Raw genomic sequence first — 144179 nt, 5'->3', positions numbered from 1 at the left:
TCCCTTGGCGGATTGGTTGATTGCCGACGCCTCTGCCGCGGTCGAATTATCCGGTTGCGCATCCAATGATGTCCTCCGCGCTTTGACCAGAATTAGGAATGTTACTACTTGATGTGGCGCTCCATATCCGAGCGAAGGCAGCATGTACCGATCCAGCAATGAAGCGCCTTGGAGCAAATTTTCCACACAAACTGACTCTCCCCATTATCCTTGGACACGGTTTTTTTTTGTTGTTGAGCGACCGGACGTGAAGTCGTGATTTGCGAAGAAAATTATATCGTAGATGGGACACATATATCGCTTTCCCTACTTCCGCATTTATGGGCTGCTGTCGGTGGTAATGATGGTAATGGTTTTCGCTAGGTATCGTCGCCAAGTACTGCTGTAGAATCATTGTGTTGTGACGATGTGTTTAAGATTGTGGAACTTCCGCCGTCGCATATTGTTCATTAGCTAGTGCAGTTTTTACGACGGCGTGAAACCTTGCTATTATTTTCTATAAGTAAAAGCTGAAAAAAGGAAAATATTTAGTTAAAATGAATCATAACAAAAGCAAAATGTTTACCTCCGAATCGTTTCGCTTCCACTAGACAAATGGCGATTGCACACACACAGTTGCTAGGAGTAAAAATACTCGAAGTTACTTATGCTATGAAGTAAAATGTACGAATCATTGGTAGAGATGTATATTGCATCTGACATCAGTTTAACAAAGTTTTGGTAACATGTACAAAAAATGTGTACATTTTACCAATGTTTCGACTACTAAAGATTTGGTAGCTGCACTTACTAATGTTTGCCTCCAGTGTAGGACTGAATAAATCTAGATCAACATGTCAAAAGGGTCTATCTCCTTTGATCGATTCTCTTCATGTACACCCACAATCCGTTTTGCCTGCCAAGATCGGGTCGATGAAATGTCAACAATCGACCTCAAATGCTGCCACCTTGCAATCGATTTATCGACCTTTCATATGCATTCATCGAACAACTTGACGCCACTTTTTCGCCAACATATGCAAGGCGTCGACCTGCATGTAACGCTGCTTCCAACACTGATCGTCTCTTGTTTGTATTGGTTTGTTATGAAACATGAAAAGGAAAAACATTGATCGATTTTAATCATTTTATTCAAAAAAACACAAAATGCATATAAAATATAAACAAGATATATAATGCAATCGGTGCATTCGGGTTGTCTGGATTGACGATTCGAATCCAGCTCCTTTTTCTCCTTGACACACATATGTGGCTGAGGAGGTTTCTTCAATGTGCGTGAAGCACGGGATCTCCGATGGGGAAAATTGCTCGAAATACTATCGATGGCCAGGTCCTGCTGCTGTTACTGATGATGCTGTTCCCCGGAATAGCACCCTGGACTTAAAGGATACTGCTGCGGAAAAGCTGATGCTGTTGGCTGGCGTGACAGAAGTGGAAATAAGCAATGTGGTGATGAGGGAAATCATCTTTCTCACTCGCCGATTGATTGAGTCGGATGTATTCATAGCTGAAACAAAATAAAATGATTAGTAAGTGAAAAGCAGAAATGAATTCCCTACTCACCAGTTGTATGATCCGGATAAAAATGCGAACTATTAAAATATCATGCGATTACGTTCGCTTACCTCGCCTATTTTCATTCTACTATACAACGGAATCAGTGCATTCGGGTTCCTCCGGGTGGTAATTCAGCTGAGCAAGTTGATAAATACCTCCTTGTCGTTGAGTTTTCGTGTCTGAAGAGGATTTTGAATGTGCGCGAAGCACGGAACCTCTAATGGGGAAAGTTCTTCGCAATACCATACCATGGTCAAATTCTGCTGCTGCTGCTGTTGATGCTGTCCCCCGACATTGCCAACAGGGGTTATAGGTTACTGCTGCAGGAAAACGGATGTTGTTGGCTGCTGTGATAGAAGTGGAAATCCGCACTGATGGGAGAAATCATTTTTCTCACTTACCGATTGATGGAAGCAAACGAGTCGAATGTATTCATAGCTGATAAGATAAAATAATTAATAATTAAAAAGCCGAAATATATTTCATACTCACCAGTTGTATGATCCATTTGTTTTTGTTTGAGATGACAGTTTAGCGGAGTGGAAAAAAGAACCACCAGTGATGCCATTTGGTTTGTTTAATTATTCAGTATTTTCGACTAACGAACTATCCGCGTTGACGATATTGGGTAATAGGCATGACAGTATGGATTTGCAGAAGGAATCAATACACTTTTAAAATGAAAATTATGAATGAACATGATTTTTCCTTAATCAAATTAGTACTCTATGTAAGTGAAAATCACCATTGCCTGCAAGTGGTGAAAAAACGTCATAAAAAATATGTTTTGAGATAATTTTATATTATAATGACAAGTTTTTTTGAGAATATCTGAACGTCTATAGAAAATAATTCAAATTAGGGTCATGACAACGTACTTTAAGTAGAAAAAATTATGCCAAGAAAAAAATTTCATACAAATTTTAGCAAATATAAACTGATTCGGGCCGACTAATATGATAGAGAATAGTTTGCCTCATACAAACTAATGCCGTATCCAGATGTCGATACCTAATCGTCGTCATCGTGAATAGGTAACAGCGTTACGGTCGTTGTTAGGTCGATGTTTTTTTCGTCGATTTGATTGTGGGCATTCTCTTCCATTAATAACTCAGCAGTAACAGCTGTTAGCGTGGAAACACACTAGACGGCTCTACCGCGCGATTTTCACAATGACAAGTCGCAGCAGGAGCTCGATGTAAAACACATTCAGCGGCTTTCGACGGTTTCACTATCTGCCGTTATTATATGTTTATAGACGGATGCAAGACGATGCTATGGTACAAGGTACAACTGTTTGGACAGTAAGCGGGTTAGAGGGGCGGTATATAAAGACAGAATGATGGGAAACGGAAGAGGGGATGTTTACCTGAGCGAGAGAGAGAGAGAACTTGATCACAAACGTCTGAAATACTGCATTTCTCGTCAATTTGGATGGAATACGATTATCCGCAGCTACATGACCGCAGAGTGGATTCCACGTATTGGCTCACCTGAGAGTACATTTATTATTGGCTTGCTTTATTTTCACCTTTCAAAAGCGCATAAACACTAATACTCTCAAAAAACCGTTGCGGCGCATCATCTCCATCGAGCCACCGCAGCGAATGGGGAACCGTACAACAGTGATTTTGGAACCGTACACACCCGCCCCGCCTTGTGTGTTTTATATCATACACATTCCATTATCGAGGCTCCGCGGCGGTCTGTCATTGCAAAATCCGCGCGGGAGAGCCGTCCAGTGTGTTCCTACGCTTATAAGGAGTGTGAAAGGGGACCTCGTTTATCACAAGATGAATAGAAAGTATTACTAAGGTGAGTCCGTATCGTATCGAGTTAGCGAGGGGAGTGGTACGTAGCGAAGCGTGTAAGAGGGGAATGTGTACAAAAAATGCGGGAGGGAGACAGATGATACATGTGTGCATACAAACTGTCAGAACCGTTGAAATTCCGGAGTATTTCGAAACGAATAAACCATAATTCTCGCAATTCTTTCTTCTGTATTTTTATGGTGATGAGCATGCGAACGGCTGTAAGTAATACGGAGACATTTGTCAAGAAATTGGATTATTGAAATGGTATTCGGCCTGATTCTTCGCGGCGTGTGAGGTGAGATGACAATTGTCACATCACCATCACGCAACTCTCCTCACTCTATTCCTACAGTCGTTTCGGATGCCGTGAGAGGTTCATTTGATGTATGTGAGAGGATGAACAGCAAGTGACAAGGCGTTCATTCTGCTGGTTGCCAAATCTGATCAAAGATGCCACATTCGTACATGTGTTCACGAATTTGCAGACATTTAACTTTTATCACAACCTTTTATTCCTGCTGCAGGCTATTTAAAATAGTGACAAAACATTATTGATTCCATATGATAAACGAAGCTGGTCAGTATGTCAGACATTAGCACATATTTACAAATATTTCAAATTTTTATCGCATATATTTGAGAAAAAACATCTGGCATCCCAGAATTTTATTTGTTTCGCTCAGAGAGGTCAGATATTTGTTTTGCTGCAGTCAGTACCGTATCTATAGATCTGATTTAACCTGGCCTGTTGTTAGTGTATCAGGACATTCTGCCGAATTTGCAGGTATTTGATTTAGATTTGGTGAAACAGTTGATTGCATCCTGTAAAGTTTAGCATTTTTGTTTGTTTTGGTCGTAGTTGCTGCTGCTCTCTGCACTCTCAGTGTTAAATTGTTGCTCTGGCTCCGGCTCGGGCATATACCACGGCTTCTGAAATGGATATGCAGTTCGGTGACGATGACTCGCGGATAGATAGATGAAACACAAGATCCATGTGATAGATATATTTTAGAGAAAATAAATAGATTTCATGAAATGAAAATAATTTCGGTGTGCTTATTCGTCCAATTGAGGAATAACAGACTCACTACCGCTTTCACAACAAAAAAAACAAACTACTTGCAATTTGTCTCTCGTACTGTGAAAATTGAAGATAAATTGAATTTATTGATACATATAATACCATTACTATCGATTCTATACGACCCAAAAACCACTTATTATTCCTCTTCAATTTTTCATTTGTTTTCATGCACTGTCGACACCTCAAGACATGTCGACGATTGTCACCTAGAAATCCCAGTTCATGTGACAATCGTCACGTATATTTGAGAGCGGGAATAAAGTGAGAGTTCATTCAAGTGAGATTTCTCACGGCATACGCCTGGTGGAATCGCGTGACATAAGTGACAATTGTCATCTCACCTCACACGCCACGCAGAATAAGGCCGATTATATGGCGCGAGGAGTATAGAATTGGGTTCCTCCAAGGGTTGCATCGATCCTGAGAAAATTCAAATCACTACATGAGCATTAGTCACACGATGCAACTGGAAAGCTCCTTCAGGCACCTTCGGCGGAAAACGTTCAATGCTTCCAGCAATTAACGATCTTGCGGTTGATCGAATCACAACATACAGTATTCATAAAATTGTTTAAGCTATTTTAGGTGGCCGAAAGTGTACGTATCATTGCGAAAAACGTTAAGCAAGATTCTTCCTATTTGTTGGAATGAAAAACTGCTACATTCTATTGCCTATTAAGCCGATTGAGTCCTTGTAAAAATAGAATTTTTTTTTGAATATTTACGTGCAAATTTTTGAGAAGGTATATTTTCATTTTTCTATCTAAACAGCAGCTCAATAATAATGATTTATGATTAAGATATACAATGTTGTTGCTACTTGAATTGACGCGTGCGACTTAGACATATTTAGATAAACAGTCATCTTTTCTCATCTTATTTATAGATTTCCTCGCACAATCATCCTCGCACTTCTTATCGATCAGCTTTTTCTTATGCACTTTGCTGAATTAATTCAACTGCGTTTTGTATATGCTTCGTACGAAATAATTTTCTTATAACTTACGATAATTGCTCCCGCTCCCGGTGCAATTATCCCAACATAGAGCCGTTGTCTCGCCGATCGGTCGCTTGTAGGCTAGTCATCTTCGCGAATATCTTCGTTGTCCGCATTCGACCCCTCGCCGTCATCTTCATTGGAGTTGTCCGAAAATTGCAAGACGTCCTCAGAGATGCACTTCAGCGTACCATCACGTCACGAATGTTCTAATCTGTAACCAAAAATTAGTAAGTTCCTTAAAATATATAGGATAAAAAGGTTACCTTCCGATCAATAATCAAACAGACACAGTACGTTTGTTGTAAAAAAAAACACAAAACAGGGATGACAACTACACATCATATATATTACAGGAAAACTTTGAGATCATTGATTTCGCGCACAACTTCAATATCAGATCTCTTGCTCCCGCACTCAGAAAGTATGGATTGTCCACCTTCAGCTATCGGATCTCACAGTATATAGCCTTGGTCGTTTCCGGTTCGAACGGTGGAAAACAGACGCAAAACTAAAAATACAGAATGCACAAACATCACTGAAGTACGACCATCTCCGGTGGCATATAATCTAACGATTCGATTCGCCAGTTGACACCGGTGTAGAACTTTTGGGGAGTGCTTCAGAAACTCATTAATGTGACGCTGATATTTTTTTTATGTCAGGAAACGCTGACGACAACCTATGCAAACGAAAACGGTTCGTCTTTTATTTTTTCCTTTTTTTAAAGTCTAGTGTGCCTTCATCAAGGAGGCTATTCCACTCCATGATGTGCACGGTTCTCTGGTGGAAAATATTGTCTCGAAGACAAGAAGATTCCCGTACAGTAATCGTAACTTTTTGTAACCCTATAGCGACCGTTTGCGGGCGAACTGCACGCCATATTCATCGCACGAAAACGACAGCTGATGCTGGTGATAGATCATGTAATTATTCAACGATTTGCGACACCTACTAATACTCTGGACAGTGGTACAATGTTATTACCACATTTAGCCGTCGTTATCTCGCCGATCGGTCGCTTGAAAGCTAGTCATCGCCCTCATCGTCTATATTTTCCGCATTCGACTCCGCGCCGTAATCTCCATTGTAGTTGTTCAAAGATTGCAAGGCCTCTTCACGAATTTGCCCACCGTTACCATCACGTCACGAATGTCCGAATCTCCGACCGAACTGCAACAAAAAGTATGTTTGTTTCATTGAGCAAATAAACAAAGTGCAATATACAATCGAGTTTCCCTTCAAATTTAATTTCATGCAGCATCGAAAGAAAGAGTGAAGAAAAAGGATGCCTCTAAATCAATAATCAAACAGACAACTACGTTTGTTGATGAAAACACATATAACGGGAATTATAACTACACACCATATGTCACAGGCACAAATTGAACTCATTGATTTTGCTTCGATACCAAACACCTCCTCCCGCAATCCGGAAGCAGCCTCTAGCTTCCGAATCTCATCGTATATGGCCTTGGCCGTTTCCGATTCGAACGATGGAAAACCGACGCAAACCCAAAATACAGAATGCTTAAACATCACTGATCTAAGACCATCTACGGTGGCAGATAATCGAACGTGCCACACATTTTATGTCGATTCTAGCGGGGGTGAACGAGCCACCCGAAATTGACTATTTTCAGGTTGTCATAGTCCGTCAGTAGAATGTTCTCTTATTTCAGATCGCGATGAACAACACACTTTGCGTGGCAAAAGTACATTCGCTACCTGATAAGTATATTTAGCCGCCCTTATATCCTCAAATCGTGCCAAATAAATACGACAAACGAAGAATATGAAGATACCTGCGGAGCAAGCAAATATAAACATTATTGTCATTAGCTACTCACCTCAATCAGGTTTCCATTTCCACTTACCACAAATTTTGTTTCTCTATCCGTGCTTGTGTCGTTGTGCGCTGAATAATACCGATAAAATAAAATAAAGATCAACGAGATCAAATTTGTTTTAACTGAAGAGAAGTACGAATGCAAATGGCCGTATCGTATGGCAACTTGCTTATAAAAAACGTATTGTGTTTTGTTTGTAAACAGAACACAGTAGACTTTCAAGATGGCTGCACAGTGGTTTTGGCTAATTGGCTCACCTTAAGGTGGCCGTACACTGTTTGCCCGGAGGTCAAATATTTGATATTTTTTGACAGATAAGGTTTGATTTGATATTTGTACAAACACTATTTTGTTTGCCACTCTTCAATTTTAAACAGTAGTAAACAATATCAAACACCGAACATGAAAAAAAAATCAACTGAAATATCCAAGGTAACCTAACCATGTACCGACAGGTTCGAAGAACAGACTGAAAAAATATTTTAGGCATCCAATAATTGAATATTTGCTTGTCGTGTTTCGTGTAGAATATATTTGATCAGTACACGTTGACCAAATTTTATCTGTCAAAAATAGTCAAATATTTGGCTTCGGTCAAACAGTGTGTTGGGCAGGTCGGGCTCACCTGTATCGCAATCTTTCCGATGGGTGATAAAAGCACTTGAAAATACTTTGGCGAGAAACTAAATATATATTTCAACGTATATCTTTATTACGTGTAGACAACTGCGTGTGTCTCTTATGGTGGCTGCCAGATAACTGGCGTGATAAGAGAACATGTGGTCGTGTGCGAGCGATAAGCGAGAGAGTGAATATTGGAGATTCTACTCGGGTATTTGATGCCTAGTTCTACAGGTGATTATACCGACAACAAACATCGCCGCCACCTTTGAAATTTAAGATTTCAAATCAATTCAAAAAAAACTTATCGACTAAATATGTTTACAATATTTCAAATAGTTCAAGAAAAGAAAAATTTGTTCCACAACACAATTTCCGAATGTTAATCTTCTTGGTCTGTTGGCAATATGCAGATCTTTGTGACTGGGCGCTTGATGGTTCCTCTCGGCGTGCGTAGCGTCATCACGCGAACAAGTCCATCTGTGCCTGGATGGACAGCCTCAATCCGGGCGAGTGGCCAACGAACTGGATGCTGGAATTCATCGATGACCACCACTAGTTTGCCAGGCGTAATTGCGGCGTTTGGTTGGCAGCTTCTGGTGTCCTTTTGGAGTTCCTGGAGGTACTCGGTTCTCCAATGGTGCCAGAACTGCTGATATAACTGCTGCAGCTGGTGATAGTGGTCAAGCCGCGACCATGGGAAGTCGCAAACGTTGGGACTGGGCAGGGAATGCATTGTCGATCCGATAATGAAATGTGCTGGCGTCAGAACGGAGAAGTCGTTCGGGTCTTCGGTCATCGGAACAAGTGGCCGCGAGTTCATCGCAGCTTCGATTTCTACTAAAACTGTAGACAGGTCCTCAAACGACAGCAAGGTGTTCCCGAGGTGACGGTACAGGTGGGTTTTGGCAACCTTGACTGCCGCTTCCCAAAGCCCACCGAAATGAGGCGCCTTCGGTGGGTTCAAGTGCCAAATGATTTCTTCTTCGGCACATACTTTCTGGATTTTTTCCATCTCCTGCTGGCTGTGGAGCATTTGGTAGATTTGGTGCAGCTCATTTTTGGCCCCAATGAAGTTCTTCCCATTGTCGGAATGCAGGTGTGCTGGTCGACCTCGGCGAGATACAAAACGGCGGAATGCCTTGAGGAAGGCTACTGTTGAGAGGTCACCGGCAAGCTCTAGATGCACTGCCTTCGTCGTGAAGCAGACAAATAGACAGATGTATGCCTTCGTCGGTTGAGCTCGTTTGTGGATCGGCTTTAAATAAACTGGACCGGTGTAATCCACACCGGTAACAGCAAACGGCTTGCTGGCAGTGATCCGCTGGGCAGGCAGCTGACCAATTTGTTGCTGGACTGGAACGGGATTGGCTCGAGCGCATTGGTAGCAGTTTCTGATGACGCTGCGTACTAGTCTTCGTCCTTGTAATGGCCAATACTCCTCACGCATGTTCGATAGGGTGACGTGACCGCCACCATGAACCAGTTTGTAATGGAAGGATTTGGCTATCAGCTTGGCGAGGGGATGAAAGCTAGGGAGCAAGGCTGGATGTTAGAATAAATATGGCTGTTCAGAAAGTTTTAACCGCCCCCCAACCCTCAAGGTACCCTCAGTATCGACGAATGGATTCAGCAGTCTTATCGGAGAGCTCTTCTTCAAAGGTCGTCCTTGACGAAGGTCACGAATTTCGTCTTGAAAACAGTCGGCTTGAGCCAGTCTAACAAGATGTGTTTTAGTGTGGGAGATTTGCTTTACGGAAAGCGACATTCTTGGCTCGGAACCTGTTAAATGTACGGGTTGCGTTCGAACCTTGTCGCGCAGATTATGGATAAAACATCGGCAGTAGGCAAGTATTCTTACCAGACGTGAAAAGTTGCGGTATAATGTAAAAATTGGATTGTAAACTGGTGCAGTAGTGGCTACAACAGTCATTATTCGCTTGCATTCATGTTCTGCTTCGGGTGAAATCTTAATTTTCGGTGTCGGCCAAGCCGCTTCAGGCCAGGTTAACCATTCAGGACCGTTCTTCCAAAGCGAGCTGGTAAGGAGGTCCTTCACATGCATTCCTCTGGATACAAGATCCGCCGGGTTCTGGATTCCAGATACATGCCGCCAATGCGATCTGTGCGTGGAGGTTTGTATCTCCGAGACTCGGTTGGCCACGAATGGCTTAAGCAAACTTGGAGGAGTTCTAAGCCACTGTAGCACCACGGTGGAGTCCGACCAGTAGAAGGATTCGACGGTTCCCATTTGCAGTGCTTCTATGATGCGAGAATGCAGCTGTGTGGCGATCAAAGCTGCACAAAGCTCCAATCGCGGTAGGGTTAGTCGCTTTAAGGGTGCTACTCGAGATTTGGCTGCTAACAGTTGGATGCGCACATTGTCTTCGGAGTCCACAGTACGGGCGTAAGTGCAGGCACCGTAGGCAGCCTCGGAGGAGTCCGCAAAACTGTGCAACTGAATGGTGGAATTCGGAGCAAACGCGAATCGGTCAATGCGAAACTCGGACAAACTTGGTAATTCGTCGTAGAACTCTTCCCACTTCTTTTTTATGGGTTCCTGAACCTCGTCGTCCCAGGAGTATGATGCTAGCCACAGTTCCTGAATCATCATTTTCCCTCTCACAACTACGGGCCCTATTAGTCCTAGCGGATCAAACAGCTGTGACACAGCGGAAAGGATTGCCCGTTTTGTCACGTGCGTCGTGACGCAGTGCATTTGTAGATCGAAGCGAAACTGATCCGATGCAGGCTCCCACAAAATTCCAAGGGTCTTCACGGTCTCATCTGGGTCAAACTTGTGGGTTGACTGGGTACCAATTTCGTCGGTGGACAAACCTTGGAGAACTTCTAACTTATTTGACGTCCACTTTCGCAGCGGGAAACCACCTCTTGCCAGCAGTTTGGTCAACTCGTTGCGCAACTCGATATCTTCAGGAATCGAGCCTGCTCCACCTATATAGTCATCAACGTAAAACGACTTTCTCAATGCAGCGGCTCCCAGAGGATAAACGTCACCATCATCTTCAGCAAGCTGCTGTAGCGTTCTAGTGGCGAGAAAAGATGAAGGAACTAGTCCATAGGTGACGGTCTGGAGCTCATAAGTGAGCAATGGTTCGGAAGGACTAAATCTCCATAATATTCGTTGGAGAGGAGCATCGGAAGAATGTACCTGTACCTGGCGGTACATTTTCTCAATATCCGCAATCATGGCTATCGGGTATTTTCGGAAGCGGATGATCAAGGTCAAGAGGTCGTCTTGCACAACGGGTCCAATACATAGGGATTGGTTGAGCGAATAACCGGATGACGTTTTGCTGGAGCCATCGAAAACCACTCTGGTTTTTGTTGTTGTGCTGGTCTCTTTCAGCACAGGGTGATGTGGCAAGTAGTACACGTGTGAATCAGGAGTATAGTCAGAGTGTACAATACGCATATGTCCTAAAGCTACGTAATCAGCCATGAACTTATCGTAGCTCTCTTTCAGATCAGTATCGTTCGAAAGTCTTCGCTCGAGCAGGTGAAATCGGCGTAATGCGATGGACTTCGATTCACCAACCATCTCAGCGAAGTTGGGCTGTTTCGGTAGCCGAACAACATATCTCCCACCATCGTTTCGGGATGTGGTTGACCTATAAAGCTCTTCGCAAGCCTTTTCTTCGGGTGACATATCACATCTGACGGGGAGTTCTTCTATCTTCCAAAATCTTTCCATGCATTCTTCCAGCGGGGCTAACGACTGGGCGACGGTCGTGCAGCTAACGGCATCACTAACAGATGGAACTACATGGCAATTTCCAGCAAATATCCAGCCAAACACGCTGTCAACCATTATGGGAAGATTACCTGAGAGTTGAATTTTAGACGCTGTGGGGAAACAATCGAAGAAAAATTGTGTTCCTATGACGAGATCGATCTCGCTCGACCGATTGAATCCAGGATCAGCTAGGAACACGTCGCCGGGTAGATTCCATCTTTCAACAAGTACATCTTCAGCTGGCAGTTTTGACATCATTCGCTTGAGAACTAAAAAGCTAACATCTTTAGCGAATTCATTTTTGCGGGAGAGGATTTTAGTCGTCACAGACTCCGTAGCATGTTCAGGCTTCTCACCAATTCCATGAACGAGAACATTCACCTTCTGTCGACGCAAACGGAGCAGTTGAGCCAAACGATCGGACATTAGGTTCAGCTGAGAGGCACTGTCCAGCAGAGCACGGGCGAAGTGCTCCTTCCCGTAGACATCTACGATGCGCAGCACCACTGTTAGCATGAACACGGTTGGGTGGGGATTGTAAATCGTGCTGCTGCATTTCACTGTCTGTAACTTCGTTGCGTTAGAAACTTCTTGAAATGAAATTCTGGATTGAACGTTGGATGATTGTTGTGGTGGACCACCCGAATAAATCGCTCTGTTGGATGGCGATTCAGTACCAAGTCCATTGGGATTCCCAATGTACCCAGGGTGCAACATGGAATGGTGCTTTTTCTTGCACACCCGACAACAGTAAGAAGAGGAGCAATCACGGGCGAAGTGATCATGGCGAAAGCAGTTTAGGCAGAGTCGTTTTGAGTTCACAGTACGTAAACGCTCAGCTAACGTCATCTTCTCGAATTTCGAACATCTTACTAGAGGATGATGCTGATCACATGCATGGCATTTGGGGGCTGAACTTTCCGTGACGGCGTGAGTAGACATTTTAAACGGGTACGAGGGTCTTCGATGATGAGTACTGTTGACACCTGCAGCGGGCGTGGTTTGGTGAGCTATATTATTATGGTTGACCGAAACACTCTCAAGAACACGGATGCGTTTTTCCAAAAATTCTACCAAGCATTTGTACGTTTGGTTTCCAACAGTCTCTGCATGATCCTCCCATGCTCGGATTGTGTCATCATGCAATCGTATGCACAATAGATGCTCCAGCAGGGTACTCCAATTTGCAGTTGGCTCACCCAATTGTTCTAGGATTTTCACGTGCCTCTGAAAATCGTCTACCGCGGAATGCAACGCGGCAGCGGTCTCCTTTTTCATCCTGGGAATTTCCAACAGGTCTTGTAAATGTCGCTTTTTCAATAGATATTTGTTGGAATAACGAGCGACCAATGTTTGCCAAGCCAGTGGATAGTTGGCCGCACTGATGGCAATCGTCTCGATGATTTGCGCTGCTTCATCCTTCACCGCTGCACGGAGGTAATGGAACTTCTGGATCGGTGGAAGTTCTACGTTCTCGTGGATCAATGCGAGAAACGTATCGTGGAAGGTAAGCCACTGCTTGTAATCTCCGTCAAAATCCGGAAGCGAAATTGTTGGCAACCTCAAACCGGACAAAGCGGATGACGAACGAGGGGGGCTTTCAAGGGGGCGGTTTTCGTGAGGAATAACAGGAGTGGGTAGTTTAGCCTTAAGCATCGCCTTTACTCTGAACAGCCAAGGCTCCATAGAAGCGCGGCTTGAAATGCCTTGTATGAATTACAAAACGGGAACACAGGAACGCACACTGGAGAAATAGTTTAGTAAAAGCAGCTACCAAATCTTTAGTAGCCAAAACATTGGTAAAATATACAAATGTTTTGTAAATATTACCAAAATTGCGTAAAAGCGATGTCAGACGCAATGAACGTTCCTACCAGAGATTCGTAGATTTTACTTCATACCATTAGTAACTTTGTTTTTTTTGTCATACCTAACATCTGTGATGTGCGCACTTTGCAATCGCCATTTCTATTTTGGAGATGAAGCGATTCGGAGGTAAGCATTTTGTTGATGTTACGTTTCATTACATATATACATATTTAATATTATTAACATATGTATTTCTTTTCTTCTTAGAGACACGAGAGAACAAAATGCGGATGAAACGTGCTGGTGCTACCGACACTCCCTAAATAATGCAAACTTGAGCGATACAGCAGGAAGAGGAGCGGGAACTTTCCTCGTGTACGCTGCTCATAGAATAAGTTATATATTATTATTATAATGTATTCTAAGTATGTGGAGTTAAATGTAATCAAATAGAATTTTTTAAATTAAAAATTATTATTAAAAAACATTTTTATTATCCCTGATGATTATCTCTCACAAATGAGAAGCAAAATTTTCACTGATATTGCACCAATGTTGGACCAACAAATCGTAGTTTGTTCGACGTTTGTGCCTACCATTTTTCTTTCGTAATATGTACCAATGATTAGTAGGGTAGAAAATGACTAGAGAATTGGTAATATTTACCAAAAAATTGGTCATATATACTAAATTTTCCTCTCAGTGCAGATGAGCAACTTGTCTCGTGGGATGGTAAATTATCTTTCTTCTGCCCGGACGGGTGACTTCTATTTACTTTGGTAGCAATCGTGGAAAACTCTTCCTACTTCGGTTGAGTTACAGCTTACAGCAGCAGCCGCCACCTTGACGGTAGCATACGGTTCGGATTGGATCGGACCTACGTTGTGTGGTGTGGATTCTGGTTCGCGTAATCTGATGATTGTCACTCAGCAACGACTGATGCCCGAATTATCAGGCCTTGAATAATCAAATTTCGGAAGCACCAGAAGATTTCGGCATGTAGCATGCAATTAACAATTCCGGGTTGAAAGATTGGTCAATTGTTTGATTGTTGGATTGTACAAAATGATGGCGTGGTCAATTATTCCTTCTATTGTGTCTTTTAACAATGGCGATGGCGTCGGTGAATTGTACGGATTACAAACAATAGTCACTATTGAATCCGGTCGTTCACTTGGAAGATGGCGATAACAGCGGCAATGCCCAATCCTGGTCACGGCACCAGAAATATGTTGGGCAGGTCGGGCTCACCTGTATCGCAATCTTTCCGATGGGTGATAAAAGCACTTGAAAATACTTTGGCGAGAAACTAAATATATATTTCAACGTATATCTTTATTACGTGTAGGCAACTGCGTGTGTCTCTTATGGTGGCTGCCAGATAACTGGCGTGATAAGAGAACATGTGGTCGTGTGCGAGCGATAAGCAAGAGAGTGAATATTGGAGATTCTACTCGGGTATTTGATGCCTAGTTCTACAGGTGATTATACCGACAACAAACACAGTGTATGAGCACCCTTAGTAGTAATACTTCTATATTTTGGTTTATCAAACTACATGGCAAAACTGGAGCAAAATCTGCATGAAAGGCCGTGGTTATCGAAAGAGAAAGACGGTGAAGAGAATCGATCAAAGAAGATAGGCCCTTTGACATGTTGATCTAGAAATACAACCCATATTCCGTTTTGCCTGCCAAGATTGGGTCGATGAAATGTCAACAATCGACCTCAAATGCTGCCACCTTGCAATCGATTTATCGACCTTCAACATGCATTCATCGAACAACTTGACGCCACTTTCTTGCCAACATGTGCAAGGCGTCGACCTGCTTGCAGAGCTGCTTTCAGCACTGCTCGCCTCTTGTTTGTATTGGTTTGTTATTGAAATGAAATAAGAAAAAAATACATAATTATTTTTCATCATTTTATTACAGATAAAAATAAGCCATTCTGCTCAGCTATTTAGTTTTGCAACTCATTTGCAAATATGTATATATATTTTAGGTGGAGATGGTTTGCTTATGGCAAATCTCAAAATCTGAGCGAGGGCAAGACTCCAATAGCTTTTCATATTCCCGTTCCTCCCGGCGATCCCATTCTTCAATGGCTTGGGGGTCACCAGCATTAGAATCCTGCACTGGAGGATACTCGTCGCGTTTTTTCTTCGTTTTAGTATTGGTGTCGATGTCTCCAGGGTCTGAAAAGACAAATTCATTACGGCATTATTCTCATAAAAAAAATGGAACTTACATAATTGCTGATAACGATTAACAGTCTTGGATCTCATCCTCTCATCCTCATAAAGTTTTTCGAAACACCATCGATGGTCAGGTCCTGTTGTTGCTGTTCTTCGGCACGGTCACCAGGGCTTGAATGATACTGCTGCGGAAATTGTTGATGCTGTTGGCTGCTATCACAGTGGCAATCCACACTGTGGTGTTGGCGGAAATAATCTCGCTCACAGGAACCAAAATAGCCTTGTGTTTATAGCTGAAACAAAATAAAATAATTAGTAAATGAAAAATAGAAATAGAATCCCAACTCACCAGTTGTATGATTCGATTGTTTTGTTATGAGATGACAGTTTGGCGGAGAAAAAAAAACAGTGATGCCGATTTGTTTTGTAAATCATTCCGTATTTTCGATCAACGAAGTTGATCGTTCTATGTTATACTTATGACAGACATACAGCTGTACTTGCGTTGTACCAGGGGATAGTAACTTCAAGCAAAAAAGTGGGACCGATTCGAGATTGCTTTTATGTAAACAGTGAACTTTTTTTACACTCTAAAAATTGCTCCGACTTGCACTGACAACTGAATGATATTGTCAATTTGTGCGAGGTGCCTCAAAACAGCTGGGAATAAATATTGTTTATATACAGTAAGTTACATTTAATGCGACGTTTATATTATTGGACAGACCTGTAATGTGACACGTATAATTGGACATTTTTGTAAACAACGAGTTCGGGGCCCAAATTATGGCGCCACATTAAAGTTGCCACCAGACGTAGACACTGTACCACTCACATCGCCAATGTTCAATTACAGACCAAAATCTCCAAAGCGACACTGATTGGTGCCTCGGCATGTTGTATTAAATTTAAATTACTGTATTATATTGTTATTTATGTTCGCATCATAGGCAACGCACACAATTATTTTCCACTTGCAACAGTTCTCACGATGATTGGATGGATGAATATACGACTTATACATGCATCTAGTACGACTATTGTCATGCGTATATATAATTTACTACAGACAATCAAAAAACGAATGGCGGAAAACGTTCTTGATAATTATAATAATTGTTATAGATTTTTGTAAATACATGTATATTTGGAATATTATTTAAAAATTATTTTTAAGTCCGAATATTTCCGGTTTCAAGAAAAGTGAAAGTTAAAGTTGCTTTTTTTATTTTTAACTTTTAAGAACGAAAGATTATCTGTTTGCCGGTCTTTTGCGTTCTGATAAACATAGTGACAAAAATAAATTAGTTCCACTTCGTCATTCAATTGCACTTAACTCAAAACTGTAAACATGAGATTATGAACTTGACAAACCAAGTTGCCAAGTATGCCAACCCAGCAAACATTAAATCGTATATAGAGCATCGAATATCTGATATTTTGGGTGGTATATGATGCGCCCAAAGAGCATGTACAGTAAGTTACATCTAATCCTCGACATTCCGAGGCACTACTCAGTGTCGCATTAGAGGTGATTGGCCTGTAATCGGATATTCACGATGATAGTGGTACAATGTCGACATCTGGTGGCAACTTTCAATCTGGGGCCATACTTTGGGTACCAAACTCGATGTTTACAAAATATCCAATTAGAGATGAAAATGTCCAATTATTTGTGTCCCACTACTGTACATGCAAGGTTATTAGGCAATACCTAATAACATAATAAGTCTGTTGTCATACGAATATACGATTCATCACTGCCATAAAAAAATGGCGGAAAATATTAAAGTAAAATGTTCGGCCTGGGGAATCACCATTTTTGTATGTATATAGAACCTTTATAAACATTTATGTTTGTACAAAAAGGAATTAATCAATTGACTTTAAGGATATAAATGTTTGATATGAGTGGTGTCGACGGTTGTAAAAATGCTCCGATGGGATTTGAACTCCGGTTGTTTGGATTATCAAGCCGCAGCTATCTCGTATGGCTATCTGAAATATGATTTTAGGGCAATTAACATTTACATATGATATGAAAGAGTTGCAATCGGATACGTCATTACTGTTTGTTTATTGTGCTTTAGTGGAAATATCGCAAAATAGAAATGGTTAAATAAAGTTCAGTACTACATGTTTTGAGTAATCAAATAACATGAAGTAAAAAATTTCATTCATATTTTAACAATTTAAAATTGCCTTCGGGCCTGCCCAGCAAACATTAAATCGTAAAAGATTCGAGGGGTTGTATCCGAGATACGACCGCTTAGAACATAGGACTACGCAATCTTTTTTCATTTGAAATTTGATGGTTTATCATTTCGAATATTATTTGCGAATACTCTTTAGTAAAAAGTTCCGGGGACTTTGAAAAGGTTTAATGGCTTACGTAGTTTTGTAGAATCATTTCGAGAAGCAACGATCATTTTTTGCCTTTGCGAGAACAATACACTAATTGGTCACATGTCGAAATTTGTTTCTTTATATCAATGCACGCATTGCACTGAATATTAACGAGAGGCATCTTCCGTGCATCGCCATCAAAGACGAATGAACTGTCTGAGTTTCAAGTGTCTATAATTCAAAAGAAAAAGAAAAAGTGCATCGTCATTCAAAAAACATCAAACACGCGTCTAACATATGCACACAGTTGCAGTGCTAAAAACGAAACATCGCGAGAATGACCGTTTATGAAAAATCGTTTCTCGACTCTCGGTCAAAACCGTCAACAAAGTTTCTCTAAGTTTCTATGTTTCGCGCAACGAAAACGAGCAACACACAAAAAACCATACATCGATGTTTAGAAGCGACCTATAATCATTTGCACTCTTCTCTTCTTTCGCCTTCTTTGCCATGACTTGGATGGTTGTGTTAATTGCAATGCCAGATGCACTTCAGTGAAATATTCGCTAGCGTTCACAGCTTGAGGGGAAACATTAAACACAAAACGAGCAGAATAAGCGACCTTTGTTGTTTCGGGCACAGAAAGATTCTGAGAGTTTTCGTCAGAGGAGATGCAATACTTATACGCTAGCGACAGCTTACTTATTATGCAATGGTGGAGTTTACTTCGCAAATTTTCTCTTTCCGCTATCCCCATTCGTTGTTTCTGTTCTAGCGGCTGCATAAGATACCCGATATTGACAGCTCTGTTCGGGAAAGCACACAAACGGACAGAACAAATGTATGGGAAAATGGGAATGCTTCCAATTTTCATCAATTTAAACCATATACAGACTATGGGAATGTGATGTATAGCATATCAAACAAAAAATCTAAGAAAATTTCCAATTTGATTGGTATGTAAATCGTTTAAATCCGTTCGTAGAAAAAAATAGTTATTAACGTTAACTTTATTTCATAAAAACGTGACCTGTTTTCTGATTTGGCACCCTTATTGTAAGACGTAGTCCTATGTCAAAAATCTAAAATTGGAGGCGATATACATACATCCAAGACACATTACTTGTATGATGTGTATAACTGGCATATGCATATGAAATTGGAGGTCATATACATGTATATGGGTTATATGATGTAATATAAACGATAATTATACGATTTAAGTTTTTCTAGGATGTATGCATATCTCCTCCACGTTTGCATGTATGGGTTGGCAGGCGCATCATATACATGCAATTTATATTAATCATACTTGCATGTTTGTAAATATAATCTTCAAAATGAAATCATTACACTAAACCTTCGTTTCAAACAACTTATGCAGTAACCAAATCACGCAATAAACATCAATAATTGCTGGGAATCTCTTATCAATATTTGTTCAAATTCAAAAAGGTGCTTAACCCCAGTTTTGTTGACATTTTTTATACATTCAATTAAATCGTACGATAAATCATATATAAACATAAACATTCCCACCTTTCATCCTTCATTAAACACCTCGTAGTAGAAATCTGTCAGTATGCATACACTCTCCTACGAAACATAGTGGAAAAAAATATATTCGTCGATGTAAACAAGCGATGAAAAAGGAGACACTTTTCGACGAGTGATTTGTATGAAGTTCCACTGCCGTGGTTGTACTTCGAAAATTGTATGTCTGTCACCATGTACAGCGCTAGAACCATGCAAGCAACTCGGTACAATCGCTGTACCTGTACCGACCTGTTTTACCGCTGTACATGGCTACAGTTGTACTGTGCGCAGCGCCATAGACGGTTAGTGGTGGGTAGCATGAACAAGCAGAATCAAATCACTTGATAAACGTTCTTTTCATTGACTTTCTCTTAAGTTAATAACTCAGATTGGAAACTTGTTTGTTGTGTTTGATAGTTTAGACACTAAATAAAAACCTTTTTCATTGAAATATGTGGTGGAAATTGGAAAAATATCTGATTGTCAGTTTGACATACGGTACAATGTACAACCAAAGTATGTCTGTCATGGTACGATGGTACCTGTACAACGCTGTACACGTACAACGCAAGTACAGCTGTATGTCTGTCCCTGGTATTAGGTCGATAATTTGTTCGTCGACTGGATTGTGGGAATTTACCTGTATTTTTATCGATTTTTGACGATCAATTTGAAAGCAATATACTGAAGGAAAATATTTATATGTTACCAAATCTTTTTTTTATCCGATTTGTTTTTTTATTTAGGCTCATTAGCATTTTAGCTGTAACAGAGCCGAATTTTAATCGTGTACATATTACATGTTCTATGGTATCTATAAATTGAACAATACACACTAGCCATTTTCAGACGTAAGAGTATTCCTTGTGTTCTTCCATTGTTCAGCAGACCGGACAGTGGAGACAGTTGATATGATCATTATTGTGTTATTTATAGCACAACAGCCCGATGTTTCTTGCAGAGCAGAGCAGTTGTATGGATGAATCGATCTAATTTCGACTGTGGATCGATCTCCATCGCTGATGATTGTTACGTGTACGCAGTTATTCTACAACAACACAAAGATGATCAGTTGAGGGTCGTGAGCTCTGAACTCACGATCGATCACCTAGTGAGCGAACGTGCAACCAATTTGGCTACGAAGACCCTCTTACCAAATCTTTGGTAGTCGAAATACACATTTTTTGTACATTTTACCAAAACCATGTAGAACTGATATCAAATGCATTGTACATCTCTACTAATGTTTCGAACATTTTACATCATAGGATAAGTAACCTTGAGTATTTTAGTCCTGTCAACTGGTTATGTGCAATCGCCATTTCTCTAGTGGAAACGAAGCGATTCAGAGGTAAACATTTTATTTTTGTTTCGATTCATTTTACCTAAATATTTTTCTATTTCAGCTTCTAACCGTAGAAAACAATAACGAAGATTCCACACGGTCGCGGGGCTAATAAGTGAATAGAAGCGAACTGTTTTTGGATAAACTGATCATTAGAAGCCAAAAACGGCAGATGTTGCCGTGCACAAATGACCAAACAACCAGCAGTAGCAGTGTTCTCACCGTTCATTCGAATTTTAATGAACCAACCGTAAAAATAGTTCAGTTGCTCTGAACTTCTCACACTAACGTACCGAGCAACTGCTGTTCTCGCTGAAGATACCACACGAGTAATAAAAGCAAGAATTATTGTGCATATGTGCTGAAGAACTTGTACTCATAACGTTAAAAAGGTGTGAGATTATTTCGAAGAGACTCTAGCAATACTCTTTTATCCTCTGAATGTAAGCTGTAAGATATATATTTGGTCCAGTAGTATATGAGATTCACGGGGCTGTTTGCCGTTGAATCATTCAGATTCATAGCTTGTTACTGGATATGAGTGAAAGTAATTTCTCAAGCGTATTTCATTTGAGCAACCCGTGTGTCGCACTTTTTGTATTAATACCGTCGATATTATTTTAAAGCAGCTTCATATTGCGCTTCATCAAATGTTTTGAATTTAAGATTATTTAAATATAATGTGATGATTGGATGAACGAAGCAATGTTCTCTAAATTATAAGATATTTTCAATCTCACTAAAATTCAAGTAGGATGATCCTTAACACGTTGAGCTTTCTGGTAGGAAAGCGCTGACTGACTGGGACTGATAGTCACAAAATTATAAAATAAAAATATATACGATTTCTTTTCGGATATTTTCCAAATTGTTACTATTTTCTAGTCGAATTGCTGACTATTTTCTATTTGAGCAATAAGTGTCTTTTTGAACTGGGACCGACACTGATATTGTGCAAACGCTCTTGATGCGGGCTGAATGGAAAGCGCAACAGCAAAAAAACAGGAAGTGGGTTATATCTATGGTATAACCGCAAGGGTGACGTAGGACTATCGTTGATTTAGAGATCATTTGTTTGAAGTTGAATCTAAATCCATTCTGAATGAATGAATAAATGAATATTTGGGGGACTTCGATTGAAACATATTTGGTCACAGTGTTACATGGATAGAAAACATTCAAATAAACTCTTTCACATGAATGTATTTTTAAATTCCCAGAGGAACTGGTAGATTATTTTCCAGAAATGATTAGATCTTTCCGGAACTTTCTCGATGGCATCCAAACGGAAAGAATTCCGCGCGTGTATGTGTGTGTAGCGATGTCTTCCCGGGGAACCGTTTGTGGCATCACTCTCCTCCTGATGGATTCCCTTCTGGCCTAGGGTGCATAAACAGGCTCTTGGTGACACCGTTCATCCGCGCTTTCATGATAAACGAAGAGCTTCACCACAACCGCGACAACATGCTCCAATCGCTGTTCAATTAGAACTGAGTGGATTTCCGAGCGGCGCTCGCTTATATACCGATTGGTGATTTCAATAGCCTGTTTTGAAAGCAATTTTAAGACTATTGAAACAAATTTTTGGATTAAAAAGTAACAAGTATAGAACGCGTAGACGTTTTATCTTTCGAATGAAGTGTTTATCATACCATTTCGTCCAGTTGTTTAGGAGCTATTAACGCTCAAAATCTCGGTCTCCGTCGTAACGCTTTCGTTTTCGAAACTTTGATTTTACACCCCGGTATAGAAATGAAAGACGTAGTCCTACGTCAAAATCGTGGCTTAACGTGTTAATGTTATTTCATAACGTTTTATAATATTTCGCTGTACACGGAATGTATTCACGTCAATAAAGCTCGTCTCGTGATAAACTTACCTCAAAACTTTTAGAAATCGAAATCATTGCAATATGATGTGATAGGGACGATATGATGTATTTTCTAACAAACTTGTCTATGTTTTTAATAAAAACGCACATAGAAGTTTCGTTCATTGAGCAGATTTTTTGCATAATATCAGACATTTTGTTTACTTTGGTATGCGAAGTACAACAAAATATGTTGCCTGTTGCGTATTACGTATTGCTGCTTACTAGTTGCTTGTTGTTCCGTTGTGCAGGCCAACTAACAATAATAATTAAAGTTTCGTATCATTATACAACAAGATACGTAACTTTTGATCAAAACATTCGTACATTATAAAGTTTTATAAACTTCACGTTTAAGCCCATTAGTTTGCTGTAAATAAAATAAACGCGAAACGAGAAAAAGTCTTCCGTTCAATTCTCCTCCCATGCATCATACGTGCAGCCAAGGCTCACCCACAGCTCACTAAGAGAGCACAAGCGCCTATATTTAGTTTACAGTTGTGAGTGAATGACGTCCCCATGTAGGTTTTATTACGAAAAGAAGTAAGAATCAGCATAGAATGTGCTAGCTCCCCGTTTTAAACTCAAGCTTCGAATATTGATGGTTCACCGATGTCGATGGCAGTGAATCAAGATAATTCGCCCGGCACCACAGTTGGACTGATAGTAGACCCTCATCGGGTTGTCTTGTCTATGCCCCACAGGTAGCTTGGTCTTGATGAAGCAGTTGATTACAATGGTCCAATGTACGTTGCATTCCGTTCTGAAGGCGAGCTGCCTTAAATTGAGATTATTCGACATCAAGGAATAATCAAGCCCATTCAAAATTCATAATTAATGTGGATGAAGGACCAGACCAGAACCCTCGTAATGAAAAGATATTTTCGATTTATCATTGTAATCAATTGAATCTTGATGCAATATTCGTAGCCAAAAATTCTCTAGGACGCAGTGCTTCCAACTGAGTTGAACATCGAATGGCTCCTCTTTCCTGGGAGTTAGAAGTTACTTCCTCATGTTCATGACGAATCTCACTTGGATGAAAAACTGGGAGTGGGTTATATCTCTGATATAACCGCAAGGTGGACGTAGGACTAACGTTGGCTTGGCAATCAATAAGTAATAAGCATTTAAATCTTAGGCATTTCGTCTTTCGAATAAAGTGATTATCATACCACTTCGTTTAGCCGGAAAAGAATTATTTACGCTCAAAGAGAAATTCGATTTCTTCTCGGAAATACCCAGCGCAAAGCCTCGACAATTGGAATCATAGTTGATCCGGAGTAAGATTATTAACGCTTGATAAGGAATGGATTCCTACTCGGAATAACACATCAAAAATAAGACCCTCTTCCCAACAATTATCATAGATACCTCGATTTTCGCTAAATGCTCCGTTCGGTTCGATTACAGAAAAGAAATAGTATTGAAAAGAAGACCATAAACCACATCGACCCATCAGCTAAATGGACTTCCAGAGTGTACGTCAATTTATATATGGTTTCAATAGTCTGTATTCAAAGCAATTTTAAAGCTTCATGTAGCTTCATCGTGATTTCCAAAAAAAACTTATAGACGTTATTCAGTGGCAAAATCCTCATGCTGTTCACAACATCATCATTACTAAGATTATTTTACACAGTTCGTCCAAGCATAGTTTTCTTGTTTTACAAATTATAAAATTGGGCTGGGTAGAGTCTGGCGGCTACATGGAACAATTTGATGAATTTTTATAATACATACATCTTTGGTGGTGTCTGATGAAATGAATGGTCCTCAGTTCATGTGTGTTCTTTGCAGAATAGAGGTGACGCCATTCAACAATATGGAAAAAATATTGATGTTCGATCGTACACTCTCCGGCTCAGCTCTTTCGTTAATATATAGGGAGTACCCTGAATGGGCGGGAAGTTGAAAAATTCTTCAAAATGTAAAAGAGTTCTAATTTATTTTTGTATATATTGAATTAAGTGTCCAAGTTCACATTGTCTATACACCCTCCATCCTTACAGGGATAAGCATGGACATTTTAGGAACCCCTACCCCCTAAAAGTAGTTCACGTGGCACTGTGGACAGTGAAAATCCAATTAAGTTCGATACACATACAACGTCTCGCCACCGTAAAGTCAACGTAAAGGGATGAAACATCAAATATTTTCCCATGGAACTCGTATGGTCACATTCACATACACCATCAACGGCAATTTTGACTTCGGCAAGGTAAGTTCAAGAGAATAGTTGACGAAATGGTGATGGTGACATTGTTTGTGTATCGCATTTTATTTACCTAAAACTGATCATCTTCTTCTTCTTAAATGGCACTAACGTTCCTAGAGGGACTTCGCCGTCTCAACGTAGTATTACTTTCATTTCATTTTTATTAGTACTTAGTTGAGATTACGAATACGTGTGATCGCAGTGCAGGACGGAGAACCAGAATGGAAATCGAATTCGAACCCCCGGCATGTTAGGTTTGACGCTAATCACTCGGCTATGGAAGCACAAAACTGATCATTCTTAGCAATTATTTCTCTGAACGTAGAATTCTGTCTATTCCCTCGACAACAAACAATCCAATTCGCGTCATCGAAGGTACGGTGTCGCCACCTATGAAAGTTTCGCGTGTGAGTGAAAAATATGTAAACAAACCGTTGCATATTTTCTCTGTAATTAATATACTGATTTCTCGAAAACTTGTACCGTGTTTATCTTACAATTAGTGGAAATTGTTAAAAAATCGTTTTTCTTAACTGTTTCGATGCTCCGAACCAAAGTTTATTGTCATTTAGTAGTGAAAAAAAGCCGTTGAAGTACACCCTCTGTCAATCTACCTGCGAGAGAGGTAAACCGAATTAATGAAATTTGAAATAAAAATATCCGCTTATTGTTCATAAAATACCTAAAATACAAAGATCTGGCTTCTATTCAATCAGTGCTCTAATATTTTTCAAAATATTTCCTTAGAACGTGTGAAATATAGACGTCAAAAGCTGCGCAAATTGCCCGGAGAACATGCAAGTCGGACGAAATTTGCTTGAAGCTGACTCCGAACAATCTGCAAAATTCAAAAGCCGTAGTGTTTGTGTCGTCCCCGGATGTAAGCAGAGATATCGCCCCGGAATTTCTTTTCATGCCTTCCCTCCGAAAACGGACAAATCGCGGTATCTAGACTGGATCCAACGACTACGGCTAAAGATAGAACCTACGAAAACCTCCCGTATTTGTAGCCTCCATTTTACCGTGTCGAACTTCTACTCTCCAAGTATTCACATTCACATTTTCGCACTTTTGAAAAAGTGTGAAACAGTCCAACTTGGTGCAAAATGTGCAATAATAAAGAAATAAAATAAAACATACTTAAGCAAATGATACAAAATAGCCATGACGTGTTTGCACTTTCCTTTGCCAACTTTACAGGAACACGAAAACAACCATTTGGAGAAGAAGATTTTCGTACGAATTTTTATTGTATGGGGTTCCGAGCTTGGAGATGATGACTGGAGGCAGGACGAGAAAATACTGAAGCCTTCATCGTGAACTTCTTCAACACCAACTATTAAAAGATGTCCAGCTTTGAATATTCTTTCGCCTTCGACGACTAAACGGCTTCCACCCGCAGCGTAATCGAATCGGCTCCTGATAATGCATGAAACAAGGTCACAGAAAAACACTTATAAGTTAAATTCAGCTTAAGCTACGGCAAAGTTTTTTTCACTGCATAAGGAAAACTCATTTTCCAACCGTTTGGAAGATAAATTTTGCACACAAGTATTAATTTTTATTAAAATTTAGTATCCTGAAAGTTTGTTTACTTTTCCACAAATAAAGACAGTGTCCTTCGGATGCGGTAAGAAAACGTTTTTCCCTGCAGTAAATTTATGTGATTTAACTAAATTAGCATTTTTTTTTATTCTTTATTTGAGAGGTTTTCAGCCTCCTGGGCTGGTTCGCCTCTTTATCGACGGCATTGCCGCAAGGTTTCGTTGGGAACAGATTGCACATAAAATTATCACATAAAAATTGGACGTAAAAATTTAACACATATAAATCCTTTTGCGAGACATGACTTAACAAAGAACTTGCTGTTTGCTTGTTGGACCAGATGGCATGGATGTCCTCGGACCATGGCTCCAGGCCAGTGGAGAGGAAGCCGTGCCGTTGAAGATGCCGGCGTGTTCTTATTCCCCTTCATCGTGGAGGGGAAGGAACAAGGATCTTCTTGATTGATCCATTGTTCAGACGCTAGATCTTAAAAAATAGTTCGGCATCTTTTAGGTAGCAGACAAGCGCTGCTACTCTTGCTGGATCGTCCTTCAAGATGTCCCTTACACTCCCGCTGATTCCATGCAGGTTTCGTAGATCATCGAATTTCGGGCAACCACACAAGAAGTGCTCGACGGAGTTGTGGATTTGGCAGAGGTCGCAGAGTAGATGGAAGGGTCCTCTATTGAATCCGTGTGAGACCGAGCAGTGACCGGTCCTCAATCTGGACAGGATTCGTTGTTCTCTCATTCCTTTAACATCGTCAAACCTGACAATCGTGCCCTTGACTTTTCTGAGGAACTGCCCCCTCTCTGCAAACCACCTTTCGGTCCAAAAAGTGCGGAAAGAGTTGGTGATCCACAACTTCACATCGTCAAGCGGCACATCCCGAGTGAAGAACGGTCTGGTGTGACCGATTCCGGCAAACTGGTCGGCCGCTTCATTCCCTGCGATGCCGTTGTGTCCGGGGACCCACATGAGCACAGTGTCGGGCAATATGTTCTTCCTGATGGCCTGTACCCATGGATGTTTGGACCTGGTCGCACCGATGGCATCAATGGCGCTTGCCGAGTCGGAGACGACCAACAACGGCTTGGAATATGAAGTTGTAGTTGCCTCGAAGATGCCGGCCACTTCGGCCGAGAAGACCTGGCAGATGTCCGCGAGTTTCTTGCTGGAAATCAGACTATTATTATTATCGCTTACCCCAAATCCAACTCCCGATGGTCCTTTTGAGCCGTCCGAGTATCTGATCTCGTAGAGACGGTATTTTTCTGCTATGATGGCCTTGAAATATTCTAGCAGACCGATCGAGCTCACCCTGGCTCGAAAGTTGTCCCTAATACCGTTCTCGACGAGAACAGTTGGGAACCTCCAGTCGTTCGCACCAAACCAGGATTGTTTTGCCACTGGGGGGAGGTTGGCGTGCGCCACCCGCTGCAGGATCGTGTTGCTAAGGGCGGTCAGGTGGGTCTCCCCTCTACCGCTGGTTTTCGACAAGAAACTGGCAGTCCTGGCTACGATCGCCGAGTCTATGATCAGATCGAAAGGAGGTTCTCCAATTTCGGCGCAGACAGAGGCAGCTGGTGTTGATGGCAGGAGACCGGAGACAGTCCGTAGTGCTTTGTGTAGATCGGTGCCAGAGATTTTGGGAGCTTGTCTCCAGCCAAACACGTCAGTTCAAGGCCATAGGTGAGGCGGCTGCTGATGATGGCTTTAGCCACCCGTAGCCGAATATTTCTGTTGTTGCTCCGGTGCGGTTTGGAAATGGTTTTCAGAAGGTTCAACCGGGTGGCACAGCTCTTCTTAACTTCCTCGAAATGGCGGAGGAAGTTAAGTTTGTGGTCAACAAATACTCCAAGGATCTTTAGCGTTTTTCGGCGGGGAATGTTGTTTTTGTATAGCTGGACCCTGGAGTTGGGACCCTGATGTCTATCGCTGCAAATCACCATATGGCCGCTCTTCTGCGCTGAAAGTCTAAATCCTCTCTCGGCCGCCCACCGGCCGATGGCATTGGTAGCTGCCTGTATCCTGATGCGTGGAATCCTATGGGTGTCACCCAATGCCATCAGAAGAATGTCGTCCGCGTAGACAAACTAAATTACTAAATTAGCATCCTAGAGGATAGTTCTTTCGATACATACTCACCATTACGAAAATTTCTGCAAAAAACGTTAAAAACGGTGCGTTTAAAAATCACATTCTTTTTGCAATTCTTTGTTGACATTCGCTTCACGCACACATGCTGTCAAATTCAGCTTCGTAGTCGCGAATTGCGAGCCTCCACTGTTTGATTGCATTGAATGAAATGAATATGATACAGAGGGACGGAGATTCATTGATGGAGAAAAAAAAGGTTCGCGGACTGGTATGTATGGTTGGTTCGTTCGCTCGGCCATTATTGTTGTCGCGTATCGGTCTTCCTCTCGGTGTAGAAATTTCTGTAGCTGTCGTGATTCGAGTGAAAATTCACGTTTTTTCTGTGAAATTCGCTACCGAAGTTGCAGCAAAAGGTGTGATATTGAAAATTGAATGTTTTGAACATACTGTGAAGCCAGGCGGAAAAGTTTGGAAATCATTTTCCACAAACAAAGAAGGGTTACTTCTCGATGGTCGTTTTCTTGCTTCAAAGTCGCATAGAAAAAGAAAGGAATAATGGTCGTGAAGACCAGCGTAGCCAGATTCACTTGCTTGCTACATTTGTAGGACTTGTGATCATGTTCTAGTGCCAGCAAATAAAAACAAACATTCATCGTATGTTTTAACTCTGCATTTTTTTGAAGATCTGGTGCAGTTCACCATTTACCAAAATAAGAGTTTTTGTGTGTTGTTCACTACCGAATGAATACCAATGGTATCATATGATAGAAAATGGAAGAAAAGTGTTCTCAGTTTACCTCTTTTATTTTCCTGCAATGAACACCTGGAGCATGTGATGTAGAAGTTGTTTTGTATGGTTTCAGAGAGTTTGTATCCGATTTACAATGCATCTAGGTTCTTGAATGTGTTCTGGCAGCGCTGGTTTACCGACGAGTACAATACCTATCAAATGTGTTAGCTGTGAAAATAATCGTTCTTTTTGTGTGAAGCTCTGGTGGAAGATTGCAGGAGCTGAGGCTTCAGCTGTTTTATGTCAAGCTTTGTGTATATGTACTCCGGAAGTGTCGCTCCGGTAGACATAATTGTGTAACAGGAGAAGAAAACCGATAAAACTGAACATATTACTGCAACAGTGAAAAATTGAAAAGAAAAAAAAAACTATTTGTTAAGCTAAGTAGCGAAGATCTCAAAGTTTCCTCAATCCTCAGGATAGTGAAATTCGTTGTGTGCGTCTTTCTTTTGTGTGCTTTGTTGACTCAATTCTGTTTGGTGGTTGTGTGAAGAGGTTATCGATCAGCGTAGACGAAAGCTGGCAAACGCGACGAACGCTGCTGGGGGTGGCCCCGAGAGGCCACCACAGCAGGAGCAAGCGCAACAACAGGAACAGTCGAATAATGAGGATGTTGCCGGAAAAGGGACCATAGACGATGATGGGCCACCGGTGGCTCCTGCTGCTGCTCGGGCGGAAAAAGGCTGGAATATCGACAATGGTGGTGGCCCCAGTAGCAGCAATAACGTTAGTAATGGCAACAACGTCAGTAACAGTAATAACCAACAAAATTCCAATAATCAAAATGCCAACGCTAACAACGAGGAATGCGATCGATACAGCTTCGAGGATTCCGATCGCTTTGAGGAGGATTCACTTTGCAGTTGGAGCTCAGAACCAGAAAGTGTGTGCAATAACTGGCGAGGTTGGAAGAAACCCGTTGGAACATTGAACACTTTCGGGGGCAATGGAAATCGAAAAATAAGCGATGGAGGTACGTATCATATCGATTCGATAGTGTGAACAGAGATGTTTTTTTTCAGCCATGAATTTCAGCCCAAAGACAAAGTTTGTTGATATCTAAAATTATTTCATTTTATAAGAACCAACACTCACTAGAACAAAGAAAAATATTTATGTTTCGATAGAAATAAAATCGCATGTGAAAGAAGTTCAAGGAACTCATATGCGTACCTATGCATGTGTGACGGTGAATCAATGAGTAAGATACTGCTGTGAGAAGATCAATCAAAACATGCAGACAGAGGCCATTGGCTTGGACCAAACTTTGTGAATGTTTGTTTTTGTTTATCGATGAGTGCATTGACAAAATTCAAAATTTTCAAGCATTCAAAAATATGAATTATGTTTTAAAAAGCTCGGTTCGTTATCGTTCTCGACTTTGTCCGAAATGGGAAGTTTTTTTTTTGCTTCAGTGGAAATGCTGGTAAAATGAGTTTAACCAAATTCCGATACTTCTTTTTTTAATGATGATAGTCACACCTCATTCCCCTTCAAAGGTTTGTGCGGAACGGGTTATCTTTTTGATAATAATTATATTACTGTATTTATATTATTCATCAACTAACCAGTAAGCAAATTAAATTGAAATGAAAACGGACTGGTTATTTCGCAGACATAGATTACTAATCAAAAGAACAATATAAGCCATTATCTGATCGTATTTATCCCATGGCATGTCGAGAGAATTTCCACCCCGGGAAGACCCTAGACCGATCGGGAATTGAACCCAATACCTATATCAGTATTAGCCACGAATTTACAAGGAAATTCCCGCTTCATTGGATACCCGACAACGGTCTGTTAATCGTTTTCGAGACCAGACAGCTGAGCAATCCTAAGCCTAATTCCAGCCGATACTTCAGTTCCTACATTCAACCTGGAGTATAAACGTATCACCCTGAATCTGCAATGAGATCTGTCACAACCCAGAAAATGCTCGTTATAACTATCTGTTGAAAAGATGAAATTACGAGTACTCCGGTTGAGCTATTCCTAGCTTCACTCCGGTTTCCACATTGAACCCCTTGAAACCCCAGTTCAGTCTCATGCTGCTCTATGTGTGTAAAAGCGCGCGGACTGAAACTATTGTTTAAAGTTAAATTTGTATGTACGACTAAAAGAGAAAAAAAAGTACGACTAAAGTTTCGCAAACGAGTAACATACCATCATCACCATAGTAATGAGATAAGAAACACAATTATCCGTTATAACTTCGTCATCTTACACGCTAACATTGATTAACATTGATTCTATACTGGGTTACAAATCCAAATCATACCTCAAAAACTCTTTACAGATACTACGGAACATTCGAAGACTTGTTGCTGTCTTTGCTTCATTTGGTAATGTATTGTAAATCCTTTGTAAAAAAGTGAATTTTGGGTACAGGACATTCGAAAGTTCATGGTTCTGAGGTCACTTGCTTGTTATGTGTTATATTGGTGCATATCTCTCCCATACGTTGTCGTGTTTTGTAGATAGTTCGGTGTCATACCTGTTGCGGCACCGGTGACGTCATAGACACAGTGTACCTGTTGCAAGTAACCGATTTGGACTTGTCAGACAGGGATAATAGATGAAAAGAAAACAAACATTTTAAAAAGTAGTTAATAGTGAGAAAAGGATTGAAAGGATCTATTGAATTTGTATTGATTGAACTGAACGAAGATACGAGAGTAAACTATTCATGTAAGCAAAAATAAATAATTGTTACCTAAATTAGTTTCAATAAATATATATTTTTGCAGTTTTGAGCTGCTAACAAACAGCTGCTACAAAAACGGTTTTCTTATAAGTGATCCGAACAATCTCAAAAATGAATATATCCAGAGGAGACGGATCTAACCTCAATCCGGATGTGACACAGTATAACTGTCCGTTGTGTACCCGTCCGGATCATGATGAGAAGGAAATGGTGTACTGTGAGGATTGCCAGAGATGGTTCCATTTCAGTTGTGCCGGAGTTGAAGCGTCCGTTAAAGACGATGAGAACTGGAGATGTTCAGCATGTCGTGGAGAAGATCCGGCTGGCGGTGATTCGGAAGATGATGATGTTGTTTCCGTTGAGGAGAGTATTGAAGATCAAGCCAAAGCCAGAAAATCGAAGAACAGTGCGAAATCTACCTCGGAAGACGATAAAGAGATTGCAGAGGCAATGGAGGCGATAAAGAAGGGGAAAAAGCGTTTGAAGAGGAAAATGGACCAGAAGTTGGCATTAGCTAAAGCGAAGTTAGAATTGGCGAACGAGGAGATGGAAATGCAGTGGGCTTTGGACAAGCAGATCCTGGAGATGAAGATTGTTTCAGAGAAGAAGTTTCAGAAGAAAAAGGAAATGGATAAGAAACAGCTGCAGAAGGAACTTGAAGAACTGAGTGAAAGCAGAAAGCGAACAGAAATGGAAGTGGAGAAACTCGAAAAGAAGAAGAAGCGCGATTGTCTGAAAGAAAAGGAATCTGGAGAGAAACTTCCAGTGACTTCTACACCGATTGTCGATCCGAAGCCGTCCACGTCAAGGGATGGATTAAAAAAGAAAATCACGAAAATCGAACCGATATCGGTGGTGAAGCAACCAGCGATGAAAAAAAAAAAAGAAATGTGACAGTGAGAATGCTAATTCGAAGATGAGTTCGCAAGATGAACAGTCGAGCGATTCTAGCGAGGACAGTAGCAGAGGAAGTTCTGAAGAGGATCAAAAGAACAAGGATCGGAAGAAGAGTAAGCAGAAGATGAAGCAGGATGAAGTGAACCCAACAAAGGCGCAAATTTCGGCACGGCAGTTCCTTTCGCGAAAGTTGCCAACTTTCACCGGTCGACATGAGGAGTGGCCAATCTTTTTAAGCAGTTTCAACACCACGACTAAGGCTTGCGGATTTTCAAATTTAGAGAACCTGGCTCGTTTGCAGGAGAGCTTGAGGGGCCCTGCACGGGATTCAGTTTGCAGTCGACTGTTGTTGCCGGAAGCGGTACCGCAAATCATCGAAACATTGCGGATGCTGTATGGGAGGCCGGAGCAATTATTGAACGCGTTGCTGGTGAAAGTGAGGAAGACAGATCCACCGAAAGCGGACCGATTAGGTACGTTCATCAGTTTTGGGATGGTAGTTCAGCAATTATGCGACCATCTTGAAGCAACGCAACTCAATGACCACCTGGTAAATCCCTTGCTGATCCAGGAGCTGGTTGAGAAGTTACCTCCAGGGACGAAAATGGATTGGGTTCGGTACAAAAGGCTACAGGGTAGAGTCACACTTCGGACGTTGGCTGATTTTTTGTCCGAACTGGTGTCTACTGCCAGTGAAGTAAGTGGAGTCGTGGATGCATCATTAAATCCAATCGGTAGTCGTGCCAGCAAGATCAGAGGCGGAAGATCGAAGGAATATGAAAGTCACATCAACGCACACAGCGAAGAATTGTCGAGAAAACCGGAATACCCAAGAACACCGTGTCCAACGTGTGGACGCACAGACCATCGACTTCGGAACTGCGATGAATTTCGAAAGATGGGTGTTTTGCAGCGACTGGAGGTTGTCGATCGATTTGAACTATGTCGATCATGTCTGAACGCGCATGGGAGGAGCAGATGCAAAGCGAACATTCGGTGTAAGGTCGACAGGTGTCAAGGCCAGCACAATACAATGCTTCACCAACATTCAACGGAACTGCGTTCAAACTGTAATGCACACAGCGCAAGTCAGCAGGTGTCGGTAATTTTTCGGATGATTCCAGTAACACTGAGCTACGGAGGAATGTCCATCAACACCTTAGCTTTTCTCGATGAGGGTAGTTCTTTCTCGCTGGTGGAATGTTCTATCACAAATATGTTGAAGGCGACTGGGAAACCACAGCCCCTACGTGTTACCTGGACCGCAGGGATGACGAGGCTAGAACGGGAGTCAATGCTGTTGAATCTGACGATTTCTGCTGTCGGTTCGAAGGAACGGTTTTCGATGGAAAAGGTCCACACTGTGGAGGAGCTGAAGTTGCCGGTGCAGTCTCTGAACTACCGGGAATTGGCGGAGAGCTATAGCCATCTTAGAAATCTTCCGGTAGCTGAGTATCCAAATGAGTCTCCGAGGATTTTAATTGGTTTGAAACATCTACATTTATTTGCACCCATTGAATCGCGAATTGGTCGACCAGGAGAGCCGATAGCCATTAGATCCATGCTCGGGTGGACGGTCTATGGTCCAAAAGAAGGAGGTAGCTTGCGAACTGTATACGTTGGACATCATTCATGCACTGGTGTGTCCAATCAAGAACTGCATGATCTTCTCAAGTCACAATATATACTTGAAGAGCCGGGTGTAACAGTGGATGTTTTGCCAGAGTCAGCTGAAGATCGACGAGCTCGGGAGATATTGGAAACTACGACGAAGCGAGTTGGAGACAGGTTCGAAACGGGTATGCTATGGAAAGAGGATGATCCATCGTTTACAAACAGCTACCCAATGGCATCAAGTCGAATGAGAAGTCTCGACAAGCGCCTATCGCAGAACCCACAACTATTGGAAAACGTTCGGAGCCAACTCGTGAAATATCAAAGTAAGGGGTACTGTCACAGAGCAACTGTAGAGGAATTAACGAAGACTGACCCCAAGAAGGTGTGGTACCTTCCCCTCAACATTGTGATCAATCCGAAGAAGCCGAATAAAATTCGGCTTGTATGGGATGCCGCTGCTGCTGTAGAAGGTGTGTCGCTTAATTCGAAGCTGCTTAAGGGACCGGATTTCTTAACTTCGTTACCTTCGGTTGTGTGTAAGTTCCGACAGTACAGTATTGGATTTGGGGGAGACATCCGAGAGATGTTCCACCAACTGATGATTCGTCCGGAAGACAGGCAAGCTCTGCGGTTCATGTTTGATGGAGAGATCTACGTGATGGACTGCGCTATATTTGGAGCAACATGCTCGCCAAGCCAGGCGCTCTACGTTAAGGATCGCAACGCTAGTGAGTTCTTGAAGCAGTTTCCAGATGCCGTAAGTGCTATTGTAAATCGACATTACGTGGATGACTACTTCGACAGTACAGAGACCGTGAAAGAGGCGGTGAAAAGGGCAAGTGAGGTCAAGTACATCCATTCAAGGGGCGGTTTCGAGATTCGAAACTGGGTGTCGAATTCTCACGCAGTACTCCAGCAGCTAGGTGAGTCAAAAACGAACCAAATGGTCTATTTCAATACCGATAAAGCTACGGGCTCTGAGCGGGTTTTGGGAATCGTCTGGGACCCTCAAGAGGATGTGTTCACGTTTGCTTTGAAACTGCGAGAGAATCTGCAACCATGTCTGACAGGCGACAAGCGTCCGACCAAACGAATCGTTTTGAGTATAGTGATGAGTCTGTTTGATCCGTTAGGCTTGCTGACGATGTTCGTCATTCATGGTAAGATGTTGATACAGGACCTATGGCGCACAGGTTGTGAGTGGGATGATACGGTCGACGATGAGAGCTTCGAAAAATGGAAAAGATGGACGAACACAATGTGATGCGGATGGATGGTAGAGTACAAGAGGGAGAATTCATTCCATTTGAGTTACAGTTCCCAGTGATTCTTCCGAAAGGGCACCCAGTTACTGTCAGGCTTATAGAATACTATCATAATCTATTTGGTCATGGAAACCGAGAAACCGTAGTGAACGAGTTGAGACAACGTTTCTACATCCCAAGGGTCCGAAGAGAGCTAGAGAAAATCGGAAAAAACTGTATGCAGTGCAGAGTAAGAAAATGTAAACCGGTGGTTCCGAGGATGGCTCCGCTTCCAAATCAACGAACTACTCCTTACGTTAGGCCATTCAGTTATGTGGGAGTAGACTTCTTCGGTCCGATCAATGTGGTGGTTGGACGTCACACGGAAAAGCGTTGGTGTGCTCTCTTTACTTGCTTTGGAACGAGAGCTATCCACCTTGAAGTCGTACATAGTTTATCGTCGCAAGCGTGCCTGATGGCCATTCGTCGTTTTGTTTGCAGACGAGGAGTTCCCGTTGAGTTTTTCTCTGATAATGGGACGAACTTTGTGGGCGCCAGTAAGGAGATTATGAAGGAGATCAAATCTGATTGTTCCGAAGAGCTGACGAGTTCTAGGACCCGATGGAACTTCAATCCGCCATCAGCACCCCACTTTGGCGGAGTTTGGGAGAGGCTCGTTCGTTCGGTGAAAGAGACGATGGATGTATTGGATGACGGCCGCAGACTGACGGATGAAATACTCCAAACTACATTAACTGAAGCAGAGGACATAGTAAATTCCAGACCCTTGACTTATGTTCCTCAAGATCCAGAAAATTCGGGAGCTATTACTCCAAACCATTTCTTGAGGGGACAACCATCAAGTGGAACAGAGTGTCGCAGGCTGTCGACCAATGATGCGGAGGCTCTAAAAAACAGCTACAAGAGGTCGCAGCTATTGGCTGACCGTATATGGAAGCGATGGTTGACCGAGTATCTTCCGTTCATCAACCGACGTGTCAAGTGGCACACTGAGCAGAAGCCATTAGAAGTAGGCGAAGTTGTGTTTGTGGCAGACGAGGACAACCGGAAGTGTTGGGTTAGAGCAATTGTGGAAGAAGTTATTCTTGGAGTTGACGGACGTATTAGGCAAGCAGTGGTACGTACAGCCAAGGGAACGTATAAGCGTCCGGTAGCCAAGCTGGCGGTGCCGGAGATTCGTATTGGTAAATCTGGCAAGGATCCTTCACCAGTGTTACGGGGAGGGGCTGTTGCGGCACCGGTGACGTCATAGACACAGTGTACCTGTTGCAAGTAACCGATTTGGACTTGTCAGACAGGGATAATAGATGAAAAGAAAACAAACATTTTAAAAAGTAGTTAATAGTGAGAAAAGGATTGAAAGGATCTATTGAATTTGTATTGATTGAACTGAACGAAGATACGAGAGTAAACTATTCATGTAAGCAAAAATAAATAATTGTTACCTAAATTAGTTTCAATAAATATATATTTTTGCAGTTTTGAGCTGCTAACAAACAGCTGCTACAAAAACGGTTTTCTTATAAGTGATCCGAACAATACCCTTAGTCATCTTATATATGAACGTAAGCGTGCAGTACTTAATACGTTGACTCACTGACATCCATTGCAGGCATTCGAGCATAAATCTTCGTGGAGTTAGTCGATCACATCTCAATATAAGGTGCATCGCCTTGTTTTGCACAATTTGCATTCTTTGCATTTGCCTCTTATTTGCAAGAAATAGCACAGATGCACAATAATCAAAATGTGAAGCAATTAGTGCTTTATAGATTTTACTTGTAAAGGTCAAGAATCGATTAATTCTACAAAGCACTCCATATTTTTTAGCTGCTTTGTTGCATACCCTAGAACATATAAACAGGGGATAGAAACTTCAAGCGAAATATTGGGACTGATTTGAGGTTGATTTGATGTAAACAGTGTACTTTTTTACACTCTAAATAATGCACTGACCACTGCATGGTATTGTCAATATTTTCAGAATTGCACTTCAGGTAATCAAATAGGAATAATCAAGTGTAGTGGTTTTGAAAACTAAACTGAGAATAATTTTTCCCGCATAGCTCTAAGCTTTTCACTTTACCCCATATTTTTTCAAGCCTGGCTTGAAAAATTTACTATGTTTACATTCTGTATGCGCCGGGTGTTATTTGCCGGTGATTGCTAAATGAATGAATGATGATAAATTAAGAAAAAAAGAACATTTATATTTCGTTCCTCAGTACGTAGGTGCGTAATTTATGAATACACAGACATGAGACAAGACAAACCTGTCGCTTTTCTACTAGGGGTCGTTCAAATATTACGTAACGCAAATTTTCTTCTATTTTCTACTCTCTCTTCCATAAAAAAACATGTAACAAACGGTCATTTACATAAAACTGTTTAGACTTATTTGAATTTATTTCTAAATCGAATCTAACAAGGCATCCCCACTTTCCTTCCTGAGTGCGTTGCGTAATTTATATTTGAATAATTGAATGATCTCATAAACCTCATCAGTGACCGTTTTACTTCATAACCTCATAAACCTCATGAGTGGCTCTACTCTGACATGAAAGCGTCTAAAATAGTATTTTTGATTTAAATGTTTCGTGTATGAATTTCTAGTATGTAGTATCCGTTTTGCGTGTATCAGACAAATCCCCCACATCTAACGTGTTCTAGAACTCCCTTTCCCAATATAGATACCGTTCTGAATTATATTTCGGATACTTTGTTCTAATATCTTGAAATGCTTGCACTGATGATATAACTATAAAATTAATATCACAATTGCTTCTTTAGTTACTCCTGCAGTGGCCACAAGCGAGTCCTAGGATATGTTGTATAAAGAAGTAGAACCTGCGAAAAAGTTGATTGAAATGATGGAGCGCCAAAAAACTTGAGAAAAGAAAAGGAAAACTGAGTTGAAACGGGAAGAAAAGGAAATCATTTTCATTTCAATCATTAGGTCATTTTATAGTATCAGTAATTGTACAGAAATCTAGATTGTGTTTAAAACCACAAGAGTGTCCGTGTAAAAATGGGGTAATAGTGTTTGTGAGAAAAGAGCAATTTGTTTTGGTTTTGGAACGTAAATAAATCAATTCACTTATCAGACTGTGTGGCGCTTCACTGTCACGATGCTAAGAATACATTTGAAAAAAATAACTATTCAATACTGAAGTAAAATGTATGAAAGAAGTGTTCCGATGAACAATTGCAAATATAGATATATATATATATATATATATATATATATATATATGGAAGGTGTATTATCATATGAAGTAAAACTCTGATCATACGCAAGCGTAACATGAGCAAATTTTTTTTTTTTTATTAAATCGTTTATTTTTACAGGCTCAGTTACATAAGTTTAAAGGAACTCCTATCTGTATAGTTACAAGTATACATAAACATTTTTTATTAATTCTAATGTTAATGAGGTAGAGAACCGATTACTCGCGGCTTGCTCGAGTTTAGAAGGGTGACATTTTGTTTCAGGAAAAGGATGGGATATAAGGATATGTTGACAATGTTCACACTCACATTCATCATACTCAATTCTTAAGCCTATCTTCTATCTAACATGTATTTACATTTCACCTTATTCTATTGTTAGTAAGAAGGGATTTGATTTCTCGCGAAGGAAAAGGAAAAGGAGAATATAAGGATATAAGGACAATCACACACGAAGATCGATAGCTTTTAGGAAGACATATATTTGGGACATATAATCAAGGTCTAACCGAGCCAACACATCTCTCACCGGCACATTGGGCTGCCTGAGCAAATTTATAATACATGCAAATTTGGGCTCTTTTGGTATTAACAAGTTCTTTCGCACAGTAACTTGATGTTGATAGTTCCTTAATATTTTCTTTTGTTGATCGAATTTTTTCACAATGTTTATACATTGGAATGTTTATACGGCGAGGAAAAATGTAAAAATGAAGAACTATTAGAACAAGTGATTTCATATATGCTCTACATATGGTCGGTGTTAAGTCAGACTGGACCATGTGACATTTTTCTGATTTCGAGAAAAACGAGCTTGAAGTTTGGCGCTATAAGGGGCTTGTTAGAGGCGAATGAACTGCAAAGTTTAAAGCCTCTTAAAAACAAAGAAAGAAGAAGAAGGTGCTTTCATTGAGCATTTAAAACAATTTCAATACGTTATTCGGACTGTACGCGTGATTTTCCAAATCTGATAAGTGTGGTATGTAGTTTACGTAATGCTTAACCGAATGCAATCAATAACTCGAAATTTTTAGTTTTGCGATTTGGTCCCCTCTGACTTTACACCGACCATATAGTATTAGGTGTTGTTAGTCCAATAAAAATTCGCTTTGGGTTGTAGAACAAAATTATAACTTTTCACGAAAATCTGAGAACCACTATATCGGTTTGGCATCGAATGGCTGTAGTATATATATTACTAGCTGGCCCGGCAAATTTCGTACCGCCCAAAATGGATTTTTTGTTATCAATACCTTCAAACATTCACGTTTTCTTGCTTACGATCATGGATCCAATTACAGAACTGTTCATTGATTGATCTTTTAATTGACCCTTTACAATTTCCTTTCAATATTTTTCAATCACTTGCATACCTATTAAATCGGACGATTCTTTCTTCGAGTTTTGCGCTTACCATCTCATTTTGGCGATTCGTTTATATAGGGTTGGGGAAAAAGAAATGTCGTATTTGTGATCGAAATTTGACGCTTTATTTAACATACTTAAAATTATCCAATTTAAGTTCAATATGCACCGTTTTGTTCGCAAACTTGCTGCCATTCAGAAGGCAACTTCATTATCCCCCCTTATAAACCCCCCCCCCCCTCCTTATTTGCAAAAACTCAGACGGCCAGTTTTCGCAAGCCTCTTTTGAAGCCAACTTAGTATCACCAAGAGGGTTTTGCATGGACCGGAAGAGATGATAATCACTTGGAGCCAGGTCCGGACTATACGGTGGGTGCAATAGGACATCCCTTCCGAGCTCCCGTAGCTTCTGGCGGGTCATCGAAGATGTGTGAGGCCGAGCGTTGACCTGGTGGAAAACAACACCATTCCTATTGATCATTTCTGGCCGCTTCTGGTCAATCGCCTGCTTCAAACGGCCAAGCTGCTCACAGTAGAGAAGAGTTTTTTCGCTTTAGGTTGTCGTACGTGATCCACTTTTCATCACCAGTCACCATCTTCTTCAAAAATGGGTCGAGTTCGTTCCGTTTCAGCAGTGCATCGCAGGCGTTGATTCGGTCTAAAAGATTTTTTTGCGTCAACTCGTGTGGCACTCATACATCCAGCTTTTTTTGGAATCCAATCTTCTGCAAATGGTTCCAAACGGTTTTATAGTCTATATCCAGTTCCTAGCCAATCGAACGAGTGCTCACATGCCGGTCTACTTGGATGATTTCAACGATTTTATCGGTTTCCACGACGATTGGCCTACCAGTACGGGGTGTATCTTATATAGCCACTACACCAGAACGAAATCGATCAAACCAACGCTGTGCTGTGCGAATCATTACAGTATCGGGTCCATAAACTACACGATTTTTTTCGGCCGCCTTCGTTGACAATATACGAAATTTCTTTTTCCCCAAGCCAATATATATATATACAGTAGGGTGCCAATGAATGTATGGGAAAAAATAGACCCTAAAATTTCAAAAAGTTACCCTATACAAAATATTCACCACTTCGAAAAAACACCCTATGCCAAATTTCAGCTCAATCGGACTTAAGGGAGAGTGGCACAAAGCGTTCAAAGATTGAGTTTTTTGAAAAATCACCCAAGGGAGAAGTAAAGGAAATCGGAGTTTTCGAAAAAAATTTGTTGATGCCAAATGTCTCAAAATGGCATGAAACGTCGGGATCTAATGTCATCTCGAAGAAAAATTTTGTCAACAATCGACACTCTGGGACGAAAAGTATGGTTTAGGGTGCCAATAAAAATAATTATCTCGGCTTTTCATTCGGAACTTGCTACGAAATGTTGATTACATTTTTTTTGAGATAACTGTAAATCTCGACGAATAATGCAATTTTAAGACATTTGGCATCAAAGAATTTTTTTTAAACCTCGATTTTCGGTGATTTTTCTTTTTTCAAAAAAACTCAAATTTTAACGTTTGTGACACCAGTAAATGAAGTCCGAATGAGCTAATATATTGCATAGGGTATATTATTGTGCAAATCAAAATTTCGTAGCGAGTTCCGGATGAAAAATCGAGATAACTATTTTTATTATCACCCTAAACCATACTTTTCGTTTCGCATGCCCAGAGTGTCGACTTTTGAAAAAACAAATTTTTTTTCGAGATGACACTAGATCTCGACGTTTCATGCAATTTTAAGACATTTGGCATCAACAATTTTTTTTCGAAAACCCCGATTTCCTTTCTCCTCCCTTGGGTGATTTTTCAATTTTCGAACAACTCAAACTTTGACCGCTTTTCGCCACTCTCCCTTGGGTCCGATTGAGCTAATATTTGGCATAGGGTGTTTTTTCGAGGTGGTGAACATTTTTTATGGGGTAACTTTTTGAAATTAGAGATGACCATTTTCATTGGCACCCTAATATACAGCCATTCCATGCCAAACCGATATAGTGGTTCTCAGATTTTCGTCAAAAGTGGTATTTTTGTTCTTTATATCAAATTATTAGACCATTATTTTTTTTTGTTAGGTGACCATTTCTATTTTAGGGTGGTCCGAAAAATCCATTTTTTTTTTGCATTTTTGCCAAAAATGACATTTTTTAACCTATTGAACCACTGGACCAATTCAGATGTTCAACATATTTAATTAAAGCCAATTAGCTTTTTGGAAAAATACCACAGTTACAGAAAATTTGAATTATGTTTTCGTTATTATTGATTGTATTTGTTTTTTATAGTTTTAATGGTCTCGGGACCAAAGGCGCTATATTTTTTTTGTATTTTTCCTGGAAAGCTGAGGATTTTTCAAATAACATATCTCGAGACCATAGAAGCGTTTTTTTTTTCGTTTTTGAGTCATGATTTTTCAAAGTTAACCGATGGTCCAAAAAATAATTTTTCCCTATTTTCCCAAAAATTACTTTTTTTCAAAAATTTATTTCTTTTTAACTACTGGACCGATTCAGATGATCGAAGTATCAAATTGAAGCCTACTAGCTAGCCTTTTTTTAAAAAAAAATAACACACTTGCCAATTAATTGGATTATAGTCTCATACATCCAGTTTAATCGCATAGAAATATTGAACGAAAACCGAAAACATGTTGGGCCTGATTCTCGAATACACTTCGAATACACTTCACGGTGGAAACGGAATGAAACGTATCCGCGATGACAACGGTACGGTGTCGACATCTGGATACGAGATTAGTTTCCCACTAAACATATCATTATAATTTCAAATTATCTTCAGATATTTTTTTTTTTTTTTTTTGTACTCATATTGAACACCAGTTTGATACGAAGAAGTTGATTTTCATTAATGATTTTTTATTTGAAAAGTGCTCATTCTGCCTGAAAACTCATTATTATCTTCGACACTTCACTAACTCGTATAACGTAGTTCAATTGCGTGCCGTTTATTTCGTTTCCACTGTGAAGTGTATACGAGAATCAGGCCCGTTAACTTTGAAAAATCATAACTTAAAAAGGAAAAATAACACCTCTCTGGTATTTGGATATATTATGTGAAAAAACCTCAGCTTTCAGGGGAAAATATAAAACAGTGGTCCCGAAACGATGTAAGCTATAAAAAACATATGTAATCAATAATTACGAAAACAAAATCCTTTTTTATTCAGAGTATAATATTTTTTGAAACAAGACTAGCTAATTTGATATATCGATCATCTGAATCGGCCCAGTAGATTAAAAGTTATGATTTTTTGTAGTGGAAAAAATGGGGAAAAATTTATTTTTCGGACCATCGGTTAACTTTGAAAAATCATAACTCGAAAAAAAACGCCTCTCTGGTTTCGACATATGTTATGTGAAAAATCCTTAGCTTTCCAGAAAAAATATAAAAAAGTATAGCGCCTTTGGTCCCGAGACTATGAAAACAATAAAAAACGAATACAATCAATAATAACCAGAGCAGAATTCAAATTTTCTGCAGTTATAGTATTTTTTCATAAAAGGTGATTGGCTTTAATTTGATATGTCGATCATCTGAATCGGGGTAGTAGTTCAAAAGTTATGAATTTTTGAGAAAAGATTATTCAGTTCAGTTCAGTTCAGCGAAAAATTAATATTATTCAATAATTTCCTGAACACTCGTAAGTTCATCATTAGGGAACATATCTACGTATTCAGAATTGCGTTATCAGAGATGAGCCAGCCTTCGGTTGAAAATTTCTTTAACACTTTGGCGTCCGGCGACACCACAGTGGTTACGCGCGAAAACTAGCGCCTGACTGCCGGCGACACCACAGTGGTTACGTGCGGATAGTATCTCAGTGGCCGGCGACAGCACTTTAGTATCGTTTGCATTCTGTTGGGGGTTTGTTTAGGTATAAATAACTTACACACGCTATCAGTTTTGTGTTTTTATAAGTAGGGGAAGTGGGGAAAACGGACATATTAAGAAGAACTTTAATTATATCTTCCGAAACTCATGTTTTTCCAAACTTAAATGCCGTTTCTTGCATTTCAATATACTGTTTTTCAGATTAATCGGTCGAATATTTTTCAATGTTTTTACTAAAATTAAAACAGACCGAAAAGTAGAACATTTTTTTGATGATTACCCGCATGGACATATAGTGGAGGGAATATGGACAGGTTTGTAATATTTAGGGTAACATGGGGTCATTTGGTCATATGGGGTGATTTGGACCACCCCTTTATCTCAAAAATTACGGCTCAACTTGGATTTTCTATAATGTCATTTCCTTCTATTGTTGAACCGTATGTACATAAAGTAAAAAAACTTTGGTAAAACTTCACAAGTAGAGGGAAACGGTAGCATAAATACAGCGAGTACTTTGAGCGTCAAAAATGTGAGTTTTACGACCGTGGTTTTAGGGTTTCTCCAGCTAATTGATCAAACTTTTCGTGTATTTTGTAGTAATGTTCTGTTCGCCTACAGAAGAGGAACAATTTGATGTAGCGAAACTGTAAGTTTGATAACAATAAATGAAATTAACTGCATTTTAATTTTTGCGTGTTGTGTGGGTTGATATGGACACGTTTCTGTGGGGTGAATTGGTCCTACAGGTTTGAGACTTTTCTTTGGTCTAATTGATTTCAGATGCCGCTGAATTACAAGAAGAGGATGGACAGACAACATTGGAAGAAGGAGGAGCTTGGAAGAGCAACGCTAGCCATCGAGAACGGATTTTCTTTGACCAAGCATCAAAAGTGTTTGAAAATGCTCGACCAACAGTGAAAAAATTCATGCAGAATTCGAGATGGTGTCAATCTAACTTTTCTGATCTGGAATCTGGCCAAGACATCTGGTATCGTTCCCAAAACATTGTTACTGATTGTAACATCATCCCAAAATACTTTACATAAACATAAGTATATTTTTTTCGATGAAACACTCACTGGACCAAATCACCCCACAGACGGTCCAAATCACCCCGCATCAAATTTTAATGTCCAAAAATCATCTCTTATTTTATGATATATTTGGTAGATTGAAGCTTTATATGATGATTAAACATTATTTATCGAGAGAAAACAAGTGTAGCTCAGTATACAATGTGACATTTTTTATTTAGACCTATTGGTTTGGAAATATTAGGCGATTTGCTTAGGTGGTCCAAATTCCCCCCTTTTCCCCTACGTATGTATATCTTCGCAAATTCATGAAAGTAGGGGAACAGAGTTGAGAACGTATGAAAACTAACGATAAGATTAGTAAATCTTAACAATTTCTAATTTCCCGACAATGTCAAGAACGGGCGGCGGCAAGCCAAGTAATAAAGAAAGAATAAAAAAGAATTGCGTTTTACTCCAATTTACGATAATTATTCAACAAAATGTTCGAAAACTACCTTCTTTGACCCATTCTCACCCCCATCGACGGTAAACGTTTTTATTCTTGTCAGCCACGCCTTTTACCGGAAGAGAAATATATAGGTTCTGGAATTTCATACGGGATCGACGGTTAACATGCAATCGTCGGTGAACAGGATTATTGGATTTTTTCGCTCGAGGAAGTTCAGCATTTTCTTACATCGCTCGACTCGTAGTTTCCGGATACGCTTGGTAATCATTTGAGGTTTTCCGTGCTTCTCGTGAAATCGCCTCGCAATCTTCCTTTAAGATTTTCCGTGCCGTAAAGTTGCTGATCCTATGTTTCTTCACCATTTTCCTCATTAAACACACTGCATTCGCCCGAATGTTTCTTTTGATGTCAACCTTCGGAATCCGAGCTGATCTCGGACGAACAGTGGCCACCTTCGCGGATACTTGTTCTTTCTTTTCTCTGTCTAAGACGGGGAACCGGGACACTCCCACGGTGATAGGCGATTACGTGTGAGACGAATCACGAATACGCTGCCACTTCGTCATAGTGCAATTGTCGAACTAAAGGTGGCCGTACACTGTTTGCCCGGAGGTCAAATATTTGATATTTTTTGACAGATAAGGTTTGATTTGATATTTGTACAAACACTATTTTGTTTGCCACTCTTCAATTTTCAACAGTAGTAAACAATATCAAACACCGAACATGGAAAAAATCAACTGAAATATTCAAGGTAACCTAACCATGTACCGACAGGTTCGAAGAACAGACTGAAAGGAAACTGAGAGGAAAACCAAAGCATTGTAGCACAGCGAAACGGGAACGTTATCTGTACGATGTTATTACGATGTTATCTGTACGATGTAAGAAAACTTTAATGTTTCTTTTTTATTTCTATTTTGAATCACATAGGTGTAACGACTCTGACAGAATTGACAGCGCGTTGCGTCGCTTCGTATATTCCGTTCGAACTGGTAGAGCATGTCTATCCGCCCGTTCCCGAGCAATTACAGCTGCGGATCGCTTTCTGGAGCTTTCCGGACAATGAAGAAGACATTCGGTTATACTCATGTTTGGCCAACAGCTCGGCGGACGAGTTTCATCGGGGTGAACAACTGTTCAAGAACAGAGCCGTTAAGGACCCGTTGCAAATTGGATTCCACCTGTCTGCTACTGTAGCGGTTACCCAACCGCGTAATCAGTTCAATGTCGCAGTCACATTCGACAGGCGGAAGATATCCTCCTGTAGTTGCACTTGCGTGCCAGCAGCATATTGGTGTTCACATGTGGTTGCGGTCTGTTTGCACAGAATCCATTGCGTGAGTATAGTAGCAGAAATATGCTTCAACTTTGGAAAAAAATATAACGAAACTGTATTTTTTTTAACGTTATAGCCCACAAAGGTGAGCCTGAGAGCACCTGTTTCCGAATCACTATCAAGACTGCAACGCGATCAGCTACAAAAATTTGCTCAATACCTTATAAGCGAACTTTCCCAGCAAATTCTACCGATTGCGCAACGACTGCTTGATGAATTGCTCAGCTCGCAACCCACAACCATAAACACGGTTTGTGGAGCACCAGATCCGACAGCGGGTGCTTCGATAAACGATCAGACAAATTGGTATTTGGACGATAAGACGTTACACGACAACATCAAGAAAATTTTGATAAAGTTCTGTTTACCAACTCCAATGGTATTCAGCGATGTGAACTATCTGACGAATTCGGCCCCACCAGCAGCCGCAGAGTGGAGTTCGCTGTTGCGTCCGTTGAGAGGTAGAGAGCCGGAAGGTATGTGGAATCTCCTGTCTATTGTACGTGAAATGTACAGACGCTGCGATCGCAATGCGGTACGGCTGCTCGAAGTCATCACGGAAGAAGTTATGGCCTGCGATCAAATATTGGTTTGGTGGTTTAACATCAAACTTGCCTTATTGGTGGGCTCGAATGGCCACGGTGGCGGAAAACATAGCAATACACATTCGAACTCCAATGCGACGCAGCATGCGTGTTCCTCGTTATGCGATGAGATTGTAGTTCTGTGGAGATTAGCCTCGCTCAATCCGGGCTTGGCACCCGACGAGCGCGATATGCTTCATGCGCAATTCACAACGTGGCACTTGAAAATTCTTGACCGAGTGGCGAAGAACATTGTAACCTCCTCGTCGCATAGTAGTAGACACCAGCAGAATTTAAGAAACGATGCCGAACTGTTTGCTGGATTCAAACCTGCAATAGAAGCATGCTATTTGGACTGGGAAGATTATCCGATCGAAGGAATAACTCACACCCTGGACACAAACCCAATGTACCATTGTCCTTTCACTTGTTTCAAACAGAACAGCGAATCGAAGAATGAATCTGCCCCCGGGCAAGTTAATTCCAGCCAGGCGATTTTGCAAAACAATGTGAAGCAATTCCAGCAAATGCCCCATCATCATTTCGGACATCATCACCACCATGGTCATGGTCATGGAGTACATCACAGCACGCCAATCGTCGCATCATCGTCTGCTTTTAGTATGAGGATGCCTGGAAGCTCTGTAATCACTGGAGGAGCTAGTGCTATGGGGATTGGAGGCGTTGGGGTAAGCAATTCTGGGGTAACCAAGTCTCACCACAGACGTGAATACCGACATCGGGAACGTTGCTACGGTTCGAGCAACAGTAGCAGTGACAGTGTTCCGGACCGATTCGCTGAGGCTGGGGTAGGGTCGAAAAAGGAAAAGCACCTGTCAGTGGCTGGGCCATCCACAAACACCGGTGGGAACCGATCGAGCGTTAGCAGCGAAGGATTTTGTGAAAATGATGACGATGTGAATGTTGTTGACGATTTACAGCCATCTTTATCGAGCAAAAAAGACGAAAGTGTTAGCGATTCTTCGAATAGTTCATCGTCAAGTGTTGAGGAAACCGCTGCCAAATCCAACGCTAGCGCACCATCTGATAGCAGTGAAGGCAATAGTATATTGAATGACATGAACAACTATGAAATTTCGGGAAATGTTAAGCTGTATGAAGTTTACAATCAGATACCTCCGGAAGGAGATTCCAGCTCATCTTTCCTGTCAACTGTTACAACTGCAACAAGAACAAACGAACTGAATCGATTAAGTGCCAATAAACAGCCAGTCAAGGTGCAAAAACGGAACCCAGTCGCGAAGGAAGAATATCCAGAGTCAGATCAAGACACACGCAGACCTTCGAAAGACGAAAGTCTCTCCAGTTCTGACAGCCAACAGAACGTCGATGACTACAATCTATATTACTACGATGCCAAACAAGCGCAACGGCAGCAGGAACAACAACAACAAAAGCAACGTCAAGAAACGAGACAACCACCACAGCAAGTTTTTTCGAACCTCAAACGGACAGAAGATGCGTGGGACATCCTGTTTGCTCGAGCAGAAGGTCTTCACGCTCACGGTCACGGGTGGGAGGCTTGTGTTCTAGGTGTTCGGCTGGCAAAACAAATGCTAGCAAATCCCCCAAACCTAATGCTTGAGCTTCCCCCTCCTCCCAATAAGAAAAAAGGCAAAAAGCACAACATCAATCCGATTTCGCACCAGTTAAGTGTACTCGCTTCCGCTACCTTAGCGAAGTGTGCTTTTCTATGTACGGTGCTTGCCGAGAACTCTGAGCATTATCACCTAGCATTCCGCGTGTGTTTGTATGGTTTGGAGATGTCACGACCACCCGCAAGTACCAAGCCGTTGGAAGTGAAACTGGCTAATCAGGAATCCGATCTGTTGTCTCTCCTGAAGCGGATTCCTCTGGGGCATCTCGAGCTGAAGATTATACGGGAGAGAGCAGAGGCACTGAGAGATGGCAATTTGAAATCGAGAGGCGAGGCGTTACTCCCAATAATGCTAGCGAGCTTCATCTTCGATGCTTTGGTTATGCCAAGTGTTACTGGGCGAGAAAATCGCATGAAAGTCATGAGTCAATCCTTTAGAATGCCCACCGATGAGAACCTTGGATTCGAGGCAGCTGTCGCAGCTTTGGGATTGAAGGCAAATGTTTCTGAAGCGGAACACCCTTTGCTCTGTGAAGGTACTCGTCGTCAACGCGGCGATTTGGCACTGACGCTGCTTTCCTACTACAAAGATGAGCCCAGAAAGATTAACCGCGTTATGGAGAAACTGCTCGATCGAGAAATTCACTCGTTGATTAAAACACCTCTGTTACCATCTTACTACTCGAACAATCCACCAACACGCAGTCAAACATCCCAGCTTCGAATGGACGAATATGAGTCAAACAATCAGCATCTATATGCAGCTGGTGAACTACAGCAGCCACATCATCCAGGACTGAGCCAAAATGATTTTTTGGTTAACAGTCGTCCTCAAAGCAGCACGAGTGCCGAAATGGAGATGAGTATGAACGCACTTAGTTTAGGCCAGCAGCAACCTATGCCAACCGGGCCTACACCAGGACCATCAAACGCACAACCGATACTACCTGGCCCTCCCGGGAATGTCGCAGGATCGGTATCCACCACAACAACACGTTCGAAAGATTCTCGCTATAAAGGGAAACGAGCGTATCCCTCAATTCCCAACCAACCATCAGAAGCAAGTTCTCACTTCATGTTCGAATTGGCGAAGAACGTCCTCACAAAAGCGGGCGGAACCTCGTCAACGTCACTGTTCACGCAAGCCTCCACAAATCAGAATCACCAGGGACCTCATCGGGGATTGCACATGTGTGCCTTCCAGCTCGGACTGTACGCCCTTGGGCTACATAACTGTGTTAGTCCAAACTGGTTGTCCAGAACATATTCTTCCCACGTTTCCTGGATTATTGGGCAAGCGATGGATATCGGAGCTCCGGCCATTTCATTCCTCATTGACACTTGGGAAGGGCATCTAACTCCACCGGAAGCGGCCGGAATGGCTGATCGCGCCTCATCGCGGGGATGGGACAGTAACATGGTCAATCCAGCTGCTGAACTAGCGTTATCTGTGCTGCCGCATGCGGCTGCCCTCAATCCCAACGAGATTCAACGCGCAATTCTGCAGTGCAAAGAGCAAGGCGATCGCATGCTGGAACGTGCGTGTCTTACTGTAGAAAATGCAGCCAAAGGGGGAGGTGTTTATCCGGAAGTGCTCTTCCAGGTGGCTCGATATTGGTATGAGTTGTATCTGAGAAGTACTCCCGGAGGCGAAATGGAACCGAACGAACAACATGATCACTTTAACGTAAACATTATGTCGTTGATTGATTCCGGTGAAATGCAACAACAAAACCAGCCTCCTCAACCATCGAATCAATCGGTTGTGGTGAGCGCGACACCGCCACAACCATACCAGCAAACGATTACAACCCTCGCCCCCATTGGGCTGGCCCCATACGGACCTTACAGTTTCCCCTGCCAGGGAATATATCATCAAAACATTCCCTATCACGCTAACCAGATGCAGATGTATATATCTACACCACCTCAGTTCCAGTATCCTCCACCCCCACCTCACAACAATCCACCACCCCAACAACCAGGTGGTTACCAGCAGCCGCTAGGTACCAGTTACCAGCAAATGCAAACGCATCCATCGGTACCTCCGCAGGGTTACAATCCAACCCAGTATCCACAGGTTCCCGTTCAAGTACAGGTTCCACCACCGCCACCGAATCAAGCGCAGATTCAGCCGAATCTATACTACGGACCGCAGTCGGTCCCCATGCAGCAACCACCCCCTCAACCCCAACAGCCCCCACCTCCTCCACGACCTCAGCCAAGCCATACCTATCCCCCCTACGCCGTCCCACCCTCAACACCTCCGGTTCGTCCCCGACATCCCCATCAATTCACATCAAAACAGTTACGTTATCTCCTGGCGGCTTTCAACGCGGGAATGCTTGCTCTGGAAACACTCGCTCGCAGAGTTCACGACGACAGACCTCAGGCCAAGTATGCCCGTAATCCGCCCTATGGTGAAGATGTTAAGTGGTTGCTGCGTGTTTCGAAGCGTCTCGGCACTCAATATCTGCACCAGTTCTGCGTGTGTGCGGTGAACTCAATCGTTTCACCCTTCGTGCTACACGAGGTAGCCATCGAATCGGCGTATTATCTTTCGCGTCACAACCCAGCGCTACTGCTGCAGCATCTTCGATCGGCACTCGCACCACTCATGCAGAAGTGCCAACAAATGTATGTACAATGCGTGTTTTATGGAAATTGGGCATTCTTTAATTTAAATTTGCAAATTCGTTTTGTTTGACAGGTATATACAATGCATTCACCAGAAACTGTATCACTTGACTGTGTCAGATTATGAGGAATGTACAAGCACCATTATGTCAGCTCGGAACGCGTTTCAAATTACACCGGAGGGCAGCGCACAGTTCAAGGACTGGCTGCAATCGATCAAAAGGTGAGTAACCAAAAACTGGAAGTGGGTTATATCTGTGATATAATAGGTTGACGTAGGATTGCCGTTGGTTTACTAATCATTCATTCGAAGTTGCATCCAAACCAATTCTCAATGAATGGATGAATGAGTATTTTAACTTTTTGGGGTCGTATTAAATGCTGATATGGGTGTCGTTCTGGTCGGAATTGAACTCCTTTGTAAAGAGATGCCCTTATCTTTCCGGCTAATTATTTTTTGCTTATACCGAGCACTTACCTTTTATTCATCGAAGCTAAGCATTAATATTCGCGAATAAGTTCATTTGTGTCTTCTAGTTGCAAAACCGACCAACTCCTCAAATTAGAGAAACTCGTTTTTTGGGTTTTCTAGACCATCGACCTTAGAACTTAGAAACATTGAAAATCCACAGTAGACAACACATTTGAATTTGCTTTAGATAAAGTGTAATCAATTGCAGTGTTGAATGAATGATGATTTCTCGCTGAGGTGGTGAGAGCAGCCATATGAACACAAAGAGTTCAAATATAGCTGAGAGGACTTTTCGTTTCGTGTCAAACGGAAGCCCGGCTCTGGATGCTCTGGATGCCCACTGGACGATGCTTTCTTCCTCTTCCTTCCGCAATCATGAGTGCTTTCCAGGGTGTTTTCAACTTCAGTTATGCATGGAAAGTATTTTTCGGGATTCCCTGATATTTTGTTGCTCGGCTTGTCATCCTCATACTCAGGACAAGCTGCTGACGGGAATAGCGCATTTTTTTTGCAGTCATCATTGTTTCATCCTGCGCAGAGTAAGGAACATAAAAAACAATAAGATTCTAAGTTTGCGCTTCATAAATTCTCTTTTTCTAAGAGTTTATTTTAAGCTCTTCAAATAAGTCCCATTCAAATACAGAACACTTACAGGCAAACCTTTTTTGTGCAGGGTATAGGGACCACACAAAAAAAACTTCAGCAGTAGCTTTAGAAATCGTGTTCGGTACACAATTCGAAAAAAAAAACTTTTTGTGCGGTAGATTCGAACCGCATAAAAAAAGTTTCCCCCAAGAAAATAACTCAAATCCACGCGGTTCACCGTTCGATTTCCTTTTGTTTTCCTGTTTTGCAATGTCTTTTCGGTTGCGCGGGGCTGTGTTGTGCTTTTAGTTGCATATCGGAACTTGTTGCTATTGGAAATCATGCCATGCGCAACTTGGAGCATTTGATGGAAGGATGGGAATGATTGGCTAAATGGATAATTTAGACGCAAATATGCTTTTTTCGCACTGAAATGCATATAAACCACAAAAAAAAATGGACGATATCTTCGTCAAATATGCTTCTATTCATATACCACACAAGAACAGAAAATCGCACAAAAAAAAACCGCACAAAAACAGGTTTTTCTGTATAACTTACCGATTTCGGATGAATCCCGCATCTGCAACACTTTTTTCGTTAAATTTGGACAAAAGAAAGAATCCGTATCCGTGCGACTTAGCGTCGATGCTAACAGGAACAAAAATTCGTCACAATTTTTTTTTAATTTGTCAACAATTTGTTATTCTTATTTTTTTTGTACAACTCAACTTTTTTGGTGAAATATTGGGTGATAACAAGGACAAAAGAACAATCTAACAACAGTATTAATACGCGCAACCAATAGTCAATTGGTGTATCTAGACAAAAAAAAACCCGAAAGTGCGCAGAGTTAAGCGGAGTTACTGTATATTTAATTCAAAAGTCAAGGTTATTCATATTCAAGGTAAACATTTTATTCTGTATAGAATCCTACCCCCTACCCTTCTTTAAATTAACAAAAGATAATTGAACCTTAGACTCTATTCCAATACGTAATGAAGTCCTTCAGACGCCATGGTTCAACTCTATTTCTCTTTGATCCTATTGTTTCCTTGTTCTCTTCATTCCAATCTCTCACTGACTCTTCCACGTTCACCGGTTCCTGATTTACGCTTGACTGTGGCACTGGTACTTGTTCTTCCTCACTTGATTTTTCTCCCAGTTCTTCTGGATCAGCTATCCTTCGGTAAAACCTTCAAATGCGCAGCACTTCTGTTGTATCCCTTTCCAGACCAACTTGAGCGAATGGTTTCATTCATTTCTTTCTCAACAACGATGAAGTTCTCTGGAGAAAACTCTGTTCTAGGCTTGTTCTTCTCTTTCATCTGCTTTGCTGAAATTGTATCTCCGATCTCTATGCTACATGGTTTGATCTTCGCCGATTATCGGCATATTTCTTCCCCTTTTCTTTTTCCTCCATATCGTGATCTATCACTGCCTCATCTGAACCAGTTACAGAAAGGACAGTAGGCAGTTTTGTACGTGTACGGCGATCAAAATTTAATTCTGATGGTTGAATGGCGTCCAAACGCCAGATACATTAGCAAAAAATACCGAAGCTCCCTCCGCCAGTCCTGGTTGAGTTCCTGCGCTATCTTTGGCCGCTTCATTATAGAACGGGGTTTCCGCTCTACTTCGCCATCCATTTGTGGCCAGTAAGGTATCGTACTTTCCAAATAAATGCTGCATGCATCACAAAATGTTCGGAATGCCTCAGACGATAGCTGCGAACTATTGTCTGCTCGAAGCGATCCAGGAATTTCGTAACGTGAAAGAATAGTGAACAATTCTCCGATGGTGGAAGAATATCACTAGAATCATCATTCATTTGAAAGACCTCTAGGTATCGACGCATACTAGCACATGTTCATCCTCAGGAACCCTCACCCTCAATGACTCACCGATGTTAGCTAATTTGGGAATGATCTCCCCCATATAATCAATTTCATATCTCATATTCGTTAGATGGCCGATGAAAATACATCACAGCGTCCATCTTCATGGCCGATGGTTGTATGCCAATGGTGTTGATTGGTCTACACCAAGTAATCAAATTCTGTAACCCGCAGATTACACTTTTCTAGTTCGGTAGAATTCCTCTCTCCTCGAATCTTTCGATAATCTAGAACAAAGGATTTGCTCAAAAAAACACTATTGATCAGTTCCATTCCAAATCAGCCGAAAAACAGTAAATTTTGACGCGATACTCTTCGATTTTATTGAAACTTGATACATATGGTGGAAGCTGCTCAAATACACAATTTTTGTTATCAGATGAACAATTTAAATTACGACTGATTTTTTTAAAAAGTATTCAAAATCATTGATCTTTCTTTCAAAAATTGTAGCTTAAAATCAGATGTCTGATTTAAATATGATGTTTGACAAACTTGTTGGAAAATATTTAGGAAAAAAACATTTTCAATACACTGTTAAAAAATCTTACTCAAAAATTTAAAAAAAAACATTTATATCTCAAAATATTTTTTATTTTTTGTATATTTTTATTGAAAAACTCTTCTAATTTAACAAAGTTTGACGTACAGCGGGCTATGGTACTCACCAAAATAGAGATATAATTTTTGGAAAAAAATTTGAAATTTCAATACTTTGTGAAATCATGACCATTCAAGAAAAGTAACATAAAAAATTAGATCTACATTCGATTCGATATTACTGAAGACAGCCCTACGTCAAAATGAAATTATGAACCTCAATATTCTTTTGCATGTATTTCTACTTAGGTCCAAATCTTGCAAGAAGGAACTGTGGACACAGATCAATGCAGCCCTCAACTCTAAATGACAAAGGCTGGATGCGATCGGTTCCGAATTAATCAGTATTTCTTCGGCTACCGGTAATAATTCGAATGCCTCAACGTCAACAACAAATTGTTCAACATCACCAGCAATACCCCCCTCGGCTGCTTCATCCTCCTCGAGTTCCTCGGTACTATCAGTTCAACAACAGTCTGCTACAACCGTTATAATAAGTAATCGACGGGGAGCTATGGATGAAGAGAATACAGCAAAACCATCAACTTCAACAAGCACTTCGGCCGTAACGCTACCGCCATCAGCATCAGTTGCAATTTCGGCCGCCGCTGTAGCTGCTGCAACCGGTTCTCTGGTCAGTATGAAACACATTGGTCGCAGTCAAACAGTTAGCCACAGAACCAGTGGTAATCTCATACCACAAAAACTTCAACAACCGGAGCAGCAACAGAACCATCATCAGCCACCTCCGTTACCCCAAGCATTGGTGCAGAATCCACCTCAAATGTCACTTGGATCATTACCACCCCATCATACAGCGGTTGTTCCACCCCCGCAGCATCCGCCTCCACCCGTGCCATCCGCTTCTTTTCATCCGGTACCACCCGGCGTTCCGTCGGTGCAAACGCCATCAGGTGGCACCTCTGCGGGTGGACAAAACTATCATCACCACCATCATCATCATCACCAGGCAGCAGCTATGCTAACGCTCGCGGTCAGTAATCCACCATCGGCATTACCTCACCAACACCACCAGCAAAATATTAATCTCAACGTGAATCATCACGTGATTTCCGCGCCAATTGTAGTGGACTTTTCCAACATGACCGTCAACTGTGTTCAACTAGGACAAGAAAACCAACCGCACCACCCGTCGCAGTTGTCGCACATGAGTGGTGGTCATGGCAGCACTGGACCAATCGGAGCACCTGGTGGTGGTATGCCACCGTGTGCAGGTGGCAGGTTAAAATAAACACATATACACACACACGAACCGCAGTAACAGTAGCGAATAGTTCCCCAATATTTAGATATATTTTAGTTCCAATTTCATCTAGAACTAGAAAGTTTATATCGCTAACAGAAGCTGACGATCGAAAGGAGGATTAAGCGTTGTGTATTAGAACTTTGAACTGGTAAGTTTTATCATTCTATACGTCAGCGGTTTTCAAATTAATGTTTATTTTATGAACCTTAGAAAAAAAAAATTTATGTTCTAAACACAATTCAAGTAAATGATCGATCCTCCTTCATATCTGTGTAATTCATTATACAAAATTAGATCACTCGACTGTTACGAAATTCAAACATTTTACACACCATCTTTGACAGAAATTTCTTCGTTCCACTTTTCATTGTGGAATCTCGTCTTCACAACATGATGTGATTTTCAACATTTTCATGAATACAACTAGACCAGATACTAAACTTTTTTCTTCAGAGAAGCCACAAACAGATGTCAGTCATGTTTCGCGGGCCGTAAAAACTAAAATAAATAAAATGATGTCCATCACACGACCGCACCGTTAACGTAGGACCACGGAATTATAACCGGCAAGAAACAAACACTATAAACATTCAAGGCTCTTTAGTACAAACATTTGGTAGCACTGTCAAGGAACGGAGACTGTAGAGATGTCTAAATTTTTCGTTTATCCGATTATCGAGTCGTAAGGCCATTTATAAATGTTCGATTCATTCGAATAATTGTCTTTCAGTATTCGATTAATTGAGCGAATATTTATTTCTTGTAATCAAAACGAACAGACATTTATTAAAAAAGATTATGATGTCATATTTTAAAAAGTCACATTAAATATAATTTTCAAATAAACATGGTGCAGAATAATGTTTTTTTATGAAATGGTATTTCAGTATATTGATAAATTTACTATTTCATGGTTTTTTGCGGGCGATTGAAAAAAGAGCACATAATGAAAATGATCCACAATATTTTTATTGCACCAACATACAATTTTTTTTGTTCAAAATTATCTGGTCTTCGAATGTTGTTGAAATAGCAGATTTGTTTGAAAATTTCTGCTTGATCCCTATAACTACTACAAAAGAAGTATATTTATAGAATCATTGACCACTAGTATGGTATATTTTCCTTGGCACTCTGAATTTGAATACTACCATTTAGTACGGGAGCTTAGACTATCTGCTTCAATTCCGACTTTTTACTCCTGCAGATGCTGAATTATTCTTCCCAGTCTCCTCTGCCACCAGGGAATTACTTTTATGCTTCAACCGTGAATGGTTTAGCATATTCGATGAATTTCGTCAAAAAACCATGAAAGTTACTTACTGGTTACTTAATGAATATCCAAGTAGGTTTTCAGTATCTACCAAAACAACGCTCCAAAGCACTCAGAACGCAACCGAAAATCGGAACCGAATAGGTGGGCTGGCGGCGTCGGCAGCAACCGCTGCGGATCAAAATGTCACCCTTTAGTTTTTCATCGAAGAACGCAGCTTTCACTGTTGAAAAATACCTTCTCCACGTCTGGCTTGAATTGCGCTGCACTTTGACGCCACTTCTAGCCCGGAAACAATGCTCGATTTCAAAAAACTGATTGATCAATCGGAAAAAGTCACAAATAAATTATTCACGATTCAGTCATTTATCAGTCATCCTGCTAACGACCGGATGGCAGCGGCAGTGAGACATTCCAAATGGTATTTCCCAGGGCTGAGTGTTTAGTTTAGTTTTTCAAATTGGCAAAAGTTTTCCAAAAGCGCTCAAGACTAAGGACGAAAGAGCCGAGAATACCCGAATAATTCAAAACATTATCACCATTATACCAATAAATCCGAATACACTTCTAAAGTCACAGAAGCTTTCTTCCAGCAAAAACTATGAAAATCAATTCGCAATCATTCAATTCAATCTCCACATAAAGATACGAAAACCGACGCGGTACCTCCTATTTAATATTTCTTTACTGTTTTAGTCATGTTCTCCTTATTCGATTCCTTGACCTTCTGAAACCCAATTTTTTTATTTGCGTGAAATAACTATAGTAGATCATATTTTTGATGAGAAAATCGAAAAACATAACGGCAATTTTTTAAAGTCACGGATTATTTATTTATACCACAAAACCAGTAATTCGCCTTGAGGCGGGGTTGGGTATCTGATAGAAAAGAATCATTTTTCTTTTGAACTGCTCGTGGTAGTTATTCCTTATGATGGAAAGCATAAAAACAATTCTGGTTTGGCTGATTTCCGATGTGCATCTCGGATTTTTGCAAGTCCTCTTTCCGGAGTATCTGGAAAATGATCCATTCTATTATTCCTCCCATAGCCTATGCCATTGATAGATAAGAAGTATTATCGAAAATACCTTCGATATCAAGAAACGCACATAATACAGTTTTTTTAGACGGAATATATTTTTTCAATTTTTATCACAAGCCTGTGTAACGCTGTGACCGTGGATTTGCCTGATTGGTAGCCAAACTGGTATTTAGATGAAGATCCAAATGATCACTGTCTTTATGTATTGAATAGTACTTTCTCCATAGTTTTCAACAGTATTGATGATAAACTTGTTGGTTTGGATGCTTTTGGGAGCGATTCATCACGTTTGCCAGCTTTTGGAATGAAGACAACTTTAACGAGTTTCCATGTGAATGGATGTGCTCTAGTATCAGAACTTTAACATCTCGATTAGAGATGGAATTAGGTATGATTCTTCTTTTAAATCAGGGCTGGAAAAATTCCATGTGCACCTGAGGATTTGTATGGTTGAAAGAATTGACCAGAAATGACCAAATGTAGATCCCGGGAAGTGAGTCTTCAGCAATGAGTCTAATACTTCTGAGGGAGATGTTGTGAACGAACTGTTGTCCTTTTTAAGGGAACCTGTCACATTCGAGTGGTCTTTGCAAGAGTCTTACTCAGTCTTGCAACGATTGGGGTATATTCAATGCTTTCGCAGTTATTTACCCAGTATTTTCATTTGGATCATCTTTGTTCTCTGTTATATTCGGTTAGGGCGCTCCTGCATTGAGACCAATCCGAAATAATTTCAGCTCTACTGAACCGTTCCCATTCAAAAATAATGTGTCTATGATCCGACAAAGACGCCTCTCCCGAAACGTGCCAGTTGTATATTTTATCAGAAATTACCGGACTACACAGTGTTAGGTCCATGTTCTTTGAAGAAAGAAATTCTAATAGACATTCACTTCGACTGTTTATGTCAGAACTTCCCCACAAAATGTGATGAGCGTTAGCATCACAGCCGGTCATGAAATCTTTGTTGATTTTTCTGCAGTAATTTACGAACGCCGCAACCTCTTGGGGATGTGCCTCAGGTACTTCGCCAGGAAAATAAGCCGACGCAAATATTATGTCAGATCTTCCCTTGGTAGTTGGTATATCAACTCTGATCGCCACGATGTCCCATTTAATGAACTCTGTTGTAGGAAAGCATTTAATATTTGCATTTGCTAAGACTGCACTTCTTGGAGAGTTATCGTAGAATAACTTGCATGAACCTGTTTAAATACTAAGTATTCTTCCTTTGTGGCTCTTGAATTAGAGCTAAATCCATAGCGTCTTTGATAAACCTAGAAAGCACACTCGACGCTGCTTAAGCGTGATGAAGGTTTATTTGCTGTTAGTGTTCTGCATTAGTTTTGACCGTTCGTTTGGAACATTTGGGAAAGTTTCTAAACCTATTGCGGTAGCCGCTGGGTCGGAACCGCTTGGTCTAGGAACTTCCAGATTGTCAAGCTTCACGGATCTAGGAGATTCACCGCGTAGAATCTTCTCTTTATCAAAATCCTATCAAAATGTTATTTTTATCAAAATCAAAATAACATCTCTTTGAACTACGAATTTGGCGCCACTAGTTCCAGAAGACCTCAGATTTTCAAGGTTATTAGAGTTCAGAGATTCCGGCCGCTGCCGGAACCCGAAAGTTATTTGTTAGAGTTATTCATAAAGGTCCCACGAGTTGCGCGGTAAAGAAATTACACTGCATCAGTGACGCGCTTAATGCGGTACCCTGGTACTCCGTAGGCTCCGTTAGTGGCAAGGTATTTAATTAACCCCCCGACCATTCATACCTCGGCACGGGTCGCGTGACACCTTGGTTTAGGGGTATATTCATTACTTTCTTTGTGTAATAACCATGGATAACATCTATTACAACCATCCTCCTTAGGGGCTTTGAACCCACTGTTCTGGTTCTCAATTCTTTGCAGTGCTTCCACCGAACAAAATTGCACCACTGTGTGCGATACCTATCCTCTCTTTTTCCATTCTATTGAGCGAAACAGCTGTGTCTGACATCATCAATGAGAAAGACTGCTTTTTGCTAGCTAGAGCGAGACTGCGACTTGAATAATGGTTACCATGGTTTGTATTATAGAGGGTTTAAAGGCCAATTTGAAACTAAACCAAACTAAGCATTGAGAAGGACCATTTGGAAAACCTCGCTGTCCTTCGGTCGCTAGCGAGAGGACTGATTTGTCGTGAATGTTGTGAAATCGTGAATAGCTTGTTTATACTCAATAAATTGAAAACGGGCGGAGCTAGAATTGAAATGTTTTCTCTATCCACATTGTCCGTAGAACGAAAGCTGCATTTGCGCTCTTTCTATTTCATAAAAACTTGCCCTGTTTTCTGATTCGGTACCGACACTGAAAGACGTAGTCCAATTCAATAAAATTAAATAGTTAATTCTAATGTTTTCGTTACACACCCGAGGACCGCAGGTTGAGTATATCTGAACTAGAAGAATTTTTTTTCAAAGTGGGGATTTATCTATGGGGCGACAAATAGAATGTTGCATCATTCATGGTCTGGTTTTAACACCTACAAATTCCCGGATGCATTCAAACACAACAGCTCGTTAGCGATAACTTCTCAAACATTGATCAACCGATATAAACAAAATTCAAATCTCGCTTTAAGTAGAAAATTTAATTTAGCTATTCATATTTTAAACGCGAAAGCGAACAAGACTTCTTAAATAAATTTAAATTTAGTAGACTTCATATACACATTTCTTTTCTATGGACACAAGTAGGAAATATCCTTCGAAAACCACTTAGTTTAAAAATTTACAAATTCGAAAATTCGTATATATATATATATTTTTAACGTCGACTCTAAGCGTTGTGTTCCCCCGCTGGACATGCAAAATTGACGAATCATAAAATATTGCATTCATACGAGCCTCTTTCACAACATGAAAGCTGGAAAGTACGGGAACACACCTAATGATTGTGTTCAGTTTTCAAAGTTTCACTACTCATTACTCATTAAATAGGTCTTTTCCTCATGATTTCATAAAACTTATGAAAATTTTTTAGCTCCATACAAACACACCCAATCAAGATTGAAGTTTTCGATAAGCAAACGAACAGAGATCGTACATGTCATGTGTGAATTATTTTTCGTTTGATCTGTGATTGTTTTTTCACTTACAACCTAAGTGGAATAATTATTTTATGTGGACTTCTGCTCTTGACTTATGTGTAGGTTCAAATCAAACTGTATCTCTTGCAATACATGTGAAGGCGTACCCTATCTGACGACGAATAATTGTCGTTCGATTACATAACAAATAATTACAAAAAAGTTGGGTAAATCTAAGGATTCCATAGGAGCAACAAAACATATTGAAACAGCTGTAAACATAATATAATAACAGAAAACAGTAGAGTAGCGCGTAGCATTAGAAACAAACAAACGAAACAGCACACGTTTTTAATTCTTCGTAGATTGTAATTTTACCTGGTTCTGAATGTAGGTGTTTGTAGTGAGAAGTTTTTCAATGACAAATTGATGCGTGAGCATCAAGTAGAAGTATATATAGAAGTATATATATATATATATATATATATATATATATATAATAAAGGAGTTATCCAATATTTTTTTCTTGATACTTGGTTAGGTAAACGATCACACTATTTAACTAGCTCTTTACTAGCTGGAAGGAAACAGGAAATCTTTTAGAATAAAATATGAAGATCTCATTTTAAGGGCAAAATAATGCTAATAACCTCTAAGCTGTATTTCATCGATAATAGAAATTGTAAATTAATAATTTAAACATTTCCCCACATGTGGAAAAAATTTCGGAAAACAAATAGGAGGATATCGTCTTACTCGATATAAGGCTAGCCGATAAGAAAACAATAAAATACATTAAAGAAAGTGTCTTTTAAAGGGGTAGATGTGCAGACACACACGCAAAAAAAAAATGTCACTCGCACATTCTTTCAGAGTGCACACATACATACATTCGTAATACTTTTGGTTGTAAAAAAATGTGAGCATAAATTATACAAACAGTTGTAAATAGCGTTAAAAGCAAAAAGAAGAAAACATGATCATGTGTCTTAAAATTTAGTAGCAACATCAAACGAAATAACAAAAACAAAAAAACGCAAAAATATCGATGTGTCAAAGAACAAACCGAATTGTGTATTTTCTTGCTTGTATTAACGAAAATGATTGAGCCATTATGAGTAATGAACATTCTCAATCGCTTTTATGCTGTATGAAACATTTAATGGTTTTTTCCTAATTTCAAATTATTTCTGATGTGTTTCCAAGATCAGTTTTCGTAATAAATAAAAAATCGATCATCGGATATATTGTGGTGAAATTTTGAACAAAAGTATATGGTTTTTTCAAATTCAATTTACCGGAGAGGAACGCCAGCATATTGAGCTTTCACGATTTTTTTTCGAAATCATTAAACCATAGAGTCCTTTTGTTTCTAATAGTTATCTATGAACATAAAAAGCTATCTAATATCTTCAGAAAAGAAGATAAAACTGAAATATACCTCTATTTAGTAAAGTCGAAATGGGAATCCGGAAAAACACTACACTAAACATTGTTCTCTATAGTAACAGAGAAAATATATATACATTGATTGAAGAAGAGTTATTTATGATATACCCAATTCAGTGAGTAAACCGAGCGCGCGGTGTGAAACTCACACCCATTTTTACTGAAAACACACAGCATCCATGAAAACACAAACCGTCGTAAAAGCCAGAAACAGCTAATGTAATTTTAAAAGTGTATATTCATAAGTAAACACACATTCTAGGAAATTTTTCTTTGGAATACACCCGTTACGAGACATTCAAACAACATCGGATGGAATCTAATCTCTATTAACCTACTTTTACAAATCTACGCTAGCATTAGTTATTGAAAATAATTCACACTGTTGTATTGTGCTTGTTGAACTGAAACAACTAGCAGCAGTAAAACAGACAGCTTATCGAAACTTTAATTTTGTTTTGGTAAACATAATAGAAGAACATTTAAACACCTAAACATAAAAATATCCTTTTTTAGGAAACAGGAAAATCAGAAAATGAGTAGATTAATTAAAACATAAGAATCCATATTTAAAATTCAATATACATATATACACAGATTAAAAATAAATTATATATACACACATAACACATACACGTACATCTATGTATTGAAAGAAAGGCATAAAAGATGATGTGCAAATTTGCAAGTTTTTAACATAACTATGTATGGAATAATATTACCGACAAAACATACATACAATTTTAAGACGTTACGAAACGGAAACGCGGCGGCTAAGTTATCGAACATCACACAACTAACTACAGCACAATGGAGAGAGAGAGAAAAAGAGGTTTGGTTTTCCACGTAGAAGTTATTGGGTTCATTTTTGAAGCATTCAACAATGTTTAATGGATTCTCAAAATTGTATGAAAAAAATTGTTAAAACAATAAATCAATATCTTCGCGTGCGAGAAAACACTAGCCGTGGAATGCAAATCAGAAACATTTGGTTTTGTTGCTCGGACTCCTGGGTTAGTCGCAAGGAAAAATATTTTGAAAAATACAGAAAAAAATGAGACAAATATTGCTATGTGTACGTTGTCTATCAAATAGAAATGGAAAGAAAACCACGTAGCAACATTTCCATATGACCACAGATTTATTCGATATCAGTGAGTCATGCTTTTTTCTACAGGGTGTTCAATAAGTTCGAATACACTTTAAAAATGTGTTGGAAAAAGGAAAAAAAAATATTCTTTTCTGGATCAATTTTTGAGTTTCATAAATTGGTCCATAGTGCTCACTTTATGTTCGCTCTGCTTGGCCAGCATGTACGACCATACATAAAAGCCCAGAGGACCCAAAGAGGCCCAAAGACGTAATGATCCTTCTCGTAGAGGTCCCTAAGTGCCGGGGCTACAACCTTCTCCAGAACCTCGTTCTTATAGTACGTCGAATTAGGGATTTGTACATGGTACACTTCGTACGGGGTCGGAGTTTGTTGGACCTTAAGGATTTGCGGAGCCCATATTAGGCACGACTTCCACTGACTATGCGTCTTCGAATTTCACGGTTGCTGTTGTTGTTAGTTGTTATCAACGGGCCTAGATAGACAAATTCCCCTACCACCTCAAGCTCGTCGTCCCTGATCAAAACACTACTACCAAGAAGAACTCTGTTGCGATCAGTCCCTTCTGCTAGCATAAATTGACCAGACGCAGTCCCGCATTTCAACAAATGTCCCGCGTAAGATTCCGTCCCGCGAAACGTCCCGCATTTGGCAAAAGAAACGAAAATGTCCCGCGATATCAATATATTTCAATATCAGGACCTTCTTCGAGAACTTGATGTAAATGATATATTCGACGTCATCGCTTACCTGGGGAAACGTAAAGTACCCGGTCCCCTGCCATTCGTTGGATTGTAGCATCAAGTACGTCTCGTCTTTCCTTCATTATGAGTACGAAAATAAGTTTTTCACTTCTTCCGTCGGAAAGAAGTTTTTCACCAGCACCTCAAGCTACTCCTTCTGGGTGATTGTCTGCTGCTCAGATACTGCCGGTCTCGTCTGACGCTTCCGCATAAAAATGTCCATGTTGGCCAGATTCTTCTCTACCGTTTGGACGGTTGCTTCGATCTCCCGGCTTAAGGAGCGGCAATATTGTAAATACCAGATCGGCTATATCTGGCGGACACGGAGTGTCTCAGGATGTCCAACTCCTTCACTGTGGGGTGGAGCTTGCAGTATGGAAAAACCATCCAGTTGCTTGACAGTGCTGCTGCTGCGAATCAACGTCCTTGAATCATTTTTGTTGTAGACTTAATAAACGTAAGATTTAATGAAAATTTGTTCCTATAAATTATCTTTCATCGCCATCCGAAATTAGTCCATTTTTTTGAATGCATACGTTAACATTAAAATCGATGAAAAATGAATTGGAATTTTCGAGCATTCCATTCGGTAATTTGAAGAAAATTGTAGAATTTGAATCGTGCTTGCCAGGCGTAAATGCTCTGATTGAGCAAGTGATTTTCGGGTGATTTTCTTTTGTAGGCACCATTCAGGATTGTGATGGCACGATTACCCCGTCCTTCCATTCCTCCAGTAGCTGGTATGTGTCCCAGATCCTGACTATCAACCGGTGCATACACTCTACAAGTTTTCCCGGACTTCTTTTGGAGAGCTCCGCTATGAGGCCATCCTTACCAGCTGCTTTGTGGTTCTTTAGCTGATTAATGGCCTCCTTAACTATAACGTATTATCTAACGCCCACAGTGATCTTTGAGCTCGAAGAGCTATATTCACAAAATGATTCACTGGATGACTGTGACTAAGATTATCATATCCTTCATTAGTGTGGTGGTTTTAAACTACACAAACGCCAGTTCAGAAAATGCTCATCTGGCATGCTTATCAATAAATGGAGCAATGGCCAGCGCATCCTCCAAAGCTCTGTTTTCTATACTTTCTACCCTCGCACCCATATGTGCTCTCAAGCTTGAACGTGTGAAACGTTTTAAGGCGGAAATTTCAAGGGACATCTACAAACCCTAAAAGATTTTCAACTAAACATTTTAGTAATCTTGAATAAATACTGGATGTAAAATAAGATTTATTTCAGTATTGTCTTCAACTAGAGGACTATCAACACTAAGGAAATCGAAACTATTCATAAGATAACAAAATTGATAGGCGATGATTATCGTTTCTGGAATTTTTAGGCTGAAAGTTCGAAGCACTTACTGTGTAACACTGCATTGACACAGTAGATGTTGCAAAGGTTCAGCATCAAAATTGATTTAGCAAGAACAGAATTAATACTTTATAAAGGAAATCAATCACGCTATTGTCATCAATCCTGATAAAACACTTGCTGGAGAGCACGTGTGTAAATTCAATGTGCAAGAATTGCTAGAATCAAAGATGGCGACTGTACAGTGACGAGAGAAATTGTGATTCGAAGAAAAAACAATAATCTGAAATTCATCGTTAAAGCACATCGTTCATACGACTCTCTCCATGTTCTTCTTCAATAGCACTAACGTTCCCAACGTTCGCCTTATCATCGTAGTATTACTTGCATCGTTTTTAGTAGTACTTGGTTGAGATTTCTATGCCAAGCAACACGCCTTGAATGTGTTCTAAGTGACTAGCTCTGGAACATGTGTGACTATAATGCAAGTCAAAAGGGTCTCTTAGAAGAAAAATCCCCTAGCTGTTCTGAAGGGACAAGACGGATATTGCACAAACATTAATCAACGAGATCTCGCTAAAGGTAATTTATTTATTATGAACATCATTCTATATGATCAGGACAACGACATTCTACGATGTCGTGAGATGTCTCAACAATTTATGATCAACATATGCCATAAAATATCAACATATTTTAGTATGGTTAGTCGACAAAATCGATAGGCCAAGGGATATCGATAATGTAATTTCCTTAGAAATTCCAGATCTGACAACTGATCAACTACTAACGCGTATTCTGAAGTCCAATCGAGTTAGAATTATCCGAACGGACTGCAATTTTGCATTCTGTAATCCGTTCGACTCAAAACCAATCGAGTTGTGCAAATGTGCCAACCATGTCATACAATTCGACATAGCCGACATTGAGCTCCGTGTTCCATTTATGTAAACCAAAAATGGTTATGAATTTTACGAAAATTTTAAATGAAAAATTAACTCAACACATCAAATGTGTTCTATATAAAAAGAGAATACCTTCTCTGCAAGTGAAGAAAATCTTAAACGAAAATCGTGTCTGGTGATGACTTTATATTATAAATAAAGTTTTGGTGGGAATGCAAGAAAATTCATGAAAAAGGTGAGTTAGGGTTAGACTGTGTCTTATATGTATTCAAAAAACATCGACAAGACATCATTTTAAATTAATCATTGTTAAAATCAATTTGAATTTGTTTTTGCGGGTCTGCCAATCTGAAATTGCTCCACAAATACGGATGAATCATTTTGTCGTTTGTTTTGTGGCAAGGCAAGGTCACCACACTTACATAGAACGATTGAATTTGAGAGGAACGGATTTAAGAATGCAAAAGATGATTTCGATCGAATCGTGAAGTCGAGTTTCAAACCAATCTGATTCTGGGATACGGGTGACTGTTCGATATTGTTACCACAAACATGGTTTATGCGTGGATCTGAAACTTTTAACGCCTTGCATGGCGGATGTAATAAGTGCAGGGCGTTTACCTAAAGATTACACCAACGACACGATCCCAAGCGAACCCAGATGTCCAATATATCAACGAAGAAATTCTACCAATGGCAGACAATCATCCATAGAAATCAACAATGCAGATAATGAATCTGACAATCGTTGGGCAGTATCATATTCGCCTCAGCTGAGAAAAACACTCAATGTTCATATTAATCTGGAGTTCTGCAATTCGATGTAAAACATTAAATACATTTGCAAGTCCGTGAATATGGATAAAATATGTCTGTATTCTAAATCCAGAATACCAATGTGAATGAAAACGACAAAAAAAAACGCTACAAAATAGGCAGGTACATCAGCTCCATTGAAGTTGTCTGACGTATCGTTGTTCCCATTTCATTATGATTTCATTATCACAGTTATAAATCTAACCGTCTATCTTGAAAACGACAAGCGCGTATTTTCCACCGAGACAACAATCGAACGAAATTGATGTCGATTTTCTTCATTTCATTTTTCTAAAATATATTTTTTCACCTTACGTTTAACTTTTAAGAGATCAAACATATCAGTTACATTAATGGAATACAATGAATCAAGAAACATTGTACACATTTTCGTTCAAATCTTTTCATTCGTCCTGTTTTTTTTATCTCATTAATTTTATAGATAGTTGAAACATTCAAACACAACAATACAATACATTATATATGTTGCAGTTAACACCCAAAACTTTCACTAGAAATAATTTATATGGCAGAACAACGTATGCCGGGTCAGCTAGTTTCATAATAAAAATTGTTCAAAGGGTGTGAGAATAATCTGGCAACACTTCATTTAACATATGATCGCGAGAGAGACTGCGCTCGAAAAAAAATAGTACGAAGAGCTATGTGAGATGAGAATACAAATACCGGCGAGCCTCCAAGGTTTTCCTCAGTCTCGTGTTATCATCCCAACGGTAAGCGCTACGCGTGGTTTTGTGTGCTTCTATTATCACCTTGAACAATTCGTTAATCATGATATGGTTCCTAAACTTTATCAAGTGTTAGTTTTGCTTATAACGTTAGATCAACAAAATAAATCAGAAAGTTACAGCTGATAATAGTGTGTATCTGAAACATAAATTATTCGTGATTTATCTACACAAGAGATCGGCCACATCGCACATTGCGCGGAAAAACTAAAGGATGCTGAATATCATGGAGGTCAAGGAGGATATGCCAAAAACTGACACCATACAACTACGGAACAAGTATATCGGGTAAGTTGTGGGAAGCAAATAAGTGATTTACAAACTCTATCAGTGTAAGACTTTCATGATATGTATTTGGTTCAGATATATTGTGATACAGCTATCAATGTCAATACCCATTACCTGGAATCATAACTTCGGCGCGAGAACAAAGTCACTTGTTCGTATTTCGTTATCAAATGATTATTCTGAAGTATTATACCATTTGTTCTTGTTGTAGAAATGTGTTGTGAAATGAATCAAAAATGTTTAATCAGGCGGGATCGAACTTTGTGTTCTCATGTTTTGAAAGTAACATATTGAACACTTCTGTGCTAGGTTCCTAGAGCAGGGAAACATCTGTGATAAATTCACATGAATATGTAACATGTGATTTTCAATTACAACGTTTACACTTTTGCGTGGAACATATCGCGAATACATTTGTGAATTTATCTACCAATGGGAGACGCGCAGTCGCCTTAAGAGAGTTTTCATCACCAGAAAATGCTTTTATACCACGAATATATAGAACAGATATTTCGTTTGCAACTTCTCCCTAATGAAACAATCCATCTATAGGTATAGATCTCGCCATTGAATACCTCCCATTATATTTGCACGTTCTTCGTAACGAAATGAAATTGTATTATTACGATTACAAGTGAATAAAAGTTTAAGATGAATCTTCCAATAAACACCGACATGAAAGTCAAAGGTCAATGTCTCAAAGATGCTCATGTCCAATCTCGTAGTACGTAACGGAAGAACATAGTACATCCTTGTGGTTATATGAAATGCGAATTAGAATCAAACCACATAACAAGCTCAATCAAAGTACAATAGAACCCCGATTATCCGCGAGTGGATGATGCGTGGTGCAGATTATTCGCAACAGCGAGTTCGATAGTGAATCTATAGACCTTCCTGGAATTTGCCAGTGAGTGGTAGGATCATGCTTTTTGATTTTGTTCATAGCTTCCACATTATCTGACCACTGGTGCACACGACCTTATAGATGAATAGTTTAATAATTTCTGTATCGATGAAACATAGGTTTCATACTAAAATGTCTTTTTCTTTTTTTTGTACTCTATTTTAGTCCATTACAGGGCGCACTCGTTCATATACGGTCTCCGATTTCTTTTCACTGTATATAGAAGAATCCTGTATATAATCGAGTCCATTTTTTTTTAATTCGTTTTTATGCATATATTTTTTGTTTTTAGTATATAAAAGAAGGATTTAATTTTTGATGCATTCTCTCAAAGTCATAAAATACCTTTCTCACATGAAAAAAATAAATTTATACAGAAACTCTCAGGAGGTGATAGACGATCATATTTGATGAAAAATATACTTCTACGCATATGTTCGAATTTCAACATTGATATGATATGTTTTATAGAACTTTTTTTTGTTTCGGACTCTGTTGCCTCAAACTGACTACATTAAAAAGTACGCTAGGAGGACAATCCCGTTGCTTCCATTTGAAAGATGAGAAAATTTAGTACAGGATATAGTAGTGGAGCATCTAAATTAGTGGATTTAAATAACATTTTGAAAGTTGGTAATTTTTAATGTGTTGCACCACGCATCATCCACTCGCGGATAATCGGGGTTCTACTGTACTTTGATTGAGCTTGTTATGTGGTTTGATTCTAATTCGCATTTCATATAACCACAAGGATGTACTATGTTCTTCCGTTACGTTAATTTTATCCTGAAAATTAATATTAAACTTAATTATTTCTATCAATTAAATTAAAGCTCTCTAACCGCTCTATAATTTATTCTTTGATACACAACTTCTATCTCTCTTAACTTCGCTGCAATATCGATATAAACAATAAAAAGTAAAATGTACAGTGAGGAAAGGGTGCCAACGAAAATGGACATCTCTAATTTCAAAAAGTTATCCCATAAAAAATATTGACCACCTCGAAAAAACACCCTATGTCAAATATCAGCTCAATCGGGCTTAAGGAGGGTAGCACAAAGCGGTAAAAGTTTACCATTTTTCGAAATCGAAAAATCACCCGGCAAAAAAATTTTTTTTTGAGATAACTGTAAATCTCGACGTGTTATGCAATTTTAAGACATTTGGCATCAAAATTTTTTTTGGAAAATCCCGATTTTCGGTGATCTTTCGTTTTTCAAAAAAACTCAAATTTTAACGTCTGTTAGAAAAACGTTGATCACTGGGACTGACAGTTACAAAATAAGGAAAGGAGTCGTGCACAAATTACGTAACGCGAGAGGTGGGAGGGAGTTGAGTATAAACACTTTCGGTCTTTTATACATACTGTCTAATATACCAGGAATTTGTAATTCTAAATCTTCCCGCCTAACCTTTTTTAAATTTTTAATTTGAAAAAAACGTCTAGAAAATGCTCTTCATCTGCAAAACACCTTTTGTACAACACATGACAGACTACTGAAATGAGCATTTGCTACAAGCTTTTTTAACACTAGAACTACCAACCTGTAAAAAAACGGTTGTATCAGTTTGTGATACCTCAATCGGATTACTATTAAATAAATGCTAATTAATTATCGGCACAACAAGTTTATTTCACACGCTTCTTATAATCCACTCGAATAATAATGACAGTTCCTCATCCCAGGCCCGTACTTCAGGAGTGCCTTGTTCACTCTTCACTCAGAGTCGTACTCGGGTACCACATCTCCCTTTTTTCCGAAGCAGAACTTCACAGCTGATAATCTTCGAATCTGACTGGCTTCCTCTTAGTACGTCCCTGACGAGAAGGTACTGTTACTTCCGGTACATCTTCTAGCTCGAAACCAAAGAATTCATCTTCTGATGATTCACAAGCTTGTCCACGGAATTGGTCACCTTCGTTTCCACTCAAAGGAACAGTGCCAGAATCAGGAGCGTTTTGCGAGGCCAACTGAATAGGCTTCGCTGGAATGTTAGGACTTGCAATCTTCTTCAAATGAGCGGTGTTTCTATCAAATGCTTTTCCAGTTTCGGGATCTTCCACGGTGGCTCGAGGTCCTGATCTAGATACTACTAGATATCTCTTGGGGTTGAATGTTGTCTGCAACTTGTTACCTGGTAAAAGATTCTGCATTAACACTGAATCTCCCACATCTATCGATCTTCTCGCCTTTCGTCGCAAATCTTCTTGGTCCTTTCCCTTCAATTTCATCTCGAAGTCCTTATCCGCGAATTCTGCTCGGGATGGTGCCGTCTCTACATCTTCCAGTGCCGGTATTTTCGATCGGATTGTTCTGCCATATAACAGTTCTGTTGGTGTACGACCTGTAACGGAATGTGGTGTGGTGTAGTACATCACTAAGTAGTCGTGTAGATCCTGTTTCCAATTTCTTCCTAATGCATTGCTTATCTGAAGCCTTTTCAGTAGCGATCTATTCTGTCTTTCCACAAGGCCGTTTTGTTGTGGCCAGTAAGGAATCGAATGATTCAGATGTATTCCGTGAACCTTACTGTACTCCTCCAGCTCGACTCCTATAAACTGATTAGCGTTGTCTAGTGTGATCGTCCGTGGATATCCCAATCTTGTGAAAATCTTATCCAATCTAGCAACCGTATCTCTCGCAGTGATCTTCTGCATTAACTCCACTTCCTTATAACGACTGTAGTAGTCAATGATGACAAGTAAATATACTCCATCCGGCATTGGCCCAAGAAAATCGATTGCTATGTCCACCCACGGTTTATTAGGGAGTGGACGGCGTGACATGGGTTCTGGTTTACTTGGTAATCCTACCAGTCGGCAACCCTCGCAGGCGGTTACGTATTCAGTGACTTCGCGGTCCATTCCTGGCCACCAAACTCGATCTCTGAGCCGCCGCTTCATTACCGACTCTCCGGGGTGGCCCTCATGAGCCAATTGCAGCATTCTGGGACGAAGTTAACTGGAACAACGAGCTTGCTTCCTCGAACAATCATGTCTCCTACCAAACCCAGTTCACTACAAAAAGAGGCAAACGTTCTTACTTCAGGCTCATTCCATGTTCCAGAGTTTAAAGATCGTTTTACTAAATCCAGGACTCGATCTTCCTTCGCAGCTTCTTCTAATTCATGCACGTCGATAGCCACGGACTCTAACACAGCCAAAACCAGGAACTTGTTTTCCGCGTCAAATTCTTCAGCAGCATCATGTTCAACCAAACGAGATAATGGGTCTGCTATGTTGTTGACTCCTTTACGGTATTTCACGACAAACGTGAAAGACTGAAGACGAAGGACCCACCGCTCGATTCTTGGACAGGGTCTAGACATTGGATTGAAAATCGCCTCAAGAGGCTTGTGATCAGTCTCAAGCTCAAATTTTCTCCCTAGCAGGTACGGTGAGAACCGCTCAACTGCCCAAACCAGAGCAAGTGCCTCCTTCTCAGTTTGGCAGTATCGGCGCTCGGTCTGTGTGAGGCTTTTGCTAGCATACGCAATTGGCCACGGATCGTCATCATTTAAACCATCAAACTGTATCAATACAGCGCCAAGTGCAACGGGCGAAGCGTCCGCAATAACACGCGTTCGAAAAGAATTGTTGAAAAACTTCAATAGTATGATATTCGATATCATTTCTTTCAACATCGAAAAAGATTTTTTTTGGTCTTCGTCCCACACGAACTTTACGCCGGAACATGTTAATTTACGTAACGGAGCGGTGGCGGTTGCCAAATCCGGTAAAAAACGTCCGATGTAGGAAACGAGGCCCAAGAAGCTCCGTACTTCTTCTGAACAAGAAGGGGCACGGAATTTCTGAAGAGCTTCTATTTTTGCCCTTGATGGTTCAATGCCCTCTGAGGAGATTGTATGTCCTAAAAAGTCTAATTTCTTCGCCTTAAAAACGCATTTGTACTTGTTCAGGAGTACTCCGTAGTCCTTGAGTGTGGACAGTACTGATTCGAGAGCTTCGTCGTGTTCGCTTTCAGTTTCACCGAAGACTAAGATGTCATCGATGAAGTTTACCGTGTGTTTGCTACAACGGCTCAATATTTGTTCAAGTATACGCTGGAAGATTTCGGGAGCAATAACAATGCCATACATGAGACGCTTGTAACGAAAAAGTCCCATGTGTGTAATGAAAGTCGTTATGTAGCGACTATCTTCCTCGAGTTCAACCTGGTGGAAAGCCTCTTTGATGTCAAGGCGACTGAAAAACTTAGCGGAAGTGAACCGTGGGAGGAAATATTCTATAGTGGGCATGAGATGTTTTTCCCTCAGGATAGCAACATTTGCGCGGCGCATATCTACACACAACCGCAGATCACCATTGTCCTTAACTACGGTTACTAGGGGTGAAACCCACTGACATCCACCTTCAACTGGCTCGATTATGTCATTAGCCAACAGGGATTGTAATTTATCCTCGATTTTTTTCATCAGCGCGATGGGAGGGCGTCGTGGTTGCTGGCATACTGGTTGAACGTACTTGTCTATCGGAATAGTAACTTCCACTCCTTTAATTTTTGGGAAGGGTCGTTTCTCTTCAACCATAACTGATCTCACGCCATGAGAACTAGGCAAACCAATAAAAAGTACACCCAATTCGGTAGCGGTTGTTCTACCCAGAAGACACTGCTGTCCGCCTTGAACTACATAAAATATAGCAGCCTTTTGAACCGTTCTACCCACATCTTCAACCGTTACATGAGTTTCAAAGGATCCTAGCACAGTTAAGGGTGATGCCTTCTCTCCGTATGGTAGAAAAATCTCGTCACACTGTTCACACTGATTCCATAGTTTAACGCCATTCGTTTTCAGATAACGCCAAGATTCATCGTCAATTATATTTTTCTTGCACCCCGAATCAACTAACATCTGCATCATGACTCCGTCAACTTTCACCCAAAGCAATTCATCGTCGTCACGTATGTTGAAAATGAAATTTCTATCCTTCGTGTCTTCAGTTTTGTTTGAGTGAATTTCAATCTCTCGGATACGATCCGGCTTCACACGTTTGTTACTTTTAGGTAGTTCATCGAATTTTCGTTTCATTTGAACAATCGTACGGCATTTGTTGGCGAAATGCCCGATTTGTTTGCATTTGTTGCATTCCTTGCTCCTTGCTGGACAAGCAACATCGTTTCCGAAATGACCTTGCCGGCCGCACCGTGTACATTCTTTCATGGACGAGTATCGAATTTTATTCACGCTGCTAGTTGACTCATAATCAATCGGTACGGATTCCGAGTGAACGTTACTAGTCGAATTCATTGTTTGAGCTTGAAGCTTAACAGACTCATACGAATTTACAATCTTTGTCACCTCATCGATGTCCAGTGTATCTCTTTGTAGTAGTTGTTCTTTCAGTTCAGTAGGAGCAAACAGAATAACCTTGTCGATTACGCTAATTGATCTGCTTTCCTCGGCGGACTTTCCAAAGTTGCATTTACTATCTTGTTCTTGACAGCGAAGCATGAATTTGGCAATAGTTTCATCGGAGCCTGGTTTCAATGTCCAAAAGAAGTTTCGCTCAAAGGTGTCGTGCTGCTTTGGAGCGAAATAGGAATCAAGTTTGCTGATAGCCACCGAAAAAGTGTCAATTCCATCTTCGACATTATGTTCCACATCGGCTCCCGGGATAGAAGCAAATACTTCTTGTAAGTTAGGTCCAGCTTTCGCGAGAAATATATTTCGGATCCGTGTCCTATCCTTTTCTCCGGTGGCAGCAACGATGTAATCGAAATTGCGCTTGTACTTAACCCATTCATATCGCACCGCATTTCTTGGTAATGCCTTGAAATTGAATTGTTGAATATCCCACTTTTCCATCTCTCGTCAACGTTCGAAACGTGATTCAACCTTAAAGACGCTATGTGCAAATATACAGTTTTTTCCGGTACGCTCTGAATTCGCCTTGCTGGCTTATCAATCGCTGCTTAACAGCCGCTATCGTCTGATAGCATATAGTTTTCGCTCGTAGCGATGATCGCTGTTTATTTCCAGCCGCTACCCTTTGGTAGCCTCAAACTTATCGCTCGAAACGATCGCTGTTTCTAACAGCCACTACGCACTGGTAGTCTTGTAACAGAAATCGCTGTTTATCTCTATCAGCCGCTACTTTCCCGTAGTATAAAATCCGCTGCTTTTCCCGGCAGCTACTACTTCGACGTAGTATAGCGCTCCTGTAGATCCAAAACACAAACATGATCATAACCTCACTTTTGATGAAGAAAACAAATTATCGTACAAAACGGAATAAATTCCACAAATGATAGTACTTTACCTTTCTTCTCGATTAAAGTTTACCTCGTCGCCAAATGTGATACCTCAATCGGATTACTATTAAGGGGGTATTCTAGTCTAGAAATCTGAAAAAATCGAATTTTTTTTTTTACCATATTTCTGTAGTTTAGGCATTCAAGAATATACTCTAGGAAGGACTTATCGAAAATCCTATTATTTACCTAGTTAGAGCCATCTTAGTGATGTGGTATCTAACCTGTCACGGCCATCACAATGAACTTCAAACGCGTTTCTCTCGGAACTAGTTTTTTTCTAACTGGCGTACACGATATCTCAAGTTCTACTGAACCGATTTATGTCAAATTTATATGAAAATAATCTGCATACATCTCTCTATCGCATGAACCAATAAAAAATTATAACTTTTTAATTTTACTATTTTTAAAAAATCGGTAAACGCAAAAAAAAACGTTTTAAACAGCATTTTTGTTTTCAAACGGCCGCCATTTTGTTAAAACCCATGTTTTTGACTTGTCCGAGGTTCATGCCATAGCGACATCTTTACTGATTCAGAATCTGTTCGATTTTTTTGTTTCAGATAACCAGAAGGACTGGAATCGTGTACGCCATGGCACAACTTTTTTTTGAACACCCTCACTTCACCAGCATGTAACTATTCTAATTATGAATATTTTTTTTCCGTCCTATTTTTGTTTTATTGTTGAAAGATAGATAAACGAATAATGATATAATGGATAGTAAAAATATTCTTTGTTTTATTTTTACGGAGTTCGAAAAAACGTCCGAAATTCGTGTCTCTACACTAGAATACCCCCTTAAATAAATGCTAATTAATTATCGGCACAACAAGTTTATTTCACACGCTTCTTATAATCCACTCGAATAATAATGACAGTTCCTCATCCCAGGCCCGTACTTCAGGAGTGCCTTGTTCACTCTTCACTCAGAGTCGTACTCGGGTACCACACAGTTCACAAGATTTTATTCAATATCGTAATGTTATGACTTTATCTTTTTAATTTTATTTCCCTTGAAATTATTATATTTTGAATCTCGGCCATTTTATTTTTTTCTCAAAAGCTCATTAAAAGCTGAACTAGTTTTATCTAGTATCTGTAAAAGACTCTAAGGCGTGCATAACAAATTACGTAACGCTAAAAATGTGACTTTTGGACAACCTCACATCTTATGATTCTTATATGCAAGTAGTGACTTCGAAAGAACAATTTCATAGTCAACAAGTTCATAAAATTTTGAACAAACAGAGATGGAAGATTAATGCTCACATCTGTTGGGATTGGTGCCCGCTCAGAAACGTGTAGTAGGCTAGAAATATTGTGGCGCGAGTATGAAGCCTCACAGAAAAAAACGTTATCCCTATTTCAAATTTATTCTGGGGTCAAGGTAATGGGGGCGAAGTCCCCATTAAACGAGGATAATGAATCGAGTCGACCCAAGAACATGAATGTACCCGAGGACAAGATTAGAATGGAAATCGTATTCTTCATAATGTTCATGGGAGCAAAAAAATTTGTTCAGACACAAAATGTTTTCATGGCTACCGATCCACACAGAAAAAAGCATTGGTTAAAAAATTAATCCGCTCATTGCCGTTTCATCTTTTCTTGGAGAAACAATCATCATAACATAGTATTTCTATATTCCTCAGTTCCCCAGTTAGAGAATTTCAGTTCAGGATTTTTTTTTATATCACTGGAATATTAACTGGAAAAGATGTTGTTCTTCAACAACAAATTTTTGAATTATCTTCCAAACAAGGTAGACGAATTTGTCTACAAATGGATCTTGTATCATAATTCAAACAGTCTTCCAAAGTCTAAATAATCCAAATATTGTGTCATGGTATAATACACCGAAAAGATACAAATACGGTGTAACGCATCAGTAATACTTACCTTGCTCCAATTTTTTCGCGTCTTTAATTGCAGTAAATCCTGCCAATTGTTCTACAAGAGCGATCCGTTGAAAATAGTTCGTGGTCAGGGGCAGTACATGTACGACGAGGAAGGCACGCGGTATCTCGACTGCATCAATAACGTAGCCCATGGTAAGTCTGTTTTATTCGTTTATTGCATGTTTCGCTTTTCATAGTCCGCTGCCCCAAACTACACTCGTCTCTAATCGATTTATCCATTCAAAATTAAATCATTGTATGAAAGACCATCAATACGACTCAAAACAAAAAGAGATAAACAAAAATCGCTAATTTATAGAGACGCGATGTCTACGGCATTCGATTTGTAGTTCATTGTATTATAAATAAGACACAGTCCGGGACTGAAACAGAAAACCTCCATAAATATGTTTTTTTACTTATCAGCACGTGTTTTGTCTGCTGACATCAGTTGAAATAACTATCTGGCATAAAAATAAGTTTTTGTCTCTGAGCTTTAAAAAAGAAAGATGAATGATCTCTATTTTGTGTGACGCTTGAGTAGTTCAAGAGTTTATTCAAATTCATCTGTTTACACGACACCGGTGCTTGCGCCGTCAACTGCGTAGATGTATGCTCTTCTCTGTTCTAATTATTCAGTCTCGGAGTTTTTTTTCACTTCATTCACGATTTGGCATGGCAATGGTAAATCTGTTTCCGAGTGACGCAGATGACCCCATATGTTATCGGTAACAGTATATTTCATGATATGAAATGAGCAAAACTGAATAGTTAGGCACTTTGCGGCATATACAATAATCCTTATCTAACTTAGCTGTTTTTTGATAATCTCTGGCATTGTGGCTCGTTTGGACAAACGAGTCGCTGAATCCATATAAGCTGTATAACGCGTGAAAATGTTGATAGCTCGAATGTTTGCCTACTATTATATAATAAACAATTCATTGCTCGTTCATATGAGCATTCTTATTTTTCTGTGCACTGATAATGAATATTCCATAAATAGTGGTAACCCTAATCCAATACTGTTTCGAATCACGTTCGTATAAAATATGGTGACGCTATGAAAATTCGATTCCCACGTGAGATAAGCGTGATGCGATTTGACAAGCTCTCGTGTTCATAGCAATCGGCTGTAGCTGCGTAGCGATGTAGGGGAACCGCGGGTAAGACGGACAGTGGGGGTATAATGGAAAGGTAGTTGATTTGTATAGTTGCATTTCATGTATCTGTTGATGGGAACCCCTTCTACCTGCTATTATATAATATTTAAACCATCCTATGACAATAAATACAGATAAAAACTGGAATAGGAAAACAAAAACCGAAAGGCAAACATGATTCCGCGTGTGGATGTAATTTTTCTGGCTTCGATATTAAGTATTTTGAGTGGTTCAATTGTAAAATTGAATTCGCTGATGGTTATATTTCGATTTGTGAGTTGACAAAGAAGCGATATTAGGTACGTAAGGAAAAGCAAATTCTTCCGTAAGATGTAAATTTAAATTATTGAAATAATTGCACTGGTGGGGTTGAAATGGACAGTCACATCATAATCACATCCAATGCATGATGGAAAGTGAAGGGAATAATATTCAACTCATTTTTATATTGCTTTCTCTTTTTGTTCTATTTCAGTTACTGGACACACAAACACTGAGAGAGAACGAAATTATCTCTCTCGCGAACGATAAACTTCTACGCTTCGTTTATTATTAACCTGTCCATGTTCGCTCCACTACATGTCCATTATAACCGCATCGATAAAAATGTTGAAACATTTTTTATAAAGCATTTGGCCAATTATTTCGAAAACCAGTATATTGAAGTGTAAGAAACTGCTTTAAAGTTTTGGAAAACACGAGTTTCCGAAGATACAATTGAAGTTCTTCTTAACATGCCCGTCTTACCCCAATTTCCCCTACATTTCGACCCAGTGCAACTTGACGCGACAACATTTTGGCTCACTAGAAACACGTTTCTGCACATGGTCATGTGATGGGTGTATACTGTACAGGTATAGAACTTTGCGTTGAAATAATGAAAGCTATCTAAATTAAGGAAATACCCTTCTCCGAATTTTCTTTCTTCTTCACTTCGCATTTTTTCTCCTTTGGACGGAGACGCTAAAAAAAGACAGCTCAAAATGGACGATCTGTTTTTGATGCGCGAAGAAAGATTCTCGGTGATTAGTTTTAATATACAGCCAGTCTTCAGAATGCAACCCGGTGCTGATGTGTAACAAGATTTTTGTACCCAGTTGAGCTCCCACTCCCTGTATACACTTGCGCTCTGGCGAATGTGCACGCTCCGAAACACAGATGAAATGTTTTGTTGTCAACGCCGTTTTGCGCTGAGTTTTACGCTGAATTTTGCGCCGTGTTTGCGCCGTATTTCTATACTGCGCGCTTGAATCTGGATTGCTCTTTCTGTTGAGAAATTTTTCTTCATACAAGCGTATACGGCTCGCATGGAGGCGCGCTGTTGTTCTTATGCTTTGCTTAGAGCGAGCGGAGACAAAGCGGGCGCTAGAATTTGATGTGTATGTTTGTGTGTGTGTATAGAATGAGGCGCGAATCACACAAATGAGAAGAGATGTTTAGCATCTGAATTCTGCGCCGGGTACATTTTGTGCTGTCGTGTTTATGAATTTTGTGCACTTCGCGCCAAGAGAGAATACGGGTTTGATTTGAACGCGCGCTGATGAAAATTAAAATCAAGCGCAGCGCTGCGTTTGTTTTCTGAATACTCTATACATCCATTTCATGCCAAACCGATATAGTTTTTCTCATATTTTCGTCAAAAGTTGTAATTTTGTTCTTTATCGCATAACATTAGACCCTTTTTTTTATTAGGGTGCTCATTTCCATTTTAGGGTGATCGGAAAAATCGATTTTTTCCATGTTTTCCCAAAAACGACTTTTTTCATAGATTTATAACTTTTGAACCACTCATTGGCTTCAATGTGATATGTCGATCATCTAACTCGGTTCAGTGGTTCAAAAGTTATGAATCATTGACCACATCGGACCACCCTAAAATGGTAATGGGCACCCTAATAAAAAAATAAAAAAATACGGGTCTAATGTTTTGCGATAGAGAACAAAATTATCACTTTTGACGAAAATCTTCAGCCATTCCATGCCAAACCGATATAGTGGTTGAGACAATATTCTGCATAGAGTAATAAACATAAATAACAAATAAATAAATAAATAAACAGCCAATAAACATTTCGCAGGAAGTTCCGAATGAAAAATCGGGATAACTATTTTTATTGGCACCAGAAATAAAGTTTCTCTGTGTTGAGTATGTTGAGGACAACACTTTTAAAATGCCCAAGAAAAGGCAATATTCTGAAGAAAGCCTAAATTATCAATGGATAAATATGATGACAGTAAACTCAAGCAATGATAAATGTAACATCTACTTGTGAATTCGAATGTTTTCATTCAAAATTGGTGATTTCTAAAACCGAACAAACCATGATCATTTTTTGGCCAAACCATGATCCCAGGTGGTCAAACCATGATCATAATTCCTCTTTAAGGAAAATCGTTAAAAACATAAAAATTTGAATAATTTCAACATCTTATGGTAGTATTAGCAACTAGAGACTTGGGGCTTTTCAACAAATCCAAACTCGTATCGATTATGTGTGATTTTCATGAAGAAAAATCGATTTGCATTTACTAGTTGCGTAAAAACACCCCAAATCGGACAAACCAAGATCATTTACCCTACTACGTTCTAACAGCAGAAAAGATGGGAAATCACTTTTTAACTATTGAAATGGTTGCCAATAGCATTTGCCTTTTTGGATTGTCAGTCACACTGAATTTTCAGCCAGCAGAAATGGCCTGGAATTGTTCTGAAGTTTACTAATTTTTTTTGCAGTGTTTAATAACGTTTAGATGTAGCGATCCACGTTGTTGATGAAATGATGGAATATGCTCCAAAGCGAGAAATGCGAATTGGGTTGACTCAAAATCGCATAGTGTCCACACTATAGGTCATCATTTCCGATCGATGATGCACGAAGGGTTCTCAAAATAACGTTATAACGAACAGACGATGTGCATCGACTGCTTTCTTCTTCAGAATGATAATAACATTTATTTTAGTTCAATATCAAAATGACAAATAGGTCAAATCGAAGGAATGCATGCAACATAATTTTATCTGTCACACCTGGTAGGAACTAGGATTTGGTTTAAATTCCGAATTAAAATTCGGAATAGGTCATGGAGTAGGTCATTTATTCTAGATCAGATGATCACCACTCCTAACACGCATTAGCGAGCGGCCGAGTACAATTGAATTAAGCAGTGAAAGATATATCGCTCTCACTGCAAGATAAGATAGTCGAGTTTTCATTAGGAACACCTATCACATTTTGTGGAATGTACGATGATTTACAAGTTTTCGAGTGAATAAATTACTCTTACGATCTTAAGTCTGTTATTATTTTTCATGTGCATGTCCTGAAGCAAAATACAATTCCTGGCATTGCAACTTCATGTTATTTATAAAAGTGCTACCAAGAGCTTCGTTATCTATCTCTAAATATTGTCTTATGGACATAATTATTACCTCTGTCGCTGTCGTCTGATGAAACGAGGCAGTGTGCGCATAATTAAACTACCAATTGCATGAGTAGGCATCCTTCCAGTTCGAGCACTTACTATTGATCGTAGTCAAGCCTAAAATTATCGATGGTGTAAGCTCAACCTGTTTCACGCTATGTCAAAGAGTAACCTTAAACGTGTTGCCTGACACGCGTGTTTGCAACAAAATCTCCATCAGGCCACCCGTGTCGGAAGCTAATGTTTTTTTACATAGGATTACGTCTTTCGAGAACATATTGGGGGTACAAATTTAAGAACAAAAATCGATTGCAACGTGAAAAACGTCCAATACAAACGCTTATTGCTCAGTCATTTCATGATGGATTAATGAGATTTTTGTGTCATTCAATTTCGGCACTCCATAACAATTTATTACATTATCTATCATCTATATATATAAAAATGGATTTCTGTCTGTCTGTCTGTCTGTCTGGTATGAAATTGGTATGTAGGGGTTTTAGAGGCCGGGGAAGGTTTTCGTGATAGTTTGAGACCCCTCCCCCTCTCTAAGGGTGGCTGCCATACAAATTAAACACAAATTTCTACATTACTCGAGAATTAATCAAGCAAATGAAACGAAATTTGGCATATGGAGGTTCTAGGGTGCAATGAATATTTCTATGGTGGTTAGACTTTCCACCCCCCTCTCCAAGGGGGGGGCTGCCATACAAATGAAACACTAATTTCTGCATTACTCGAGAATTAATCAAGCAAATGAAACCAAACATGGCATGTAGAGGTTTCAGGGTGCAATAAATGTTTTACGGTGGTTAAATACTCCTCCCCCCTCTCTTAGGGGGGGCTGTCATACAAATGAAACACAAATTTCTGCATTAGGCGAGAATTAATCAAGCAAATGAAACCAAATTAAGCATATTGAGGTTTTAGGATGCAGTAAATGTTTCTATGGTGGTTAGACTCTCCATCCCCCTCTCTAAGAGGGGGCTGTCATACAAATGAAACACTAATTTCTGCATTACTCGAGAATTAATCAAGCAAATGAAATCAAATTTGGCATGTAGAGGATTCAGGGTGCAATAAATGTTTTTACGGTGGTTAGATACTCCTTTCCCTCTCTTAGGGGGGGAGGGGGCTGCCATACAAATGAAACACAAATTTTTGCATTACGCGAGAATTAATCAAGCAAATGAAACCAAATTAAGCATATTGAGGTTTTATGGTGCAATAAATGTTTCTATGATGGTTAGACACTCCACCCCCCTCTCTAAGGGGGGGGGGGGCTGCCATACAAATGAAACACAAATTTCTGCATTACTCGAGAATTAATCAAGCAAATGGAACCAAATTTTGCATGTGGAGGTTTTAGGGTGCAATAAACGGTTCTATGGTAGTTAGATACTCCTCCCCCTCTCTTAGGCGAGGCCGTACAATTGAAACACAAATCTATGCATAACTCGAGAATTAATCAAGCAAATGAAACCAAATTTTGCATATGGAGGTTTTAGGGTGCAATAAATGTTTTTACGGTGGCTAGACACTCTACCCCCCTCTCTAAGGGAGAGCTGCCATACAAAATTCAACGGGGTCGATTAGAAGATCAATCAATGAACAGTTCTGCGATTGGACCCATGAAGTAGGGAAACATGAATGTTTGAAGGTATTGATAACAAAAAACAAATTTTGGGCGGGACGAAGTTTGCCGGATCAGCTAGTATAAAATAATATATTAGGTTGGCGAAAAAGTTATCCATTATTTTCTCTGTAGCTGGTAGCTTTAGTGATCAGTATCTCACGTAATATCGATCATACAAGTTCGAGTTTAGGCTCGTTGTAAATGTGACATTTCACACTAAAAAAATGTTTTGCTGTTTTTTGTTAGTTCCATTCAGTTGTGAGTTGCAGTGTGTCAATGGTCAATGGTCAACAAAGAGAAAATTCGATACGCTCAACACTTTTTCTTTTACAAAGGCGAAAATACAAGTCAGGCCACTGAAATTGTGAATGGTGTTTATGGTGCCGATACTGCAACAGTAAAATACGTGCAGTTTAATAAATAAAAATAATAATTTTTAAATGTTTTCTTTTTAATTTAAGAATGTTTTTTTAGTGTCATACACTAGACAGATCCTTACTGTCAAAAAATGGACCGTTTGAAGCCAGCGGTTGACCAGAAACGTCCAGAATTGGCCAACAGAAGTGACGTTGTGTTCCATTAGGCAAACGCAAGGCCACACAATTCCAAGAGCTTGATTAGTATGTTTTAATGTATCCACCATATAGTCCGATTATCACCTTTTTTCGCATTGCAAAATTTCCAGAGTGACAAGGAATTGGGATCAAGAGAAGATTGTTAAAATCTATTGCAAGAGTTTTTCGCCAATAAGAACCCAGACTTCTATGATAGAGACATTATAAAGCTACCAACAAACAAAGATACCAATAAAAATTGGTAACAAATTTTACAACAAAACAGTGCATATTTGATCCAAATCGGACAATCCAAAGCATATTAAAAATAATTTTGAACTTCACCCAAAAATAATGGACTTTCTCCCCCTTTTTCAGTCATTTCATGATGGATTTATGAGATTTTTGCATCAATCGATTTAGGCACTCCTTAACAATTCATTAAAACGAATAAAATAATATATTTCATGAAACTAACTATCAAACAACTGAAAACCTCAACGGTTAACTGAGCGGACTTTCGAAAAAGTTTTTCCCATATGTTTTACATATCGAATTAGGTTTCGTTAGCCCAATTTAAATTCGCATTGAGGCATGGCACCATCGTGTTCCGTTGGTTTTGAAGCGAAAATGGCAATGGGTTGAATAAACTGAAATGCAATGGGTAGAACACTCAGAAAGTAAAAATTATTAGAAAAATGTCTTTTTCATGTCAAATATGTGTTCTATAGAATAAAGTAACATGATTTTGTGATGAGAAAAATTCCGCTCAACTCGGAAAGCAGACATGTAAAGATAAGTTGAGGCGCGAACGATATTACATTGGTGCGTTTCTTCATTATTTCATCCATACAGAATACAGAAGCCATCTTGTGCAAGGTCTCAGAGGATTTTCATCATATCTCATTCCACATCGGCATTTTCGTGGTATCGTGATACGCACCATCCAACGACCAATTACATTCCTTCTGCCATCATCATTCGGTTGTAACACTGATGGAGTGTACAAACAATACCCAACAACCAAACAAAAAAGGCCTTTTCAGGGCCACCAAATCATAAAAAAGAGTTTACTGATATTCAGAATCAGCATGCAACAGATAGTCTAACGAAATCCTACGTGAACTATATGGTCGTGTCTCGGGCATAACTCTTTTGTAACTTTTTTTGATAGATTCCTCACTTGTCACCTTACTATTCGACATGAACAATTTAAATATATTTCATATACCCAGTGGCATAATTAAAAAAAATATATATATATTTTATTTTTAATTCACAGTTGGTCATTGCCATCCGAAAGTAGTGGAAGCCGGCTCACGTCAGCTCGCTACTCTTTCGACAAACAATCGCTTTTTGCACGATGAACTCGTCAAGTGTGCCCAAACATTGGCCACCAAAATGCCTGGGAATCTCTCGGTGTGTTACTTCGTTAATTCTGGATCCGAAGCAAACGATTTGGCATTGCGTCTGGCGCGACAGCACACCAAACGGCAAGAGGTCATTACGCTGGATCAGTGAGTATATATTATCATGCCTCCCTACTTAAATCACCTTTCACATGGCTCAAGTATTTCTGTAAATCAACGGTAGCGTAAATGTGTGTTTCAATGTTGACAAACTGTTCAGCAAACATTAACACTAGAATTACCGACCGGTCAAAATGACCGCCTGTATCATTTGTTTACAAGATTTTGTCATGAAATTTTATTTAATATTTTCTAATAATGTTATTACTTTTCCTAAACATAGTTTGTTTCCTTTGATTTTTTTTATATTTTAACTACTGAATATCACACTGGTCAAAATGATCGGTTTGGTTGAAATCGGTATATAAAAAACTGCGTTTCACAACTATAGAACCACTAATTTTTTCTGAGTTTCGAGAGATATGTAAGAAGTCGGTTGAATTGAAGTATATAGTGTAGAATACAATAACTATCTTCATTCATAAGATTGGCCATTTCAACTTTATTGTTCTGTTTAGGCGCGAAACATTCAAAAAACTAAAATTCCAGTGTTTCATAGTTATAGAACCATATGGAAAAACTCTCACTCCTTTACAAAATTAACTTCAATTTAACATGAATTACGATATGTTTCTAATTCTTAGGTCATCTTTAGTTCTCAATCAGTTCAAATAACCTATTCGGGGTGGTCACGACCAAGCTGCGCCATGTTGTAGTGTGTAGTGTGTTCTACGCAGAGGATACTGCTCGTTTAAGCTCTTCAAATGACTCACACTTCTTGTAAGCTGCATCTACTATTCTTCCGATCACTCCTCATAAGTTCTTGACAGGGTTTTGATTTGGTAAACAAACTGACCAGTCCCGAATCTGAAGCCCTTATTCATTAAACCTTGCCATGACCTTCCAGATTTTATGAATTTATGCCAAATTACCCAATTATCAAATAATTTTTTATGCAAGAATATCAACATGGGGCAATTGAGCTTACTGTTGTTTTTATGAAAGCTGGGAACATACAATAACTTGTTTTGTGTTTTTTCGGAAGATTAGGCATAAAAACATCGTTCTATGAAGAAAAGTGATAATTGTCAAAAAGTAACATGGGACAACTATACGTATGACGGCGCCAGTGGTTGTATGGTTAGCGTAACAGCCTCACAATCCGATCGGCCTGGGTTCAATCCCAGCTGGCGTCGTTGGGATTTTCTGAGGCGAAAAATCTCTGGTTACGTCTTCCTTCGGAGCGGAAGTAAAAGAAGTTGGCCCGGCTCATGAGTTGTTGAGTCTGATAGGTAGGAACAGGTGGAGTCGCCTCCCTGATGTCGGTGATTGGCACTAAAGTGGCGGAAATAGGCCGACGAAAAATAAGCGAAGATAAAAAAAAAAAAAAAAAACTATACGTAGAACGGCAGTACATCGATTCAAATATACATTAATGTGACTCTCGAACTGTATCTGCCTGATATACATACGAGGGCAGTCCGATAAGTACTTAGCCTACAAAAAAAAACAGAAATTTTGGAAAAGTGGCGATTTATTTCTCAACATAGTTTCCTTTTAGCTCAACATAGTTTTTTTTTTAGTGGATCCATGTTTCGTCGACGGTAACGAAACGACGCTGAAACTCCTTTGGATTTCGCTAAAACAGCGTCAAACACTGCTCTGAAGTGGTCTCATGGTTGCGCTTGTTGTCTGGAGTGAGCAAACGCGGTACTCATCGCGCCAACAGCTTTCTCATGCCCAAAATTCCATGCAGGATATGACCCACGTGGTCTTTTGAGATGCCTACTGTTCCAGCTATCTCGCGCACCTTCAATCGGCGGTCTGCCAATACAAGATCGTGGATTTTTGCCACGTTATCCTCCGTGGTAGCCATTACCGGGGCATCTGGGCGTGGCTTACAGAAACCGACGTGCGACCACGTTGAAACTCGTTAAACCAAATTTTGACGGTTGCCATCGAAGGAGAAGAGTCATCGTATACAGCGTCTAAGCGCTCTTTGATTTTGCTGCGCGATTTCCCTTTCGAAAACAAGAATCGAATCATCGACCGATTTTGCTCTTTTTCCATTTTTCTAAAATCCGCGGACACGCCCGCTTCCACACACGGTCAAAACAAAACTACGAGTCGGATTCGGCTATTTACGAGAATGTACTATACCATAATAATCTCTCTTGCGATACTGACACCATCGGGCGATAAGGCTAAGTACTTATCAGACCGCTCTCGTATATGATGTCGAATAATTCAATTTTACGACGGTGTACATCATGAAACCGATGTTTGTTATACCCAATTAGGACTTAATCTGTCGTGATAAATAAAATAGAACTTTTTGCATTCAATAAGATTTTAGATATATACGATGTTAACTTTGATCGATATTCTTTACGACTGTGATTCGATATCACTTCATATACGGCTTAGAATATGTCAAGTTATACGATTTTGCATGTTTACTGTGCGTGTCGCCAGATCGACGAATAGTTTCTGATCTATCCTTCGCTTGTTACAGTGCTTACCACGGTCATGTGTCCGCGGTTATGGACATTTCTCCGTACAAATTTAATCAGTCCGGTGGAGATCCGAAACCGGACTTTGTCCACGTAGTAAGTATTTGGACCTAAGCAAATAATCGTTCGCTCTTGCATTGCATTGCCACACACACATCGCCGAATCATACGACATTAGTATACATCAAGTGCCAGAGAAAATTTTGCGCCACAGAAAACTATGAATTGCTTCCATCTTCCAAAAGGCATCCTGTCCTGACATTTATCGTGGCAAATACAAGGACTGTGACTACCCAGAAGGTACTGACCTTGGTCAACTTTATGCCGATGAAGTTGCTAGGCTTGTTGAACGTAGCCAGAATGGAATCGCTGCTTTTGTAGCGGAATCTCTGCAGAGTTGTGGCGGCCAAATCATTCCACCGAAGGATTACTTCAAAAAAGTGTACAAGTATGATTGATAATCATTATGTTTGTCTCAGATATTTAATTCTTATTACCATTCAGAATCGTTCGCGATGCTGGCGGTGTAACAATAGCCGATGAGGTGCAGGTCGGATTCGGACGTGTTGGAACACATTATTGGGCGTTTGAGCTACAAGATGTCATTCCAGATATTGTGACAGTGGCTAAACCAATGGGCAATGGGCATCCGGTAGGGGCTGTTGTCACTACACCAGAAATTGCAGAAAGCTTCGCTTCTACTGGTATATGCTATTTCAATACTGTAAGTAGCGTGTTATGCGTATGATCATTGAACCTGTACATTCTTCTGCTGATGAACAGAACCAATAATAATCTAATTTTCTATCATACAGTACGGTGGTAATCCGGTATCCTGTGCGATTGCAAACGCCGTAATGCAAGTTATCGACGAGGAAAAACTTCAGGAAAGTGCTATGCATGTTGGAAACTACATCTTAGAACAATGTGGAACTTTGCGATATGAGTACGATTGCGTTGGCGATGTCCGAGGAGCGGGTCTATTCGTTGGAATCGAACTGGTTACAGATCGGAAGGCTCGAGTTCCAGCCACGAAGAGGGCCAAAATGGTGGTTGATAGGATGAAGAACGTGCACAAAATTCTCGTAAGCAGTGACGGTCCGGATGATAATGTGATTAAGCTCAAGCCCCCTATGGTATTCAACGCCGCAAATGCTGATGAGTTCTTATGTGCGTTCCGTGAATGTTTAACTCATTTTGGAAATCTCGAACAGGTGCAGGCGAACGGTGATGTGTGCTCCGTTGCTCTGTTATCGGAGTCTACAGCGTCTGCGGCGTCTGGTTTGTGTAATTTGACGAAAGCTACCATAAACGAAAAGCGCGATAATCTCATAAAATCTGCTTAAAATGAAACTCAGCTGTCGAACGGTTTATAGTAATCAATTTAAAAATATATACTTATTTGTTTTAAAAATAGGCAAGCCAAACAATTCATGTTAGCATAAAGCTTTTTTGTATCCCATAGGCAATTTATTGTTTACTGTATTGATAACTAAATAAACATATCGATAAACAAACACGATATCGTAGACAGTGATGCTTTTCTACAAATTATATCACTACAATCTTGAGAGTCATTCTATCTAGAGGCGAATGAACTGAAAAGTTTAAAGCCTCTTTAATCCAACTCATCATCATCATTCTATCTTATTTTTTGAACTTCCAAATTTAATGTTTGACGTAGAACTACGTCTTTCAGGAAGGGTGCCAAATTAGAAAACAGGTCAAATTTTTCATGAAATAAAGTTTTTTGATATGTTATACATTACAAATCCCTAATCCCTAAACGGTAAGCATTTCCATTTTCCCATACATTTGTTCTGCCGATTTGTGTGCTTTCCATAGAAATAAGCAATTAACGTACGTACACGGTTTCTGGTTATAGATTACTAAATCAAACCTAATCTGAATTTTCGGTTCTTTTCCTTCTCGAATTTTGACATTTCTGTAGTGTTTTTTGACCATCTTCGTACCTATCTTTTTCGCACTCGCGAAGAATATGAAATAAAAAACTTCAGCTGCGAATGACGGATCTCTATAGTAGCAATTCCGAAAAAGAACATCCCAAAGCCCATAAGGAGAACGATTGTAAGTTGCTATTCGCGGCTACTACTTAGAGAGAGATAACTCTCCACCGTTGCGATTGAAGTTCGATGCAGAGTAGGCGCGTTTGATAACGGAACATATCGCCGGGAATATTGGATTTAGAGGAGTTCTCTTGGTTACCTTATCAGGTTATCAAAAAATAACTCCCTTTTGTCCCGTTTGCTATGAAGCGTACGCGCGATGCATAATATCTTCAGGTTTCTTGAGGAGTTCTCTCGAACTCTCAGGGTTCCAAAAGATAATTCTCCCCTTCCAGATTAGATATACGGCCGGTACCATTAGCTTAAGAGTTCTTCTGGTTATCTTTCCAGATTTCCTAATAATAACTCACCGCCGTCGCGAATGGAGTTCTATAAAATGTATACGCTATGAATAACATCGGGATGATTGATTTTCGAGTAATTCTCTCAGGTTTCCCACAGTTAATTTTCCATCGTTACGATTAGATTCCGATGGGAAAAGATGCGATAAATAATAGAATGTTTAGCCGATCCAATTAATTGTACAGGTTTTCCTTTTCAGGTTACCTAAAAATAATCTTCCCCGCATGTTGTAACACATGAGATTTTCGGATTTTCATTTTGTCAAATGGTCGATTGGTGTAAACGGATGTAAACGGAAGGAAGAATACTTGGTTCTCATATTTTTTTTTTTTTATTATTAATTCGTTTATTTTTACAGGCTCAGTTACTTAAGTTTAAAGGAGCCGAATTCTTAAATATAATTTTAAAACTATATATATAAACAATTTTCTTAGATCTATGGTTAGTAAGGTGGAAAACCGATTACTCGCGGTGTACTCGAGTTTAGGAGGGTGACATATTTTTAGGAGAAGGATGGGATATAAGGAAATTGTAACAATGTTGATGAACACTCATTTCTTAAATCTATTCGTATATCTATAGTGTATTTACATTTCAACTTATTCTACTATTTATAGCAAGGGGACGAATTACCCGCAAAGGAAGGAAAGGAGGGTATAAGGATGTAGGGACAATCACACACGAAGATCTATAGCTTTAAGGAAAACATATATATGGGACAAGTAATCAAGGTCTAACCGAGCCAACACATCTCTCACCGGAACATTGGGCTGCCTTCCTCTAGCCCGAAGAGAATTTTCTAAATTCGATCTGGCAACAAGATACACCTCACACGCCCAAACAACGTGTTCGATGTCGTGGTAACCTCGGCCACAAATGCAGAGATTGCTACCGGCCAGATTGAAACGAAAGAGTAACGCGTCTAACGAACAGTGATTGGACATGAGTCGGGAGAAGGTGCGAATAAAGTCCCGACTCAAGTCTAGACTTTTGAACCACGGTTTGAGGCTAACCTTAGGGATAATCGAGTGAAACCACCGGCCCAATTCATCTTCATTCCATTTGCGTTGCCAGTTAGCGATGGTATTTTTGCGGACTAAAGAATAAAATTCATTGAAGGCGATTTGACGCTGATAAATATCGCCTTCAATTGCACCTACCTTTGCTAATGAGTCAGCCCTCTCATTACCCGGAATGGAGCAATGTGAAGGGACCCAGATAAAGGTAATGACATAACAGCGTCTGGATAAAGCACTCAAAATTTCTCGTATTCTCTCAAGGAAGTACGGCGAGTGCTTTTCCGGCCTCACTGAACGGATAGCTTCGACAGAGCTAAGACTATCCGTTACAATGTAATAGTGTTCAACAGGTCGTGAGGCGACGCTGTCCAGCGCCCAATGAATTGCTGCCAATTCAGCAATATACACTGAGCAAGGATTCTGAAGACTGTGTGAGGTGCTAAAAAATTCGTTGAACACTCCAAATCCTGTGGACTCGTTTATAGTGGACCCATCAGTAAAGTACATATTATCACAATTGATACCCCCATACTTTTCATCGAAGATCATTGGAGCGATCCTCGATCGTTGGTAATCTGAATATTCATGGATATCTTGCTTCATGGACAGATCAAAATGCACAGAGGAATTGATGTAGTCAAGGAAACAAACACGGTTGGGAATATACGAAGAAGGATCAACCTGCATGGAGATGAATTCATGATATGAACTCATGAATCCGGAGTGAAAATTTAGCTCGATCAGCTGCTCAAAATTTCCGATCACCAATGGGTTCATAACCTTACACCGGATGAAGAACCGAAGAGATAATAAATTGAAGCGATCTTTTAGTGGGAGTATGCCTGCCAAAACCTCGAGACTCATGGTATGCGTTGAGGGCATACATCCCAACGCGATACGGAGACAAAGATACTGAATTCGCTCGAGTTTAATGAGGTGTGTTTTGGCAGCTGATTGAAAACAGAAACTGCCATACTCCATCACTGAGAGAATAGTTGTTCGATACAACATTATAAGATCTTCGGGATGGGCTCCCCACCAGGTGCCGGTAATTGTACGGAGAAAGTTTATTCTTTGCTGGCATTTTTTACTCAGATACCTAATATGGGCCCCCCAAGTACATTTGGAGTCGAACCAGACCCCAAGATACTTGAATGACATAGCATGAGTGATCGGTTTACCCAAAAGTTGAAGCTTTGGTTTTGCTGGTCTATGCTTCCTAGAAAAAACCACAATCTCTGTTTTCTCCGTGGAGAATTCGATCCCTAGCCCAATGGCCCAGGTTGAAAAATTGTTCAAAGTATCTTGTAAGGGTCCTTGCAGGTCGGATTCGTTTGATCCTACGACAGACACCACTCCATCATCTGCAAGTTGTCTTAGGCTGCAATTTTGTGTAAGGCAATTGTCGATGTCGCTTACATAGAAGTTGTACAAAAGGGGGCTTAAACATGAGCCCTGGGGGAGGCCCATGTAAGAGACCCGACTTACTGCCGAATCTCCGTGAGAAAAGTTCAAATGTTTCTCACAAAGCAAGTTATATAACATATTATTCAATAGAGGCGGCAGACCCCGAGAGTGTAATTTGTCCGACAAAACCTCTATTGAAACAGAATCGAAAGCCCCCTTTATGTCCAAGAATACTGAAGCCATTTGTTTTTTTTCGGCGTAAGCCATTTGAATTTCTGAAGAAAGCAACGCAAGACAATCATTCGTCCCCTTGCCCCTGCGGAACCCATATTGTGTATCTGAGAGTAGGCCATTCGTTTCAACCCATCGATCAAGGCGAAACAAGATCATTTTCTCCAACAATTTCCGTATACAAGACAGCATTGCTATTGGGCGGTACGAATTGAAGTCGGACGCGGGTTTTCCGGGTTTTTGAATAGCTATAACTCGTACTTGTCTCCAATCATCTGGAACAATATTATTCTCCAGAAACCGATTGAATAAATTCAACAAGCGATGTTTCGCCACATCAGGGAGGTTTTTCAGCAAGTTGAACTTAATTCTATCCGATCCCGGAGCAGAATTGTTACAAGAAAGCAGAGCAAGAGAGAATTCTACCATCGAAAACTCGGAATCAAGATCGCACCTATCTTGTGGTATATCTCGAACAATTTTTTGCACAGGAGCGGAATCAGGACAAACCTTCCGTGCAAAATTCAAAATCCATCGATGTGAATATTCTTCGCTTTCATTCGTTGAATAGCGATTTCTCATGTTTCGAGCCACTTTCCATAATTTTTTCATTGACGTTTCTCGTGACAAACCTCCCACGAAATTTCGCCAATAAGCACGTTTTTTCCCTTTGATTAAGTTTTTAAATTGATCTTCAAGGGCTAAATACGTTTGAAAATTTTCAGGGGTTCCACGTTTCCGAAAAGCTTTAAATGCATTCGATTTTTCTACATAAAGCTTGGAACACTGGCTATCCCACCATAGATTGGGAGGCCTTCGGCGAATAGTGGAACCTGGGATGGGTTTCGTTTGAGCGCGAACTGCGCTGTCATAGATCAAACGAGAAAGGAAGTTATACTCCTCCAATGGAGGTAAGCCATCTCTGGAATTGATGGCTAGAGCAATCGCGTCCGCATATTTTTTCCAGTCAATGTGTCTTGTGAGGTCATATGCCATGTTTATAGATTCAGAAGAATTCGACCCAATGGTGATGGAAATTTTGATTGGCAAGTGATCACTACCGTTGGGGTCCTGGATTACATTCCACTTGCAATCTAACGATAGTGAATTCGAGCAAAGCGAGAGGTCAAGAGCACTTGGGTTAGCAGGAGGTTTAGGTACACGTGTTGTTTCCCCAGTATTCAAAACGGTCATATTGAAGCTGTTACAAAGGTCATAGATCAACGATGAACGATTGTCGTCGTACTGTTCCCCCCAGGCAGTTCCGTGAGAGTTGAAGTCTCCCAAGATCAATCGTGGCTCAGGAAGGAGTGAGCACATGTCAACAAGTTGCTTGCGGCTAACCGCAGCTCTCGGAGGCCAATACAAGCTGACAATACAGAGGTCTTTGCCTCTGATGTTTGCATGACAAGCAACAGCTTCGATCCCTCCAATAGGTGGAAGGTCAATTCGAAAAAATGAGTGGTACTTATTGATCCCCAATAGCACCCCTCCGTATCTGTCATCACGGTCCAAGCGTATAATATTGAAATCGTGGAAAGAGAGATCATCTCGCGAAGAAAGCCAAGTTTCGGACAGAGCAAAAACATCACAATTGGAGTTATGAATTAAAAATTTGAATGTATCCAATTTAGGGATAAGACTACGACAATTCCACTGTAAAACAGTGATATCTCCGACCTCTCTATTTAAATTAGACATCAAGAGAGATAATCATTGCAAGGAGGGGCCATGTTTGCATCAATTGTTGCAAAATTGTCTTTAATACTGGAAGCATTGATATGACAAGGGTTCTGATGGAGTCGGAAACATTAAAACACTTGAAGATTTGGTCCAAAAGGTCAGACAACTTTATAAATCCCGATTGGGAAGTTGAACTGGACGGAAAAACAGGGACAGTTGGGGTTTTTGATGTCCCCTCGAGTGCTGGGTTGTTCAAAGATGAACTATTCCCACGGAAGCCAGGAGGAACCTGATTTTGCTTGTCCGCTGCACTCGAATTTTTAGGCAAGCTAACAGGGGGTATCACCGGGGGGACTTGTTCTTGAATTTTGGGAGTGGTCACATTTTTGCGCCGGGGATTCCCTTTGAAAATAAGCGGTGTGCCCCCGCTAGCTGTGTCCGCTTCCATTTCATCAACTGGCAACGTAGAGAAAACATTGTGTGTTGAGATTGGTTGTTGTTGCTGCTGGGCCAGTGGAGAAGCGCCCTTTAAAATTTCCGCAAATGTGCGTTTCGAGCGTTCCTTTAAAGAGCGCTTCTGTTTCTCCCAGCGACTCTTGTAAGTTTCACAAGCTGAGAGTACATGTGGAGCTCCTCCGCAATATGGACACTTATGCTCAGTCGCACTGCAGGATTCGCCCACATGTTGCTCTCCGCAAGTGGCACAGCGCTCCTTGTTGGCACAATAAGCTGAAGTGTGGCCAACTGACTTGCATTTTTGGCAAGTCATGGGCTTTGGCACGAAGAGTCGCATAGGCAGCCTCAATTTATCCACCATGACGTAGTCAGGGAGGGCGGAACCAGCAAAAGTTACTCGAAACGAGTCGGACGGCGTGAATTTAGTTTCTCCCCCTTCTTGGGAGACTTTCCCTAGTTGGCGGCAGTCCAAGATTTTAACACTCACCAAAGGGAGTTTTTTAAATTTTCCAAATCCTTCTTTTATCATTTTACACGTCAGACCCGTTTCAGTTACCACCCCCGAGATTTCTACGTCATGGGACGGCACGTAGACACGATACTCTAGGGTGAACCTCTGGTCGATCACAATACCGTTTGCATGTTTCCGGTCACTCACGATAACACGCAGTTTGTTCGGTCTAACTTTTAAAATTTCGATCACGGAGGAGTAGTATCTTGTCAGATCTTTCGTGATCTGAATAACATTCAGTGCTTTTCCGTTTGGTTTGGGCCGGAAGAAAACAACCCAGGGACCAGTTCCAGGTGCATCTTCTGGATAAACCTTGACACGGGGAGAGGATACAACAGAAGAGGAAGACGAGGACGAGGTTGGAACTGGCTCGGAAATATCAGAAGAAGGAAATAAAATCGATGGTGGGAGAGGAGGAGTGGGAGTTTTGGGGAGTTCAGGGAGGAGGGAGGAGGCAATTTTTTTCGAGGGGGGCTTGGTAGGATGAGCAGATTCGTCCCCAGACGAACTACATTCTGTAGGAGGGACTCGTTTATGTTTTTTCCCATTTACTTTTTTTGAATTGGTTTCAGAGTCGGAGGTCTCCATTTCTGGAGATCCCTCATCATTCTCCATTATAATCAATGTTCTAACTTATTTTCTGATCTTATATTTATATTTATTTTATATGTACCTCGTTGCACCAAATCGAACGGCAGACCACGTTGATACAGACGAGATGGTGTATCGGCCAATAATGCGATGAATCGGTATACCTCGGTGATAATACGGCAATGCAAGAAATACAATGCCGATAATCCGACACCAGCAAAAGGTCACAGCGTCCGCTGTAGCAGCCTTTGTTCTCCGCTGATTGTGGCACTGGTATTCCGCTTTTCCACAGCACGGATCACACGCGACATTCACAAACCCGCTTGGGTGAAAACAAAAGCACTCCACCAGTCACGAAGCCAATAACGGTATTGTTGTAACGGTACAATAGACGCAAACAACTACGTCTGGATGCCTCGGCAGCTGGTTAACGAATGTGGTTTTCATATTTATATGAATTAAAAATATGGAGCACATTGACACTACGATCTTCTGAAATTTAGAATGATTTAGAGTACCTATCACGTCTGATGTTTAGACGTTATATCAACTCAAAGTCAGCATAGTACGCGGGCTCTAAGAACCATTTTGTTTTTTTTTTGTTATGGACATTGTAGATCAATTTGGTCTGAACTTCAGAATGTTTTGGAGGACCTAGAACATATAATATTTATATAAACTCAAAGACATTGTAGCACGTTGCTGCTTGGTAAGGGTGGGTTTAGACTAGTGATATATTCATGTGAAGAAATATGATGAGATTTATAGAAATCGCATTAACCGTTTACACTAGCGTGAACTCCTATAATGAATATATGTATTCATATTCTCGGTGAATTTATTCACCTGAAGTAGAACTGCATCCAACTTTTGTGATTTCTCACCAGTGAGAAATTCACAAGCGTTTACATATGGTGAATTTATTCAAGTTATATATACCTCGAATAAGTGTATCATATTTATTCTCATCCGTTTACACCTATTTTCACGTGAATAAATCCATCTATAGCTATAGATCTCCCTAATGTAAACCCGCCATAAAGCACCACAAGCACTGCGCGCTAACCGTATTGATTTTCGGATGTGTAAGCAGGAGAAAAATAACACTGAGAGTCGGTGTCTTATGGCGGGTTTAGACTAGCGATATATTCATGTGAAGAAATATGATGAGATTTATAGAAATCGTATTAACCGTTTACACTAGCTTGAACTTCTATAATGAATATATTCATATTTTCGGTGAACTTATTCACCTGAAGTAGAACTGCATCCAACTTTAGTGATTTCTCACCAGTGAGAAATTCACAAGCGTTTACATATGCTAAATTTATTCAAGTTATATATACCTCGAATAAGTGTATCATATTCATTCTCACCCGTTTACACCTTTTTTCACGTGAATAAATCCATCTATAGCTATAGATCTCCCTAGTGTAAACCCGCCATTAGGGTGGGTTTAGACTAGTGATATATTCATGTGAAGAAATATGATGAGATTTATAGAAATAGCATCAACCGTTTACACTAGCGTGAACTTCTATAATGAATGTATTCATAATTTCGGTAAATTTATTCACCTGAAGTAGAACTGCATCCAACTTTAGTGATTCCTCTCCAGTGAAAAAATCACAAGCGTTTACATATGGTGAATTTATTCAAGTTATATATACCTCGAATTAGTGTATCATATTTATTCCCACCCGTTTACACGTTACATGAAACTTATGACTTCATATGTTCTCTAGGATTTGAAACTGTAAGGAGATGCGTCAAAATTAGAGATTTAGGTATAATTCTTGATTCGAAACTCACTTTTGGCGAACATTACAATACAATGATCAATAAAGCAAATAGTATGCTCGGTTTCATAAAAAGATTTAGTTACAATTTCAGTGATCCATACACAATAAAAACATTGTATATAAATTTTGTTAGATCTATTTTAGAATATTGCAGTGTTGTATGGGCACCCTATCAAGAACTGCACTCCATTCGAATAGAATCAGTACAAAAATAATTTTTATTATTTGCCCTGAGAAAGCTAGACTGGACAACATATCCCTTTCCCCCATATGAAGCCCGTTGTATGTTAATAAATATTGAAACACTTGAGAATGTTAATAAATATTGAAACACTTAATTGACTTAGTTTCACACAGGATTAGTTCTGAAAACTTACTTGAAAATCTAAAATTTTATGCACCAACACGAGCCTTGCGAGCACTGAATTTGTTCAAACCAACTTCATTTCGAACTTTATATGCTATGAATGATCCACTTAATAGAATGATGAGAACGTACAATAAGTACAGTAATGTAATTGATGTGACAATGACGAAGAAATTATTGAAAAAGTCATTGACTGAAAGATCATTGTATTCGTGAATTACAGTTTTGTCATATATGTTTGCTGCGTTGCATTTCGTAATTCATTATTAATACAAAATACATGATACCTCTAATAATTGATTTCCGTAAATATAGCTATTAATTATTCATTAAGTATATTGTAATTGTAATGTAATGTATGTAATTGTTGTCTCTCGAGTTTGAAAGTCAACGCGAATAGACGTGTTTCATTTATAACCCGAAAATATAAAAGTGGCGACGAGGATAAAAGTGTAAAAAAAAATAAAAGACCTTTAGTGATATAAAAGGGAGTGATTATATCAGTGAAGTTTTTTTTTTCAAATAAATAGTTTGGTTGTACCAAGTGGAAGATCCTTCCAGCAGATTTCTGCCACATAGGACAAAGAGACAAGCAGCATTTTTTTTCTGCACGACTGCAGAGAAACAGCAGGAAAGACTTCAACTGTTCCTGTGCGAATGCAAATAATAAACGTAAGTTCTTTTGTTTTCTCTTTTGTTATGAAAGTGGTTAAAAGTGCAACGAACCTTTTGTTCCATATAAAACTAACCTCTAAAACAAAAGATTTTTTTTAAGCCATTGATCCACAAACAGTAGAAGTGTGGCCAGTTTGCAGGTAATTGTGTGAAATATTTCAAACCTCAAAACAAATTTTTGTGCTTTTGTTTGTACCTGAAAAAGGATTGTATAAAAAAAAAAAAAAAAAGAAGGTATTGTGTTTGAGTTTATAAAACCCTTAATTGAAAGAAATTATTTGGAAATAATTTTTTTCTTAACAAATTTTAAGAGAGTCTTGTTTTTTCTCAGGATTTTTTGGTGACAAAATTGCACGGAGGATACAGGAAATTCCTGAGGAGGATTCGTTCGGGTACAGACTTCAATTTTGGTGAGTTTTTCTGCATTCCAATCCTTAAGTCGTAGTTGATTGATTTTGAAAAATAATTTGAAGGAAATTTTACAATGGCACAAACGATGCTTTCCGTTATTGAGCCCTACAGAAATGGAGTTTCCTTTGCCGAATGGTCGGATCGTTTGGGTTACTTTTTCGTTTTAAATAAAGTAAAAGAAGAAGAAAAGAAAGCTCATTTGATTATGTTGGGGGGAACCACAGTTTTCAGAGAACTGAAACTCCTATTCCCAAATGGGAAGCTGGAAGAAGCTGCTTATAATGAATTAATTAGCAAATTAAAAATGAGACTGGATAAAACTGAATCGGGGCTAATGCAACGATTCAAGTTTAATAACAGAGTTCAACAACCTGATGAATCGGCTGAAGATTTCGTTTTATCGGTCAAGTTACTAGCAGAATTTTGAGAACTTCAAGCAGACTGCTATCATGGATAGAATTGTAGCTGGCTTGACAGAAAAAGCTCTTCAACAACGTTTGTTGAACGAGGTGGAGTTAACATTCGAAGCTGCAGAAAGAATAATTATTACTTGGGAAATGGCAAGTGCTAATGCAAAATCTTTAGAAGGAGATTCTTATTATGAAAGAGTGGCTTTGACACAGAATGCAGGTGCTGGTAAAGCCATGAATAAATTGTTGAATACCTTCAAAATAGCAGAAAACCGTAAACAAACAGAATTTAGAGGTCCAGTGAGAAACAGATTGGGTTTCAAAGGAAATAGTTTCATATCAAGTCCAAATCATAATTTCAACTATGGAAATAACGATAAAAAAGTGAGTTTTGAACATGCTGACGGGAAAAATAATCAGCAATATCGCAAAATAGATTATTCAAACATGACATGCAATTTCTGTGGGTTAAAAGGACATATCAAGAGGAGATGTTTTAAATTAAAAAATTTAAAAAGAGATGCTGTGAATTACATGGACAGACCAGGAACGAGCACGGACAGGAGACTGGATGACATGTTCAAACGAATGAGTACGGAGGAGCCGGTCAGCGAAAATAGCGATGAAGGTAAACTTAATTGTATGTGTGTTTCGTCCATTAATAAAATCAGTGTTCCTTGTTTGGTAGAAATAAAAATTGAGGGAAAACATATAAAAATGGAGATAGACTGTGGATCTTCAGTAACAGTGATGAGCAAAAGACAATATTTCTCAACATTTAACAAAAAGTTAATGACTAGCAATAAGCAATTAGCTGTAGTAAATGGTAATAAATTAAAATTAATTGGAGAAGCGATTGTTAGAACGGAATTTAAAGAGAAAATAGAAAATCTTTCTCTTCTGATTATAGATTGTGAAAATGAGTTCCTTCCTTTATTGGGTCGAAATTGGCTAGATGTATTTTTTAACGGATGGAGACAATTTTTTGATGGATCTCAATTGATAAATTCTCTGAATGAACTAAATAATGAAGCTATGGTGAATGAATTACGTGTGGAGTTCCCAAATGTTTTTACTAAAGATTTTACTACTCCAATTGTCGGTATTAACTCTGCCTCAAGAGTTAATACTCAAAGAAAACAATCCAATTTTTAAGAAAGCATATGACGTTCCTTATCGTTTAAAGGACAAAGTTTTAAACTATTTGACAAGATTGGAAAATGAGAAAGTGATTACTCCAATCAAAACGAGTCAATGGGCATCACCTGTGATAGTAATTATTAAGAAAAATGATGAAATTCGTCTGGTAATAGATTGCAAAGTTTCAATTAATAAGGTTATCGTCCCAAATACTTATCCCTTACCTGTTGCTCAAGATTTATTTGCGAAATTAGCGGGTTGCAGAGTATTTTGTTCACTGGATTTGGAAGGTGCTTACACGCAATTATCATTATCGGAAAGTTCTAGACAATTTTACCATAAATTACATAAATAATACAGTTAAAGGATTGTTTATCTACAATAGATTACCACAGGGAGCATCGTCCAGTGCAGCTATTTTTCAACAAGTAATGGATCAAGCTTTAGAAGGATTGGGATGTTTTAGTATCCGACGGTGGTCCTCCTTTCAATTCTTTTACTTTTGTGAACTTTTTGGAAAGGCAAGGAGTAAAAGTATTCAAGAGCCCTCCTTATAATCCTTCAAGTAATGGCCAAGCAGAAAGACTTGTTAGAACAGTGATAGAAGGCTTGAAGAAGTATTTATTAGACCCAGAAGTATCTGAAATTGGATTGGAAGATCAGATTAATTTGTTTTTGTTCAACTATAGAATTAGTTGTTTGACGAGTGATGGTGTTTTTCCATCAGAAAGAATATTCTCATATAAGCCAAAAATATTATTAGACTTATTGAATCCAAAGAAATGTTATAAGAAATATCTTAATTTGACTGAGCCTAGTGATGTGAAGACACAACCTAAAAGTGTTGGTATCCAAAATACATCAAATGATTCATTGGATAACCTGATGGCGGGAGATATCGTATGGTATCTCAATAATAATCCGCATAATAATCTTAGATGGAATAAAGCAAGTTTCATTAAAAGAATTTCAAAAAATATCTTCCAGGTGACTACTGGAAACGTGCAAATCGCAGCACATAGGAACCAATTAAGGGTATCAAAGGATACGCGTTCGAAAACGGCAAACAACGTAGCGATTACAACTTCATCAGAAGTTCAAGACATGATCCGAATTAGAGATGAAGAAGAATTCAGGGGATTCCCTGAGGATCCTGTCAGAAGGAATAGAAAACGAAAAGTACTAATGCCAGAATATCTCCGGCGTTCGAAAAGAAGAAGAACTGCAAAGGCAGACAGTGATTTTATATATATTTGAAAGTGCTAATAGAATATTGAAATGAATTGTATTGAATTGATAGCTGTAAAAAGAATTATTATTAAATATTCGTAGAGAAACAATATGAGTAGGTATAGGTAGAAAAATATCAAAGAACTGAATTAGTTTTCCTCTCAAATTAAGGGGAAAGATCTGTAGCATACGCTGAATGCTGTGAGTTGGCAGAAAAGTATTGTAAACCAGGCTGAACGTTCTGAAATGTCAAAATAAATCGAGAGCTGGAGTCTCTTGAGTTTGAAGGTCAACGCGAATAGACGTGTTTCATTTATAACCCGAAAATATAAAATTGTCTACTATAGTTTGACGAAATAAATAAATTCAATAATGTTTGTGCATAATGAATATATTTTACAAAAACCTGGTAAAATGAAGCAACCATATAAAAAAAACTGGATAAAACTGGACAATATTTTAAAAAACTGTAAGATTTCAGGGTTTAACTGTATAACTGGATCGAGAAAAAAAAATGGAATAATCCAGTTTAAACTGGAACATTGGCAACACTGCCCACGCCAATTCTCGTTTTGTGGTCATCGAAGCAACATCGTTGCTGGGGAGTATCGAGCGAGTATGGATTCTTTCCCTGTCGGGACAGACAAGGGAAGAGAAGTATGGTGTAAAGTTTATTTCCACTGATGAAATGGAATGAGCCCTCTGTATCGAAGTTTGCTTCGACAATGAAGGTGTCACCAGCATACGGGAAAATTTTGTGTTAGGCGGGTATGGAAGAGTATCCAGAACAGGGTCCGAAATCTTCTACTCTCAGTAGCTTCGCTTCGACTAGAATTGCTCCGGCAGTCGCCGTCAGCAAAAAGCGACTTGACTAGAAAATGAATTGACTAGTGTTGACAAGCGAGGATGACTGGTGAACTAGTCCAGTCAGTGGTTATTCTAAGTGACTCGACTAATGAATACAAAACTGCCTCTTCATTCAACTGACTTCAATTCACATTTCTACCCCTCTAGGAACGAAATAGTTACCCGCGTACGCAATCTTATTTTTACGCCCTTCTAACGCTCAAAATCTCCGGCGTAACGCTTTCGTTTTCGAAACTTTGATTTTACACCCCGGTATAGAAATGAAAGACGTAGTCCTACGTCAAAAATTATTCAAGGCATCACTGTCAAGCAGCATCCTGAGGCACTTTGTGTACGCCAGATATAGCCGAACTGGTATTTACAATATCATCTGTTTGCCGCTCCTTAAGCCGGGAGATCGAAGCAACCGTCCAAACGGTAGAGAAGAATCTGGCCAAAATGGACATTTTTATGCGGAAGCGTCAAACGAGACCGGCAGTATCTGAGCAGCAGGCAATCACCCAGAAGGAATAGCTTGAGGTGCTGGTGAAAAACTTCTTTCCGGCGAAAGAAGTGAAAAACTTCTTTTCGTACTCATAATGAAAGACGAGACGTACTTGATGCTAGAATTCAACGAATGGCAGGGGACCGGGTACCTTACGTTCCCCAGGTAAGCGATGACGATATTCGACGTCATCACATTCACATTCATTATTCACATCAAGTTCTCGAAGAAGGTCCTTTTCTGACAGACGTGAAGGGAATGTCCAAGCCGCTCTTCTTTCGAGTCATATGGTGAACGGGGAGATATATAGTACGAAGTGCTTGTCGGAGTTGGGAAGGTGATGTGGTCTTTATGCCGAACCTGGGATCAGCCCATTATGCCAAAATATCACTGGATGATGGATCGGCTGGAGATAAACATTGTCGCGAAGACCACCAACATTCCCCAGCTGCGACCGATAGAAAACTTTTGGGCGAATGGCCAAAATAGAGAGACGATACGATACTCCATCAAACAACTCTGCCTCTTCTTCTCGAGTATATACAAGTTCTTCCGGTTTATTTAAAACGTTAAGCCCTGACCGAGGTAGGGGACCAAAGATGAACTTTTCGTCTGACTCACGTTGGTCCCAGCGGATCAATAGGGGACTTTTATAAAAATCATTTTCCAATTTTGTTGCTGTCGCTTCCAGTTGACACTTTCTAAACAAAAACGCCCAATATCGGTGCGATGAAACCAGCTCAACGTATTAATCTTTGGGTGCATTAGAAGCGCTCTTGAACAGTTTGCCAAATAAAAGCTTTTTTTGAGGTCCATCCATTTAAGAAAATCAACATGATCAAATTGTGACATTGAAATATATTGATATCGCGGGACATTTTCGTATCTTTTGCCAAATGCGGGACGTTTCGCGGGACGGAATATTACGCGGGACATTTTGTTGAAATGCGGCACTCTCCCGCGTAACGCGTTCAGTTTAGCTTAACATCTGGTCAGTTTAGCATAATGATACATGGGGGGGAGAGAGAGAGAGAGAGAAAAGAGAGAGAGAGAGAGGAACGAATTCGTTTTGGGTGAAGTCACTTCAAAATGCAATGAAGACAATTTGACTGGGAAGAATGAAATGATATAGTAGAGTCGGTAGAGGGAGATAGCGAATAAACGCCCGACTGTTTAGTCGTTTTGGCGGAGAAACTGCGTGAAAAAGCCAAAAGTCATTTCCGACTGAATACGGATACAGTCAGACAGATAGTCAGCTGACTATCCTCGGTTAACTATGACTAAGCCGAGCCCTGATCCAGATTTTTGGAATACTGACAAACATTGCATCTATTTCAAAATTATTAAAAATTGCATTTATTTAAAATCTTTCATGGAAGTATGCTTTCAAATCCTAGTTGCATATTCTGTGGCTTGATCTCACCTCAAGCGGAATAAAGGAGCATTAGTGCTTATAGTTTGTGATCGATATCTGAGTGGGAAGGAGAAGGTCTGGTGCGAGTTGGCCGCGCAGTTCAATCGTAAAGTGAGGACGGAACCAAATAAAGGAAAAGCGCTGAAAGCTTTCGACGATTCTTTTCATTGTTCAAATTTCAGATGAAAATTGTTACTACTGAAGTAGTAAAAATAACTAAATAACTAAAAAGTTATTTAAAAAAATTTTATACATTCTAAAATAATATCCGAAGTGAAAAATAAGCGGATTGAATAACATAATTCCGTGGTTCTTCGTCGAAAATGCGGACGTGTCCTAGATACAACCTCTCAATTTTTTACTTCTATATTTTCAATTCGTTTACAATTCTCAATTCACTAATTTGCTCTCAAGTTTAGTAGACAAACATTCACCCATATTCCGGAACCCGAACGACATAGGGGCTGATCACGAACATCACTTCACGGTGAAAACGAAGTGAATTTTATACAACCTTATTACGAATGCCACCGTGTGTGTAGAATCTAGAAGAGTTCATCCGTCGTGACAACTTTGATGAACTCGGTGTTATTATGAATACCACGATACTGTCATGTCACGGAGAAAAACAGGTATATTTGTCACTTGTTTTTTAGATGGTGAAAGCAAGTCACGCGGAATGGATTTCGGAAATTAATTTCGTATTTATTTAGCTTTTTTGCTAACATTTTGAATATTGTCTTGTCTCGTTTAAGAAACAAAAGATAAACAAACAACAATCTACCCGCCTGGTGGTCTTTTCAGAACGAAATTCTGACGTAAATTTGTTTATTTAGATTCGGTAAATGCACTATGGGATGTAGTTAAGGATTAAAAATGTAGCTCCCGTAGGCCCATTGAAACATGGCGAAGAAATTTTTTGTTTCTATTTTTAGGATTAGACTAAGAGAGAGTTGAAATACCATAAAATGGCAAAGGAGGCCAATGGCCCGAATACGATCATTATGATTGATTATGTATAATATTGATTTGTTGATATTTTGAATAAAAAATAATAACTGTAAAGTTTTTCCAACATTGCAGAGCTACTTTTTGTAATTCAAACATTCACAATTAGCGAACCAGACCAGAATCAGGACGATAGTTATAACTTTTTACGTTATAGATGTTTTCAACGGTATTGTTTTGAAGACATAATTTGAATGAAAGAACATTAAAAAAGTGCTGACCAGTTTCTGTTTAAATAATTAAATCAAACCTCATGTCTCGTGTATCAAATCACACGAGAATGGGAAGGATAAGAGGATGTAACTTCAGGATCTCATATGGGAGTATCTAAGATTATACTGATAGTGAGGTGGATAAATTCGGGAAACGGTTCATAAAAAATGATTCTAAATATTTCTCACTATTCAAACGAGTAAGACAGAGCTAAGTACAAGTGTATGCGAGATTTCAATTATTAAACATAATAGTCATGTTTTATGTCTAGTGGAAAATTACAAATTACAACTACATTATTCCCGACCAACCAAGTATTCCTTCTCATCTTTGAACCAGCACTTGATTCAGCAAACTAATCATCGAGGTATAATCGCAAACTTGTCATTCTAAGACATACGATTAATTAAATGGAATATTATCTCATACGCTATATTAATTTACCTACATAACGTTCAAACGTCCGAAATTATGCAACCGACACAACGTTCAAACACCCGACATTATGCAACCAACATGTCTCTTATAAACGGGAATGAACACTTTCACTTCACGGAGTTCATTTTTACACGCAACTGTCCGTGACAATGATGATAGACACAAAAAGATTAAGTGAAGTGTGAGTGACGTGAAAGCGTACGTGGCAGTGATGTTCGTGATCAGTCCCATTTTCTAAGAAATTATCGAATGTAATTTTCTAAGAAATTATCGAGTGTAAAAATGAACTCCGTGAAGTGAAAGTGTTCATTCCCGTTTATAAGAGACATGTTGGTTGCATAATGTCGGGTGTTTTAACGTTGTGTCGGTTGCATAATTTCGGACGTTTGAACGTTATGCAGGTAAAATTAATACAGCGTATGAGATAATATTCCATTTATGTGCGATTCACATAGCACGTTACGGAGAAGAACGTCTACGTTCTGTCAACGTCTCCACCAATTCACACATGCAGTCAATGCTTCCACCAGCACCGTCACGTCAAATGCCAAACGAATGATTTATTTAATTTTATTCATGGTGTCGCCACCTACAACAATTTTAAATTGCAATGCCCTCTTTCAAATCAGCATGCCTAGATTCAGTTCTAAATTTTGAAAAATTCAATGAGAATCATTGAATTCAACTATTTAAATGCTTAAACCCCGTAGTCCGACCCTTATGCAACAATAATAATAAATGGAATAATTCTTTCAACTAGTCGCGAATGATTTTCACTCCGAAATTTGGATCTAAGAGATATGTTGGCATAAAAAGTACAGTAAGTTACTTATAAAGCGATATGCTGAGGCACCACTCAGTGTGGCATTGGAGTAGGTTTTGACCAGTAATTGGACATTTGCGACTGGTGGCGACTTTCAATGTGGGGCCATAATTTGGGCCCCGAACTCAATGTTTACAAAAATGTCCAACTAGAGGTAAAAATTTCTAATTAAACGTGTTGCATCACAGATCTGTTCAATTAGCTTAATGTCGATGTAGATGTAAATTACTGTACAACCAAATCAAAACAAAAGCCGAGACACAAAACCCAGACAAAAACCAAACGAGCTGTCCGTCTCCGTCAATTATTCTTTTCTACAAACCCTGCCGGTCGTTTTCGTTGAACGTATGCTGACGGGTCGTTACGTTGCTGGTGTATGTGAATGTTTTCATGAGAATTGCATGGTAGAATCATTGACGTATCGTGACGTGACGGGACGTGAACGTGACGTGTATGGTGTATGTGAATCGCACTTTAATTAATCGTATGTTTCAGAATGACAAGTTTGCGATTATACCTCGATGATTAGTTTGCTGAATCAAATGCTGGTTCAAAGATGAGGAGAAATACTTGGTTGCTCGGGAATAATGTAGTTATTGAACATATAGGAATGTAATTTTACGCTAGAGATAAAACATGACTATTATGTTTAATAATCGAAATCTCGCATAATCTTGTACTTAGCTTAGTCTTACTGGTTTGAATAGTGAGAAATATTTAGAATCATTTTTTATGAACTGTTTCTACAATTTTGATGAATAATAATATCTTCTATATCTCAGAACAAACCCCAATTTATCCACCTCATGATCAGTATATTCTGAGCTACTCCCATATGGGATTCTGTTAAATCCTCTTTTCCTTCCCATTCTCGTGTAATTTGATACACAGGACATGAGATTTTATTTAATTATATGAACAGAAACTGGTCAGCACTTTTCTAATATTCTTTCATTCAAAGTATGTCTTCAAAACAATACCGTTGAAAATATCTATAACGTTAAAAGCTATGACTATCGTCCTGATTCTGATCTGGTCCGCCAATTGTGAATATTTGAATTACAAAAACTAGCTCTATGATGTTGGAAAAACTTTACAGTTATTATTTTATATTCAAAATATCAACAAATCAATATTATACATAATCAATCATAATGATCGTATTTGGGTCAGTGGCCTCCATTGACTTTTTATGGTATTGCTACTCTCTCTTATTGCGGGTTTACATTATGGAGATCTATAGCCATGGATGGATTTATTCACAGGAAAATAGATGTAAACGGGTGAGAACCTATACATATATACTCCTTCGAGGTATATATGTATAGAATTTATGAATTTATAATTCAATGGGCCTACGGGAGCTACATTTTTAATTCTTAATAACATCCCATAGCGCATTTACCGAATCCACATAAACGAATTTACGTCCTCTGGATACATCAGAATTTCGTTCTAAAAAGGCCACCAGGCGGGTAAATTGATGTTTGTTTATTTTTTGTTTCTCAAACAAGACAATACAATGGGGCTGATTCTGAAGCGCGAATGCTCGCACAAATTGTCTCACTCAATTTCCGAAGGCGACTGTGGTGAGATTTTTACCTTGAATGAACTCTCATGAACACTCACTCAATTCTCGTGGGCGATTGCAGTGGAAAAACATGCCATTTTGTGACTTTTGAAGTCGTATCCTCATTTGTTATCGACTAGTACCATGGTAGTACAATGGTAGCCAAAAATAGGATTAGGCGTTTCCAAAGGATTTGAACGATCTCTAATCATTCGTAGTTCCAAACGGGCAATTGCTGCTCCAGATTCAAAGATGTAGTCATCATCTACATTGTGAAAATTTTCGGACAAAAACAGGCAGTTTCGAATGCAATCCAGTTAAACTGTGCTTTTTAAGATAATTTATATTTATTATTAACAAGTAGTCGGTTCAAGTACTTGGTATGCTATTACGAATGACAAGAATATACATCTTCTGCAGCCGCTACAACGCGGTACAAAATTAAAATGTTAATTTACAATAGTTGACTGATACTGATACTGATACGAGAAACTCAATTCAGCATACCGTTTCCTTACTCCAAAAACACAAATCAGACTTTCAAAAATTACAAAAAGCTACTTAAGTAGTTAAAAATCGTATATGTTTAATCAACTTCTTCCATGTGTGAGGCATCCTCGGTGTCATCCTCTAGTGGAGGAGCATCTTCACCAGTAGTATCATCTGTGCTCATAGCTTCGTCCTTATCGATTCTAAGACCCAGCTTGACCATAAGATAGATGCGCTATGCGTGTACACCTGACTCATCCAGTATGAATCCAGACAATAACAGTGCAGTTTCGTACAGTAGAATTACAAGATCCTTGACAGGTTTATAATTTTTATCGGCTCATTGTCTATGGATAAAATTCAGCTTTTAAATTTATTTGAATGCGATAATAAATATATCTTACCTTCATGGCTTTTATGTAAGGCAACTATAAAATTAATGTTCACTGCAATGTTATGAAGAATAGTCAATCTTCCACCAACCTTTTAGCGTAATTATTACGGAATCAGCACCGGACACTAAGTCAACACACGAATGCGGAATCAAAACACGGATATGAAATCAAAACAATTGAAATAACATACACTCATATTAATGCAAAGGGACTATGCAAAAACGGCAATAACAGATTTGAAAATATATATTTTTTTTTATCTTCTTATCCCAGTGATATTATTTTTCATCAATTATAATAAAAGGAAAACATTTATAAAGATGAACGAAATTATTTCCTGTACATGTTTGTAACAAGGAATGAAAATTTTCATAATCAAAAATATATATATTCATGAAATACATTGAATGCATAGAGCCTTTGCAAAAACACAAGCTTGGACATATATTTCAATGAACACTGCACCATTTGTCATTCATTGGGTATTTTACTCCAAAATGAACCTCTCACGTCAGGGCAATCGCCTTCGGCGATACTGTGACTTGGGTCATATGACTTTGAGGAGTTCATTGCTGTCACATTCCATTCGCGCAAGAGAATCAGGCCCAATATTCAAAATGTTAGCAAAAAAGTTAAATAAATACGAAATTAAACTTACTTCATTCCGCGTAACTAACTTTCACCATCTAAAACACAAGTGACAAACATATCTGTTTTCTCCGTGACATGACTGTATCGTGGTATTCATAATAACACCGATTTCATCAAAGTTGTCATGACGGATGAACTCTTCTGGATTCTACACACACGGTGACAGTCGTGATAAGGTTTTATACAATTCACTTCGTTTTCACCGTGAAGTGACGTTCGTGATCAGGCCCATAATCTTGCTTACATAATTACGTTCTCACCGTGAAGTGACGTTCGTGATCAGGCCCTTGGTGTCCCATAGCAGCTGGAACAAAACTTATACGTAGTGCTGTTCGCCGTACTTGAAAACCCGTATATACTAAAGTTTACGTTGATCCTTTAAGTTATGGTCAAGTCTATGAAGAACAAATGTGTACTGAACGCATACATTACTTGCTCTAGTTTTAAAAGTATTCTGTATAGCATGCAGAACAAAAAGCGTCAAACGGAAAGTGTAATTAGGAAGGACTTGCGCAAATTTTCAACAAAAGTGATAAAACAACGCACACTCAATTTCAGTTTAGCATACATCTGCGGTAAGATGTATCTGTACTACTGCAAACGTATGTTTGACGTTTCAGACGTTTCATTCATCTTTGGTACTAAACATGTATCTGCCAGCTCTATGAAGTCGAATTGAAGTCGGAACAACTGAATACGATGTCAGCTAGAAACCATCCTAACATTTAAATTGGAATGCGATTTTCCTGCAGGCAAACAGTGCTTCGCAAATTGTTTTCATTGTTCGCAGCCAAGACGGGTCTATGGTACTAGGTGAGGCCGTTTCGTCACTAATTTGGTTAGGGGAGCGGTATATGAAAACAGCACGGAAGAAAGTAGAAGGGGAATTATTTGCTTGTAGCGTGAAAGAGACAGACTGATCACGAGCGAGCTTCGGCAATAGCGTATTGTGTTTTGTTTACAAACAAAACAGTATACTTCCAATATGGCTGTAGAGTGGTTTTAGCAAGTTGGCCCACCTTAGTATATACTTCTACGCGCCTTGGTTCGCAGCATCAGCGCCGTAGCGCCCCCATGCGATATTCTCGTTAAGCATCAATAAACAAACCATAAAATGGCGTCGTCAGACCCGAAAGGAGCTTTGTTAAGTACTCAGACGGAAAAGCCGAATCATTACACGTAAGTAACTATTTTTGCAAGTAAATTGCATACTGTCTGGTAGAACAACTCATGCTGATTCCAAAGATGTATAATAGGTACGGTTTTCGTTGCAGATATTTGAAGGAATTTCGCGTTGAACAGTGTCCGTCTTTTTTGCAACACAAATGCAATCAACATCGACCGTTCGTGTGCTTTAATTGGCACTTTATGAATCAGCGACGCCGTCGGCCTGTTCGCAGACGAGATGGCTCTTTCAACTACAGTGCTGATAACTATTGTACCAAATACGACGAAACCACCGGAATCTGCCCCGATGGAGATGAGTAAGTTTGCCAAGAAGCTATTTTTTATGTCGCTACGGATTCTTGAAATCCATGGAAAAAAGATTCTTATAGCATTTTGCCACCCGTACCCTCCCCACACACCACCCTCTCCTGCGTGTTCATTGCGTTCCACAACGTGCAATGGGAAAGCATTGAGTCAGTCCCGAAATGCCATCACCAACACTGCTGTCGTGCTGCGTGTTTACGTACACTAGAGTGGGATAAAGCAATCAAAATATTTTTATTTTTATATGGTGCCCACTCGTTCTTTCGCCCTTGCATAATACTGTCAGTGTGTTTGTGTTCCGAGATAGATGTCATACGGATTGTATTTTGTGCTCGGAGATGTGTTGAGTGCACTGTGGAGTGTAAACAAGTAAATTCGTGGTCAAGTTTTTTGAATGATTTTTTTTCTAATAGGTTTTGAGTGGTTCTTGCTAATGTTGAAAGTTTTACGTCTATTTTGATGATTATCGGAGGTAGAGTGCCGTGTGTGAAATAGATACTCGATGCTTTTATGACTAGTGTTCAATAAGAATTCAGTCATAATTGAATTGCACAAACATTCAGTTTCCACGAAAAAGATTGTCATATATACAAGCACTTTAAGAAATATGTTAATGTTGGATGTTTCAATGAGCTCATATTCATAAACTTTCATTGAGTTGAAAAATGAAATTTAAGTTGCTTTCCCGACTATAAGTGTGAAGAGTGCCTCTAAAATACATTAAAATTGTTCTACTAACCCTTTCAAGTGATTCAAATTGCTTATTCAACGTTATTTATACAAATTCTTTATCGCTACATCTATACTACAAGTCGAACTCGATCATATACAATTTTAGACTGGATTATTATATTTGTTTATCTATATTTCAATTATAGCTTATTGAAAAAAAATATTTCAACGTTAAGGTGAACATTAATTGGCTACAAGAAGTACATTAGAGCAAAAATCGTGATTTTGTTAAGATTTTATTTGAAGACTCGCCAGGAATTGTTTAGAATGATGTTGCTGCGAAGTGGTAACATCCATACCTCTCACGCTAAAGGTCGCGAGTTCAATTCTCGAACCAGCCAAAATGTGCTGAAAGTCGCTATAATAGAGAACAAAAATCAAGTTTATTCCACTTTTTTTTTATGAAAGTTATAACAACACATTAAAAATCTCTAACTTTTAGGTTTATCACTTCCAAAATGTTAAATAAATTTATTGTACTAAATTTTGGAAGCAACAGAATCAACCCACGTAGCATATTTGTTGAAGTAGAGCCAGTCAGAGCCAAATAGAGTCTGAAACAGAGAAAAAAGTTCAATAACTCTGTTATTGTTGGAATTCGAACATATGCTGCGAAGATTTTTTTTTCATCAAATATGATCCTCTATCCGCTCCTGAAAGAATTTTTTGTGAGTAAGGTATTTTTTGACATTAATGGGATGAATCAAAAATTATATTCGTTCATTATATTTAAAAAACAAAAAAAAAATGTATATAAAACAATTGAACATAATGTTTTTTTGACTCGATTATATACAGGATTTCATTATAAAATAATTTGGAGACTGTGTATAATCGAGTCCGACCTGTATATCGAATACTGATGATACGAACATTATAATTTGATTTGATGATAAAAGAAATGTCAGAGTTCTGGGATTGAATCAACAATCGGACGCGCAACCATTTGGATATGCGAACTTCCAATGGAAAGATAAATTTGAGAGATTGGCAAGGTCTAAATTAGCCAACGCATCTCAAACTGTTACATTAGGTTGTTTCTCTTTTGCACGAAATTATTTCTCTAAATATTTTCTTCTTTGGTGTGTTCTGGAGCTGATTTGAAATCGGAACTGCCGCACTTTTTACTTGGAGAGTAATTGTTCGATACGACTTCAAGAAATCAATCTTTAAGAAATAAAAAGCTTTTTTTCAATTTATCTACTTATTCTATATGACTCTTATCCTTTAATAGGGAATAATAAAAATCATATTTGAGAGGCTGGGAAGAAAGGGGGTGCAAGTCATGTTCGATTTTCTCTTCATTGACTCTCTCTTTTGGTCATAACATAGTTGCAAAGACATTCCCAGCTGTATTTGACAATGTGGACGATAAATTGGACGCTCGTTTATCGGTTTCTGTAGCAAACTCAAACTGGAACGTTTTTGCAGCTCAGTTATTAACCCTTTCGCTACGAGCGTTGTCTACAGACGACATCCGCGCGATGAGCTGTGTGTACGAGCGTCGTCTTTAGACATGAGAGTGATACTGCACATCGATAACACCAGCGCGATGTGCATACTTTTCGGCGCAATGCTCCGTACAGCGGTAGCACTCCGACGAAGCACACTGCCTTATTGAAAGGGTTAACGAAAGAAAATGTTGATGGAGGAAAAATTGATCAAGTTTATCTTGTGCCGTCATGAAATCATTTCGTAAGTGATTTGATCGATTTCTCTACATCGACTCTCTTTTTTGGTCATACCTTAGCTGCAAATACATTCCCAGCTGTATTTGACAATGTGGAAGATAGGTCAGAACCTCATCTATCGGATTCTATAGCAAAACTTAAATTGGAACGTTTTTGCAGTTGAGTTATTAACTAAATAAAATGTTGATGAAAAGAAATCGATCAAGTCACTTACACCCCTTGCATTCTGAGCCCCTCAATTGAAAACAGCACTATTAGATATTAAACATTTTGTATCTATCAGTTTCAGTTTCACATGTGAAAGAACGATCGTTGCTTTCAATTGAATGTTTCATTAGATTTAATTTCTCTAAACTGGATTTTCCCGGACCATCTTCCAAAAAAAAATTAAATTAAAAGAGGCATATTAGTCTTACAACCAGTGCCGGCAACTGATTACGCCTGCTGGCATACTGCACATTCTTTCACATCGTAATTTTTATTACTTTCAATGAATACGGTTCGAGGTCCAACCAATCTTCATTCCCATATAAGACACTTTTATTCGATGTGAAACACTTACATTTCCATTTGACGATTTGAGCACCCCTCTTCAAATGAACGTGGACGAAACAGGGGTGCTCCGAGGTGAATTAATATTCTCTTTATTGAGCGTGAAAAGAGAGCATCTTTTTCAGGCTCAATTAGTTTGCAGCAAATTGAAAGACGATAGGCTAATTAGTGATTGACGATGTGCCAATTAAAGTGAAACTGTAAGGCTTTGGCTCAGATACCTAATACGGCAACCCAAGTAATTAGAAGCCATACCAGAACACGAGATACTTAAATGACATGGAAAGAAGGATTGTTATTGGTTGTGTTATGCTTCCTGGCAAAACGACGATCTCAGTTTCCTCATTCCCTAGCCAAAGTTGTATGTAGACTTATAAAAGAAACTATCATAAAATAAAAAAGGCCCTTCGAAAATTTTTACCATTTCACGCTCAAATGTTCCCATTGTGCACTCGGATAGAGCAACAGCGTGAAGAAAAAATCGCGCGCCTCAACGCCATCTTAGATATTTCATAATCTTTGTTTGGATGTTGTTTTCTATTCGTCGGCATAACAGCGTTGCTTGTAAATTTATGACTTATTTTTGCAAACTCCTGGCAGCAGATTAATTGAACTCGCATATTTTAGGCGTTTCCTATTAGACCAAATTGTATAGGAGTTCCTTTGTATATTGCCTATGCAGCAACGGCGTATTGCAAAACTTTGCGTTCTCTGCTGCATGTTTTTGTTTATGGTTCTTTGTTACGCATTATTGTAAAGAAGCATCGGGGAAGGACGTGTTTTCGACGGCTCTACGCAGTATGAAATGAGTTTGTATTCTAGTATGTGAGAGAGAATGAAACGGTCGTAGTAATCTGTGGATGGTGGTGTGCGGCGTTAAAAAGCGAGAGTGCGCTTCCACTCAAGTGCTCCTACAACCACTAGTTGGAATTTTGTTTGCATAATGTTGATACCGTAATATTTTCATTTATCCGTCTGCATGTATTGGTGTAGCTGTAATGTTGTTTGTTATATTTATTGATTGACAAAAAAAAAACATTCTAGCTACGCAATAAGACAAAAACAAGAAATTTTAATACATACTTTATTGGAAGTATTTATTTTATTATGTAATCTGGACCTAAAATGCAGTTACCTCCAGAATTGTTTGTATTTATCAGTTGGGTTCTTGAACTTTTTGTGCAAACAAAAAAAATAATAACAATTTTGTGCAACATAAATGAGCTCGGTATACATTTGCCACTACTAACTATCAGAAACCCTCTGATTGTTAATGGAACTGTGAACTGTATTCATAATATTATACTAACTTTACATTTATCTTTATTTTTCTCGCTGTTGTGAGTGTGCGGTACTTTTTTTTCTAAATCTATATTTTCTTTTAGTCCGTAACATCAAACAAGCGATAATATTATCAATCGACTATGTTTCTACATATCATTATGCCTTTATTCAACAAAGAAAGCGAAAGTAGATGAATCGCAAACATCTAATCCATATCATTATGCCTTTATTCGTCATATGTGTGTCGATATGTTGTTTGTTTTATTTCGCGCCTCTTCGTTGTCGTTCACTTCTTTTTGCGAATCGGGATGGTAATATTCTCATTTCGGCGTGTGGTGTACAGATGGTGGTGCTCTGAAATAAATATGCCACACTTAGATCGGCCTTGCTCAAGTTCAAGTTTACCTCATGGTTTGTGATTGTGTTTTTCGTCGTAATAACACAAATGCTGATAACTTTGAAGAAGCGTGAGCTGTTATGACATTTGCTGTTCTATTTTAATGCAACTAGAGATAAGGAATATTATGGTGCGTAACGTAATCGTAATCCTCGCTTTTATTTTTGTTTATAATAAATATGTAAATATGAATTGTTTTACAGCGAAAAATTTATCAAACCAAGACGAATCGTGACAGTCTTAAGGGTGCTAATGTGGAATGATTACATCCATTAATTCGAGCTTATTAATAAAAAAACAATTGTGATGTTTTTGGCGATGTTCTCAGGATCTCGTTCCCCGTTGTTATTAAATTATAAATTTATTTTCTCTCAATATTTTTTTAAGTTAACGCCTCTCAACTCACACTTCTTATCCGTTCTAGCCAACCGACAATTTATTTTATTTTCATTTCATTCTCCGGATCATAAAACTAACTAACTTTTGTAGCAGTATTACTTTCGTGACCCCCAATCTGAGCGATCGATCTTCGTGGCAAATCATCTGCCCTGAATGATAGGAAGAGCTCGACCTCTAGTATATCCGTTTCGGGTTTTGTCAACAATTAGAATTCCGTGGCTCCAAAGACTTGTAAACCATAAATCAATTCGTTCTACTGAAGTTCAAAGCGATAAACTTTACTTGTCAGGAGTTGATCACTCTCTCAGCTTCCACCATTACTGTGCTAAAGGTCATAGACATAATGTAGATGGTGTTTTTTTTTGTTTTTGCTGATCATACTGTGGTGTGGTGTGGGAAGAGTGGGGTAAATAACCACTTTATTGTTTGCGTGTTGGTGTTGGTTTGAGTAAGTTGTCTTGAATCTGATTTGTTATATTTCCGATAAAATTAGTGGTCTTGTCGTCGCATTCCGGCAGAATGACGTTCTATAGCCTTCATATACGATGCCCTCATGAGGGAATGTACGATTTCTAAACAAATCGCCCTAATGGATAAACAAATAAACGTCTCTTCAAGTAACTGTGTCAATTATCAACGCACACTCTCTGACCAATGATCAAAGATTAGTCACTTAAAAGCGCTTCCGTAGTTCGTTCATCACCTCCGTCCTTTGTCCATGAAGATGAAGCATAGAATATCAGACTACTATCAGTTTCGCGATGTGCTGACTTCTGGAATCTATAGTCGAGTTGCATGGTACAAATGCTTAAACTCAGGGCCTTACAAGCCTCCGTTCACCTTCATTCGTTTCAATCTTCACACTGAAGATGTGTTTACAATTGACATTTTCAGAGCAAGCATTCCAACATTACAGTTTATATTGAACTGAAAGTTTCGTTGTTGTATTCGAAACGTGCTCACTGAAACTAACGGGAACGGGAAGGGTTATTTTTTCGCATTCAGATACGAGTTTCTCACCGATGTCAGGATCCTCATTTCTTCAGGATACGATTGTTTCTAGCTTCGACGTACCGTGACAGCAACAGCCAGTTCACTTTGGGACGTTAATCTTCGTGTCTCTGCGAAGCTCAACTCACTGCTTGAACACAGTACGCGATTCCACCGGGATAGCCTATCCCATCCGACGACAGGTTTTAGTAATTCATGTTGATGCATGCCGACTCATTTCAGCGGCTCGATGGCTCTTTTCAAGAAGCGTTTTATTCGAAAAGAAAAAACAGGAAGTGGGTTATATCTATGGTATAACCGCAAGGGTGACGTAGGACTATCGTTGATTTAGAGATCATTTGTTTGAAGTTGAATCTGAATTCATTCTCAATGAATGAATATTTGGAGAACTTCGAAAACGAGAGCGTTACGTTGGAGGCACAAGGTTTTATGCATCCAATATCGGATACGGAAATATCCTACTGATGGGGAAGAATAATCTTCAGAAGCTATCTTTTTAATTGCGATTGATTGAAAAATCACAAAACCAAATGTATTTGGTCACAGTGTTACATGGATAGAAAACATTAAAATAAACTCTTTCACATGAATGTAATTTTAAATTCTCAGAGGAACTGGCAGATTATTTTCAGTAACGATTAGATATTTCCAAATTTTCCTCGATACTGGAAGCCCACCAGTGGTTAATGCTAACTCGATAACCATCTGTTAATAGCACTTGATTGAAACATATTTGGTCACAGTGTTACATGGATAGAAAACATTCAAATAAACTCTTTTACATGAATGTATTTTTAAATTCCTAGAGGAACTGGCAGATTATTTTCCGGATCTTTCTCGATGCTGAATGGCATCCAAACGGAAAGAATTCCGTGCGCGTATGTGTGTGTGTAGCGGCTGCTTCGATGGTCACCTTCTCTTCTCCTGAAGGATCGGCTTCTCTGTGCTCCCTCACAGTTTCAAACAAACTGCTTACGTTTCAGAGCAGATCTCGATCCTTCGCCGTCCAGCACCCTCAGCAACGATGTTGTTTTGTCGATGTCCTCACGAAAAATGAATGCGTCTCACCACCAGAATATCGCTTAAGTATGCTTTTTGTGCGTGATTGAATCGAGAGAAGGCGTGGTTTACGATGGCAATTTGGAAGGCAAACTAGAGGGGAATGAACTCTCTGAGCTCGGAACTTTCGGCGACTGAGAAATAATCGATAGCGGGCGCATACAATATTGGATACGGAAATATCCTACTGATGGGGAAGAATAATCTTCAGAAGCTATCCTGTTAATTGCGATTGATTGAAAAATCACAAAACCAAATGTATTTGGTCACAGTGTTACATGGATAGAAAACATTAAAATAAACTCTTTCACATGAATGTAATTTTAAATTCCCAGAGGAACTGGCAGATTATTTTCAGTAACGATTGGATATTTCCACATTTTCCTCGATACTGGAAGCCCACCAGTAGTTTATGCTAACTCGATAACCATCTGTTAATAGCACTTGATTGAAACATATTTGGTCACAGTGTTACATGGATAGAAAACATTCACATAAACTCTTTCACATGAATGTATTTTTAAATTGCCAGAGGAACTGGCAGATTATTTTCCGGATCTTTCTCGATGCTGAATGGCATCCAAACGGAAAGAATTCCGCGCGTGTATGTGTGTAGCGGCTGCTTCGAGATCTTCCCGGGGAACCGTTTGTGGCATCACTCTCCTCCTGATGGATTCATGTCTGGCCTAAGGTGCACAAACAGGCTCTTGGTGACACCGTTCATCAGCGCTTTCATGATAAACGAAGAGCTTCACCACAGCAGCGACAACATGCTCCAATCGCTGTTCAATTAGAACTGAGTGGATTTCCGAGCGGCGCTCGCTTATATACTTATATATGATTTCAATATACTTATATATGATTTCAATAGCCTGTTTTGAAAGCAAATTTTAGACTATTGAAACAAGTTTTTGGATCAGAAAGTAACAAGTATAGAACGCGTAGACATTTTATCTTCCGAATGAAGTGTTTATCATACCATTTCATTCAGTTGTTTAGGAGCTATTAACACTCAAAATCTCGGTCTCCGGCGTAACGCTTTCGTTTTCGAAACTTTGATTTTACACCCCGGTATAGAAAAGAAAGACGTAGTCCTACGTCAAAAAAGAAAGAAAGACGTAAAAAATAAAGTTTCAAACATTAATTAGTGCATAGAAGAACAAAAATATTACTTGATTCGAAAAATGTAACGATTCATTAAGAGATTTCAAATGCATATTACTCGAAATCGTTATTGCGCATATGTTTTGTTATATTACATTAGACAGGAAATTTATCCAGCATTTTTTTTTTGCTTGAAACACGAACAGAAAATATAGTAAAAAAAGTTGACGGTTTGATTGGGTATGTTTTTTCGATTGCACTAACCACTCGTTTTCCTCCCTGACGCAACGAGCAATCTGCCTACAATTCGGGCGTTAGCTCACAATGTTCGTCGAAGCGTATCACGAGTTATTCTCCAATTTTCGAGCAAACATGCATTTATAAGTTGGCAGAATCAATGGAGGGATGATCTTGGAAGATGGTTTTACTCTATTATCCCCAAAGCACAATCAATTCGGGTTCGATTCACGTCTTCATCATGTAGGTCTTGCTATCAACAATTTATGAAATTGTGGTCCAGGATGTCATAATATCGAGCATGTTTGGTTATGTAAAAATGTAATAATTGAATTTAACTGGTTGCTGATTTAAAAGTTCGAAAGGGTATATTCACGCTTATCAGATTATGATAGCATGAATAGTCGCGATCTTAATATTATGTTCTTCCTTGAGGCGGAATTCGACCTATTCAACATGATACATGCTACAAGTTAAACGTAAACAACAATGGATATGACACTTGCGCGTTTTTTGAAATTTTGTTTCCACCTCAGCCACTACACAGTAATGTGCGATCGCGCACTGCTCCAACATATGTCTTGATGTTATTGTTTTTATAATCAATAATTTTGTTGCTCCATTATTCTGGTGAATTATGATAATAGTCAATAAATGACGTAGTTGCCCCAACATTGTCGTGCTACACACGCCGCACCGATTCGCAAGCCATTGGATAAGGGCAACATCGCACAACAATACCAATTATGTCGTAAAATGATACACTCCAATAAGCAAGAAGCATTGACTTGTAGCATGCATCAAATCGAATGGGTGGAATCCCGCCTTTAGAGTCCCGCCTTTAGAATCCCGCTTCACTTCCTCGAATGCACATGCCCATTCTCTTTTCTCGTTCCTATACATAAGCAGAACACCCATTGAGATCAGTTCACTAAGTCAGCTACACGAACTTCCAAAGAGAGCACTCATGGCCATAGGATACTCAATATACATCACCTGGCTATAAAGTTATTACAACCCCCTACAAACAATGTAAAGGATACAAGTTCTTGCAGGAAAAGGTTCTTTTCAGGGCTTCCATTTGACATAACAAAAAAGAAAAAAATATCGATTTTGAACAATGAAAAAACTAAATTTAAATGCAATTGCTACACATACAGTCTATGTCAAGATCCCGTCCGTGCCCCTAGGCCCAAACCCATCAACTTTTTGTTTATAATCATGATCTTTTCGATGTTGTCTGATGAAAGTATATTCCGTCTATAAACATGTTCTGCATTCGAGAAAATTCGCTCATATGACACTGAAGTCGCTGGAATGCAGTCTTTTAGAACGATTTCGTAGAGCTGAGGATGGACAGAGTTTCATTCTTTTCTCCGAAGCACAGGGTCGCTTATTCTTTGCAAATGTGATTCCGCTGAATATTTGTCCAGCTTAACTACTACAGCCGCTTCTGGATCATGTAAGGCTTAAGCCTTTCACTACGAGCGTCATCTATAGACGACATCCGCGCGATGTGCTGTGTGTACGAGCGTCGTCTATAGACGACATCAGAGTGATACTGCGCATCGATCACACCAGCGCGCTATGCATACTTTTCGGCGCAGTGCTCCGTTCAGCGGTAGCACTCCGACGGAGCACACTGCCGTAGTGAAAGGGTTAAAGTTTGCCAACCAATGCATCGAACTCCTCCCACACAAATGACCGCGCTTCATCTGACTGCTAACTGCTACTTGCTTAATTGTTTTTTAACTTCAAATACATCATATGTGTTATTATTATGTTTGATCACAATGAACCCGTTTAACTCAACACGTTGAGCCCCGTGTCGGTCTCTAGGGACTAACATTGAACTTTTAGTTAGAAAGACGTTGATCACTGGGACTGACAGTTATAAAATAAGGAAATAAAAAGGCCCATGGTTTGTTTTCGGATGGTTTAAGATTTGTGACTAATTTATAGTCGAATTTCCGACTGTTTTCATATAATACAATAAATATTTCTGGAAGCGGGGACTGGCACTGATATTGTGCAAAAGCTTTTGATGCGGACTGAATGAAAAATGCAGTATGGACAATCTAATCTGTTTTTTAGTTTTGAGTACATTATCTGTATCATCAGTATCTTTCTCTACATTTGAATCACTCAACATTTAAAAATAAAATCATTTCTTACTCCAAATTTTAGCTGATGATGATGATGCTGATGATGATGATGCTGATGAAGTTTTTCATTTGACACCCATATGTGGTAGTTGGAGTTGATGAAAAGTAATTGGTATTTTTATGACAGCGGCCATCTTGGATTTGGATTTTTTCATCTATTGTGGTTTATTAGTCAAGTCGTTTTTTGATACCCATATTGATGTGGCTTTGAAAAAAAAATATATCGCTATTTCGAATTTGCATTTTTCACAAATAACTATGTTCTATTAGTCAAGACCTTCCATTTGATACCACATCATTTTTTTAACTGTATATAATCGAGTCCAAAATTGTATATAATCGAATCACATGCAATCGAGTTCGACCTGTATAACGAAATTAACTTTCCTAAACTCTCGCATAGATCTGACAGACCGAGAATCCATGAGGTGGTTGAATCAAATGACTATAAGAACTGAATAAAGTTAAATAACTGAATAAAGTTAAATAAAAAATAAATAACAAAAATTAAAGTTTGTCGGGTCAGCTAGTATATGTATAAAAAACAAACTAGAAAAATGTTTTATACTTCAGCTGTGCGCGGGGTGCGAATCGCAGTGAGAAGAAATCGGAGACTGTATATAATCGAGTGTGCCCTGTATATATAATGGAATTTTGTTTGTTCGATTTGCATTTTTCACAACTGTATTCTAGTACGTCACGGTTCTTCCTTGAACCAGGGTCCTTTTATGAACCGAGATTCTACTTTGAACCACGACTCTTTTTTGAACCGTGGCTCTTTTTTGAATCGAGGCTTTCTTTTAAACCAAAACTCTTTTTTGAACCGTGTTTCATTTGTAAATAACCGTGTATCGTACGCTCGTTCTGATGAACCGGCTCAAATGAACGGCACGTGAGCGTTCACCCATCTCTACCCGAATGACTTTTGAGTCATTTTGACGGAGAAACTGCTGGAGGGAGCCAAAACTCATTTCCAATTGAAAACGAAGGCGAATTTCTTCATAGTCCGCTGACTATCCTCAGACGGGTCTATGGTACTATGTGAGGCCGTTTCGTCACTAAGTTGGTTAGGGGAGCGGTATATGAAAACAGCACGGAAGAAAGTATAAGGGGAATTATTTGCTTGTAGCGTGAAAGAGACAGACTGATCACGAGCGAGCTTCGGCAATAGCGTATTGTGTTTTGTTTACAAACAAAACCCAAGTTGGCCCAACTTAGTATATACTTCTAGGCGCCTTGATCACTACCACATCGTTTCATCTGTCAGCTAGCCTAATTCGCGATGACAGTGCTACAGTGTCGACGTCTGGTGCCGATTTCTGATTAGGGGCCATAATTTGGGTCCCAAACTCGTTAGTGTAATCTCTGTTACTCAAATCAAGAACAGAGAATATCTCGTGGGTACATACGAGTGGCATCGATAACATTGGTTCCATCCAATGCCACCCGTAGAGGAATTTCATTTGGGGCACAATAGCAACATAGGGTGTCCTGTGGAAGATTTTCGTTCCTCTTTTTGGGTTTGGGTATTGGATGATCGCTTGAATTGTTTTATCTGTTGGATATCCTTGCTGGTCTGCAACACACTGAGGGCTTCATGTGGGGACAGCCGATTTTTCTGCTTTTCTGGTTGAAGCAGCCTTCCTGCGATTTGCACCCCGCGCTCAGCTTAAGTTATGGCGTCCATCTGCCTTTTTCCCCGCACTGTTAGAATTTTTGAATTTTTGGTACGTACCTGTTGAATGAAGATAATATTTTTTAAGTTTACTTACTGCTTATATGGAAAAAAAGATAGTTACTGGTGTCTCATCGACGTTTAATTATCTTATTTTTGTACGTCCTCTAGTAATTCGTAGAATTTTCCGAATGCATCGCGATTGAATCCTTGTGCTCTGGCGGCGGAGGATGCTTCTGGTGTCCGGAGTGAGAATTGTGGGTTGCTCTTTCGAAAACCAGCCAACCAATCTATTCCGGTTAATTGCTTTTGGCCGTTGAAAGAGTGTGACATACCATTTCTTTCGGCTAAATCATACACCAGCTGCCGAATTTCTCTCGTTGTAACATCGTAGAAATGTTGTTCCATATAGAGATTATAATCTACAAACCCATTATCTGGCTCCATTGTAAAACCATTACCAAATCATCCGAGCAGTTGGAGCTGCAAAGGATCTGCACAACGTAAATAATGTTTAAGTGTTTCTCGCGGGACAAAATGCACTGAGGCTACATGTCGCACTGACGTACCACTCTTCACTGCTGTCCATTATCTTTATCAAACTATGAATTTGCCTACGGGTTTCACGGAGATACGTAATAAGAGTCTAACACGATATAGATGTGACTGGTTCAATAACAATCCCAAACGAATGATGGCTCATTTCGTCCCGCTTAATCATATTGCCTATCTACCCTACTAAACACCAGATGCGAATGAACTGTAAAATTTAAAGCCTCTTATAAACGATGGAATGGAAAACTACAAATTACTGGATGTTTTTATTCGTTACAGTTGCCCATTTTTGCATCGCACGGCTGGCGATACCGAGAGGCGCTATCATCTGCGCTACTATAAGACGTGCATGTGCGTTCATGATACGGATGCCCGTGGCTATTGCGTCAAAAATGGTCATCACTGCGCGTTTGCACATGGTATCCACGATCAACGGCCACCGGTTTATGACATAAAGGAATTGGAAGCGTTACAAGCCGCTGAAGCGAGCGGCGAATGCTTGAATGGACCTAATGTGTTGGATAAGGAACGCAACCTGATGAACGAAGATCCAAAATGGCAGGACACCAACTATGTATTGGCCAATTATAAGACAGAACCATGCAAACGGCCCCCAAGACTCTGTAGACAGGGATATGCTTGTCCACAATATCACAACAGCAAAGATAAAAGACGAAGTCCGAGAAAGTATAAGTACAGGTGAGTAGAAAATGAGTTCTATTTAGATTGGCGATGAGTAACGTCGATTTTCGTTCGCTGCGAAATAGATCAACGCCATGCCCAAATGTAAAGCATGGCGAAGAGTGGGGTGAACCGGCAAATTGTGAAGCCGCCGATAATTGTCAGTACTGTCATACGCGTACTGAACAGCAATTCCACCCGGAGATTTATAAATCGACAAAGTGCAACGATGTCCAACAAGCCGGATATTGTCCACGGTCGGTGTTTTGTGCGTTTGCTCACGTCGAACGTAAGATATGTTAAATCGTTCAGATTTATACTATTAATTAATATGATTTTTTGTTTGCTTACCACAGCCTACGTATTGACGGATGATTTGACAGGCCGTGATTTAGATAGCCAAGCTCTCGCTCTCAGCGATATGATATCGTCTGTTCTGCCAGATAGTGGAGGGGGAGGGGGAGGAGGACTTGGTTGCCCGCTTAGCAAGAAGGACAAACACGAGCTAGCGGTGAGTGTACTAAGCTATCTGGACGGAGGACGGCAGGAGAATCTACCATTTGAACTTGAACCGCAGAATTTTCACTCGTTCTTCCAGCTGCTGCAGAACGGTAGCGCCGAGAGTAGCGAGTCGGCAAGCACCAGCAGTCTTGGCTCGAATAATAGTTCCCACAACAAAGCACCTGGTTCACAGCTACAACAAAAGCATAGTAATAACCTGCTAGGCGTCGCCACGGGCGCAAATTGCAATGGTAGCAGCAGTCACAATCAAACCAACCAGTCCAGTCTTGGTAGTTTACAGTCAACTATGTTTAATAATGGCGGTACTGCTGCTAGCTCACTACTGTCTAACAACTTCCCGGAGTTTACACCCGAGCTGAGGGCACAGGTGGGGGAACAAGCGGAACTATAGCGGACTAATTTTTTGTTCATCTTCGAATTATGTTCTACTCTTTTTTTTGTAACCATTCCCGCGGCAGAAATTTTGAACCTTCATAATTGCTGAACTTCACATATTTTTTTTGACACATGACATTGACTGACCCAAGAACTGATATTCAAATTCTTTCATAGACGAATTCCATACCAGCACGACTGGCCATTGGCGGCATAATGCCAGATTGCAGTGAAACGTTGTGGGTGTAAAGACATTAGTCATTTGAGCAACTGCGTACTTGAAACATGCGAGTATTTAAAAGAAAATTAAACGATCAAAGTTTTTCTTAATTGTTTTACAAAAATTCATGACTGAAAAACCCACAAAAAATTGCGCAAATCAAATCGGTCCAATCAAAACGTGGCAGTTAGGGCGTTTAGATAACGCTATTATTGAAAATTGCTAAAAGTTAGAATTATTTGAAATCTTCCATTTTTTCTACATGTTCTGTGTTTCGGTTTTCGTCTTACCTCCCATATATTCCTGGTAAACGTAGTCCCACGTCAAAATTACAACTAATCCTAATTTTGTTTAAAGTCAAGATAGCGATTCGACAAAGGTTTAGATGTTACCTAAATGTGAACTTTAGTCGGAGATGTCAACTTTCTATCTTTTATAGTTTCTGAAAAATATATATTTTATTCATAAAAATCTTTTCTCCAAGAGGGGGCTCCCATACAAGTGAAATACAAATTTCTACATAACTCAAGAACAAATTAATCAAATGGAACCAAATTTGGCATGCGAAGGTTTCAGGTAGCAATAAATGTTTCTATAGTAAGTCGAGATCCTTCCCCCCCTCTCTAAGGGGGGACTGCCATACAAATAAAACACAAATTTCTCCATAACTCGAGAATTAATGAAGCAAATGGAACCATTTTGGCACGTAGAGGTTTCAGGAGGCAAACAATGTTTTTGTGGTGGTTCGATACGCCTTCTTTTGGAAAACTCTGAAGTAAAATGGGAAAATTCGGAAAATTGAATTTGCTTATGTTCTACAATTACATTGTGGCAAGCGTTGTTAGTCCATTCGATGTTTGCGCTAACGAAATTGATCCTCGAAAGTGGAAATGGATTTTCAGGTGAAAAAAACGCACTCCTATATGTTTCAACCACATAAATAAAAACGGATCGCCGAATGTGTTAGTAAGCGCAAAACTCGAGGAACTAATCGTCCGATTTGAGACGTCTTCATTTTATTATGTTTTCTGTATCAAACACGTATTCCATATAACGGAGAAACATGTTATTTGCAAGTGATTGAAAAATCTTGAACGAGGATTGTATGATACAAAATAATTTTGTATTATAATGACGAATTTTAGTAGAAGTACTATTTATACTGAAAGGAAATTGTAAAAGGCCAATTAGAATATCAATCAATGAACAGTTCTGCGATTGGACACATGAACGATTGCTTAGTAAGAAAACGTGAATGTTTGAAGGTATTGATAACAAAAAATTCAATTTGGGCGGGACGAAGTTTGCCGGGTCAGCTAGTTTACGCATGAAAATATTACGAGATAAACATTAGTAGTAATTTTTCAAAGAAAACATGAAAAATTCGTTGCTAGGAATACTCCTTCCCTGTAGCAGTGTCCTTCTGATGTATGTATGACTTGTTGGTAATTGTATGGGCTATTCAGGTTATGTTTTATTCAAAATTTACATACTTTTTTTTGAGAAAAATGGATTTTAATTTAAATTTTTTTGTTTGATATTTTTAATGGAACCATGCATAATTTCCTACATTTCACATAACCAACATTTGTAGTTTTTAAAGCTTTCGAGTTTGCAATATTGATTTTTTTAATTTTTTTTTTTATTTTGAGTCAAAAGCTATAAAATCTACAAAATGTTGGTTAAAAAATGAAATGCAAGAAATTGATCAAGTTTTTGATCAAAAATATCAAACAAATTGAAAATAAAGGAATTTCATTGAAACAAAATTATTTTTTCTCAAAAACAAATTGTTTAAATTTTCATGTTGATTTCCACAGAAAACTACCCTATGCAAAATATCAGCTCACTCGGACTTCATTTACTAGTGTCGCACAGCCGTCAAAGTTTGAGTTTTTTGAAAATCGCAAAATCACCCAAGAAGGAGTAAAGGAAATCGGGGTTTAAAAAAAAGTGCCAAATGTCTTAGAATTGCATGAAACACTTGTTTGGTTTTTCGCCTGAAAAGTCGATTTTTTACGATTTTTTTTTCGAGATTACAGTAAAGTTTACGCGATTTTAAGAAATTTGGCATTTGGTTTATTTGCTTTAAAAAACAAGTTTTTAAAAAAATTCCGAACAAAATTTATATGAATAGCTCATATAATTTCCAACAATACCCATACATCGAAAGAAGAGTACTGCTACAGCGAAAAAGTTTTCCTAACAACAACTTTTTCATGTTTTCTTTTCAAAATTACTATTAATGTTTAACTCGTAACATTTTAGTGTGTTAATTATCGCAAACTTCAGTCTATTGAGAAACACGTCAGTAATATGACAAACGCGAGAACTTACACACAAAAATTTTACGAGTAATTTTTCTAGAGCCTCCATACAAAAAAGCTATATATTCCAGAAACTATAAAAGATAGAAAGTTGACGTCTACGCCGAAAGTCTATGTTTCAATAAGATCTAAAACTTTGTCGAATAGTATCGATATCTCGACTTTGAACTAAATTAGAATTAGTTGTAATTTTTTCAAACAAAACATGGAAAAGTTGTTATTCCCTGTAAAAGTGCCCATCTTCCAATGTACGGATGACTTGTTGTAAATTGTAAGACCTATTATTTTTTTTGAGAAATTTCAAAAAATATGTTTTTGAGAAATATGAATTTTATTTTTCAAAATATTTTTTTTTCAGTGTACTTAAAAAAAGTTTTTGACAGCTTCGTTATTAGCATTCAGCCGAGTGTTATATAAATTGCTGTTTTTGGTAAGGAACTGAATTGAGGATAACTACACCTCTCCTCTTTAGAAGAATGGCGAAAAGATTAAAAGAGAATATCCGCTGGGCTTGGTATACTCTTAAAAAATTTAAAAATGAAAATTTGAAAAGGAATTTATTTTTGATTTGGGTATTTGACAAGATTGTAAAAGTTTGAAATCAGAGTTTTTATTTGGCTGTACGCGTATGAACTTCGTCGCTAATGTTCCCATATCTGTCTAGAAGAGTGGACATGTGAGTACGTACATGTGAGCGCTATTGGCTTTCGTTCTTCAAATATGCCCATCTTCCATTTTATTCATTTTTGTAATTTCATCACTTTTTTCATTTCTAGAAGAGCAAAATCTAATGTTTGATTTTCATTATAATTATTGATGTGCATAAGTGCATCATATCTTTTTCATTTATCTCGCTTTTTTGGGACTTGAAAATACTCGGATTCCTCACTCTGGGGTCAAGTCCTAACATTTCAAGTATGCAATGTTGCTTAAATGACCAATGCTACACCCACAGCGTTGCACTGCTAATTGAGATCATGCTGCCAACTCCTGAGACGAATTGGCATGACCTTCGTCCATATCTCCCGTTTCATTTTGACTACTGTATTTGACGTTTCTCTCCCATTCTGAATAAATCCAAGCTATACTAATTCTCTGTTTTTCTACCACCTCGCAGCTTATGGCAATTGACAACGATCTCACGATAGGCCCACTAGAGAAAGAACAACGGAAACGCATGTGTTTGACATTTAATCTCAGGAATATTGCATCTTCATTAGACGGAAGTATATGTAAGTATTGTCAAATGTATTTTTTTTTCAAAGTAAATAACGCAAATCATCGGTAATTTTTCCCTGAATTAGTAGCGTTATTTCATTGTTTTTTTTTCCTTTACACTTTTTTCATGTCTATCTAACATGTGGTCTAACTCCACAATATCTCAGACGACATAACGCGGCGTGATACCATTCATGGACTAGACAATTCAATTTCAGCTGGGATAGCCTCCTCAGGTTTATTGACCAGTAGTTCAGCACCGGTTAATATTCCCGGTTCACCTATGGCAAATTCAATTTCTGGTTAGTTTCATTACTTTCAGGTTATTAAAGCTTATTGTTTATGATTCTTACCGTATCAGGTCTTCTGCAAGGAACATCAGCTCCCGTTAACATTCCCGGCAGTTCACTTAGCAACAATTTCAGTCCGTCTTCGCATTCAAACTTGTTCGGTATGAACGATGCAATGTTTGGTGGCAGCACAGCACATCACATGGCCAGCAGTTCGGCGCCTAAACTAGCCAACTCTTTTGGTCACAGTGGCAACGATAGTCTTTTCTTTCAGCCGCACATTATTTCTCCTGCACTGACTGGTAACGATGGTGGTCTTTCTGCCAGCCCAGAACTTAGGTAACATACTGAGATATACATGTTTACTTGCAAATCATTTAATCGCGACTATCTTCAAATGTACAGCCGTATTTCGGAACTGAACTCGTTAAACAATGAACTTAGCAACAACAACACAAGTCTCCTGTTCGACAATCACATGCAACAGGCGGCAGCCGCGGTGCAACATCAACATCAGCAGCAGCAGCAACAAGCGGCCGCGGCAGCAATCGTAGCAGCTGCGAAGGGTACAAACTCCAACCATCCTTATTCAATGTCACCGTTGGTTGCATCCGACATGGGTCGATTGCGAGATGAGCTGGCAAACAAAAATGCACAAATGATCAACTGGGAGGAGCAAGTGATGCAGGCAACGAACGCATGTGAAGCGTGGAAAGCACAAATGGAGGAAAGCAATCGGAAGGTGGGTTATAGGTTATTGGTTATTGTATGCGGTATGTGTCGGGTTACACAACCGTGTGACATCGATGCAAATTCGACCCTGACTATTTATCCAATTTCTACACATTTCTACACACATACTCGTTGCTATGGATACGGTAATAAATAAAAATTTTCATTCCATCTTCGTCACTTAGAGAGTAACTACGTTTTTTATTCTGCTCCGTTTTCCATGCCTGCGATAGGTTATGGGCCCAGCAGCGGAGTAAAAGTGATTTTATTAAACGGTTAATTATCGCGAAAAGTGATGGAAGGAAATCGATTTTCGCTGCAAAAGCTGAATAACAGCAACTATCCAACCTGGCGCTTCAAGATCGAGTTGCTGCTCGTGCGGGAGGATCTTTGGTACTACGTGGAGCCGGGAGTGAAACCGGAAACGGTGACACAAGCAACGTGGGATGCAGGTGACACCAAGGCAAGGGCCACCATCGGACTACTAGTTGAAGATAACCAACACGGTCTGATTCGCGGATCGACGACGGCCAAAGCCGTCTGGACGGCGCTTCAAAACCACCACCAGAAAACCAGTTTAACGTCGAAGGTGTCGCTCCTAAAACGTATTTGCGACAAACGTTTCGTCGACGGCGAAGATATGGCGGAGTTTTTGTTCGAGATGGAGGAGTTATTCTCCCGTCTGGCCAATGCAGGCCAGGAACTGGCAGAAAACCTTACGGTTGCGATGATCCTAAGGAGTCTCCCTAGCTCATTCGACACTTTAACCACAGCCCTCGAAAGTCGTTCCGACGACGAACTAACATTGGAGTTGGTCAAGCGGAAGCTGTTCGACGGAGCGGCGAAACGGCAAGGTTCCAGTTCGAGTTCGGCATTGAAAGTCATTCACGACGGTAAGAAGAAAAAACAAATCGTTTGTCACTACTGCAAGAAGCCGGGAAACAAGCAGAACGAATGCCGGAAGTTGGTTCGTGACTCGGAGAAGGGGTTCAAAAGTGCTGAGAAACCCTCCAACAAGAAGGAATCCGTGTCCTTCGCCCTAGCTGCAGGAGGAGCAATAGAAAGCAGTAGAACCAAACCATGGATTGTAGATTCCGGCGCAACGCGACATACCGTCGCTGATCGAAAGTTATTCCGGGAGCTGCGTGAAAGTGAAGTTAAATTTGTTAACCTGGCAGACGGCAAGCAAGCGGTCGTACGTGGTGAAGGTTCCTGTGTCATCGAGTGCGCAGATGAACAAGGTTTTCGTCGGGATGTTACATTAAGTTTTGCCCTGTACACTCCTAGTCTATCTATGAACCTGTTGTCCGTACCGGCACTCGTCCAGAAGCAAGCCACGGTCGTTTTCGATGTCGCTGGTTGTCGTATTCTATATAGAGAGGTTGTCGTCGCCGTGGCACACCTTAAGGAAGGCCTGTACCAAATCAAGCAACCGGAAGATACTGTAATGGTGGCGGGCGGTCACCACAATAAAGATTGCAAGCACGTTTGGCATCGGAGATTCGGTCATCGGGACCCGAAAGCTATCGAACGTTTACAGCAAGCTGATCTGGCGGATGGTTAAACGATTTACGAATGCGCTGTTGACGAAAACTGTGCATGCTGTTTGAAAGGCAAAACTCCTCGCACTCCTTTTCCGAGCGAATCCAAATCCAGATTAAAGGCGCCCATGGATCTGGTGCACACGGACGTTTGCGGTCCGGTGGAGGTGCCATCGATCAGTGGTTATCGATATTTTATGACCATGATTGATGACCACAGTCGCTATTGTGTACTCTACCTATTGAGGGAGAAGTCGGAGGTCGCAGTCAAATTGAAGAGTACGTTGCGTTCGCCAAAACTTTTTTCGGGCGGACGCCCAAGGCCATACGCTCGGATCAAGGCGGTGAGTACAGCGGAATGCAGTTGCGGTCTTTCTACAAGCGCGAAGGGATCTCAGTCCAGTACACCGCCGGCTACAGTCCGCAACAAAACGGGATTGCGGAGCGGAAGAACCGCTCGCTTATCGAAATGGTACGGTGCATGCTATTCGATGCACAACTGGATCAGCGATACTGGGCGGAGGCGATCAACACGGCCGTGTATCTTCAAAACGTCTTGCCTACGAAACCAGTCGACGTTACACCATACGAGCTTTGGAACGGTGTAATACCCAAGGTCGACCACCTGCGAATCTTCGGTTGAACAGCGTGGGTCCACATTCCGAAGGCAAAGAGAAAGAAGCTGGATGTCACCGCACAGAAATTGATTTTTGTTGGCTATTCAAACGAACACAAAGCCTATCGTTTCCTCGATACAGCCAAACGGAAAATCCATGTGAGCCGCGACGTCAAGTTCATCGAGAGCGGCACGGACACCATTCCAACGGTTGAGCCGACACGAAGCAATCAAGCTGAGGAGATGGAGTTTAATTTTCTGTCACGAAAAATTTCGAACGAACCCGAAGCACAACCGGAGACTGCAGAAAACGCTGAACAGGAAAGCGAGGTTGGGAGCCATTCGGTTGACGATTTTTATGGTTTCAGCGATGAAGATACTCTACTTGGAGAGGAAATCAACATCGAGGAATGGAAACCAAGGCGATCTCTACGACTTATGAAAAGTTTCCCGCCCCAACGATTCGACGATGTCACCAACGTAACGAAGCACGTAAACGAAGAACCCCAAAACTAGTCCGAAGCGATCAACAGTCCGGAAGCAGCTGCCTGGAAAGTCGCAATGAAGGAGGAGATCGATGCGCTAAAAGAAAATGGTACGTGGGAGCTCGTACAACTACCTCCAGGTCGAAAGGCGGTAGATTGTAAGTGGACGTTTAAGAAGAAGGAGAACGAACACGGACGAGTGGTGCGGCACAAAGCACGACTAGTCGCCCAGGGATTCGCACAGAAATTCGGCCAAGACTACGACGAGGTATTCGCTCCCGTCGTACGTCAAACGACTCTCCGAACAGTCCTCGTTTTGGCCAGTAAGCAGCAGATGGTGGTCAAGTACCTCGATATCAAGAACGCCTATCTGTATGCGGAGCTGCAAGAAGACATGTATATGAAGCAACCCGCTGGCTTCGATCGACACGATGGCATGGTTTGCCACCTCAAGCGCAGCATTTACGGACTCAAGCAGTCCGCTCGAGCATGGAATAGGAAGATCGACGGAGTTTTCAAGTCCATGGGCTTCCACCAAGCTGAAGCCGATACGTGTCTGTATATCCGCAACTACGACAGAGAGGTGACCTATATCCTCATATACGTGGACGATATGGTCGTCGCCTGTAACTCCGAGGAAGATTTTGAGGAGATTCGTCAACAGCTCCAGCATCACTTCAAGTTATCCTGTTTAGGCGAACTCAAGCACTTCTTGGGGATTCACGTGACGAGAGACGGTGACCATTACACTCTCGATCAAACAAGTTACACCGAAAAGATGATTCGACGATTCGGACACGATGAAGCCACGCCGTCGAAAGTGCCGATTGACCCCGGATACCTCAAGCAAAAGGAGGAGTGTGCATTACCTACAAACACGTCATTCCGTAGTCTGGTAGGCTGTTTGCTTTACGTTTCGGTCAACACCCGACCGGACATTTGCGTATCCGTCTCACTGCTGGGCAGAAAAGTTACAAACCCTACAAACCGCGACTGGACCGAAGCCAAGAGAGTCCTTCGATATCTGAAGACTACAAAGAACCATCGTCTGCACCTGGGATCCGGATGCGGCGAGATGGAGTGCTTCGTGGACGCTGATTGGGCCGGTGACGAAGGAGACAGAAAATCGCATTCCGGATTTCTGCTTAAGTTCGGCGGCGGTCTTGTCGACTGGGGAACACGGAAGCAAACATGTATCGCCCTTTCCTCGACGGAGGCCGAATTCGTAGCGTTGGCGGACGGATGTCAGCAGCTAATGTGGTTCCGAAAACTACTGAACGACTTGCAACAAGCTCAAGCGGAACCTATCATCGTATGGGAAGATAACCAGTCGTGCATAAAGATTGTCGAATCCCAACGTCTTGAGAGACGTTCCAAACACATAGATACTAAATATGCTTTCACGAAGGATCTACACCAGCAGCAAATCATTGATCTGCGTTACATGCCAACCGAGCGCATAGAGGCCGACATCATGACGAAGCCGTTGGACCGCGTGAAGCTAGACAGACACCGAACTGCCATCGAAGTCAAAGATCCAACCGAGACATCGAACCAGCATCATTGAGGAGGAGTGTCGGGTTACACAACCGTGTGACATCGATGCAAATTCGACCCTGACTATTTATCCAATTTCTACACATTTCTACACACATACTCGTTGCTATGGATACGGTAATAAATAAAAATTTTCATTCCATCTTCGTCACTTAGAGAGTAACTACGTTTTTTGTTCTGCTCCGTTTTCCATTATCCTGCGATAGTATGATCACTTGGGCGGATTCAAAACGTCCCTAACAGATGGAGAAAGATTGTCGCGCTCTAGCTAATTGGGGTGATATTAAATGGCGACCGCATTCAAAAATATGTTAGGTGTACAAGTATGACTTTATGGATTTATAGTGACGAATGTCGTACTTTTCGCCATATGTTGAAGTTAGAAAAAAAATGTTTGAAAGACGTGTACTTCAGCTTCAAACAACCAATATTTTTATCGCATTGAGAATGTTGAATTGTAGGCCGGAAAAAAGACTTGCTCATTGCATATTATTTTCTCTAAAGAAAAGTGTGGCTGGTAGACATCGTTTTCCGGTTAATGTTACAAACTACAAATACTTTTGTACAGAACTCTGAAGAAAAAGGACAGGAATAGTAGAATACGAGAAAATACTTTTACAGTATGTCATCGCCAGACCACATGTTCATGGATCTGTCAAGAATTATCGAAAACAGCGGTTCTCAATCTTTTTTCAGAGGGACCACATACACGTGATGGTCATGGCGTCGCGGGCCAAAAAAAAAACGGATGGTGTCCAAGACAAGACCGCATTGTTAGTGTAGGACTCAAAAATTATAATTTGAATGAAACTCCATGTTACGAGTGGTAACAACGGAGGGGGGTTTCTTCCGGAATTATAATTTTAGAACCCGATGTTTGAGGTCCGTAAGGCGAATTATAATTTCCCTGGGAATTGCACATATGTATAAAATATTAGTTTTAAATTATACGTAGGAAACAATTATAGTTATAAGTACATTTCCTATTTTCACAGTTTTACTCACGTTTAGTCCCCTTAATAATTCCTTTTAATTTCAAGAGCAGGAACAATCGTTTTCTTGGTATTTACTAGGTTAGAAATTAGATTAATCTATATGTAATCCTCGATAGTATTAAGCTAGAATATAAGTTTGTTTAGGATATGTTTAGGCTTGGTTATTATAGTTGTACTCACTAGATAATAAGTATATATAATTAATTTTAAGTATTGCGAAATTCACTTGCAAATTCTTAATTTCAACTAGCACACGTTATCGATTTGTTTATGATTCTTTTTCTCCTCTTTCACTTACCCCGACCGACGACAGACCTACCGTTCCTGTGGTGTCGATCCGTCACAGGTAGGGTTGTTTTTCCTCGATCACCGAGGGACTTATTGGTGAAGATGCGCAGCCGACTAGGGATGGCTAACACTCCATGTAGTACTGACAAGGGTCGATGAAGAAATGCTTTCTTTGAGTGGGGCGTGAACGTTTCGAGAAGGCCAATTCGAAAAACGCCAATTTGAGCGGATTTTCAAATTAACTCTCAAAATCAACACGTACTGTTACTGTACTGTACGATTGGACAAAAGTCGTACATTTTTTGCTATCGACAAAATTACTATCGACCTCATTTCATTCGCCTCTAGCCCTGAAAAATTCCAATTTGGAAAACTAAACTAAACACTCGCCTTTGAGGAAGGATGACTGATAAATCGTGAATGACTCATTGGTGACTTTTGTCCAATCGACAACAGAATTTACTTGAATTCAAGCATTATTTCCAGGTTGACATCGACCTTAAATTGCAGCGCATTTCAAGCCGGATGTGAAAAAGGTATTTTTCAGTGCTGAGAGCTATGTTCTTCGGTGGAAAACAGAATGTGAACATTTATTCCGCAACAGTTGCTGTCGCTACTGACGAATTTCATGAAAACTAGTCTTAGGAATCGGCAGCACCATCTCAGATAACAATGAAACGTTGTGGGTGTAATCACATGGTTTTTAAAGCAACTTTGCATACTTGAAATATTAAAAAAAAGACTACTCCTTGAAAAGGGTGATTTTTTCCTTATTTTCTACAAAAAATTATAATAAAAAAAACTATGATTCCTACAAAATTCTGGTCAAAGGATGAAAAATAGGAAATTGTTTAAATTTTTTATAAAAAACACCAGAAAATTAAAAAAATCGCTGAAAAGAAAATTATTTGAAAAACTAAAACTCATTTTTCTCGAAAACTTTTTTTTGAATTCTTAAAATAATATGAATGTTCCTCACAATTTCCAACAAGTCGTTCGTACATCGGAAGATGGGCACTTTTACAGGGATTTTTTTTTACTAACAACAACTTTTTCATGTTTTCTTTGAAAAAATTACAATTAATCTTGATTTTGTGTAAAGTCAACATAGCGATCCATCTCAGAATTAAAATTATTAAAATATGAACTTTTATCGAAGACGTCACCTTTCTATATTTTATAGTTTTTGGAAAATTTCGCATTTTTGAGCCAACTGAAAAAATAATTTCTGTGTGTAAATTATCGCCTTTGACATGTTTCTGAAAACAAAAAAGTTTTGCAGAACATGTAAATCGTGATAGTTCATATATCAAAATGTTACGAGTTGAACATTGATAGTAAAGGGTGTGTCACATCAAATTGCATCACGGAAAAAACGCTGTAGGAATTCGCCCAGTAGACCGATCCTTTTGAAAATTTTAGACAGTAAAATAAAAACGATTAAACAACTTTTGGCATTTTCTTTTTATTCATACTTCGAGCCCAAGCCCGTATGCTCGCACCTTCCTCTTTACCCCGTCCATAAGGTTTGTACAACGTCAGGTTGTAGTTTTTTTTTGAACAGAAATCCATTTTCTCTTGAGGTCCGCCTCCGATTTGACAACTTTTGGGTTCTTCCGGAGGGCCTGCTACATAATCGCCCAATATTTCTCTATTGGGCAAAGGTCCGGCGCGTTGGGCGCGTTCATTCCTTTGGCACGAAGGTGACCCCGTTGGCTTCGTACCACTCCAACACGTCCTTTGAATAGTGGCACGAAGCGAGATCCGGCCAGAAGATGGTGGGGCCCTCGTGCTGCTTCAATAGTGGTAGTAAGCGCTTCTGTAGGCACTCCTTAAAGTAAACCTGCCCGTTTACCGTGCCGGTCATCACGAAGGGGGCGCTCCGCTTTCCGCAAGAGCAGATCGCTTGCCACACCATGTACTTTTTGGCAAACTTGGATAGTTTCTGCTTGCGAATCTCCTCCGGAATACTGAATTTGTCCTCTGCGGAGAAGAACAACAGGCCCGGCAGCTGACGAAAGTCCGCTTTGACGTAGGTTTCGTCGGCCATACCAGGCAATGCGGCTTCGTCAGCATTTCGGTGTACAGCTTCCGGGCTCGCGTCTTCCCCACCATGTTTTGCCTTTCGTCGCGGTTAGGAGCCTTCTGAACCTTGTATGTACGCAGGCCCTCCCGCTGCTTGGTCCGCTGGACGAATGAACTTGACAAATTCAGCGGACCGAACTTCTCGGATCACGTCTAAACTGCTTAACTACGCGCTTGTGATCTTTTTCACTGACGGAGCATCCATTTTTGCCGTTCTTCACCTTCCGGTCGATGGTTAGGTTCTCGAAGTATCGTTTTAGTACTCTGCTGACCGTGGATTGGACGATTCCCAGCATCTTACCGATGTCCCGATGTGACAACTCCGGATTCTCGAAATGAGTGCACAAGATTAATTCACGACGCTTTTTTTCGTTCGACGACATTTTTCCAAATTTACGAAAAATTGACAGTGAAGCATGGCCAACGTGATCTATACACTCTTATTTGATTATAAGCGAAAGCTGAAGATATAATTCCTAAAAATTAAATTTCTACAGCGTTTTTTCCGTGATGCAATTTGATGTAACACACCCTTTAATTTTCCAAAGAAAAACATGAAAAATTCAAATTCAATAAATTTCCTACATTTCATTCTTTAATCATGAAATTCGTTTACTACCACCACAACACAACTGAGACGGTTCGGATTTTCTGTTACCGTTCTACGTGTTCTTTGGGACGTTGTTTTTGGGAGCGTTAAAAATGTAATTTTGCTCAGAGATACTGAGATGCATATTCAATAAGTTCAGTGCTTCAATGTCGCTCTAGACAGCGAGCAATCAACAGTACATGTTAATGCTGAAAGTATGAGAGTAGTAATATAGTAGTAATAGCCAAGCGTACGCGACCCTTACTCAGCGAAAGCATTGATTCATTGATTCTTGTAAATGGTGCCAAATGTTTGTAGTATTTCGTAGGATTTCGTTCTAAAAATTCTATAATGTTTGTTCTCGTCGGCAATAATTTTGATTCCTATGTTTACAATGCCGTCGTGTCCCTTCTTTATTTTTTTATTATTTTTTCGGCCCGCGACACCGTGATTAACGTGTGTTGGCACATATGCACATATGAAAAAAGGTTGTCATGACAAGGCGTTATGATAAATGAAAATGTTGTTTCAATTTCAGACAGTGATAGCCGAACAGCAACGTGATGAGGCCCTATCTCACGTGAAAGCGCTCAAGGAGAAGCTAGAACAGCTCAGCATAAGCGGAAACAGCACGACAAACTATCGTGCAAGTGACCTTCGGGGAATGTCTCTCCCGAAGTTGAAGAACATTCAAGTAAGTATAGTGGGATTGTGTTATGGGAATTTCAAAACTACTTTCAAACTGCTTCTTCACTCTATAATAGGCTAAGTTGCGCGCCGAAATCGAGGAGGTGGAGAAGGTTCTCTATCTTGAGACAGCTACAAAGTGTATGAAATGTGAGGAGAACAATCGTTCTGTGACACTCGTACCGTGTAATCATTACGTATTGTGTGACTCGTGTGCTACAACACAGCGCGAATGTCCCTACTGTCAGACTCCGGTAACATCGCAGGCGTAAAAATGCATTTGACATTTGAAACAAAATCGCACCTCTGGATAGCTACAAAAACACAACAAATTGCTAAACATTCAACAAATATTAGAAAAAAAACTATGTTTGTTGATGTCCTTCTATAGCAGGCATAATCACAGCTACCACCACTATTCAACAAATAATTAGCAATTTTAGCTGTATATTTTGAAATAATAATTTGAAAAGCAGAGATTCCCGGATCGAATTTTATAGATATTCTCGAGACACGTGGGGCAGTGACAAAAAGTGATATTTCCATGAACAAAATGCAAAACCAATTTTCAATGTGAGAAATTAAAGTGAGGAAAGTTCACTATAAATACATAGATGCGCGTAAAAATTGTGACATTAGTAGTTTTGATTTTGCTCTTCAGAAGACTTACAAATTTTTCAATATGAATGAGTTACAATAATGCAATACTCTAACCAGTTGGACTGAACAATCGAGGAAGATAAAATAAATTTAACAATGCGTTTAGGCACAGCGGTAACTATAGTTTGATCGATTCCGCAAAACGGAATCAGAGAGTATAAGTCATTTTTTTTTATTGATTATTAGTTCATTACAAGCTGTTTTTTGTAACATGTGAGATAGAAAAAAAACATTCGAATTATTTGCGTACAGCGAAGTTAGTGATGAATGGTGGAGCTTCGCAAACAATAATGCATTTTCCATACACTTTTTTGTTAGCATAAACTATGACTACGCGCAGGATAAATTAGTGAGGCACGTGAATTAGACGTGATCTATACATATATATTGTATTAAAACGTAGGTATATTTATAATTTATTGCGCGAATTAATTTAATCTTTAGAATAACCCAATTCGTTTTTTGTTTATTTGCCTCTAGCGATTTTTTTTAATTTCTACGTTCTGCTAGCACGAATGGACGCGTGGAAAATCCACATTTGAATGTTCCGAGAGAAAAAAAATATAACAAAAAGCAGTTAGAAAAAATATAATATTATTTCTAAATACCTTTTTTTAAATAAAACCTAAAATCTGAACAATTATATGGCTTGAAACTGAGAGCAGATATATAACTAATATTATACTCTAGTGATCCTATTTTTGATAGGTAGCAAACAACAATACTAATTGATAATCAGTTCAACGAGAGAATATCGTGGGAGCGATAGGTTTGATATAATATTTGATTTTCAGAATACATACAAATGTGAACCGTGAAATGTAGTAGAAATGAAGTATAAACGAGTCCCAGTTGATCCCAGGGAAAGCAAGAGAGGTATTTTGGGTCAAGAGTTGTTAGGCGAAGTTATTCTTTGTAATTGAACTGGACAAGATTGATTTTATAATTATATAATCATCACAGTAAACTGATTCTTAAGTATTATTCGTTTTATTCGTTTACAACAAATATGCCTTTTATTTCGTTCCTTAGTTTAGTTTAGTTTTGTGAATGTCACTTTACAATCAGCGTTGCAACCTATAAACATCGAAAAATATCGACCAATAATCGAAAATAACATTGATAGTATTCACGATAAGAACAAATTATTTATTTTTTTCCCATTTTATTGATGTAATGCATGAAAATTATGAGGAAACAAACTCATTCCTAGTTTTCAAAAAATTGTATAATCAAAACTGTAAAATTCTCATACGCGTTTGGCCCGTTCCGAAAAGTTTCCGCATACAATGATTCCAAAATGTCAATTCATCTACGTTCCAAGCTGTCAGTCGCCAATAACAAAAAACATCAGCGCTCGCCACCACGGTACCACTTACGACGACTGCAAGAATCAAACGTTGCTGCAATATACGTGCAGCGTCGTCAAACTGCGTTTCCTGGGACATATTAGTTTTGGTCCTCAAATGCTGTTTGCCTACGCTAGCAATGCCTCTAGTCAACGTTTTCAATCTCTCCCTAATCACCCCTTATCAGTATTTCGATCGATTCGAAATATTTTGATCGACTTGATAAAATTTCATGCTGTATTCCGTTCGAGTTGTTTTTGCATTTCGTTCGATCTGCTTCTCTTCGAACATCAAATGAGCAAAACGTTCGAAATAGGAAATGTAAAGTTATAACTCGAACGAAATGCAGATTAGAGGTGAATATCGGATGAGTTCCCAGCCTGTTGGGAGGAAACCTATGTTCCAG

General features: G+C 39.5%; 6 protein-coding genes and 1 long non-coding RNA gene across 11 annotated transcripts; 5 read left to right on the top strand and 2 right to left on the bottom strand.

The window, feature by feature from the left end:
- Positions 1–8305: 8305 nt before the first annotated feature.
- On the bottom strand, positions 8306–13336 carry LOC129761393 (uncharacterized). Its single transcript, XM_055759114.1, has 2 exons — positions 9532–13336; positions 8306–9468 (listed from the first exon to the last, which is right to left on the bottom strand). Exons 1-2 carry the CDS (start codon positions 13334–13336, stop codon positions 8306–8308), a joined length of 4968 nt encoding a protein of 1655 aa, XP_055615089.1.
- A 2060-nt stretch (positions 13337–15396) lies between these two features.
- LOC129766423 (uncharacterized) lies at positions 15397–16268 on the bottom strand. Its single transcript, XR_008741461.1, has 3 exons — positions 16036–16268; positions 15740–15979; positions 15397–15686 (listed from the first exon to the last, which is right to left on the bottom strand). It is a non-coding gene; the product is annotated as an uncharacterized LOC129766423 (long non-coding RNA).
- A 13650-nt stretch (positions 16269–29918) lies between these two features.
- Positions 29919–57134, top strand: LOC129763537 (zinc finger SWIM domain-containing protein 8 homolog). Its single transcript, XM_055762709.1, has 5 exons — positions 29919–30409; positions 46803–47209; positions 47285–52047; positions 52121–52270; positions 55852–57134. Exons 3-5 carry the CDS (start codon positions 47585–47587, stop codon positions 55910–55912), a joined length of 4674 nt encoding a protein of 1557 aa, XP_055618684.1. The 5' UTR covers positions 29919–30409; positions 46803–47209; positions 47285–47584; the 3' UTR covers positions 55913–57134.
- On the top strand, positions 33060–35921 carry LOC129761392 (uncharacterized). The gene has a single exon (XM_055759113.1). The coding sequence runs from the start codon at positions 33060–33062 to the stop codon at positions 35919–35921; it is 2862 nt and encodes a 953-aa protein (XP_055615088.1).
- A 12174-nt stretch (positions 57135–69308) lies between the features above and the next one.
- Positions 69309–91012, top strand: LOC129763538 (alanine--glyoxylate aminotransferase 2-like). The gene is made up of 7 exons (XM_055762710.1): positions 69309–69643; positions 78767–78885; positions 86791–87025; positions 89493–89586; positions 89736–89938; positions 89995–90214; positions 90306–91012. The coding sequence occupies exons 1-7, from the start codon at positions 69570–69572 to the stop codon at positions 90834–90836; spliced, it is 1476 nt and encodes a 491-aa protein (XP_055618685.1). The 5' UTR covers positions 69309–69569; the 3' UTR covers positions 90837–91012.
- A 10134-nt stretch (positions 91013–101146) lies between these two features.
- LOC129762487 (uncharacterized) lies at positions 101147–103616 on the top strand. Its single transcript, XM_055760792.1, has 2 exons — positions 101147–102110; positions 102171–103616. Exons 1-2 carry the CDS (start codon positions 101522–101524, stop codon positions 102635–102637), a joined length of 1056 nt encoding a protein of 351 aa, XP_055616767.1. The 5' UTR covers positions 101147–101521; the 3' UTR covers positions 102638–103616.
- Positions 103617–113235: 9619 nt separating this feature from the next.
- On the top strand, positions 113236–143432 carry LOC129763300 (RING finger protein unkempt). Of its 5 annotated transcripts, none has more exons than XM_055762230.1 (12): positions 113290–113383; positions 113461–113688; positions 126836–127255; positions 127324–127526; positions 127594–127748; positions 127836–128126; positions 131799–131913; positions 132067–132201; positions 132261–132528; positions 132595–132931; positions 141616–141771; positions 141842–143432. In XM_055762230.1, the coding sequence occupies exons 1-12, from the start codon at positions 113319–113321 to the stop codon at positions 142034–142036; spliced, it is 2568 nt and encodes an 855-aa protein (XP_055618205.1). In that variant the 5' UTR covers positions 113290–113318; the 3' UTR covers positions 142037–143432. The 5 variants fall into 5 exon arrangements, with proteins under 5 accessions (XP_055618203.1, XP_055618205.1, XP_055618204.1 ...); XM_055762229.1 differs by having other exon boundaries at positions 127815–128126; XM_055762228.1 differs by having other exon boundaries at positions 113236–113383; positions 113479–113688; positions 127594–128126.
- Positions 143433–144179: the final 747 nt, after the last annotated feature.

The sequence above is a fragment of the Toxorhynchites rutilus genome, chromosome 1, assembly GCF_029784135.1.
Source record: "Toxorhynchites rutilus septentrionalis strain SRP chromosome 1, ASM2978413v1, whole genome shotgun sequence".
Classification (NCBI taxonomy): domain Eukaryota; kingdom Metazoa; phylum Arthropoda; class Insecta; order Diptera; family Culicidae; genus Toxorhynchites; species Toxorhynchites rutilus.
This window is presented reverse-complemented; position numbering and strand designations above follow the sequence as displayed.

Coding starts and splice junctions, on each gene's coding strand:
- LOC129761393 (XM_055759114.1), bottom strand. CDS start 13,336: ATGCTTAAGGCTAAACTACCCACTCCTGTTATTCCTCACGAAAACCGC. Junction 9,469..9,531: donor TCCATTCGTCGATACTGAGG/GTACCTTGAGGG, acceptor TCTAACATCCAG/CCTTGCTCCCTAGCTTTCAT.
- LOC129761392 (XM_055759113.1), top strand. CDS start 33,060: ATGAGTTCGCAAGATGAACAGTCGAGCGATTCTAGCGAGGACAGTAGC.
- LOC129763537 (XM_055762709.1), top strand. CDS start 47,585: ATGGTATTCAGCGATGTGAACTATCTGACGAATTCGGCCCCACCAGCA. Junction 52,048..52,120: donor ATGCAGAAGTGCCAACAAAT/GTATGTACAATG, acceptor TTTGTTTGACAG/GTATATACAATGCATTCACC. Junction 52,271..55,851: donor TGGCTGCAATCGATCAAAAG/GTGAGTAACCAA, acceptor ATTTCTACTTAG/GTCCAAATCTTGCAAGAAGG.
- LOC129763538 (XM_055762710.1), top strand. CDS start 69,570: ATGCTGAATATCATGGAGGTCAAGGAGGATATGCCAAAAACTGACACC. Junction 78,886..86,790: donor CATCAATAACGTAGCCCATG/GTAAGTCTGTTT, acceptor TTTAATTCACAG/TTGGTCATTGCCATCCGAAA. Junction 89,939..89,994: donor TACTTCAAAAAAGTGTACAA/GTATGATTGATA, acceptor ATTACCATTCAG/AATCGTTCGCGATGCTGGCG.
- LOC129762487 (XM_055760792.1), top strand. CDS start 101,522: ATGGATAGAATTGTAGCTGGCTTGACAGAAAAAGCTCTTCAACAACGT. Junction 102,111..102,170: donor CAGCGAAAATAGCGATGAAG/GTAAACTTAATT, acceptor CTTGTTTGGTAG/AAATAAAAATTGAGGGAAAA.
- LOC129763300 (XM_055762227.1), top strand. CDS start 113,319: ATGGCGTCGTCAGACCCGAAAGGAGCTTTGTTAAGTACTCAGACGGAA. Junction 128,127..131,798: donor CACCCGAGCTGAGGGCACAG/GTGGGGGAACAA, acceptor ACCACCTCGCAG/CTTATGGCAATTGACAACGA. Junction 132,932..141,615: donor TGGAGGAAAGCAATCGGAAG/GTGGGTTATAGG, acceptor TTTCAATTTCAG/ACAGTGATAGCCGAACAGCA.